Source organism: Nannobrachium achirus, assembly GCF_963921795.1.
Source record: "Nannobrachium achirus genome assembly, chromosome: 19".
NCBI lineage: Eukaryota > Metazoa > Chordata > Actinopteri > Myctophiformes > Myctophidae > Nannobrachium > Nannobrachium achirus.
In genome coordinates, this window is record NC_137826.1 from 18347755 (window position 1) to 18450340 (window position 102586).

Genomic DNA, 102586 nt, shown 5'->3' on the forward strand with positions numbered 1-102586 from the left:
CACAAGTAGCCTAAAAAACTATTCAGCATTTTAAGTACAAATAAAAATACAAAAGTACAAAGTACCAAACTCTTTCACAAATTGTCAAAACGTTTAAAAAAAAACTGTGAGATCTACAAGCTCACAATGCATATAATTAAGTATAAAATAGGTTTAAAGTTGTTAATGTAGCAAGTAAAGTAAAAGTACCTGCACATTTTACATAACAGTACTTGAGTAAATGTACTTTGATACCCTATACCTCTACTGTTTATTAGATATTTGGTAATGTAATAGTTCGGCCTGGGATCAAATCCCGACAGAGCTCCTATGTGTGCTATTATTTTGTGCATTAATGGACATATACCAGTATGTTAATATTGTATTTGTTATTAAATTGGTTCTGAAAGTGGGGTCCTTAAGGGGGTTCTAGGTGGTCCCAGGCAAAATTTGCATCACAATCATTTAACCACCATATCCATTTATACGCAAAATTCTACAAGCTCACAGCTCCTTTTTGGAGCGGTGCAAACCGCTTCCCACATTTTACTTAGTGTGTATGTCCCTTTGTATTCATGTATACAGGTATGTACTGTATGAGTGCATCTCTCCACTCCGACATGTCTCCTTTCCGACATGTCTCCATTCCGACACTAACCCTATCTCTAACCCTAACCCTAAACCTTAGGCCCATGGGAGTGTCGCCACTCCGACAATAAGAAGTCAATTTCGGAGTGGCGACATGTCGGAATGGAGAGAGCCTCCCCAAAACAAAGCGTCGCTTTGTTTTGGTTCCAAACTCCCAAAAGTGATGGGATCCCAGGCTAGCTGTTGAGCAGCCTAGACAGACAGACACATGCACGCACGCACGCACGCACGCACGCACGCACGCACGCACACACACACACACACACACTCACACTTTTTATCCTACCAATGTATTTATTTTGGCCGCAGACCCCCATCTATAAATATTTTGTGCCAATCCATACGAGATTTGTGTTAAAATGATTCAGAAATATTCCTTATAGGGCCCCCCTAGATCTTCTCAAGGACCCTGCTTGGAGAACCACTGTCATCAACAAGCCTCTTTTTGGTGTTCAAATTCTACCAGAACCTTCGGGCCTGTGTGTGTGTCCCTCTCAGCTTTCCTACCGCCTGTCTCAATAATAATAAAGACCACTTTTGCAGAAATAATACATTTTAATTGTATATGAAAAAAGACAGTCATTTAATTGCAATATTCACGCAGTTAATATGTGTGGGCATGGCTCGGTTCTGGGTTCTGCAGAGCAGCAACAACAAGGGTTGTAACAGTACGTGTATTCGTATACGAATTGTATATGAACTATGTACGTTAATAAAGTATTCAATCAATCAAACCTGGCCTTAAGGTGGACTTGCAGTTATCATTTAGTGACAATCTCAACCGCTCTCCCAAGTTCAGTAAAGAAAAATCAAGGACATTTCTCTGGAATTGCAACTTTTTTCAGAAAAATGTATGAAACGTGATATCTCTCTGAATCGAATTGAACCCAAATCGGGAGTTTTATGAACCGTTACACACCTATATCGGTGAAATAGTGACATCGATCGGACAAAGACCCCCTCTGGTCACCGCAGAACAACAGAGCAGCAACAACAGTGACGCCAGACAAAGACTCCCCGCCGGGGTGCCACAGAACAGAGCAGCAGGAACAATGCCATGAAGACAATGACATTGATAAGATCAGACGAGCATAAAAAGGAGGAGCAGGAGGGGTGGAGGTGGCTTTAGCCAGAGCATGTCACTCATGGCTAGATTGGCTACACAGGCCATCATTCACAACACAGGCCACAATGCCACTCTCACTTTGACTGAGAATATACTGTATGTCGTTGCTGTTAGAAACCTGTTATCGTCATATTTTTATGATTTATGATTTATGATCATACTACAGTGTCACATAAAAGCCTCAAAAGTAGAAGATCTGCGAGGTCGAAACTCAACGCGAAGTGACACGTTTTGAGCTTGTAGATCCGATCTGCTACTTTTGCTGTTTTTGAATTTGAATCCTGAAAAGTAACAGTTTTGGACATATCCACAGAGACGCCTATATATTTGTTATCTTTTTAATATTTTATGGTGAATGAAGAATACAAAAATTAAGAGAATAGAATTGTAAAATACAAATACATACAGAAGGTCTCCTTGAACCACTGCTCTAAATGTGATAGAATTGCATACTGTACATATCTTTCATTGAGATGTTATCTAAAGCAGTAGTTTTCTAAAAATGTGTGCACAAGGCACATCAAAGGGAAAGTCAAAATCCCAATTTCTGTGTTCATATTAAAAATACAAATATGATTGCAACAGGCCTTTGGGAAATTAGTGCACACAGATTTCTATAGTAAATAAAAAGATAATTCACACATTTTACATAATTGTAAATATTGCAATAATAATGTGTTGTAGTTACAGAATCTCAACATACAAAACCTCACAGTCTGAATTCATTTTGACAAAATTAGTTCATTAGTTCACTCCATGTATGGAGATAACTGACGCCAGTGTCCGTATGAGCACGGAACTCCATATATGGAGATCACGTCATGGACAGAACAGCCCATACAAGGAGATTTCTTTCAATTTGAGTATGTAAACACTGGGGCGGAAAGCCCTGAATATTTAGATTAGACAGAGTAATTCTTTACTATAGTAAAGAGTAAAGAAGGGGTAGGACCAGATACGTTTCTTCTTCTTCACTTTACTTTACTCATTATGTTGTAATAATGCCGGCAATCTTACGATTCTCTTTATTTCATGTAGTTTTTCTCTTATTCACTTTAAAACGTTGGAAATAAATAAATGAACTGAACCGAAGCCCACCCCAACAAAACTCAGTCTCATGAATCTTCATCGTCGTCCTCCTCCTGGTCGTCCTCTCCCTCGCTGTCCTCTAGCAGGCGGGACATGAGGCCCAGGCGCTGGGCCACGGCCGCCACCATGGCGGCACCCTTCCCACTGCCGTCCTCCGACACCATGAAGTTGACGTCGCAGCGGGGCGCCAGCACTCGCACCGCCGACTTCAGCCGGTCACTGAAACTGGAGGGGAGGGAGGGGACAAAGGCAATTATTTTTTACTATTATGTACCTGCACACAAGATGATCACAATAAAGAGCCTTCAACCTTGACTACGTTGTTGTCAGGCAGAAACCTCTTATCTACTATATTTTCCCCGTAAATTAACTCCCTACTTGATCATACTACAGCGTCACAAAAAGGCATCAAAAGTTGCAGGTCCACAAGAATGTAGTCTACAACAATCATGTTAACATGAAACACTAAAGCACTGGTTCTACTGGGGATTGAACCCAGGACCTTCTGCGTGTAAAGCAGACGTGATAACCACTACACTATAGAACCTGTGAAGTAACAGGGTTGTCATTTCTCTGTCACCATGCAGATGTGATAACTACTACACACTACACCATAGAAACTACTTGATTTTGTCTTACAGAGTACACATTCATCATGTCATCAATGTGTACTCTGCAAGCCAAACCCCACAACCAATCCTCCAGTTCCAGGCAACACAGAACACAACAACTCCAAGGTATATTACATATACCAGCATGTATATTATACATGCTGGGGTGGCAACAACAGAGTTTAACCTAAACAGACTGGTGAAGAAAGCTGGCTCTGTCGTTGGGTCCTCTCTGCAGGGGGTGGAGGAAGTAACCAGGGTGCGCACAGCGAGGAAGCTAGATTCCATCTTGGAGAACTCCTCCCACCCCCTCCATCTAGAGATCACCAGTTACTGGAGTAAGAGAGGAAACGACCGCTTTACCTACCCAGGACGGAGATGTGAGAGATTAGGAAAATCTTTTAACACATAACGGACACTTGAAAAGGTCTCCCTTCCTAACTTAGACTGACGGAACCATTGCTGTATTGACTTTGACCTCTAAGGAACTATTGCTGTATTGACTTTGACCTCTAAGGACCGTCCAGGAAGAGTGCTCATGTGCGTCTTGCGGTGACACGCTTCCTAGTTTCTTCTTTTTTCGCACTGATTTTTGACATTGCACTATTAGGTTGTGTTGGTAGTTTCTGAGTATTTTTGCTTTATTTAACAATGACAGTGAGATACTTGTTTGCACTAACTAGCATTGACTGCTATGGTCTCTTTTGCAAGACACTTTATGTATATATACTTATATATTATTCGCCCCCTCTATTGATGCACCTTCTCTTTATTGGTACTGTACTGCTCTTGTCTTTGTTTTTGTTTTTTTCCCCTCTTATCTATCTTTTCTTACGTCTCTGTAACTTTGTAAATAACTGTATACTGCTGTGCTTCTACTGGACAACTGAATTTCCCCCTTGGGATAATAAAGGTATCTATCTATCTATCTATCTATCTATCTATCTATCTATCTATCTATCTATATTAATGACAGTTCACTCTTGAAAATTAGTGGTATTCCCCTTTAAGTAAGGGGAGTACTTTTCCCACCACTGGTAGACAGAATGGACCAGCAACTGTGGGCTTGATGCCAGACAGAGCAGAGCAGTTCAGGGACAGCTGGCCAAGGGCAGTAGGCTATGCAGCAGTTACTGTACTTCCCCTCAGGCTAGCAGGCTTTTGAATGACGAGATCAAGGGCAGTGCGCTGCGGAAAAGCTAATCACTCCCCCCGGAAATCAGGTTATGAATCACTGTCACTGTAGGCCTGTTACCTGTCTGTCTGCCTACCATACGCATGCATGCATGCATGCATGCACGTGCACACAGAAACACAGAGAGATAAATGAATACCCTACGAATTAATCTTGTGCAAAAGTAGAAAAGCGTTGAGATGTAAAAGCTCTAAACGGTTCAAAAGTAGCAGATCTACAAGTTCAAAACGGGCTTGTGGATCTGCTATTTTTGAGATGCTTTTGTGTGACGCTGTAGATTGTGTAGAATGATCAAGTAGGCATTCATTTATGAAAACAATATACCAAGTTTAAATATGGATAAAGGCCTGCCTGACAGCTACGATATTAAGACATACAGGATGTGAGAGAGAGAGAGAGAGAGAGAGAGAGAGAGAGAGAGAGAGAGAGAGAGAGACAGAGACAGAGAGAGACAGAGAGAGAGAGAGAGAGAGAGAGAGAGAAGGGTTGAGTGACTGCTACTGACTTTGGGTGTTTCCTGAAGACGGTTCCGTCCACGCCCACCACCGTCCTCAGGTGGTCCACAGCGCGGTTCTTGCGGATGCGCTCGGCCACGGTGGCGAGGGCCGAGGCGCAGAGGTAGGCGGAGCGCGTGGAGACGGTGTCGCAGACCAGCCGGACCAGGCGACAGTCCACGGGACCCGCCTTCAGACCCAACGACGTGAGCACCTCCCTGGCACTCTCCAATCCCCCCTCCTCCCTGAGAGAGAGAGAGAGAGACATCAGAGACATACTTCCCACAGAAAACAATCACCCAAGGAGAGTCTGAAAACATAACTAATGACAAAAAACTCCCATATCTTTTGGGTGAAGGTATTGCATGCTACAAACATAGATAGAGACACACTTGGTTAAGCACTGGAGCGCTGAGGCACTGCTCAAATTTTTCTTTTACCATAAAACACCCATTAATCTTGTGAGGATAGTAATACATGCACGCACGCACGCACGCACGCACGCACGCACGCACGCACGCACGCACACACACACACACACACACACACACACACACACACACACACACACACACACACACACAGTCACACACACACACACACACACACACACACACACACACACACACACACACACTGAATAATGGACGTGATTCAGTGCATATCTTGTCCTTCTGTATGGATGTAAGTGAATGAGTGAATGAATGAATGAGTGAATGAGTGAATGAGTGAATGAGTGAATGACTCACTCCTCTATGTCCGAGATAAACTTGGTTTGGAATTCACCCTGCGTCCTCAGTGGCTCTGACACCTGTCCGTCAAACAGAAGCCCCTCCTCTCCGAGCTTCACCAGAACCAATCGGACGACCTCTCCCAGATACATCCCACTGATCATCTTTTCAAACCTAGAGAAAGACAGACAGACAAAAAGACAGACATTACAGACACAGACATCATTTTTTATTATTATTATTATCATTATTATTTAGATTTGTCTGCAACACCACACACACACACACACACACACACACACACACACACACACACACACACACACACACACACACACACACACACACACACACACACACACACACACACACACACACACACATACACACACACACACACACACACAAACTGGTCCAACCAGTCAAGCTGCACCTATTTGGCACCAATATTTTATTACCATAAGTTGTAAAGTTTGTGTGACCCTGTTTTTGCCTCCAGCATGTCCCTTAAGGGTGGCTATGGTGCTATAAAGACAAGCTTTCTAAAAGAACGTTTACACCTATACGTTGGGTGACCAGACATCCCGGTTTGGCCAGGACTGTCCCGATTTCAAACTGTATGTCCAGAGTCCCGACAAATACCTATAAAACAGTAATATGTCCCAGTTTTCAACATTCACAAAAAAATATCCCATTTGTTCGAACAAACATAATAGTTGTTTTCAGTGGTTGCATTATCATGCTGTTCATGTAAACATGCTCACGTAACCAATCTGAAAACATGAACAAATGCATTGCGTATCTGAGTTCAATGCTGAGGCTGATTTTGTCGTATGCAACACTTAATCTTGTGTACAACAACAACCCTAACCCTAACACTTATGTTCATGTACTCAAACACGTGCACGAATGGGTGTGCGCGTACACGACAAACGTGCGCATTGATTTAGGGGGCCCTGTTTGAGGGGCTTAATATGGTCACCCTACCTATACGGATGAACCTGTGTACTTTTGAAACAGAGGAGGATCATTTTAGAAGAAGACAACAGTATACAGTACGTACGTGTGGACACCGGGGTTCAGGGAGTCCTTGTCCACGGTGACGTCATACTCCGTCTGGATGTCCTCGAGGCAGCCGTTGTCCCCGAAGCCCCCCCACTCTGTGTTGATGCACATCCTCCCGTCGTCCCCCTCCACGCGCTTCACGTTCCTCATCTCCTCCATGTAGCAAGCATTGGTCCCTGTACCTGAGAGAGAGACACCAAGAGAGCATGAGAGAGAGAGAGAGAGAGAGAGAGAGAGAGAGAGAGGCAAAGTGCCAAATGTTACTATTAAGAAATCATTTAAATAAAATAGAATGATTGTGTTATGCATAGTATGCACAGTACTAATGCATAGTAATGAGTTCTACCTGTTTGTCATTCAATGTTATATGAGTTAAAGAAAGGATCTCAAATGAAACAAGCCATAGGCTATTTTGGGTGTATCCTTTTAGTTGGCCGTGCACCAGTGAACTGTAGTGTAATGAAACAGTATCTTTTCCTACGGAAACCTCAAATAAAGTCTTCAATCAATCAATGCAGGTTCTACTGGGGATTGAACCCAGGACCTTCTGCGTGTAAAGCAGATGTGATAACCACTACACTATAGAACCTATTAAGTGACTAAATTGCCATTTCTCGGTCACCATGGGGCTGCACTGCACAGGTAATTAATTAAGGATCTTTTGATTTTCAGACAGAGAAACAACAATCGGGAAGTTACTGCACTCAATCAATCAATCAATCAATCAATCAATCAATCAATGCCTTCTTCTCTAAAGGTGCACTATGTAACTTTCCTCTTCTATGCCAGATTTGAACCTGGTTTCCTGTGCAAGTGCGGGCATTTTTGCCATTGAGCTTATAGAGCCCTGTTTGCTGTTCGGGTCCGATCCTGTGTTTAGTTGACATGTTTATGCTGTTATTCTAGTAACAGTACATGGCATAGTTTCATAAGGGTTAGTTGTGGTACAGTATGTAATATATCTTACCAATGATCATTCCTATCTCACAGCTCTGGTCTCTGTAGCCACAGCTCATCATGGTCCCCACAGTGTCGTTCACCATGGCAATGTTACCGATGTCATAGTCCTGAGAGAGAGAGAGACGGAGACGTTCAGAGAGAGACTTGGACTTTTGCTTTCCTCATGGACCTAACTGTGGATTATACCAGTGGTTCTCAACCTGTGGGTATTTGGGGGGGTCCCCAGATGATTAATTAACTTAATGTGCAACATTGTTTTTCTCACTCAACAGAAAACAAACCAACATAAAGTTTAAGTGTATAGAGGGTCTCTGCACTTTTCTAAAGTGACAGTTTAAGGACTTTTTAATAACTCTGAAATGACAAATTAAACATTAACCAAATTGTCAAATATTAGAATTGTGAAAATAGACGATCTACATGCTCACAAAGCCTCGTGTTGCGAGGCATTGTGAGCATGTAGATGTAGCATGTAGCTATTTTCACAATAGAACCATGTTACACAAAATGTCATGTCTCAACTCTTAGTGCTTGTCAGGGTGGGGGTCCCCAGTTAAAATATGATTATTTTGGGGGTCGCGGCCTGAAAAGGTTGAGAACCACAGTATTATACCAATAACGCAACCTTTTGTAGACAATGTGGTTGACTTTCCGATATCGTGTGTACAACGCACTGATACTGTTCTTGCACTGATGTCAATAGCATGGGCAGTATACCAGCTACTCTGCTCCTTATTTCTAAACCTCATTTAAAAAATAATGTTTCTGGTGGATATGTGATCATGTAGATACCTTGTTGTCTCTTTTTGAGCCCTTAACCCCTCTCCCCACCCCTTTTTTATTTTTTTCGTCATCCTGGAAATAATAGAAACGATAGAGCGTGCACAAAACAAATCTCACTCACTGTTTTACACCTGTAAACAGGTTTACAGTCTGCCAATATTTTATATAATAGTAAACTATCTATATATTTTCTATTTTTCTACTGTAGTACCTCCGCGTACCCCTAGGTGTCCTTGTAACCCCATTTGAGAAACACTGCTCTCACACCACAATGCTATACAGTACATGTTCAGTGATATATTATCATATACTATGATATCTAATATGACTAGTATTAGCATTTGATTGATTCACTGATGCACATTGAGCTAATCATCTGCTAATCAATCTTTGTTAGTAGTTACTGCACTCTAGCTTTGTAGGGCAGTATGGACATTCTGTCCAAAACGCTCCTCGACACAAAAAGCATTCTCTTGACACGGCACCCGCATGGACCCTGTTACAACTAGTTAATGTTTATAATTGGTCCAGCTGTTATCCAGCCAGCTCTTCATGGTGGACTTGGAGTTGATCGTTGCAGGTAACCCTTTTCATTCCACATAACTCACTCCGTCAGTTGGAATAACTCGAGTTGAGCCTAATACACTCACTCCTCTCCTGAGGATGGCCTCCCGGAGCAGTCTGACCACGTCCTCTCCCTCGACGCCCGAACAGTTAAAACCTTTGGTCCAGCGAATCAGGATGCTCTGTGGAGTGGAGACAGGCAATAATTATGAGTTCATAAAAGATGTTGTAACATCGTCATTGTTACCTGCTACCTGAGAGCAACGATATATGATAGGATATCGTTGTTGTCGGGTGGAAACCTTGTATCTCCAAGTTTCAAATTTGTCCGTTCTTAAGCCCTGCTTCATCGTACAAGGCCGTCGCACAAAAGTAGTGAAAATAGCAGATCTACAAGCACACAATGCCTCGCGATGCGAGGCGTTGTGTGCTTGTAGATCGGCTGTTTTCACTAGTTTAAATCATTTTAAAAGTGATAAATGCAAAACAAGCGGTTTTGGACATACAAGGTTTTCACCCGACAACGACGATATGATTTGTGTTTCTGTATATCGTCTCTGTCGGGTGGAAAACTCATATATGTGCAAATTATTATTCAAATTCAATAATAGCCAAAGTAGCAGATCTACAAGCTCAAAATGTGTCGCTTCGTGCCGTGTTTCGAGCATGCAAATATGGACTTCAAATAAGGAGATAAGAGGTTTCTGCCCGACAGCAACGATATGTTCGTTTGAGCATGTGTGAGTGTAAGTGTGGGGGTGAGGGTGAGTGTGTGTGGAGAGAGAGAGAGAGACCTTGTCGATGTCTTTCTGTTCACAGGGGAACGAGAAGGTGAATCCAAGAGGAAGAGTTTGTGCCTTCAGTTCCAGGGATTCCAGAAACTCTGCCAGACAAGCTGCTATGTGATCAAACAACTGTATACATGCACGCACATACGCATGAACACATGCAGACACACGCGCACGCACGCGCGCACGCACACACACACACACACACACACACACACACACACACACACACACACACACACACACACACAGATAGAGATACGATTAGATTGTGTACACTGTACTAGACACATTCATGTGAATTTGATAAGTCTTAAGTCTATAAACAATTTCTCTCTCTCTCTCTCTCTCTCTCGCTCGCTCGCTCGCTCGCTCGCACGCACGCACGCACGCACGCACGCACGCACACACGCACGCACACACACACACACACACACACACACACACACACACACACACACACACACACACACACACCTGTTCTCCGGAGCCCAGCATGATTTCCTGTGGGATGGCACATATCTTGCTGTCCATCTTCAACACTCTCTGAAGGTCCTCCACCACGCGCACGTGAAGAACCCTGAAGTTAGTTCCACCCAGGTCCAACGCCAGGAAGTCTCCTTTCTCTGGAAGCACAATCAATCAATCAATCAATCAATCAATCAATCAATCAATCAATCAATCAATGTTGATAAATAACAGGTTATGGCCCCAATGGAGGTGTTCGACACACATTCAGGTTGAGGAGGCCATGGGGCAGATTGAAGACCAGATGGAATTCATTCTCCCCAAAACATGTACCTTGTTACGTAATGCAGTGAAAAACTCATCATGTACATGTAGCCTGACACTCAGCCTGAATTGACATTTCGTTGAATCGCCAAAACAAAAAATTTAAAGGGGTGTGGCTAGCGATTCAGGGTCTGGAACTAGGCTACATGTACATGTGGAATACGAGGAAAAAAATGAGAGTCCACATGTGAGTCAAACGTTTTAAGTTTAATATTTCGTTAAAAAGGGGTATGAAATGTGAACAAGTCAGTAATCAGTCATGTCTGCAGTGTGTGGATGTGTTAGTGTTGTATAAAACAGTGCGACACAAAACAGAAGAAAACGGTTAGGCCCCCAATCATGCCAGACCTGCCTCAGGAGAGGAAAGAGGTTGCAATGAGAGGTCCTTCCTTAAAAAGACTCCCTCTTTCTGTGGTGTTTCACCCAGGTGGGTGTTGTTGTTATAGGCCTAAACCCAAACCTAACCCTAACCCTTAAAGGAGTAGTTCACCCCCAAAATGACTTTTTTTCTATTGATTAGTCACGCCATGGAGAGTAGAGTTCAATAATATTTTTTGGTTTTTGTCACATTCCTAAGACAAAAATGTGATAACAATAAATGTACCCCCATTGATTCCGGATGGTGACCGGTTTCGAAACGGGTCACCATCCGGAATCAATGGGGGTAGATTTACTCAAATCAAATTTTTGTCTTAGGAATGCGACAAAAACCAAAAAATATTATTGAACTCTACTCTCCATGGCGTGACTAATCAATAGAAAAAAAGTCATTTTGGGGGTGAACTACTCCTTTAACCTCACAGAAACGATGCCTAAACCTAACCTTATCCCTAACCTCACAAATCTAACCTTGACCCTAAGCCTGACCTCACAAACACTATGCCCAGGCTAAACCTAACCTTAAAACCATACACACCTCCCAAAACCATGAAATCAGTTGTTCCGAGTTGGCCTGACGGCACGGCCTGCAGATAAATCTCTCTATTTCTACGTGTCATCATTTCGATTAAGGGTTAGGGTTTGGGTTAGGCATAGTGCGTAACATTTAGCAGGTGAGCATTCACCAGCGTCGGTAGGTTAGCATTTCACCAGGTTAACATTCACTTGCGTCAAACAAATGGAACATCGAACAAATGTTATGTCGAAATATCGACACGCTACCACGGCCTGTGCCACTCTGCCAATCACTGAAGGCTGGCGGCTAGCCCACAGTGAGGTGGTTTTGTTTAACAAACTTATGACATCAGACAAGGCAGAAATACTCAAATAAACAATACATGGTTCCACTGGGGGTCGAACCCAGGACCTTCTGCGTGTAAAGCAGATGTGATAACCACTACACCATAGAACCTGTTAATTGGGTGAGGGAACCGGTTCACACAGATTCTATGGTGTAGTTCAGTGTTTCTCAAACATTTTCATGTCAAGGACCTCCAAATTCCTGAATATTTGGCCACAGACCGTGGGTTGAAAAAGACTTATGTGCCAGGGAACCCCATAAGTGAACAGCATTTGGTTTTTACATTCGATTTATTAGTGCAGAATTCTAACTTATTATCTGAATGGTCATTCTTAATACATTCTCTCATTTTGTTATAACTTCTAGCTGGTGCATTAATTGAGAAATTAAACCGTTTCGCATTACTGGGGATCCCCTGGAAGCCCCTCAAGGACCCATAGGGTTCCCCGGACTCACTTTCAGAAACAATGGTGTATTGTACCATGAAGAATGACAAACAACAGGTTCTATAGCGTAGTGGTTATCATGTCCGCGTTACACGCAGATAACCAGTGCTTTAGGGTTTCATGGGAACATGATGGGTTTCAGATTTGTAGTCCCTATTTCTCTGTCTGAAAGTTAAAAGATCCTTAATTAATGTTGTTGGTGATTGTCTTGTACATCCATGCATCTGTCCTTTATTAACTACATACTGTACAAGTAGCTATTGTTTTCACCGATACAGTACATAATGTGTGTGTCGTTGCGGGACCCATAAAATAATTCTGGGACCCATTTGAATGACCACCTGTGCGTCCGAGGACCGATTACATTGAAAACCTAGCAACATCACCGGGTTCTATGGTGTAGTGGTTATCACGTCTGCTTTACACGCAGAAGGTCCTGGGTTCAACCCCCAGTGGAACCTAATAATAACACAATGTTTTAGCCCGGCACATCTTGAGTGGTGAGCTTCCCTTCCCTCAGGGGAATACTCAGGGCTGCCAGAGACTGGAGAGAGAGAGAGAGAGAGCTCTCCAAACGTGGAGTATTCACGCCGCCGTGGTGGAGACACAAACACACTCGTTCCGCGAGTAAACGCCAGGCGATATTTCACAAAGATGACCACAATCCAGCTCTTGCTTCCCGCGAGCGCATGTACGAAAGAGCCCGTGCACGATCATTTCATGGGTTTCTACATTTGGGTCTCCAAAATCAGTGTGATGGGACCTTTTTCTTGTATTTCCATTAACCACTTGTCTTGAACCCTAATATCCCCATATTCTGAGGAGGGCTTTAGAAGAGATAGACTAGACTAGGGAAGAATCCAAGTAGCCCAGTGGTTCTCAACCTGTGGGTCGGGATCCCCAGGGGGGGTTCCCAAATTATTTTGTGGGGGTCGCCAGATGATTAACTTAATGTGCAACATTATTTTCTCACTCAACAGTAAAAAACAAACTAAGTTTAAGTGTATATAGAGGGTATCTGCACATTTCTTTTTTTTTTATATATATATATATTTGTTTATTGGGTTTTTCTTTTTTTTGCACAACAACAACAATACATCATGGCATATTTCATAAAACGTGCCATGTGGAGGGAAGGGGAAACAAAACAAACAGAAAAGGAAACAAGGTAACAAAAACAATGCAAAAACAAAAACAAAAAACACTTACATGCACACACCCATACACACAGTGCCATTTTGGTCACACCATAGCTCCACCATTTGACGTCAAGTGTAGAATCTCAATAATTCTGTAGCCAGAAAGGGGGGGGGGGGGGGGGTCGTCTTATTCAGGAATGACTGGGAAAGTTATTCTATTTATATATTCCAGGAAAGCGTCCCAAGTGTCATGGAATGTCCTGACAGAGCCTCTAATTGTGTAACGGATTTTTTCTAACTGTAAGTTATTGACTATGTCTCTTATCCACTGTGTGTGGGAGGGCGGAGTTGACGATTTCCATCTCATAAGTATTAGACGTCTTGCCAGTAATGTTACGAAGGCTATGAGATCCGGAGGAATTCTAAATAGGGGGAGTTTGGAAATGCCGAACAAAGCGGTAATTGCGTTCGGCTCAATAAGTGTCCCGGTTAATTCTGAGAGAGTGACAAAAATCTCGGTCCAGAATGTGCGTAGAGATGTGCATGACCATAACATGTGTGCATGTGTAACAGGCGTTTGATGTTGATCACAGTTTGGATCAACATCATATATTCAGTTAAAATATGATTATTTTGGGGGTCACAGCCTGAAAAAGGTTGAGAACCACTGAAGTAGCCTACTGAGAGTTATAAATGTTTGATAAATACAATGATCACAGTGCTGTCAACCAAGTCTATGGAGCTATCTATGACATCTATTAAGATTTCATTTGCAACACAATTTTGAAAACGTCTTATTGCCTGCAGTGCCTGCCTGCGGTGCCTGGCAAACAGCCAGTAGCCACAAATCACAATATAAAAATAGAAATGATTGTCCAGGATATGACTGACCGCTCATAGTCGAAAGAATGACTCATCGAAAGAGCGAGATTTTCCCACACTCTACATATATTTCACAATGCCATGTTGATATCTCAACTGTTTCTCTCTTTCTTTCGTTCCATCTTTCTTGAAACTGCAGTGATTGAGCTTGAATGACTAATAATGAGATAAATAGCCCTCAAAAACATTCCATTACTGAGCGGGAAACAAAATACGTCTGATACCAATTCAGGCATTTAGCAGAATTTTCTTATCGACAGTGACTCATGCTAAGTGACAGAGAAATGATAGTGATGTTAAGACTCTCATTTAGCCAGAGTCAGACTCCAGACTCTAGCCTCATACTCTCGATTGATTAACATTTCCCAGTCAACCACGTTTCAGTATCTCATACTGTACATTTCTGATCATCAGTGTATTTTTAACAGTGTTTTGTAGCTATACTAAGCAGGGTTCGATAAAATATTAAGACTCAGCGGTGGACTGGGCATCTGGCATACCGGGCATATGCCTCGTGGGTTAACTATATAAGTCAAGTGGGCCTGTGAAAAAACCTTTTCCACTAAAGTACCATGCATAGTAGTACATAAGAACCGCAGGAATACATAAGCAACGGAAGGGTGAGACAAATTCCGTCCGGTTGATCCGGTCTGTCTCCCAAGCCTCCGTACTCCGGATGATTTAGATCCGTATACGGACGCTTACGGACAGCACCCAACTGGACGGACTGAACGTACAAGATGTATATCCGTAGCAAGAAGTACCCACGGCCACCGTTATAAAACATAGGCGCAGTAGTGATGAAAATTACTTTAACTCTGTTCTAACAGCGGTTCTCAAACTGTGTGTCCCAATAATAAATATATTTTATCAAGAAACGGAAAAAAGGTCGTTACACAACCACTTGAAGAGGACGCCTCGATTCCTCACTCATCACGCATCAACAGTCATCAGCTGAGCACAGACAGCGAGGCACACAAGTCACAAGAAGAGATGATGATGCAGCTCATTTATTACTTGGGAATTATGTTCAATATATGACCGGGTGTGTGCGTGTGTTTTGTTATAATCAGCCTACTCCGGGTCCGCATCCATGTGGTTAAATTTGTACCCTCGCAGAGTTGCATTTACCGCGATAATGTTGCCGACAGACAGCAGATCCAGTCCAGACTGTTACTACGTATTTATACTGTACCAAACATCACGGCGGGTCAAAAATCTGTGGTTCTACATATTTTGGCTAAATGCTTCGGTTTTTACACGTGTGAGAACCACCTTCATGTGGCGCGCGGACGCAAACGGGAGCAGAATTGGAGCGGAGAGCGGGTCGGCACATAAATAACGTGCATGTCTACTATGCATGGCCACGGAGTTACGGTACGTAGTTCCTCACCCAAAACGTACACAAAATCAACCATACGTAACTATAAATGGCCCTTAAGTGGAGAGGGCCAATCGTTCCGTAGCACCAGCCAACAGAGCAGAGATTGGCATGACAATGGCTTATCTATCATCTGAATACTGGCCTAGTAGCCCAATCACAGGCTACTGTGGCCCAGGATTCCCACCCAAACATTTAACAGCTGATACAAGTCCACAGCGCATCGCTGCCTCGACACGTTGTGGTCGTGGTGGGCCCGTCTGGGCCAAGATGCCAGGACCAGATTTATGTCCCAGCCCGGCCCTGTTAAGACCTATATAGTTCTTTGTATGATAAATAGTAAGTAAAAAAACTTGCATTACAGAACAAGAAATTAAATACATCTGACACCAAATCAGGCATTTAGCAGTTTCTCTCATCACGAGTGACTCTGGGTGGGCGGTGGAGAAATTAGAGTGTGAAGCCAGTCAACAATGAGGCTCTATGGCATGGATGTCTAAATCCTTTGGGGTTTGGGGCCACAACGATTTTCAAAACTATATTTTTATAGTTATACTTATAGAGCTCTATGGGAAAGGCCCTTTATACAGCATTGATTTTCAGTCTGTTGTCTCAGTCACTTGAAAACGAATATTCATTTGTTCATTTAACCCAAAAGGAATAGAACAATATCCTTTGCACTTCATTTTATTTCCTTCAAATACAGTACCTTTCTTACAGACAAAATGCAAGTGAGCTTTTTACTTTTAGATACTAACTGAAGAAACTGTTTCATTTATACAACATCGTTCAACCATACCAGTAAGACTCCCTAATCGGGAGATAAGCGACCGTCAGGTCGCAGCGTGATTTTAGGGCAAAATGTGTAGGAGCAGTGTCCAAAAATGTGGTTGAAAAAAATCGGCCTGATGGTGGCGCTGAGTGTAGACATAGTGTGTACCGATTTGTGTGATTTTAGGGCAAAATCTGTAGGAGCAGTGTCCAAAAATGTGTTTGAAAAAATCTGCCTGAAGGTGGCGCTATATGGGACAGATCCATGTTGATGACATGAGTGTAGCCATACGGTGTAGCGATTTGCGTGATTTTAGGGCAAAAATTGTAGGAGCAGTGTCCAAAAATGTGTTTTAAAAAATCGGCCTGAAGGTGGCGCTATATGGGACAGATCCATGTTGATGACATGAGTGTAGACATACTGTGTACCGATTTGAGTGATTTTAGGGCAAAAATTGTAGGAGCAGTGTCCAAAAATGTGTTTTGCAAGAATCCGCCACATGGTGGCGCTAGAAGAGGGCCATGTGAGAAATGAGGGGTGGGGTCTCCGCGCCGCCGTGGCGGACGAATAGGTACCGGCCCCGGCTCTCCCGGTCGCTCCTAGCCCGAGTTACGGCATTTTATGTACGCTGCAGTGGCAGGGGGTCCTCCACTGGGGGCGCCACCACTTTTGCATCCAGGAGTCGGTGGTCCCCGGGAATTCCCCTTGAGCAGCCCCGTTGGGGTGGTCATTTGGTCATTGTTGCACATTTGGTCATTTTTTACATCTGGGGGTCCCCCAGGGACCTGGGGGTCCCTGGAGCTCCTTGGAGGTTGTAGTTTGGCAGGCAAGGAGTGTGTGTGCAAAATCTGGCATGGATCGGGGCAACGGTTGCGGAGATATGAGCAGGGCAAAAGTGTGACATGTGACGTGTGACAGACAGACTGACGGACAGCAAGCACCGTGGACGACCCCGTCAGCGTCATGTGACGCGACCTCAGACCCGTCTGATAACGCGTCCGTGCTTAAATAGCGGTCAAGACGCAGCTTTGCGTCTCTTGACGCAGCTTTGCGTCTTTTAGACGCGAAACCGCGGCCCTGGTAGACTTACCGCGTTTACAGACGCCATCATCACGGCTCTGTGAGACACACCGCGGCTTCAGACGCGATTATCGGTTAGACGATCTACAAGCTGGTTATCGCGTCTGCTTTACACACAGAAGTTCATGGGTTCAATCCCCAGAATAACCAGTGCTTTATGCTGCCCTACAAAGGCAGAGTGCAGTAACTACGTTTTGGGACACACCGTCACACTCTTCTCTTTGGTCATGTCCATCTCCAGTGTCTCCCTTGTTGAACTACAGACAAAAGTGCAGGTGCAAGCTTTATTGAATAATTCATTTCCTCATGAATCAACAGTACATCCTGGTATGTTGGAGGCCTTCCGTAACCACTTAAACCCTATAAGTGGTTACGTGGTTAAGTGGTTATACCGGTAAGTGGGGTCTGTACGTGGTCCCCTGACTTATTTGTGTCGCCCAGCGGTCAAATTAGCCTTCATGATATTGGGGGATGAACAATTACCTCAAGAACAGATGTACAATCAGTGTAATATCACTTTTATATCTTTATCTCATTTGGCTGATAAGCTGTAACACTTTTAAACCCATTTTTTGGTGAAATTCGAAAACGTAGTTACTGCACTCTGCCTTTGTAGGGCAGTATGGTGGCATGGTAACATAACACGTTGTTGTGACTGTGAGGTTGCAGATCCGCTGATTTCACTGAATATTCACCCCAGAATCAAGGTAAATGGGAGGTAGGGACATCACGTGACAACGGGGATACGCCATGTCCAGCCATGAAGCTCACCATGGGTGCCAGTATCGCGAGACTATCCACCGTTTCCTGTCTGTGAACCAAATCTCGCGATACTTCGGAGACAGAAATTATTATTATTTACTGTTATTATTATTTTCTAATTATGCACTGTGCACATCAAAAAGCAAGTGATTATACAGATTATATGACAAAGGTCTCAGTCGTTCATAAATAGTGTTTCTTCCAGGTTTGTTCATGAGTTCTAGCCGGCTCCATAATTCTGGCACCCATAGGAGCGTCATGGCCGGTCCCGGCGGTCACGTGGTTTCCCTTCCTTAGAATAGGGAAGTGTGTTCAAGTTCATGTGGTGAAAGTGTCAGCATATTTTGTGCTCCCCTCATATTTTTTGAGGTAGATGTAATTTCCTGTGTTCTGTTGAATTTGAATGTTTGATACTTGTATCAGGCCTGCTTTATAGCATGGAAAATGATGGGTACAATTTAAGCCATTAAAACACAAAAAGTAGGCGTACAGAAATTGATTTGATGACTGAAGCAATGTAACTAAGATCTTTAATAATAACCAGTCAATACTTAAATGAATATCTCTGTATGACACTGCACCCACCCCGTAAGCTACTTAGGAAAACAAAAGCTAGCACTAGGCACTCCACACCTCATCAAATGCGCAACACCTGGTCTCTCCATTTAGTAGAATGCATTGGTGCCAGGGCAAAGGAGTTCTTTTCTCCTCTTTGTTGACTGTGTGTTCATGGGAGTAATTACAACTGAACACAGAGACAGGTAACTACAACGACAAAATACAAATTTCGTTTTTCCACCATCACCTCTATTGATAGCCTATGCATTATATTATCCTACCTTTCTTTCTAAATTTCCATAAATCAAAGCATCCTTGGAAAATGTACGACGACTTAACTATTTATGCACCCATAAACCTAAAATGAATCAAACTAAAAATAAATATTTTATAATGCTGGTCAGAGCTTGTCTCCACACGCGTGCATGTGTGCACGTGCATGTGATGCCAGTAAAATAGCGTCCCCCCAGTAAAAGAAAAACATCACGTGACAACGTCTCAATTCAGCATTCTTCAACAACATTACTCAACCTGATCATGGAGCATCTTTCCACTTTTTGCATCCATTCATCTTTTCATGCATTTTGGATTTTTACCCTCTCCGACTGCCTTCAAGGAAACTCTATCTCTGATTTAACACCTGAATTAATTGGGATGCCCTTATGTGTAGGTTAAATTCTAATTTGTAATTTGCTAATACATTCTTTAATTCTCACTAATAAGATCTGCATTCTTCCACACAAACAGGATTCAAATGACGTATTCTACACTCCCAATGTGAAGGTAAGAGTACATTTTATTATCTGCTGTACATTGTCAGTGGCAAACAGCAACAAAGTGCATCTACTTAGTACTCTACCTTTTTTTTAGTATCTGTTTACTTTTTTTTAAGCCTGTTACTTTCATTCCACATTCCACTCGACCATAAAGGGAAAGGGACACAAACTTAAAGTAAATTGAATTATCCAGTAAAGCTCTATTTAAAAAAGAAAGTTAAAAGTAGATAGCCTATACAAGCCCACAACATGTCACAATGCAAATCTATTTTTCTTTCTTTAGGAAAATGTCGCAAACTCTTTGTAGTTTTTTGTAAATATGCTAAATAATGCATTGATATTAAACAGAAAATATACTTTATTTGTAGTTGTGTATACTCAAACATTTATTTAAACGAAGTACTCCAGTTCTATATTACTATCAGCAAGTTATCAGTGCGAGCACACTGATTCCACTATTTATTTATTCTTCTCAAAATGTTGGACCCTATCTTGTCCTTCATACTGTACTTTACCCTAGAAACTTCATTCAAACTTTTAAAATAAAAATACATACACTTCATACCTATTCTTTGCTGTCATATATATTTTTATAGTCTTCCTTCCTTTTCATCTGACCTTTGAGAGGGCATGTGCACAGTTATAAAGAAAGAGCACATTTGATTTAACCACTGAAACCTTTGTTAACTGGTGTCCCCCAGGGCTCTATACTAAGCCTTGGCTCCCTCACAATGTGTTGTGACCTTGATGATCTGCTACTTTTGCTGGACGTTCACCTATTTTTGCTGAATATTCACCCAGAATAGGCACACTAGGGTTCAATTCATGACGCTATTTTGGGCACATTTATTTTGGGCACATCTTTTTCTAGAAAATTTGCATTGGAATTCATCAATGTGTGCAACTGCCGGACATTGGCAACGCTTACCATCGGAACACTGAGGATGACTGGGAATAATTAACATGTGCACTGAGTGTGTCATTGTATTCCCATGTACAGTAGGGGGACTGAAATTATCATTGCTGTATCCACATACACGTACAGTATTTGAAAAAGTAGGGATATTACACACCTAGGAAGTGATATTCACCATAAAGTGGTGCTGTAAAATAATATTTTTTGATGAGAATATGTCAAGAGGACGGGTATTTTAGCCCCAGGTATAGGAAACAGGAAACAGGAAATAACAGTGAGAAGAAGGTGGCAGAAAGCATCCTGAGGGCCGGGCCTGGCCCACTACAAATGACTGGCCGATAAAGATTGAATGGCCAATACAGATTCTCACCATTCCACCCTTCTTCAAAAGCACTGCTGAACATAACTCTGAAACCTGACCATGGAGCACCCTTCCACTCTTTGCATCTTTTCATCTTTTCACACATTTTGGATTTGTACCCTCTCAGGCTGCCTTCAAGCAGGCTACCTTCCACCTATCTCTGAGTTCACACCTGAATTAATTGGGATGCCCTTATGTGTAGGTAAAAAAAAACATGTTTTGTCCATTTGTAAACACTTTTTTCAATTCTCACTAATATAAGCTGCTTTCTTCTGTATAAATAGGATGCAAAGGAACTATTCTACACTCCCAATCTGATGGTAAGAGTACCTGCTTGATGTACACGATCATGACATTTTACTTGACGATTAATTGTCATGCAAGTAATTAATAAAAAACTATTAGCGTTGAATATTGGAACATATGAATATAAATTACATTTCTGTTGCAAATATACAAATATGCAAATATTGCACAGGGCAGATATTATGACAAATAACTTAACAATAACAATATTTGTACTCTCTGTTTTGCACTTGTTTTTTCTCTCTGCCAAGTTCCACTTCTCATACTTTTGAAGTATTATTCCACTCAAACACTAATTATTTCCAAAGGTTTTATACAATTATGCTTTGTATATTTGAATGTACATTACTCTCAAATGCTATTTCTACTGAGCATAATTTCTTCATACTTAGTTTCCATCACTATCTTTTTCCTGTGTTCGCAGGACTCCTGCATTAATGATATATGCAGGTGTTTTGAGCTTGAATTGAACACCGTAATTCTTACATGCAGTCTCACTGGGGATCAACGTTTCCGCATAGACCAGACGAGGCATTACTTGAATAAAACACAAGATGTAAGTATTAATATATAAATATTTTACTGACAAGAATACTGAATAGCTCCTGAACTGTCCGGAATATACTGTGAGCACAAATGCATTACGCTAACAGCCAGAGCTGAGACGATCTTTAAGGTAACTTAGCAAAGAATTCCCTGACAGCACTGCATTATGCCATGCTGATTAATGCGATTGTGTACTCCGTTTCCACTGTATTCACCCTTCCACTACCAGGAATGAAGGTCTACAAACGAAAGTACAAAATTATTACAAAATTATGCAATTCATCCGCAACGTTTTCCATTATGTCAGTCATATGTGACGCATCACGCATGTAGCACCTATTTATTTAAAATTTTACAGTAAATGGTCCTATTTAGAGCCCCAGATTTTATAGTTCATTGCAGATCAAGATTTTGGAGAGTTCTAGACAGTTTTTAACAATATTTTGTCAACATTCATTATAGTCAATTTGAAAAAGTATTACTGAAAAAACTCTACTATATCTACCTATAGTATATCTGCAGATTGCAGATTGTAGATATTTTTCTACATTTATGAAGACTTATGAAGTCTACACAATGAAGATTTCCGCCAATAATCGCTTGCTCAAAAGAGGGACGCTAGGTTGAAAGTTGAAAAAAGTCACATAATTGCTCATAGGATCACAATGGACTTTGTATGACAGTATACAATTTAAGCTCTGCGCACAACGTACAGACGTGGTGTTGGGTTGATTAAACCTGAGAGGGTAGGGCTGTCACGATTATGACATTTTACATGACGGTTAATTGTCACTCAAATAATTGCGATTAGCGATTTAATTGTGTTTTCGTCGTTGACAATTACATTTCTGTTTGGCTTTTAGGCTTTGAAGACAATTATGTAATAATTGTGACAGCCCTACGAGAGGGGCACCGAATTTCATCCAATCAGGAGAGATAATCTATTTATCATGTTTAGAGTGTTCACATAAAAACGATGTCTGCTTTTGGTTTCATCACTTACAATCTTAATTTATTTATCCTGTATGATGTTTGAGTTCTCTCTCCTCCTGAATGTAAGAAATTGGTATCCCGAGCTGAAAATGTATCTTCTGTTTACTACCGTAAATAGCCGGGGAGACAGGGAGACCCCCTGTTACTGAACAAACTATGGGTGCGTTCGGAAACCCGCACCGGGTGTGTGCTCAGTGTAGTGAGTGCAGTGGGTGTGACGTTGTAGAGTGCGTTCAGTGTGGCTTATTTACGAACGACCATTTAAGAGGCAGCTGTGCACTTTTTCACTCTGAACTCTGAAGGTAAACTTTCTGAAAAGCAGCAGTTGCTAACGTAACGTTGATATTGAAAGGAGATGTAATTCATAACATTGGCATACCTCATGCTGTTAGTTTACACGTTGATGCGTGTGAAACTATCAAACCCAAACGACAAATGAAGCTGCAAATGCTGCATTTTGCGGTCATTTCCTCCATTGTTCACAGCTGAGAAGCGCTCGAGACATGGCCATGAAAACCAGCCAATCAAAACACCGCACTGACGCACCACACCATCAAACCCCATCTTCTGAGTAGGGTCGGTGAGTGCGTGCACTCAGCACACCGGTGCGCCACGCACTGGATTTCCGAACGACAACGCACCAAGTGCACGGAATAAACGAACGACAACATGGCACACCAGTGCGTTGAGTGCGCATTTCCGAACGCACCCTATAGCAATGATTACTATCAGATTATAGAGCTGTTTGACACTCATCGTAACAAATAAACATCACTTACACAGTACACACTAGGGCATTAACGACTTGTGATTTTTAGTATTCTAATTATTCGACCTCAAAGTATTCGAATAGTCGAATATTCGACAGGACTGTCCAAACTGTCCAAACTGTCAAATATTAATTAAGCAAGAGGCGAAACATTGTGAAAATAGCCGATCTACATGCTCACAACGCCTCACATTGTGAGCATGTAGGGGCATTGACAACTCATTCTTATGACTTCCAATCTCGCCAAGCTTTATAAACTATATATTTTTTAAAGAGAAAACGAAAAAAAAAAAAAAAAAGAATATTCGACTTCGGTGAGCAACGTCGAATAGTGACTTTGTATTTCGAATATTCGAATATCCGAATATCAAGTGAATGCCCTAGTACACACCCTTTAAATAGTGATCAAAAGTTCATTATTTGCTGGAAATAATGCAATAACTCTTCTCTACAGCCGGGACCAACACAGTCTGGACACTGTGCCTGTGAGATCTGGCCACAACGTCCTGTACAACAGTTTCTTCAGAATCTTCGCTCACTGAGAGAGGTTTTTGAAAAGAAGAATTCAAAGCGTGAACAGTAGACTGATCAACCCCCACCAGGTGTTCCCACTATGAGCTGGGGTTGGAGGCACTGTTGCCAGATTTTGCAAGAGAAATAAGCAACGAGGTCTATGAAAACAAGCCCAAAAGAAGCGACTTTAAACATATACATTGGCTATTTATTGCGATGTGTCAAGAGCTTGTAAATTGTAAAGTGTTGCATTAATTTAAACATTTTAACAACACAAATCTGATACAGGGGTCAACAACTTTTGCTCTTATGTACCTGTACACATGACAACAAAGATAACAATAAAGACCGGCATGAAACCTATTATGAATTTCTCATTTCTTCAAATGTAATCAAATGGACCCATGGAGGGTCCATCTGGACAATCCCTTGAGTTAAATCAACACAGAGGATTTTACTGTGTACTACAGTATCATGTAGGATACCTGACTAGTTCAATGTACAGTGCAGCCTGACTGAGCCTCTGTACATGATATGACTGAATGTAAAAGACATGCTAGCATGAACATCTGGTAAAGGGTGAGGAGTTTGAAAAGTTGCAGGCATTTGAATTGTAGTTCTCTTTCAGTGAGCCAACCACACTAACATAATACACCAGGAAAACAGCACTGGCCACATACCAACTGATGTCTTGACGACATGCATTATAAGCTAAGGAGATGCACAAGCAAATAAACCCTGCAACAGGTTCTACTGGGAATTGATCCCAGGACCCTCTGGGTGTAAAGCAGGAGTGATAACCACTAAGCGATAATTAATTCATTAATTGTTTACATATTTATATGCTTATTGACTTGGCTTAGCTGTCGGAACCCCTGATCAATGCAGGTATCAAGCAGGTTCTATGGTGTAGTGGTTATCACGTCTGCTTTACACGCAGAAGGTCCTGGGTTCAATCCCCAGTAGAACCAATTACAGAGTTTGTCTGTGTTAATATATTATAAATGCTTAAAGGGATGGTCGCTAAAATGCATCTGTCTTAGTGGAGGTACAGCACACCCACATAAACAGAGTGAGAAAATGTCAACTCCGCAATCAATAGACAAAATTGTGTGCACATCTCAAGCCTATGTTCAGGCCAGTTGCTGGACATAAAGGTATCAGACAATGGAAGGGGAGGAACGCCCGCACATTGTTTATATGCTCCAAAAACTCATTTTTATTTTAGGCAACTGCAACGTTTCGTCTTCATCATGCCAATTGAAGATGCGAAGTTGAAACGTTGCAGTTGCCTAAAATAAAAGTGAGTTTTTGGAGCATATAAACACAGTGTGTGGGCGTTCCTCTTTTCTTTTTTAATACCATGTAGAATCTTCAGCCAGACACAGCATAGGTAGTCTCGTGAGCCAGACTGTTGTCTGCCACAATTTTCTAATGTTTTCATACAGTCTGAAAATGATCAGAGGATAAGGCAAATGTGACGCCTCCTGCCTGCTTCCGTTTTGTCCGTACAGTGGCACAAATTCGTCCTAATATAAATACAAACTAATATAGCTTGCTGCTTATCAGAAATGTAAATTCTAAAATAAAGTGTAAAGACGTTTTAAAATATGTTTTCGTGAACCTAAATGACCAACAGATGACAGCTTCCATTCTCGGCTTTCAGGATGTGTAGTTCCAGACTCTAGCATTCATGTCTTGTCTAGGTGAAGTGGGGATGGGCCCTGTTGCTGATTGAGGCTATAGCACACTGGTTAGCACTGATGTCTCAAATGACATGAAAACTGAACTATTCTCTGGAAAAGGAAGTTTCAGGGAGACAATAACTCCATAGCAGAGAACCAGCACTGTCCACAAAGCAACAAGGGGAATTGGCAACTTGACATGTGTTGGCCAGAGATATTGCTGTGGCCAACTCAGAGAAATACAAAGAATCAAACTGGTTCTACTGGGGATTGAACCCAGGACCTTCTGCGTGTAAAGCAGACGTGATAACCACTACACCATAGAACCTGTTCCACAATTGGGTCCTGTGCTGAAAAACCGTGGGGATTCCCTGACCAACAGAGACTGCCAGTGTGAACCCAGTCAGCAAAACAAGTTCTAAGGTGCAGTAGCTATCATGTCTGGGTTGAGGTCACAAAGAGGTTCTGTAGTGTAGTGCTTATCACGTCTGCAGTAGACACAGAAGGTCTTGGGTTCAATTCCCAGTGAAAGCAATTGATTGAGTTCGTTGTGCAAAGCATAAATGTTCTCTGTAATCTGCATAATATGACTACATGAAACAGTGGTTCTCAAACCTTTTCATGTTAGGGTCATATTGATAATGATATTTATTTGGTAATCCTATTCCAAAAGTAAAGAAGAAAAGAATAATAATTAAATAGCAGATCGTACATACTGTAGGGTTAAAGTAGCTAAACTGCTCTTGATGCCATATTAACCCATTAAGACCAGGAAAGCCTATATGTGTTGTTATACCTTTGAAACCGGGAAAGCATCTGTGTAATTTTAGATGTTGCAATGTATAGCAACAGGAAGAAATAATAATAATAAAAAATACATATACGATTTCCTGAAAGAAAATAAATAATCAGACTAAATGGGTTGTCTCGTTTTGCTAGGGAAAGCCCCTGGGGATCCCTGCAAGACCTCCGTTGAGAAGCACTACTCTATCCACAATTTTCCTACGCCCCATAGTGCATTGCGCAGACGTTTGCACCGATCTTCCGCCGCCGATTTACAAGCTCACAACGGGTTGCATCTGCGAGGCGACGTGAGCTTGTATGTCTGCTGTTAAACCCGGAAGTTTGGTCCTGATAGTCTCCAGTAAACCCCCGGGGAAAATTGTGGATAGAAGGATGTGAAAGGGAGGGGTGCTGCTGTGTGTGTACGGTACCTGTCCCTACTCTATAGAACAGGGGTCTTCAACGTTTTCAGGCCAAGGACCCCTTAGTTGGGAGAGAGATGAAGCAGGGACCCCACAACCTTTTCATAGACTCCATATAGTTTCATTGTTTGACAACACAGTCGTCTGTGTATTTTGGATTCATGTCAATTTGTGTTTTCAGATATTTAACCACTTGAAACGTCATTACTTAATAAACTTGACCTTTCACTCTGTACTTAGTCTGCTCTTTTTCTCCTCTACAACAAAACTCTTTGCCGAAAATAGCCGGTCTACAAGATCTGCCATTTTTGCCTAAAGTTCTCAGAATATGGACACTAGGGTTCAAGTGGTTAATATAAAATAGGAGAAAAGAAAAAACTTTCTATCACTCAAAGATTTGGAGGACCCCCTGTAGTAACTCTGAGGAACCCCTAGGGGTCCCGGACCCCATGTTGAATACCCATGCTATAGAAGGATGCAGAGAGTGAAAGGGAGGGGTGCTGCTGTGTGTGTACGGTACCTGTACTGTCCCTATCTATAGAAGGATGCAGAGTGTGAAAGGGTAAATAAATGACCATCCAACCTGAAAAGAAAATACGAAAGCACCAGTGGCTGTGTCTGTGTACGGTACCTGTCCCGTCGGGCGTGGCTCTCACGAAGGTGGGCAGCATCTTGACAGCAGCGCGGTTGTGCGTGTGTTTGCCCAGACCCCTCAGCATCTCTCTCCTCAACCGCACACACACCTCCTTCAGCTTGGCCTCTGACAGACAGAACGGCTGCAGGTACTCCTCCACCTGAAGAGAGAGAGAAGAGACATGAAGAGAGGGATGTACACACACGACATCTCAACATGCATTGGCAATTACCATAGATTTCTTGTGGTAAAGTTAACAAACTCAGTACTTGGTTCTACTGGGGATTGAACCCAGGACCTTCTGCGCGTAAAGCAGATGTGATAACCACTACACCATAGAACCTATTAGATGAGAAAGTTCAGATGTGATAATGACTAGACAGTCAGCACAACAAATTGCAAACAAGTTCTATGGTGGTGTAGTGGGGCCCGGTTTTGCTGCCTGGCTTCAGACATGATAGTCTGCATACTGAATAGCAAAAACCGTTGTATGGTGCAGCAGTTCTCAACAGTGAACCACTGCAACAACTTGAGTTCTTCATGGGTGTCCTCAAAGTTACTTAAGGATCTTAGTAAAGCTGACTCCCAGAGTCAGCGAATCAACCATCACATTACAAGACTGGTTCTACTGGGGATTGAACCCAGGATCTTCTGCGTGTAAAGCAGACGTGATAACCACTACACCATAGAACCTAACAAAAACAGGTTGTATGATTTAGTGCAGTGGTTCTCAAAGTGGGGTCTTGTGACTCACAATTTGGGTACTTCATGGGGGTCCTCAAAGTTACTTAAAATGACTGACTCTCAGACAGAGAACGAATAATCTACAACCATCATGTTACCATGAAACACTAAAGCAAAGGTTCTTCTGGGGATGGAACCCATGACCCTTTGCATATAAAAACAGATGCGATAACCTCTACACCATATAACCTATTTATTAGGAACTGGCATCATACTCCAGTGACTCAACCATGTCCTCTTTTGTTTGAACTGGCATCATACTCCAGTGACTCAACCATGTCCTCTTTTTTTTTTTGATGAGGGTCATGACAACAACCACACACACGCACGCACGCACGCACGCACGCACACACGCACACACACACACACACACACACACACACACACACACACACACACACACACACACACACACACACACACACACACACACACACACACACAGTCAGTGACAGGTCGACTCAGTCGATTTAATTACAACTTTAAGTCAACTCCCACCAGGGAAAGTCGAAAGTTTAAAATAGGATTATTATTATCCAATGATGCTGGTTGCAGTGGAATCTATTATAGTAAGATCAAAACAAAAGCCTTATTAAGGGAGAATGATCGCTTTAGGCTATTCTATGAAGTCCAGGGGTTTAGTCATTTTCGGGTTTTGTCCCCCACACTTGACCCCAGTCAGCCACTAGATGGCACTATTGTCAAATTGATCTGAAAGATGTATGATGACAGGGGTGTGTGCCAGTGTATTGAAATCTTCTGTAGGAAGTGGTATTGTTTGGCTGTTGGCTGAGACATTTCAACACATATTGCACTCTGGGGACTGTAGATACAATGTTCCACCATAGATGGACTGTTTTCCTGTTTCCTTACTGGCGGGTAGAAAAATAAGCCCACAAAGAAAAGTGTTCAAGTCCAAACAAAACAATCTCACACATATACATTTTAAAGCAGTGGTTTCCAAACATGTTTAATATGTCTCCCCGGGACTAAAACTAGTGAAAATAGCCGATCTACAAGTTCACAACTGTTGTGACACAATGGTGTTCTATGTGTCCTATGACACAATGGTGGTAGTTTTGATCATAATATGCAAACTAACAACATTGCAGCATTTGATACCGGCTGCTATTTGAAATAATACAGAAATATAATACTTAATTACTTTTTTATTACTATTTAATACCCCACATATTATAACTTTTATTACATACTTGTATTATCCTGTTTTTTTATTATATTAACAGTCTGGCAGAGCATCCCACGCCAACATCTCACTGACTGCACATACTTGCATGAGCATGTGACAAATAAAACCTTGAGACAAGTTCCAGCATAACATAGATTTGAAATAAACCTGTTTGTTCACATTTATTCTGACGATGTAAAAACAGACATCATGTAAAAGGGTGGGTGCTTTTGTTTTAGGACACTTTAGAATTGTGAAATGTAAAATGATATTTTATTCCTAAAGAAGAGTTACATAGTGCCACTTTAACAAAAATAGCCACCCTATAAGCTCACAATGCCTCGCAACAGGGTGAGGTTGCCTTGTACATACTGTAGGCTATTTAACCTTTTTATTATTTGTGAAAATGTGTCAAGACGTTTTCCTAATAACATCCCCCAAATAGGGACAGTTTTTAATTTAACTATTTTATAGTTTGTTGGTTGCTAATAATCTGACACATTAAACTTTTACCTCCTGGATTTGTTTATGTTCAAGACACCGTATGCAGCTCTGATTTATGAATGCATCTACGGTAATGAACCTATTCTCACTATTCTCCATGTCTTTCTCTCAGTTATGGTACTTTTCCAACAGACATGTCTGTTCAGGTCTCGTCCTGTCTTGTTGGTTCTGTCCAACCGTACATCTTTGATTGTTCCTCCACTATGTCTTAATTTCTGCTCTCTCTTACACATTTCCTCTTCTCTTCTGTCACTGTGAGTCAATCTCCACGAGCCTCTTTGTGTTTTTTAACTATTGTGCATAAAGATTTTCTCCCTCAATTCTGCAGCAGGAATTCCATCTCTCTCACTCTACTCCTGTCCAGGCCCCTCAATCCTCATCCACCTCTCCCCCCCTGCTCTCTATTGTAGCTGGTACAGTCTCTCTCTCTCTCTCTCTCTCTCTCTCTCTCTCTCTCTATCTCTCTCTCTCAGGTACAGTATATCGTCACTGTCGGGCAGAAACCTCGTATCTCCAAGTTTCAAATTTGTAAGTTTTTTTGGTAAAGTAAAGCCCTGCTTCATCATACAAGACTGTCACGCAGAACTAGTGAAAATAGCAGATCTACAAGCACATCGCGAGGCGTTGTGTGCTTGTAGATCGGCCATTTTCACTATTTTAAATCGTTTTTAAAATAATAAAAAAGGAAGGTTTTGGACATACAAGGTTTCCACCCGACAACGACGATATATTATTTTGTCTTGTCTCTGCATGCTGGTCCCAGCATAGGGGGGCGTGGCGTGGCCCACCAGCATGCCTCAGTCATGACTGCAGCAGGCTATATCTCTTAAAGGGACATGTCATATTTACCTGAGAGACAGAAGTAAAGACACGCTCACACCTATTATTTTTGGTTTTACCCCCACCAATGTCTCAAGGTTAATTTGTCTCCTCAAAATGTCAACCCGATACCAAAACATTTAAATCATATATTGAAATGTATAGAAAATTGCCCAAAAATATTTATTTGAGAAAACAAACAACATTTCTAGAATACGGTTTCCCACTATTGATTCCACAAAATGTGGGAATTTGCTAAAACAATCTCAACCCCCAGAGCTGACACCAGCCTGTCCCCTGCAGGCCACCTTAAGAATGGCAGGCAATAATGTCAATTCACTAGCATGTCAAACTCAGAACCTTACAGTAACGGAGCTCGGAGTACATGCAGTGGTATTTAAAATACCGGAAGTCAAAGATACAGTGTCCTCAACACCCTCATACCTGTCTAACTACTTCTCCAAAGTGAGTGACACCCACAGCCACAACACTAGAGGGAGCAACCATGATCTGGTACCACCCACATTTAGAACAAACATGGGAAGATTCTACTACTGCTCTGCCACCAACATGTAGAATGCCCTGACACCATCCAATGCAGGATGTGAGACGAATCACGATGTCCACATTGTTTATTTAACAAAAAAACAACCGGAATGAGCGCCTTCAATGGATGGTGTCAGGGCATTCTACATGTTGGTGGTATGCTGTGTTGATGAATTGAATACATAGGACCACAATGGAAACACGGCCCCAGGACCTTTTTGTGTTATCCTTTTAGCATTAATGTCTTACAGTGCCTGGATGTGCTGTTTACATTTCAGACTAATACAGTAATAATAATAATAGAAAAGGATTTTCAATAGTATTTCAGAAATGGTCATGAATATTATGAGTACCTCCCTTGAAAGTGTTTTCCAGATGCCTTCAAAACTGTTATTGTAAATGGTGTATATGCATAGACTACAGTATGTATTATATTTACTAAGGAAACATATGGTAATTAACCACTTGAACACAACTCCTGTTGGGGTGAGCATTTGGCCAAAATACCTGATCTACAAGCTCACTGTCACAACAACGCATCACAACAAACGTGACATGTTGATAGCCTATTTTTGTAGAAGATATTTGTAGTAGAGGTTGGAGGAAAAGAAAGGGGCCTAGCAAAGACCCATGGGGGACTCTAGTCAACTAAATACAAAGGATTCAACTGGTTAAGATTGATCTAATCTTTTCACTGTTTATTTATTTCTGACAAAATATTTTCCCCCTTTGCCTCATAGGTTCATGGGTTCATAGGTTCAGGATTTGTAGTGTTCCCCCATCCAGTTATTACACTGGCCCGGGGCGCAGTCCAAAGAAAGACACAAACAACCCACAAAAAATACAAAACAACAAGTGAACCTAGGGTTGCTCTACTGTAAAAAGGTAGGTCTTAAGGATGTTTTTAAAAGTCCCTAGGGGTGGGGACAGTTTTGACCCTCAAAGGGAGTTTGTTCAACAACTCTGGTGCCAACACAGAAAAGACAGTCACCTCACCCGTCCTTACTGTGCTAGACCGCGGGGTCTTTGTGTACAACTGACTCACTGTCAGATCAGAGATCACCTGGTGCCTCTAACTACCATCCCTCTCAACAGCGGTCTGTTGTATCCAGTACAACTGAATAGGTCCAGTACAACTGGAATAGATCCAGTACAACTGGAATAGGTCCAGCTCATGTGGTGATTGAACTGGGAGATCTGGGAGTACCCACCACACCTTGGGGATGAAACCAGCTGATCTATTGTCTTTATGGTCAGTTGGTTGTACTGGTATCACATCCATCAGCTATGGGAGTCGTTTTTTATACAAAAGTAGTATCATCCTGTAGTTTCACTTACTGTACAAGTCAACCACAAATGAATCTATATACTTAGTTGACTTGACTTGCCCCCCCCCCCCCCCCGTACACCAAATATATTTGCCAAATAGTGAGATTGTAGATCTGCCATTTTTTTTGCTGAATATTCTCTCCAGAACAGGGACTTTAGGGTGTTAATTTACACTAAAGAAAACACAAAAAGTGAATATATGAGGTTTCTGCCCGACAGCAACGATATATAAAACAATCACCGTAACGGAAGCTTTGACTGGTTTTCAGCAAGACTTGATGGTATGTGTGGGAGCAGTGAGGATGGGCTGATGATCGGAGGCAGGACAAGGGGACTTATGAACAAATAAGGTCTGCACAATGGTAATGCTGCAAAAGCTCCACTGTATGTTTATTGTTCTCAAGTACGTTTCGATCCCTCAGTGATCTAAATCAGGACCTATACAAGTCACTGAGTGATCAAAGCTTTGACAGCAATTAGGGCTGTCACGATATGACATTTTACATCACTCAAATAATTGCGATTAACGATTTAATTGTGTTTTTGTCATTGATAATTACATTTCTGTTTGGCTTTTAGGCTTTGAAGTTACACATGGCAGATACGACAAATAACCTAAATATACAAAGAAATTATGGACATATTTGACAACTTTCTACTTAAAAAATAACATTGATAGTGGAAATAGCCGATCTACAAGCTCACAACGCGTCGCGATGCGAAAAATGTCTATTTCCACAATTTTTTACTTAAAAAAAATATATAAATGAAACATTTTAAACATTCACAATTATGACGATTATGAAAGATAATCGCGATTATGTCAAATAATTGCGATTAGACGATTATGTAATAATTGTGACAGCCCTAACAGCAATACAAATACACCTGAGTTTTTGCATTATTACCAGTGTGAAGACTTCATTTCTTCTTGTGATACTGCTGTTTGTCCTGCACCTAGGCCACGGAAGTGCGTGCCCTATCTTTTTCATGGAGACAAGGGGACTCACCTTGCTGAGGGTGTCAGGTGGGATGCCGTCCAGCAGGCCAGGGATGTCACATCCGGCGCCCAGCTTGGGCGTCTTGCAGCAGGCATGGTTGGTCTGAACGTTGGCCTCCATGGAGTTCATCTAGTAGATTGTTCCACAGATAAATGAGTCATCATCATTCCATTTCACTAATCTGGACATCTACTTATAACCAGTTGAACCAGAACGTACTGTAGCCTATTTTGTGTTTGTCTAAATAACACACGTTGACCAGCTGCTTGTCATGTAAGGACACAGAGTACTTTAGGGCAGTGGTTATCCACCAGTGGTCTGGGGACCACCAGTGATCCTAGAGGGGGTTCCAGGTGGTCCCCAGCTAAATGATGGAGAGTTATCGATCTGTATCGCTTGAGAGCGTAAAATGAAATCAAATGAACCCTTCACTCAAGAGTTACATATAATTGTTAAACATCTGCATTACTTAATTTACAAGAAGTCTACACAATTAGAGAATGTAGAAGAATTGTGCTTGTTCAACGTTTGCCTGTTATCTCTCGTACCACATCAATACAGCATGGAATTGTGGACAAATTCTTATCCAATGACAATGAAACGTATAAACCTTTTGGGTCTGAGAGGCTACATCTCATCAAATGGTGTTCTGTGGCTCAAATGCTGAATAAATAATGGACCTTGACATGAAAAAGGTTGAAAACCACTGCTTCAGGATAGTGGTTCTCAAAGTGGGAGAAGTCCGAGAGTCCTCAGCGAAATCGGTTAACATAGCATCAAAAGTTTAAGAACTTTGACCCCTATATAAATTGCCAGTTTGAGAATCTTAGATCTGTTATTTTCAAAACATTTTGAAATGGAAAAGGTGAATGCTTTTAAATATTTTTTCTTTTCTTTTCTTTTTTTTAACATCAGTGTAGTATGTACCCCATATTTCCAGATGGGGGTCTGTGGCCAAATGCATATTAATTTGGGGATCACTCACATGCAAAGGTTTGAGAACCACTGGTCTAAGACAGGTTGAGACCAGCTGCTTGTCATAGACAGGAGGACACATTGCAGGGTGTGAGGTATCATTTGGACGCAAAATATACTTCGTGTCATAATTCAACTTCTTCTTTTTAACTAACAGTACTTCTTCTTCATAGTAATTTACCTACATATACAAAGTATTTAAATTAAAACATGCTTTTTGAAAGTGTCAAAGAGACATATTGCCTCTATGCTAAGTAGGCTATAGAAGATACATTCTAAGTTCTAACATAGGCTATACATAGTTCAGATAAAAAAGGTAACTAAAGGTGAAATCTTGGGAAATTGCAAGTGGTTGCCTATTTATAGTATGCATCGACAAAATGTCATGTGAAGCTTGACCAATTCACAAGCTTGCACCACTCCTCCATTGAACTCTTTTGGGGTATAGCCTACTCTGTAAAGTGCTATAAAGTTGGAAGATAACAACAATAGTGGCAACCACACAAATAAATAATAACTTTAGAAAAGTAAGAAGGAAAAAAATCTATTGGTTAATAGGATGTTTGGGATATCATATAATTTGACTGATAGGCCGATAGCCTCTATGTGGCATCTGTAAACCTGTGTTTACAGGTTTAGGTTACAGATGACAACCTATGGTTCTTGTGGTCTAGATATGAATTTGTCATGCGTTAACAGCGTTTCATCTACTGTATAATTACTGTATAATAAAAGCTATAGACACAAAACCGGTTGGTATGTAGGTAGGCTGCTACACACCTCACATACAGAACAGCTTGTCAAAATACCAGTTGTCATCCGTGTCACACACACACGACACTGACTGTAAGCTACTGTAAATGTACCAAGACAGCGCTTCAGTTAACCTAAATAAGGGATAAAATAGCATTCTGGAACTTCAAAATCCAACTAATTCAACCGAAAATGCCATTTAAGGTGACGACCAACACATGGACTTAACAGGTAAAACTTACCTTATAATGTTTCACCTTGGCTTGACGTCTTGAGGGGGAGATGGTGACTGACTGACTGACTGCTCTGCTATGGAATCAACTTCCTTAAAATACAGTAGAGTAACAATGGGCTGGCAGAGGAGTTTTGGGACGGACGGCCGGTGCCAACTGCCAACACCCACATTACTGAACACAGGAGGATGTGCTGCTGTTGTTCATTGCCAAATCATTCTGATGTTATCCGATACTGTACCGCCGCAGCCAGTCTGTGGTCACAGCTGCTTTCTCCCTCTTACGAAACCAACACCTCTGTACACAATGTGTGCGCAATTACGCAGCGGCAGCGCGTTGCGGAGAATTTAGAAATAGATAAAAGGGAAAAGTAATGTTCACATACAGACAAAGCTGGTTTGCATAGAGAATACATTGAATTACCAAGCAAACCATTAGCTTGGCTTCTCTCAGTGTGAATGCAGCATTAGGTTATATTGTTTATTTATAGCAAAGCAAACAAATAATTTGATAAAGTGAAAAAGGGAAGGGAAAAAAAATAAGATAAACAAGTTATTGTGCTAATAGTAGTTGTGGCCAACTAAGCAGCAGCAGGTGTTGCATGGAGAGGGTCCGACAGACGCAGACCCAACTTATTCAACTTAATGTAGCCTAGGCTATATATTTTTTTTAATTAACAATGTAAGAAAACCCTCTGTTACCAAACCAGTAGGTGTTGGACCGCGGTGGAGTTGGATTCAGGTTGGATATTCACCCAGATGGATATTCAACATTTTTAGGGACCCACAAATTACAGATTGCATTTTTAAAAAAATGCAATATCTCCTAGAAAAAAATACCTGGACACACCAAAATACATCACAAGGTCCATTGGACATTCCTACACGATGCACAAATTTTATTTTGAAATTTTCCCTCAAAGTGTATTTTTGAAGATTTTTTGAAATCTAAGAAATTGAATAACCTTTTGGTCACATGACTTTTTCAACAAAATCATGGTTCAGATAATTTGTTAGGAAGTCCTACATGATGCACACCTTTTACTTTGAACAAATATGTCAAAACCTATTTTTAATGAATTTCTGAAATCTTAGAATTGTAATAACATTGGGGTTAAGTGACTTTGACACCCAAATCTTTGTTCACATTGTCTGGCAGGCATTTCTACATGATGCACACCTTTTACTTTGAACAAATATGTCAAAACCTATTTTTAATGAATTTCTTAAATCTTAGAATTGTAATAACATTGGGGTTAAGTGACTTTGACACCCAAATCTTTGTTCACATTGTCTGGCAGGCATTTCTACATGATGCACACCTTTTACTTTGAACAAATATGTCAAAACCTATTTTTAATGAATTTCTGAAATCTTAGAATTGTAATAACATTGGGGTCACATGACTTTGATAGCCAAATCTTTGTTCAGATTGTCTGGCAGGCATTTCTACATGATGCACACCTTTTACTTTGAACAAATATGTCAAAACCTATTTTTAATGAATTTCTGAAATCTTAGAATTGTAATAACATTGGGGTTAAGTGACTTTGACACCCAAATCTTTGTTCACATTGTCTGGCAGGCATTTCTACATGATGCACACCTTTTACTTTGAAAAGATATGTCAAAACTTATTTTTAATGAATTTTAGAAATCTTAGAATTGTAATAACATTGGGGTTACATGACTTTGATAGCCAAATCTTTGTTCAGATTGTCTGGCAGGCATTTCTACATGATGCACACCTTTTACTTTGAACAAATATGTCAAAACCTATTTTTAATGAATTTCTGAAATCTTAGAATTGTAATAACATTGGGGTTAAGTGACTTTGACACCCAAATCTTTGTTCACATTGTCTGGCAGGCATTTCTACATGATGCACACCTTTTACTTTGAACAAATATGTCAAAACCTATTTTTAATGAATTTCTGAAATCTTAGAATTGTAATAACATTGGGGTTAAGTGACTTTGACACCCAAATCTTTGTTCACATTGTCTGGCAGGCATTTCTACATGATGCACACCTTTTACTTTGAACAAATATGTCAAAACCTATTTTTAATGAATTTCTGAAATCTTAGAATTGTAATAACATTGGGGTTAATTACAATTCTAAGTTTTCAGAAATTCATTAAAAATAGGTTTTGACATATTTGTTCAAAGTAAAAGGTGTGCATCATGTAGAAATGCCTGCCAGACAATGTGAACAAAGATTTGGGTGTCAAAGTCACTTAACCCCAATGTTATTACAATTCTAAGATTTCAGAAATTCATTAAAAATAGGTTTTGACATATTTGTTCAAAGTAAAAGGTGTGCATCATGTAGGACTTCCTAACAAATTATCTGAACCATGATTTTGTTGAAAAAGTCATGTGACCAAAAGGTTATTCAATTTCTTAGATTTCAAAAAATCTTCAAAAATACACTTTGAGGGAAAATTTCAAAATAAAATTTGTGCATCGTGTAGGAATGTCCAATGGACCTTGTGATGTATTTTGGTGTGTCCAGGTATTTTTTTCTAGGAGATATTGCATTTTTTTAAAAATGCAATCTGTAATTTGTGGACGGTCCCTAAAAATGTTGAATATCCATCTGGGTGAATATCCAACCTGAATCCAACTCCACCGCAGTAAAAGACCGTATTTCAAAATAAAATTTGTGCATCGTGTAGGAATGTCCAATGGACCTTGTGATGTATTTTGGTGTGTCCAGGTATTTTTTTCTAGGAGATATTGCATTTTTTTAAAAATGCAATCTGTAATTTGTGGACGGTCCCTAAAAATGTTGAATATCCATCTGGGTGAATATCCAACCTGAATCCAACTCCACCGCAGTAAAAGACCGTATTTCAAAATAAAATTTGTGCATCGTGTAGGAATGTCCAATGGACCTTGTGATGTATTTTGGTGTGTCCAGGTATTTTTTTCTAGGAGATATTGCATTTTTTTAAAAATGCAATCTGTAATTTGTGGACGGTCCCTAAAAATGTTGAATATCCATCTGGGTGAATATCCAACCTGAATCCAACTCCACCGCGGTAAAAGACCGTCATTTTTCTGTTGCAGCAGCCAAGGTTAGGCTTAGTTTACGACTATAGCCCCATATAGAACCTCACCCGTCGCTGCATAGGCTACTGTTGTGCTCTGTATGGGGGGAGTTATAGACTGCACGAAGAGGGAGTATTTTTTTTTTTTAATTTTTATCCCACGATTTTTGTAACCCATTTTTTCACCCGGTGCCAATTGCCTAAGCTGTGATCCTGGGCTCTACTCTCCCTCTGCCAACCTGGGGAGGGCCCCGAACTGAGCTCATGCTTCCTTCAATGCATGAGGAGTGAGCAGGCCGCTTCTTATCACCTGACAGGGGGAGCTTCCCCGGTTGGACGTAGCGCGTGGAAGGAACACGTTATTCCAACCAGTTCCATTCCCCTCCATCAGGCGCCCCTGCTGGCCAGGGGGAGGCTTTATAGAGACCAGGATTACTGCATGTTTTTGTGAGGGTATCTACCCTAGGAGACACGGGGAGAACATGCAAACTCCAACACACACACTTTTTTTCTATTGATCAATTGATTAAACCATCCATGAAATTCTCATATTGGCACACTTATTTGTATTTATTCATTTAAATGTTTTTCATTGGAGGGGCCCAAAGGTCATGCTTGGGGGCCCTAGAACATTGGATCAACTGAGTTAGAGGCTGAACCAAAACGACCCCACAAAGGGTACAACTACAAGCTCAAACACGGTATAAAGTTTGGGTCCCAGGCAAACATCTAATTTCTCTTTTGGGTCTTAACCAAAACGTTTGGGAACCAATGATGGTCTAGAACAGTTTTTGGTCTGCTTAGCCATTGGTCAGATCTCTACATTCACCAATCACTACAGTGAAAATCAAATCACTACCGGTGTTTTGATTACTTATAAGCTGCTGATGCAACCACAAGACTCATTTATGTTATGAAAAAGGATAGTTTTAATGTCTAGAGTCAAATTTGGTAAATGTGGACTGAATGAGGAAGGCAGTTGCTTTGTGGTTTAACATACTCTTAAACCTAAAGGTTGCGGGTTTGAATCCTGGCAGCAGAGGCCACTGTTTTCTGTGTTTACCACAGACTGGCAAGTGCAATGTCATATTGTGTCACAAAACTTGCAAAACAACGCAACACACTCCAACGTCTCTGAAGGCCATCAGAAATGGCAGATCAACAACCTCACGTGTTGCCTCACAATGCGCTGAGCTTGTAGGTCAGCTATTTTCAAATAGCCAATGTATATAGGATTTAAGTAGATAACAGATTTTGAAGCTGGAGACTCCCTCACTTTTAGAATTATAGCCACATAACTGTAAGACCATAATGTATGGGCTAGAATGGAGAACATGCAATATAAAATACATCACCAGTATTTTCACTAACTGCCTTTCTAGTCATTTTAACAACGCACTACTGCTGGTCTGACTGCACCATCTGCAGGTCAAGTACATATTTTTATTAAGGTGCATTCCAGGAGAAAAAAAGAGGCTTGGGATCCAGAAAGTAGCGATTTCTTTTAACGCTGAATTTATTTATTTTATAAATGCAAATGTATCAACTTGAACACCGTTATCAAAAGGTACTGTATAAAACTGTAAACACAAAAATGCCAGTCAGCTGTGGAACTTTTGCTCATATGACAAATTCATGAAATACAGAATATGTTTAATAAATTACGGAAAAACTAATATTTCCAACTCAAGTGAGGAAATTATATTTGACAAAAAGATACAGGCCAAGACAATATACTTGCATTCCAGCACTCAGTGGGACATTAACTCAAGACAGACAGCAAGTAGAAAGGCTCAGAGGGACAGTATAGAAGAGACAGACAATAGGGCAGCTGAGAGGGGGACAATGTAGCAGAGACAGACAATATGACAGCTGAGAGAGTAGGAGAGGCAACAATAGGACAAATGAGAGGGAGACCGTGTAGGAGAGAGACCGGAGAGATTAAAATGGTAGGAGCATTCTGACAGGATTCGATCCCAACTGTCCCGTCTCGATAAAACAAGATAAAAGGGCGTGACGTGGAGTGGACTGTCCACTTTTTATGAAAATTAACAAAATGCAAAAGTAGCTGTCCCTGGTGAGGGAGGTAGTCAGAACAAGAACACAAAAACATATACAGTATACATCATCAAATGGAAGAACTTTTTTTGAATGACGTGGCAACATTTACAGTCCTAACAGTCAACGAGCTTGGTGACCTGCTCTACCAAATGCGATTTGAATGTCATCCAAAAAATACAATGTGTGCGTTTGTTCTGCCACATAAAAGTCCAACCCTTGTCCTAACAGCACCACAAGGCAAGCATACCCAAACCTGGTCCTACTGCCAGGAACCGAGTACTGGTTTGCTCAAACACTGAATGTAACTCCCGTCCACTGGCGTCCTACTGTAGACACCTGTAAATATTTTGCTTCTGCTGGTTATTTATTCATCCTCCCAGGACACCTAGTACTGCTGGTTTTATATACAACAAAAAAATAAATAAAAAGAGAAACATTCTCAGCTCAAACGCTCAGAAACAGACTTCAGAACCACAGGTTCTGAAGAACCTGTTGTTATGAACCTGTTCCTTGAGTCAACAGAAATGAAATTAATATCATTAACCTTGGAGCTGTAGGATAGAAAACCAACAGTACTAAATGTCCTGGTAGGATAGAAAACCAGCAGTATTAGAGGTCCAGGTAGGATGGAACGCCACTACAGCAGGAACTCCACTACAGTAGTACTACATGTCCTGGTAAAATATAAAACCAGCTGCAGTACTGGAGCTCCTGGTAAGATTGTAATTCAGCAGTACAGGGATCCCAGAGGACCAGCTTTTAAGACCACTGTCCCAGTAAAGGCCTTAGTGCCTTGTAACTGTTACACTAGGTCACAAGCTCAATCTTAGTTAACAGCCATGTGCCATCTCCAGGTTTCAAGGTGAGTTTTAAAAAAAGTCATACTGTAGGGTCACTTAATGGTCAGTGCAAAAGAGTGAGGCACAGTGAGCAAAAGCATTTGAGAGACCATCAAGCTGAGATGAAATAAACATTAAAGCCATGTTGAAATATGGTAGAACCTTTTTGTCCAAATATTGTCGATCGTCTTAGTCGGTCGCCTTTGTGCTCTGTGAATGAGTAACTGGAAATGTCGATTTAATACACTCTTTTTCGCTAAAGGTAATATTAATACTGCAATGTCAAACAAGAGAAACCAACCAGGCGCTCACAGGAGATAAAAGCAGTAAAATATACCAAGTACTGGTGGTGCATCGAGGATCACCGGTAACAAACTGAAGAAACTGAGGTCCTAGCACAAAACATAAAAAAACAAAAGATAGAAAGGAAAGGAGGAAAGGAGAGAAAGTAAAAATATAAATCATTTGTTGGAGCACCAGTTAAAAATGTTTTAAATCTTTTGTACTTTCTCTTCCTATTTTCTTTCTCCATCTACACTCTGTTTCTATAGCAATGGCATCTTCCCCAAAGGACGGACTAGGGTGTTTTTATTTAGTTCGTCAACAGTTTCTTTAGCTTTTACTTTACCCCTGCAGCACTCATACAAGCAGGACTATTTGATACATAACATGCTACCTGATTTATACTTGGTTGTACACTGTGTCGCACACTAGATGTGTGACATGTCAAGATGTGAGAGCCAGTCTCAACATTATTCTCAAACACTCTGCAAGGCTTGTATTCAACACTACTGGGACATCAAGGGCATTTACCAGTGTCCTTGCTATGTGTAAGGCAACATTTCCCACAAGACCTGAAAAGCAAGTCAATACTTTCTTGTCAGAGCTAGCTTGACTCTTAAGTGGGCTCTTGTGATCCTTGTGAATCAAATTCCAGATCATTTTAGCCAAACTACAAGCTCATGTGTTGTGATGCAACGCATTGTGGAGTCGTAGATCTACTATTTGCGGTGCGCAACCACAACACACAAAAGATCTTTACACGCTGGGAGCGTGATGAATAATAAACGACCTGAAAGTGCATGGGGGAGTATTTCACATATTCACAGATTGTGAAGAAAATAATGTAACTTTTCTTATATAAATTTGACTTGAGGGAATCAAATTCTTACTCCTGGTTCCTTATCAAAGAACGAACAAATTAAGATGATCAACAATATTTGGACTTATAATGCATGCATCGCGGCCAAAGATAATCACTTTAACAGTGTCACTGTCGGGAAGAAACCTCCCTGAAAAATAGAAGATATCTTCTGTGTTCCAATGGATCCAATGTAATTATTTAGTTAAACTCTGTGTTAATACTTTTCATTGGTTAAATATTTATAAAACACACAGGCAGACTTTACCACTTAAAACCTTCAAAATGTTTAGAAAATAGCTGAATATTTGAGCTTAGAATAGATATTTGAGCGTGTCACTCTTGTATGACAAAGTAGGGCATCAATTTACGTAGAAACATAAATATAACTATGTACTGTATGGGTGTAGTATGGGATACAACTGTTCTGGCCGACAGCAACCATAGGAGGCTTCTCTCAGCGGCCTACTACCTTAAAGTAGTAGTTCAGACCCAAAATTACTTATTTTCTATTGATTACTCATGCCATGGAGTTCAATAATATATATATTTTTTTTTTGTCTTAGCAATGCGACCAAAACAAAAAAATATTATTCAACTCGAGTCTCCATGGCATGAGTAATCAATTTAAAAAAAAAGTCATTTTGGGGGTGAACTACTCCTTTAAACAACACTGTCACCGTTTGTACTTCCTCTTCACTCCTCTTCCTCGACTTGCACCGCCGCCTCCTCTACCTCCTCCTCTTCTTCCCCCTCCCCGCCTTCCAGCCGCCCTGCGGGTGGGAGATCTGGGGTGGAGCTGCTTCTTGAAGTCCACCAGGCAGTCGGAGGCCTCTGAGACGGAGGTGAAGGCTCGGATGGGGGAGTCGCTCACACACAACACCTCACTCTCCTCCTCCTCCTCCTCACCTTCTCCTTCCTCCTCGTGGCCACTGAGATCGATCACCTCTCTAACAAACAAACACCACGTTGTTACAGTTTGGCAGCGTAGCCTGTGGCCACTTACAGACATGGCCCTGTAGCAGCCGTTTAGAATTGTTAGGCTATTTAAAGGAGGACTTCACCACTTTTCAACCTATCTTCATATAATAGGTCCTCACTAATGTTCATAATAAAATAGCGCAATTTTTTTCTACTCGGTTCAAGTCTCCTAGGAGAGCTGTGGGAAGTTCAGAATCCATCGTCTTGTGACATCATCATTTTCCCCCAAAAAATAATAATCAATATTTTTGAAAAAAATATTAAGATTTTTATTATCGCAAGAACAATGGCTTCCACTTTAACATTGCAACTTTTCAGGAATAGAAAGCCTGCAGTTTCTATTAGCTTGGATTCCCAATCGATGATGTCACAAGACGATGGGTTTCTGACCTGCACACAGCCGCCCTCTGAGAAAAAAAAAAAATGTATATGAAGATAGGTTGAAAAGTGGTGAAGTCCTCTTTTAAGCTTTGTACGGCTACGGCAGATGACAACGTTAACCGGATATGATCAGCGCTCGATAGATCAACCTGCCGCCGTCGCAGCCGTCTCTACTACGGCAGGCGCTTGCTTTCCACGTAGCGTCTACAACGTCTGCTCAGCTCTGCTGTGTAGACGCGTCGCCATGGGAACCAAAGCGTTCAGTAAAAGGGGTGGGACCTGGTCGCCGATGGCTGTTTGCTTAACGATTTGGACCGCAACGACGATTGCGTCATAGCAGCCGTAGTCCTGCCTCACTTTGCGGTAGTAGAAACGGGCTCCTTAAATTCCCCAAATTGTCCCTTCACACGGTTGAAGGAGTTAATGAAAATTGTCATCGATATGTTTAACTTTTAGATAATTAAAACATAATAGGATTTATTGAGATTTTGATATACAGTACTAGATTTTCAGATCCTTTAAATCCAGCTCTATATTGCGATGATCAGAGGAATGGTCACAGAGTTATAGCCCTGCATTTTAAAATAGGATAATCACTTACACCTGTATCTGATAGGATAAACACTGTTCTCTTACTTGTAGGTCACACCAGATGGACCAGCCTCTGTCATGGGAAGAAAGGGGGGGAAAAAAAAGCAAACACAATCACATTATCGAAACATGATTCAACTACACTGTACAGACAATACAACAGGTATGTAGAGAAGCCACTCCCCGTCAAATCTGCCCATAGTAAGTTACTATGCATTTCAGTTTATGAATAAAGCCGCACAAATACACCGAAGCCTCACTAACATGGCAGGCTGCTTATGGGCACGTCGACAACGATATTTCCCTTTACAGTACAAAAGTGCTTCACAAGAACGTGGTTGCAAAAAAAAAAAAAAAAGGAGATTACAACTAGAACTATGATCTAACTTTCACTTTGTACAATACCAGGTTGTTAGGTTTGTTCATGGCCAGAGGTGGTTCTGTTAACGATACATGTTCAGTAGCACCTACGTAGGCGGTAGGCCAGGTCCATAATCGCCTGATGGCATTTTCTTCTATTTTCTTTTACATTTTCAGCTATATTTGCTTATTAAATGTCAGTAATGTCGTTGCAAGTTATTTATCATATCCGACCTGTGCACCTTTTAGTTACGAAGCCTAAAATAAATAAATAAATATAGAAATATAATTTCTATTCATAATGTTCAAATTTTCCAAAGACAGAAAAACTATGAAATTGTTAATCGCAATCATTTGAGTGACAATGAATCGTCCAGCACCATGAACTCTGAATGGTCAAATGTTGAGGGGATGTACAATACTCCACCAACAGACATACTCTGTTCTATGGTTTAGGTCTAGAACTAAATACATTTCTCATCTGCTGCCATGTCATGAACCATACAGGTCATCAGGACAGCTCTGCTTTATGAACCATTATACAACCGTTACAAATCTAACTCAAATAAAAGCTAAACAACTTTCTCTTTGCTGCTGCCTTTTATTTAAGTCATTTTAGTTTTATCATTTCTTTTGCACTATATATATATATATATATATATATTAAAATATCACTTTGAACTGCCTTGTTGTAATTTGCACAACAAAACAGCCTTCTAGACAGCTTGGCTTTGGGCCACAACACAAAAGCAGGTTGTCACAAGGAATGTTGATGTAAAAATAAACAAATACAGGACCAGTGTATCCAACACGTAGACAAAGACCTTAAGGCTCTGAGTGGGCAAATAAAGCATGTTTTCACCTGTTGCGTCTCTGCTCTCAGTCTGTTCCAGAGCGCTCAGCAGGTCTCCTCTCTGAAAGAAGGATGGCTTTAGTACAGTAAGTCATAAACATGACAGCCATCATGTTGTGAGCACAGCTTTCATTTGGAATAAAGATACAATGATACTATAAAGTGTATATTAAGCACTTAAGCCCTGATACTTATCACTTATATCGTACATACAACAGCCTAAATAGCCAATCTCCAACAAGATCACAAGGCGTCACGATGCTGCTGCTATTGAGCTTGTATATCTGCTATTTTTGAAGATTTTGCCTATAATGACAACCACAGGCCAGGCTGAAACTGAAAGTGGTTAAAGCGGCACTATTTAACTTTCCTCTCCTACCACAGATTTGAACCTCATTTCCTGCTCCAGAGCTGGATCTTTTCTAACCATTGTTGAGCCAATAGAGCCTGCCTGCTTGCTCAGGGGATAAATGTTATCTTGACCATCAGGTCAAACTACGTGTCAGATGCTGTGTCTAGGTGAGACATGACCTTTGACACCATCTAAATGTCTCAATAGAAGGGAGACAAAATACAACTATGGAAATTGCACAAGAGATATTGTATTAACTCAACCATATAGATTGGACAACATTTAAATGTATTCATTATTGAAAGTAATGCCGCTTTAATAGTAAGCCTATAATATAATAAAACATGATAAATCAGGTGTGCTGTACCTGTTCACTTCTTGAAGTTTGTTGTCGGATGCATTTCTCTGTGTGTCTGCCGAATTCACTCAATGGGACAGTTTTATGACAGATGTAACACTTCTCCTTTTTATCAAACAGCCTGTCACAGGTAAACACAACACAACACATTATTATTATAGCAGGATAAATCAAGTAGTTATTAACTAATTTCCTGCCATTTTGAATGCCATTTTCTCAGGATATCCTGCCAGAGGTCTCCATAGACTTCCATGTAATTTATAGTGCACAGATCATACACGCCCATGCACAGATCATGCACCATGTTTGTGCAGTTTGTTCACAGCTTTCAAACAAAAAAATCCGATTGGAAATCCGTTCAGGCATTCTTGAGATAATAGCCATTATGTTTTACATGTTATGTAAGCAAAGATGGCTGCCCTGTATGAAAGATGGGGTTGTATGGGGGTGGAACATGCAAAATCGCGATTGAAATCATGTTTACTAGATTTAATGGGGTCCAAAAATATTTTTTCAAACTCGTCATACTTGTCATAAGCAGAGTGGACCCATAAATATAACTCGTCAAACTAGTCATAAGCAGTAGATGAGTTAATGGATTTACACAAAACGTGGTGGAAAATGAACAATCACTAAGTAAATAATCGATAGCTGCTGCTTAATTTTGTAGTTATCTTAGAGAATCCTTCTGATTCCAACCATGGAACTTGACCAATCAGCCTGGGCAAAATAACTTTGGGTCTGGCCCAAAGTTATTGGATCTGTGAATTCATTTCCTCTCCCCAAAGATTTGGGGGACCAATCAGGGCCCAGCATTGGTCTGGTTAACCAATCGTGTCCAGAGCCATTTTTTTTTTTTACCCACCCCTTGGAAATGAAATTCTGCTCGCGAGTCCAGACTAATATCCGATACGCAGTGAGGAATTAGTATGAGCAACGACAGGCTATGTCTCTAGTCTATACCCTCTGGCCTACTGAATCCATCCATCAGTTACTTGCCGTCCAAAAGAAGAAGAATGTGCAGCAGTCTCCTCCGCACTAATCAACCCTCTGTTCCTGACAGAAGAAGAAGAATGCGCAGCAGTCTCCTCCGCAGTCAACCCTCGATTCCTGGCTCGCTTCGGACGAGGAGACGACGCTAAAAATACATAAAAAAAAAATCACAATCAAGGAAACAAAAAAAAAAAAAAAAAAAAAAGAAAAAAAAAAAGACATGCGATAGGTCTAGTGTTGTCACGATCATTACATTTTAGTTGTTGATCGTCGTAAAAATGTGTTTGGTTTGGTCATTGAACATAATGAGGAACGTAAGTAAAACTTACTTTAGGATTTGTAAACAATCATTTCACAGGACAGATATGACAAACTTAAGGTTTGTCAGGTTACTTTTCAGGATTCAAATTCAAAAACGGCAAATCAGCAAGCTCAATTCATGTCGCTTTGAGCTTGTAGATCTGCTACTTTTGATATTTTGTGTGATGAAAGTTGTGCGACTTTAATGACCGGTACCAATAATAAAAATATAAATAATGGCCAAAGAGATCATGCAACTAACTAGTAAGACTCCCTAAATCGGGAGATAAGAGAACCTCAGGTCGCATACACAAACTTTAGAAGGGAATGGTAGCCAATCAGGTGGGAATATGGTAAATGGGACAGATCCATGTTGATGACATGACTTTAGAGATACTGTGTACCGCTTTGCGTGATTTTAGGGCAAAATCTGTAGGAGCAGTTTCCAAAAATGTGTTTTTCAAAAATCGGCCAGATGGTAGCGCTAGATGGGACAGATGCATTTTGATGACATGACTGTAGAGATACTGTTTACCGTTTCAGTGATTTTAGGGCAAAATCTGTAGGAGCAGTGTCCAAAAATGTGTCTTGCAAGAAACGGCCTCATGGTGGCACTAGAAGAGGGCCATGTGAGAAATGAGGGGTGGTTTGGCAGCCAAGGAGTGTGTGTGTTTGGCATGGATCGGGGGAACGGCGGAGTAGAGAGTAGGGGAAAAGTGTGACGTGACGGACAGACTGACTGACAGCCGGTGGAGGCTTTGATAGTAACTGCGACCTGACGGTCGGAATAATTTTACACTTAAAAATAGCAGAAATAGACGATCTAGAAGCCTTGTGATCGGCTATTTCTGCTATTTGTCAACAGATGAATGGAAAACAATTTCTTTATGCAGAATAAATTATTGCAATAATATGAAATAATTGTGATCAGGCGATGACAATAATTCAGGCTTTTGCAAATCCCGCCCCATTCTGCCCTGTTACTATGCTGGGACATTAACCCTGGGCAGATTGTTTTTATAGTGGCAGTGAATGGGATTTTTTTTTTTTCATAGCCCCATTATTGCAATTTAAAGTATCAAAGGAAAAACATCTAGGTGATATTAATAAAAAGGGAAGACAAAGGTACAGTAGTTACATTGCAAAACAGGGGTTTTCCCCGAAAATATATGTTTTAATTTGTTTAATCCCAGTGGGACAGAATCACTATTGCAGATTCTTTTATAGTGGAAGTGGATGGGATTTTTTTTTTCGTCATAGCCTCATTACAGCTGTATAAAGTACCAAAAAAAACACATCTACGTGATATTAATAAAAAGGGAAGAAAAAGGTACAGTAATTACATAGCAAAACAGTAATTTTCCCCCGAAAATATATGTTTTAATTAGTTTAATCCTCTGGATCAGAGAGAGAATAGAAATAGAAAAAGAAAGCGCATTGCATCTTGGGTAGGAAGAGGAGAACTATAATCTGTTCTCCTCACATAATAGGCTGGCTTTTCGTAATTCTGCCCATTTAAAATATATGTACCCAATCGTAACTAGTTAGACCATTGATAAGGTCCATGTGAACTAGTTTGTTGAAGCTTATTCATTATGATGAGCGAGATCGCCCCCTACTGCCGCGGCCGTACTGGACGAAGGTCGTGCTCCGCACTGCGGACAGTTGCTGAAAGCCTGAAACAACATTCTCCACTGAACAAACTCCACCCCCGATAGCAAAAAGTGAATGGTTTTTTCTGGTTGGCCAGTCAGGGAGTCTCAGGGACCAATCAGAAGGCTGACAAACGGTGAATTGTGACAGGCCTATAGGTAGAGAGAAACTAATTCTCATTCTACTACTCTGCACACCAAAATGTGGAATGCCGCGACACCATCAATTAGATGTATATCACTGGTTTCTTTCAAAATTTGTCTAAGGAAAAAAAACATCTATCATGAGACCAAAATGTACATTTCCAATCTCTTTAACACATTCCCCGCCATTTAACAATACCTTCGTACTCTATGGTGCCTCTGGTCTCCATAGACTTCCATGTAATTCATAGTGCACGGATCATGCACACCCATGCCTAGATAATGCACCACGTGTGTCCACATTGCTCACAGCTTTCAAACAAAAAAATCCAAATGGAAATCCGTTCAGGCATTCATGAGATACAAGCCATTATGTTTTCCTAAAATGTAAACAAAGATGGCTGCCATGTTTGATAGATGGGGTTGCTATGGGGGTTAAACATGCAATTTCGCGATTTCTATCATGCCTACTACATTTTTTGGGTTTTTTTTTTTCTTTTTTTCAAAATGGCGGAAATTCTCGGGACTATCGGGCCTGGCAGGGAAAGACATTGAAATAATCTCGGGACTATCGGGCCTGGCATGCAATGAGTTAATAGTGTTTGTTGATTACTTATTTTGTTGATTTTTATCCTATGTTAATGAATTTAATACAGAGGACCACAATGGAAACAAGTCCCCAGGAAATGTTTGTGTAATTATGTTATCCTTTTAGCTTTTAATGTCTTGCTCACAGTGTGTCACTTCTTGTACATTTGCTATTTTTTGTTTTTACATTTTTGAAAAACAGTTTGAGGGTCCTTGGCATGAACACATTTCGAGAACTACTGATTTAGAAGTAATTTGTGGAATCAGCCTCAGGTCTTGATGGGCTTATAAACTATTCAATCAATTAATCTCTCCACCTTGGAGGTGGTCGGCAGCCGTCAAGGCAAAGTGTCCTCCTCCACCTCCTCCCTCCTCCTCCTCCACCCCGTAGCAGGTGGCTGCGTGCATCTCGATCTGGTCCAGGGGGAAGGAGGCCTGACAGAGAGGACAGGCCATGGTGGAGGAGGCCTGGCTCTGTGGAGAACATCGTGGCCCCGGTGGGTCTGAGGGAACACGCGACGAGGAGCCCCGGAGAGCTGTCGCCATTGTCTCTTCCTCTTCGTCCTCTCTCGCCCTCTTCTCCTTAGTAGGGCTGCCGCCTGTCCAGGATTCACCCCGACGCTTCAGGAATGAAGTCTGGTCAGAAAAAAAAGATACAAGAATTTTTTACATTAGTGTTGCTTAAAGAGGCACTAATGCAAGTTGTTTTAATCTGTATGGTAGAGTATGTTAATATACATTTGGGGTGGTTGTATTTTGGAGAGCGGTCTCCTTGCTCTATTGAGACATTTAGGTCTCACCTAGACACAGGTTCTGACACAAAGTTTGACCTGATGACCAAGATTCAATTTATCCCCTGAGCAAGGAGGAAGGCTCTATTAGCTAAATGGTAAAATGTCAGCAATTGCGCAGGAAAAAGTATTCAAATCCGGGGGAGAAGAGGAAATGAACATAGTGCAGCTTTCATTGATTCTCAATCATTTTCAGGACCCCTAGTTTGCTATGCACTAGGCCAGTGGTTCTCAAACTGTGGTACGTGTACCACATGGTGGTACTCAGGAGTTTCCCAAAAATAAGAAAAAATACATAAGTGGAGTGAAATATTTATATTATACTGCAGGTAGTTCTTCTAACCAAGCAATTGATTGAAATAGGCTCTCCAGCTGTGCTGAAATGAGCATGAGGACACACCTAGCTGTTAGTAGAGGGTTTGAGAACGGATTGGTCACATTAGAAATATCAGTTTGCATGGGAAGTTCACAAATAGATAAATCTGTTTGATGACCAGGTCATCAAATTATTGGCTTAGAAATGCAACAAAAACTAAAAAATCTCCATGAATTCAACGAATAAATTGGCCTCCTGTGTTGCATATATGGGGTGCGTCTACACACCTGTATTTTAACACATATGGTGGTACTTGGAGAGACATATTTTCTGAGGTGGTACTTGGCGTAAAAAGTTTGAGAATCACTGCACTAGGCCATGGACCCCATTTGAGAATATGTATTTTTTAAATCTCTGGGACCCCCCCTACACTGTAACATCCTAAATTCTAATTCAAAAGGATTACGGGACAGTCCCTTTTGTACACTCCCAAGTTACAAACCTGTAAAAAGGTACATTTTGTTATTTTAGCAAGGAACCCACTGGGACCAGTGGCTCAGCTCAGCCACTTGAACTCTAGAGTCCCTATTGGAGGCCTAATAATTTGCAAAAACGTAATATTGCAAATAATACGTTGTGAGTGAATAAGTTATTTTCTAGATGTCAGCCATCACTGTATTTTAAGTGGTAATATCTCATCATTCTTTTGTCAAGGTTATGCTATTATGGAACAAGTTCACCATCAAATAGTCTTTTTGTATGACTGCCACTATTATATTCTTATTCTGTCATGCACAGGGCTTATTTCAACAAGCTTGCCAGGTCACATACCTGGAATGCCTTCTTAAAATATGGAACAGGCACTGAAAGTAAAAATAGCTATACTGAGTCTTAGTCTGACTTACCCAGTTTCTTAGCTTTGTACTGTACGTGACCAGGTACTGGAACACAAAGTACTGAGGTGGCAACCCTATTCCTTACACATAAGTAAAGCATTTGTTTTGGTAAAAGAGGAGTCAGAAAAACCTGGGCCAAAATGTGTAGGGTGCAGTCACACCTGGCCTGAGTCAAACTAATTACACTGGGTGTGACTACACACCAGTTGCGCCTCACCCATTGAGGAGAATGGAAGTGTGCACCATTGGCGAAGCTTGGAATGCAGCATCTTCTCTATTTTAACCATTTAGGTCACATTTAGTCGACAATGGTCTCTATAGTAAACTCTGCATTTTCATTTTTTATTCTGCATCTACACAGAGACTCATGAGTGAATGAAATGCTATTATTAAAAAGTGCTATTATTTGATGCACGGATGTAAATGAGAACTTTGGTCCAGTTATGGTCTTTTCCCTACTATGCCATGAAATCATAAAATATAAAAACAAATATATATAAATACATTAAACACTTCTGCCTCTTCTTCCATCGTTTCATCCTGTCCTCCATCAGGGCTGGCCACAATCATGTCCTCCTGTTCTTTCTCTTCATCTGCTGGGGCTGAAAATGGAGACAAAATGGCCTTGTTTTTGTTTTCTTTACATAATCCAGCATTCTATCCAATATTAATCATTATAATATCAATGTATGTGTCGTCATGGCATCAGGCACACAAACAAATCAGTCCGCTCTATATATGGCCACAGAAGGGGGCAAGCCCATATCTGGGCATACCGATGACATCAGGGGTCTCCATATATATGGGCATATGAGTCAGATCTGAGGTGCGACGTCTGTTGTGAGAGGGATGATTTGCTTGGCCCCTGGAAGTGCATGCTTGGAAAGGTTGGACGGCAATGATGTATGTGTGTTTACATATTATGGAATCTTCGCATGCGATTTATAGTCAATGAGCTTAAAACTTGAGCAAAAACGCTGGTATGCAGTAAAAACATCAATGTTTATTTAACTTTGTACACTCCCATAAATGTGATTATACTGTGTATTGACCTTTGAAATCAGCCGAGTCAACATTTCTCCTTCTATAAAGCCCTGCAGTCTCTTGTGATTATGTATGTGACAAGGTATTTGTTTTTTACATAAGTCAGTTGTCATGTGAATATACCAGGGGTGGGCAACTTTGATGATGGCGAGGGCCGCTATATTTCCACCTTCACTCTAGAGGGCCACATTGCATATTTCTACGTCCTACTTTGTCATTCTAGCATACAAAAGAAGCAAAAATAGCTTCTTTTGAATTGGAATCCTGAATAATTTTATTTAATTTTTTTATTGGAATCCTGAAATCAAACATTTTGATTTAATTTCAAACTACCGGTAATTTAGTTATATACTCATGTTAACTTTATGAACCTAAATACAAATACATTGGACATAAAAAGAAATACATTTTAATACTACTATACTAGTCATTAAGTTACTAATATAAACTGACAGAATTAAAGCAGGTCATGTTTGGAATTGTAACAGCTGAAATCAATAATATATCAGTATTCTGGTATTAACCTGAGGGCCGCATTAAGTGAAGGTGGGGGCCGCATGTGGCCCCCGGGCCGCCAGTTGCCCATGTATGGAATATACTGTATTTGCCACCCAAGGCTGAGACGTACCATCAACGTCCATCTCCTCTGGTGTCTGGCGATGCTGGTCAGTGGACTGGGGCTGGACTGGGAGGACCGTCTGGCTCTCTGACGGGGACTGGGACGGACTCTGAGACTGGGGCTAAGGTTCACATCAACAATGAAGAGGGTTTTAATTTGTCACTGAGCTCACTCACACAGGTACATGTGAAATGTTGCTGGGACCTGTCCACAAGACTGTGCTAGCAACCAAAGTACAACATATTACATTTTAATTACATAAAAAGAACAAGACAAATGAGACTGAGATAAGAAGCTAGAAATTACCCATACTATACGTAAAGGGAACTTTAGCAGCAAAACATAACAAACAACAAGAAAACATCACAGCAATGGGTGACGTACAATAGGGAATGTACAGAAAATACCAAATACCAGTAAGCATCCTACATTAAAACAACACATACTGTAGTTTTACATAGTGAATTACAGAAAAGAAATACAATACAAGTGCATGGAAAATGGGAACACACACACACACACACACACACACACACACACACCCACCCACCCACCCACCTCTGCTTTTGGGCTTGTGGGAATTATCAGCACCTGTGTCTCGTCGTCATCAGGGTCCAGTTGTGTCTCTGAAACAGATTGTAGAACAGCTATGTTCACTATTCTTAGTATAAAATAGTTTATTTTTCTCCTTTGTATACACTGTACTGTAGCGTTTGTTTTTGTTGCTGTTATGCTATGTTGATGAATTGAATACATAGGACCACATTTGGTTTGTGTTATCCTTTTAGCCTTAAAGGTGATACACTTTTCCTATTTTAAAACCTTTTTTTGGGGTCCCACAGACTCCCACTAGCACCTTCTATCCTCACAAAGTCCCATTTCTGACCGTTGTGTCTTTCTCTGGTTTTGGGAAGGCGGAGGTTAAAAGCATCCCACGGGTTCTCAAAACAGGCTGTCTAGATTTGCTGCCGTCGATGACGTCAGCGACGGCCGTTTTTGAAGAAAAACATTTTTTTTTTCAAAACCTTTTTGTTTTCAAAAACATTTTTTTTTTCAAAAAGATTTTGGTGGGGGGGTGGCGCAGTTCAGGCCAAAGGTGGTACTGCAGCTGAAAATGCTCAGAGCCATTCAAAAATGAGAGAGGCTCTCTATTCAGGAGTGGTAATTTAGCCTCAAACCTTTTGAAAAACGTTTTTGGGACTTAAACAATATGACATAAATACTTTTTAAATGCATGGTGTATCACCTTTAATGTCTTACTGTACCACATGCTGTTTACATCTCTGACTAATGCAGCAATGCATAATCGCAATCAATCAATCAAGATATAACTGAGTGTTTACCTGGACACACTTCACAGTCCACACTGTCACCTTCATCTGCTGCGGTGGCTCTCTGCTCCTGGTCCTCCTCCTTCTGGTCCTGCTTCTTGTTCACTGTGTCCTCCTCTTCATCTCTGTTGTCTTCCCCTTCCTCTTTGACGCTGTCCTCCACTTCATCACCGACGTCCTCCTGTTCGTCTTTGATGTCGTCCTCCTGTTCTCGCTTTATTACGATTAATTGCCATTCAAATAATTTGCGATTAACGATGTCATTGTGTTTCTGTCATTGAACATTGTGGATCATTATGAATAACAATTACATTTATTTTAGGCTTTTAGGCTTTGTAAACAAAAGTTGTAAAGGGAAGATATGACAAATTAGCTTGCATATCGAATTACTTTATGCTTTAAAACAGGGGTCTTCAACAGGGGGTCCGGGAACCCTTGGGGGTCCTCAGAGTTACTACAGGGGGTCCTCCAAATCTTTGTGTGATAGAAACTTTTTTTCTCCTTTTTTAAATAAACCACTTGAACGCTAACGTCCATATTCTGAGAACTTTAGACAAAAATAGCAGATCTAGCTGCGAGGCGTTGTGAGCTTGTAGATCGGCTATTTTCGGCAAAGAGGTTTGGTGTAGAGGGGAAAAAAGAGCACACTAAGTACAGAGTGAAAGGTCAAGTTTATTAAGTATTGATGGTTCAAGTGGTTAAATGTCTGAAAATACAAATTGACATGAATCCAAAATATACTGATGATCATGATTGTGCTGTCAAACGATGAAACTATATGGAATCTGGGGGTCCCGGCTTCATCTCTCTCTCAGCTAAGGGGTGCTTGGCCTGAAAACATTGAAGACCCCTGCTTTAAAAACCTCTGCTTTAAAAAAAAGAAAAAAGAAGAAGATGCATATGCACAAAATAATTGCGATTAGGTAATCATTTGTGAGTGACAGGTCTACCTGTTCGACGTCGTTCTTCTCCTCCTCCTCGTTCTCTTCTCTCTCTGGTGAAGATGCCGACGTGCTTTTTGCTCTTCTTTTAGGTCGTAATCGGAGGCCACGTCTGCAATCCAATGTCATCAGATTCAATCAACATGCAAGTTATGTTGGTTTATTTCAATGTTTCAACGGTTTGAGTCAAGAGGCACCGTGGACGATTTAAAACCCTGGTCTCCCTGTCCTAGCCAGTGGTGGGCAGGCACTTAGCAGAACACCTGCCCAACATGTTCTGCTAAAATTCATTGTAAATTTATATCAAGTACAATATCTTTAACAATGTCTTCATTTTCAGGGACGACATTGTTGTCAGACTGAGACTGTTTCCAGTGTGTTTCACCTTCGGGTGGGGCGTCTTATTGGAGATTCAGCAGAAGACTCTGGACTGGGATCTTTCTACAGATAAAACAGTTCATTGCAGTTTTATTAGTCCATAAAATATTTAATTCATAATCATTTAATTAATATAAGATTGAACAGGCAACTTTACCTCAGTGTAATACTAAACAGTATTACATTAAATAATAACACAAAGTGAAACCAAACACACTTTGAGCTTCTGTATTTGGAGACACTTTGTGCTTTTTAGATTAAAATGAAGAATGAATAATTACCTCTGGCTGTGGCACAATGGGTTCACCCCATACGGCCTTTCTCAGCAAACCTCTCTGAGCCCGTTTCAGACTCTTCTCATAGAACTCCAGCTGGTCCACAATCACCTGATAACAACACACCACATCACCATCTCTTTATGCAGCACCTCCGCCAGATCCACTTAACATTATTGCCTTTAACCCATTAAAACCGGGAAAGCATATGTGTCATTTTAGATTTTATTTGTATATATTGTAGCACATTGGTTGTATATATTGTAGCACATAGCAAGCTCACTGTATCTTTTCTTTTTGTGTGTATGTCTGTTTGTTAAAGAAAATAAGGAAGCACTGTTTAAGTAGTTAATTTGAAAAAGAATTATGGCTTGTCCTGTGCTTGACGCTATAAGCTTGTAGATCAGCAATTTTATATCACTTTTTTACAAAAATGTTTAACTCAAATCTTTGCTTCTGGGGGTTCCTGGCACAAAATATTTTGAGATTGGGTCAGCGGGCAAATACATACGGTATACGGTCATTTCAAACCCCAATATCCATCCATACCTCTGTGTAGTTGTCCGGGTCGCAGCCCGGCGGGCAGAAAGGAACCCCCCAGCAGTAGCACACCATCACTCCTCCTCCAGCCTCCAGTGTGTGGGCAGGCAGCCGCCTGGCAAGCCCCTGGCTTGGACTGGGCTTGGGCTCGTTCTGTGGTTGAGGAGCGACAGCTCCCTGGCTATCACTTCTCCCTGGCAGCCAGTGGAGACGGTTGGAGGCACGAGGAGATGAAGGGCCAGGGGAACTACTCTCCACGTCTCTCCTGAGACTGAGAGACAGAGACGGAAGAAGTACATACATTTTTTAAGTAAAAGTAAAAGCAAAACCACAATGTAAAAATACTCGGTTACAAGTAAAAGTCCAGAATAAAAATGTTACTTGAGTTAAAGGTTTGGCATCAAAATATACTTCAAGTACTAAAGTAAAAGTAGGCATTAATGCAGAATGTCCCATTCCTCAGGTTACAAATGCATAAAACTCTTTTGAAAATAGCTGTTTGTGAGCTTGTAGATTGACTATTTTCTCTCTATATATGTGGGGCTTTTCTGCCTTTATTGATAGTGTATAGTGGAGAAGGACAGGAAAAAGGGAGAGAGAGAGAAATGGGGAGAGACAATAGTGGCGTTTCCATAAAGCCTCTTAATGCGCATTTAAGGCTTATTCGCGAAATCTTTTTATGGAAACACTTCAAAATGCGAATAAACTTTCATTATCCGCAAAATAATGTATCCGCTTGGAGGAGGTGGATTTTGAGGCTTTATCGTATAAACTAAATGCGCATTTGTTAATGGAAACGGGTCAGACAATAAATGTAAATAAATTATGACGTTCTGGTCCATATCGTCCTCCTATAACACTTTCCCCTGCCGCTTAATTAAAGTCCATTGTATAGCGTTAGTCTACAAAACAAACTGGTTGTTACACACAGAGTGACCCTTCGTCATCACACCGTGTTGCGCGTGCCAAAAGTGGCCGATCTACAAGGTCACAGCAGCTCGCATCTGCGACGCTGCAGGATGCAGTCTGCCCGGAGTACTCAACCCGGCGGTGGGCCAGCCGCCTCGGCTCGGGGACGCCCCTCGGAGCGCCCCCGCCGGGGTCGCTTGCTCTGTGCCCCCGCTGGGCGCACTTTCTCCGCGGCGGTGTGTCGCGACCGGCTCTGGGTCGGGATGAGTGTGTAGCGAGTCACAGCAGTGCTCACGTCTCTCGGTCTGAAAAAAATCAGCCCCATCCCAGCTCTGTGCACTGTGTGCCCGCAGGAAGTATTTACAGCACGTCGGTCAGACGGACCCAGGCAGGATCTCCCAAGAATCGCATTTCATCAGTTTAATGGAAACAGGCTAAATTCGCTTTGTCTTAATACGCATTTCTGATAATTCGCTTCCCTAATTCGAATAAGTTTATGGAAACATGGCTAATGACATGCATCAAACATCATCAGAAATTTTCATGTCAGGTTTTGCTGTCAGGACATGGGAAAATGTAAAAAAGAATATCACAATGAGTTGTTTTAGCTATTCCTTTTACAATTTTGGACACATTTAAAAGAAAAATTCTATTATTGTCACAATACAATGTTATCATCACAAAAAAGTTGTGATATTGGTAAAAAAGTTGTGATATTTGATTTTGTTCATACAGTATCACCCGTGGTATGTTTGTGCCCCTACCGGTGTCTGGGGCCGAGACTCTTGTAGTTGGGGGAGAAACTGTGGATGTTTGGCCGGAGAAGGGATCTCTCCGCTGGGAAGACAGGGCTGAGAGAGATCCTTGACTGGGGGACAACAGGATGCATGTTGCAATGGAATAACAGGAACATTTACAGTACAAATATATAACAATGTAGAGCCATTTCATTTTAATGGTAGTGTTTGTTCAGTAACAGGAGTTGCCATGTTTCTCCAGCTCTTTACAAAACAGTAAATGCATATTCAGGTCAGCATACCAATTTTATCCAATCAGGATAGTGACATTGAAATGGGAAGTGAGGACACACAAAGTGAGCAAACACAAAACTGGAACAGTTTAAAAATTAAGCTAATAAAACTGTACACTCTCCTGACCTAAAAATGAATTTTCTGTTAATCAAGAGAGCTGGAGAGAGATAGAGACTTATGTTACTGAATAAACCACTCTATAGCACTACCAGAATTACTATCAGAATATAGTGCGTTAACCTTTTAACAAAACCCTTTTTTGTATTAACCAAAAGAATATCACTTGAAGGTTGCATTTGGGTGCCATTTAAGCTTTACCTTCCAACTGGTCCATTCCGAGTCTCTCTCCGAGTCTGAGAATAAAGGACTGTTTGGTATAGTTGGACTTTTGGGGAAAGTTGGGCTCTTGGACGAAATGAGACTTTCAGAGTCCGTTTGGCTTCTGGGGACGGTCGGGCTCCTGGAGAGCGAGATGTTTGGCTTACAGGCCAACGAAGGCCTGAGACCTTGGCTCGCCCGGCCAAATACTGGGCTTGTCGTATTAATACTCTGAACCTTCACTTCTTCTTCCTCCGAGTTGGTCTCTGAGAGGATAGGAGTCCTGGGACTTCTGGAGAACGTCGGGGTATTAGGTATGTTGGGGTACTTCTTGGAGACGGCCGGGTCTCTCGGGAAGGTTGGACTCCCGGAGAGGTTTGGTTTACAGGCCAACGACGGTCTCTGATTTAGGCTCGGTCTGCCGAACACCGGGCTTGTTGCTGCGTGATCCTGCTCTACCAGAACATCGTCTTCTGGGTCAGACTCCGATAATAACAGAGTTTTTGGAAGTGGTCGGCTGCTCTCAGTCAAATTCTCAGTGCTTTTGGGGAATGTTGGACTCGTGTTGGACAGAGATTGGTTGGGTTTGCAGACTAATGAGGGTTTCTTGTTTTTTTGGCTGACCTTGCCAAACACCGGACTGGTGTTGGAATAGTCCTGGCTCAGTGGCTGAGTGTCTACGTCGTCGTCCAGGTCAGCCGCTGAGAATATATCGCTTTTATCAAACAAAAGGCTCTCTGACAAACAAGGGTTCTTGGAGATTCCTTGACTGCCGAGGAACGACGGACTTGGACTGGTCTTGGCGGGGACGACATTCTTGGAGAGAGCTGGACTTTCAGGTAACATCGGGGTCGGTGGGGGCCTCAGGTTTTGGCTAGTCCTACCAAAGATCGGACTTGTGGTGGAAGACCTTGAGTCCTGCTCCCTCTGTCTGCCAGAGAAGACAGGGCTTCTGGGGAAAGTGGGGCTCTGGGACAAAGTGGGGTCTGCGGTTAGGGAAAGACCTTTGGTAAATGTGGGAGTCTTTGGCCGAGACATCAAATTCTCCTGAGAGCACGAGACAGACCCCGACTGGCAGGTCGCCAGTAACTCCTGGCTCATCTTGGTGCAGACTAAAGAAGGTCTGAGGGCCTCCGGAGGGGGCAGCTGGGAGGAAGACGGATGCTGGGTGCAGTCAAAGTCCTGGGATTGGTGGGCCGAAGTGAAGATTTTACATGCAAACATACGACAAACAAGGATACATTGAGATTAGGACATATCTTATGCAAAGAACAGATGAGAAATTAACTTGTTGTTCACTACACTTTCCATAAGTTTGTTGATTAGGGCTGTGCAATATATCAGTATTATACTGATATCGGCATACTGTAGCGTGTCCTACTTAAAGGCCCGCTGACACGCCCCGAAAATATAATAGTATGATATTATAGTGTGTCACGTGGTCTCTCTGACAACAACAGCTGACCAGTACAGTAAGTAGTCTAAGTACAGTCAATTAATTTGAATGGCTTATAATTGCGCATTCTCACAATGAAATCATAAACATATTAACTAATATTTTAAGATTACTTTTTAAAGTGACAGTATCCCTTTAGATGACAGTCCTACTTTAAGCACACGGTAATGCGCTTTGTATAAATGTGCTATTGAAATGCACTATTTGCGGTTTAATTACTATTATCAGATCTAATGTCCTCTTGAATGTCACTTTAAACAAGAATGACAGTACGTGTTCCGCAGACCTGTGTGGTGGGCGGCTCAGAGAGCTGAGAGGAGGAGGGGAAAGGAGACGTCTGAGTGAAGATCTTCTGGGTCTGAGACAGGTCCGGCATCTCTGGCAGGGGGCTGGAATCTTCATCGTTCCTTTTCCTCTTTGTCCTGTTGTTGTTGTTTGTGTCCCCCGGTCCCTTATGGTCTACAAGGACAAACCAAGAAGAGGCAGAGTCAAGGGAGACAAACGACGAGAGAACAGAAGTTCAGTCAGACACTCTATTCAAGATAGGGATGGGACGATATGAAAATGTCATATCACGATTATTGGGAATATGCAGCACAGCAAATAAAAAGGTGAATTGACATTAGTGCATGATGGAGGATGATATCACAACGATAAATTAAATCTCCACGATACGATTATCGTGAGTGTTTTTTTATCACGATATACAGTACGATAATATCGCATGTCGTCCCATCCCTAATTCAAGATGAAAACCTTTTATTGCAACGAAAACGCATTGTATTTGGTGGTGGCTCGGCTCCCGAGAGGGCTGCGAGGCTCCAGAAAAATCAGGACAAGCATGACACAGAGATCTCAACCTCGAAGTAGAGACAAAATCTACGCTCCATCATAGGGTAGAACTAATTCATGTTTTATTTAACTTGAACTCACTATAAGTATAAACCACTGGTTACCTAGTTCCGGGTGGCTTCTCTTCGAGGTGACCTCTAGCCTGGCAGAGGGTCCGGGGTCGTCTGAGCAGAACTCTAGCCTCCGCCTGCCGGGGACGATGTCCAACAGTGGTGACGGGCTCCGGGAGGGAGGGAGAGGCTGTGTCTGGCTCATCTGAGTGGGAACAGAGGACAGGGCTGTCATAATCATGACATGATTGTGTGTGTGTGTGTGTGTGTGTGTGTGTGTGTGTGTGTGGTGTGTGTGGTGGTGCGGGGGGGTGAGCCCAGTATTTAAAATACTGGATGGACTCAGTGATAGAACCAATTTCCCTCTATGGTTGTTAGATCTTGAAAAATGGGACAAACTGAAAATTGAGACCCTGCACACAGAATTTTGCAAATGTTTTCTCATGCCAATAAAGCCCTTTGAATTGAATTGTGTGTGGTGTGGTGGGAGGTGAGCAGTGGGTGCCTGGTGAGAGGGTGTGTGTGTGTGTGTGTGGGAGAGAGAGAGTGTGCCAGGCCTGCTCAACATTGGCCCTTGGTCACCCGGGTCTGGCACTGGTCACCAGCGGTATTGCAGTTCATGAAACAGACATAGTCGCATAGCCAGCCACGTACAGATAAAGTGACTCATTTAACGGGCGGCAGTAGCTGAGTGGTTAGGGAGTCTGCCTGGGGAGCCAGAGCTCCTGGTTGTCACAGGTACGATTCCCAGTAGTGCTGGGCGATTAATCGAAAATGGATCTCGATTCACCTCGAAACATGGATATGCGATCTCATGTCTAATGAGATCACGTTACGGCGGTTCTATGACGTCATGACAATGTGGAAGGGAGATGCGCACACACTGCGTTTTTGAGCAACACTTGACATCTCTCTATCAATACTCTGTTACAAGTAAAAGTCCGGAATTCAAGAGTGGAGTAAAGGTAGGCTACAATATTTGCCTGAGATGTAGTGGAGTAGAAGTATTGAAAATTGGAAATACTCCAGTAAAGTAAAAGTAGGCCTACCTGAAAATAAAGGTTGCTTAAGTACAGCATTTGAGTAATTCTACTTAGTTACTTTGCACTGGACACTGGTACACACTCAGCAACCATGGTAACCACTCCAGTTCATTTAGCCCTTTCATTTTAATCTGTTAACACTGTTATTATAATTTTTTAATTATTTTTAATACAACCAAATGGACCCTTATTTGGTTTCATTTTACGCTCTCAAAAGAATCGTGTGAGAATCGTGATCTAGATTCTCATTTTAGCCAGAATCACCCAGCACTAATTCCCGGTCAGGCAGCTATGTGTCGATAGGATCCTGAGCAAGACCCTTAACCCCTAATTGCTCCCCGAGCGCCACATATGGCTGCTCACTGCTCCTAGTCGTTATAGGATGGGTAATATGCAGAGAATAAGTTTCATGTACCTGTATGTGCAAATGTACTGTGACAAACAACTCCCCAGGGCGTGGGGCCTATATTATTATTTTATTTATTTATTATTATATTATTATTATCTGGTGTAAACCAGATCTTTAAAGAGATCATTTTCTGGCGAGACATTCAGGCGACCTATTTGCCGATTGGCTGTCCAATGTCACATGGTAACCAAGCTAGTTTCATGATTGGGAGCGGCCCTCCAAACGATGGGATGGGGGGTACTGCATTAGGGCCAATAGCAGGGGACTTTACCGCTCCTCCAGGCTATGGAATCCTAGACTGGTGTAATGAAATATTTTGTCCAGCAGGGAGCACCATTCCTTCACACTTCACAGGTCAGGCCCTATAACTCTATGGTCAGGCCCTGTGGTCACACATTTCTGGACACCAATATCTGTGTAACATCCATGCATTTATACAACTGCGAGTCTGCCGCTGCGTGCTTGATTTGGCTGTACACGCTGACTTGTTCATCAGGAAACATGCTCCCTCGTCGATTGGATTTTACAAAACAGACCCGCGTCGTCACATTGAATCCTGTTTAAGAAGAGCTTAAAACACAACTTTCTAATGTTACATTGATGACGTGAGGAACGCTAAAGTCGTCTTGGTTACATAGTAGGCTATGCGAAAATAACAAAGCTCAGAGTCGCAAATTCAATGATCGCTGCATCAGCACACACAAAACACGGGCGTGAGAGAAGTAAATGAATGAAATGGACATCACGTTTAGCCGATTCAACGATTCCAAAAGTCATACGATTGGAAGTTATTGCTACATGCGGCTACATGCGTCTCATGCTGGTTTTGTTAGGCAATAGCCAGGGTCCAGGGAGTGCACAGAATTTTAGAGAGGCATGGGCTGACATTTCTAAAAGGGCCTTTTCATACGGATAAAAGTTAAGGGCTCAAGCCCCTTTTGCTGTATGTGCGCACGTGCCTGGCGACCAGCGCGTCACATTACAGACTTATCATTTCAATCCGTTTCTTTGCAAAAACACATTTCTTTTAGAAAACATTTGTATTCTTGTTTCTCCCAGTGTTATGGTTTTTAATGTGTAAATATAGCACTTCTATTATGGGGAAAAACGTGTGTAGGCCTATTTTCCTTTTTTAAATCGCTAAAATAGCGCATTTTTGAACACATTTCCTTAACGGTTAACGGTTAATTAACTGATAAGGCCTGACGGTTATCGGTTAAGAAAAAATCTCCATTTGGCCATCCCTAGACATATAGCCTACAGTAAGTTAGAATATTATGAAATATACATGAGAAAGAACACCAACACTAACTTCAACACACCAATCCACCAGATTTTAAATTGACTGTGTGTCGATTCTTGTTATCATAGGAGTGGTGTGACCACTGCTCAAAAACAGCTAAAATGCCAAAGCAGGTGAGGAATCTCAAGCTGTTGTTGTAAAGTACTCTTCTGCCATCTAGTGGCTCTTCTTTTAACTGCACTGAGCTCTGAGGACACAGCAGGCTGGACTTCTGATGTATTAGAACTATAAACCTCCCCTCAAATTGACATATTAATATTGAATTGTGCTGTCCAAAATAACAATCACGTCATGCCCCATATGAATGCACCAAGACATGTATAGCCCAGCCAAGAGAATATGCAACATTTTAACGGTTCCGGTTCCTTTGATTCCCTCCTAACAGTTCCCATCGTATTGGGTTCCAAATGGACTCTTGCAGGTCTGTAACTATGTAACCAAATGGACCCCAGAGTTATGATGGTCCTTGAAATTAAAGTTTGAGAACCACCAGCATTGTACTAATTGTATAGCAGTCCACACATAACAGCTCTGACAGTGTGATGAACCGCTCTCCTGATGCCAGCCCTAGGAGAAGACACACACTCACACTCTCCTCGTCCCAGCCCTAGGAGACACACACTCACACTCTCCTCGTCCCAGCCCTAGGAGACACACACTCACACTCTCCTCGATGGCTCTCTGCAGGGCCTCGTCTTCCTCCCGCTGGCGACGCAGAGCAGCGTCACTGGCTTCCTGTTCGCTCAGACGCACCGCCAGGTCAAACATCTCCTCCTCCGTTAGCTCTGAAAACACAACAGATCCTCACAACTCCTCCACTTGTCTACACTTGAATTGTGTGTGTGTCTGCAGTCAAGTCCCAGAGACCCAAAAGCTGGAAGTGAAGCTGTGTTCTGTCCACTGAATTAGATAGGATCACAGACTCAAATCACAGACTGGGGCAGATCTTTCCTGGACCCTGCTACACTGTCTCCCTCTCAGCTTTGCTAGCCTGGCATGGCCACACAAATATCAATGTGAAGATATTTGTCTGGAATCTCTGTGAGGCACCGGCATTTCCAAGGTTCTAATTTTTTTAAGAAATGCCTCTGGTGATAAACCCGCCCCTGGTCCCTCACTATTTCGGACTGTTCGGAGTGAGTGAAATCAAATCACAACTGAGCGGTGCCAGACCAAATCTGCAATGGCAGATTCGGCTGGTTTCCAGGATACAGCTTTGCTGCTGTCTGTCCCTCCTACATTGTCTCCCTCTCAGTTTTGCTACCGTCTGTCTCTCCTACACCTTCTCCTCCTCAGCTTTCCAGCTGTCAGTCTCCCGCTCAGCTTTCCTATGGTCTGTCTCTCCTAAAATGTCTCCCTCTCAACTTTTCTACTCACTGTCTGTCTCTCCTACACAGTCTCTCTCGTTTTTCCTAGTGTCTCCCTGACACATTTCCTACTGTCTGTCTCTCTCAGAGTTAATACTAAAAGGAGAGTTCAGTGTCCATTTAATTAATTAACTAATTAATGAATGAATTATGTTGACATCATTTTGAATGCCCTTGTGAGTCCTGTATGTACCTTTTGGTGCCACTTTACTTTTCGCCTCCCTCTTTCGTTTTGGCCGTGATGTTGTTGCATGACTCAAACTCAAAAACTCAACCTGTGGGAACACAGAACAGAGAGGATTTAATTTTTATTTTTTTATATGCACAGGGGTTGACACTAAGCTCTCAGAGGCACTTGCCCGTCGGGCAAGTACAGGTCATGTTCTACTTGCCCAAAGGTCATGCTCACTTGCCCGAAAAGTAAATCGTCCATTGTAAAATGATTGGCAAGATTGTATTTACAGCTCAATTTAAAACCCATTTCTTTACTTTCTGGGGCTGTGCGGTAAAAAATGTCATACACAATGCCTCCAAATACAAATACCAAATACCTACATAGCTATGATTGAATAGTTCTATGTTTCCACAGACCAGAAGACGGAGCGCTCTGGCAATGTTCAGGTGTTTAGACAGCTATCTGGTGTTGTGTTTATAGACGGTTGCGTCCCCTCTCAAATAAGCACTTGCCCTTTCGGGCAACCTGAAAGCAAACTTCACCTGCCGAAAGTTTTATTTACCTGCCGGGGGCAGGTGGGCAAGCCTTAGTGTCAATGCCTGTATGCAGATATATCTAGTTGTTTGTTGACTAGATCTGGATAAGAACAGCTGCTGAATGCCTAAAATTGTATTGTATTTTGAGAGGATGGTGAATTCTTAGTGAAAGACTACACAGTAGTACACACATACACAGTCACAGACACACCTCAAGTGCACAGCACTTGAACTCAGTATTCATCTAACCTTAAACCCGAAACTAGACGATCTATAAGCTCACAAAGTGTTATATTAAATGGACCCATTTTTACACTCTCAAAATAAGATAAAACACTGAGGATGTTACTGCATGGTGTTTAAATGGTGTTAACTCATTGCATGCCAGGCCCGATAGTCCCGAGATTATTTCAATGTCTTTCCCTGCCAGGCCCGATAGTCCCGAGAATTTCCGCCAATTTTTCAAAAAAAAAAATTTTTCAATTTTTTTTTTGGACCCCAAAAAATGTAGTAGGCATGATAGAAATCGCGAAATTGCATGTTTAACCCCCATAGCAACCCCATCTATCAAACATGGCAGCCATCTTTGTTTACATTTTAGGAAAACATAATGGCTTGTATCTCATGAATGCCTGAACGGATTTCCATTCGGATTTTTTTGTTTGAAAGCTGTGAGCAATGTGGACACACGTGGTGCATTATATAGGCATGGGTGTGCATGATCCGTGCACTATGAATTACATGGACGTCTATGGAGACCAGAGGCACCATAGAGTACGAAGGTATTGTTAAATGGCGGGGAATGTGTTAAAAGCAAAATGAAATGTGATTTGTTAAACTGAGTGTTTCCTACACAGTTAGGACAAAATGAAGAATTATGTTTTGTGCATTTTCTTTTCTAAACCTATGTATTCCAGTTGAAGAAATCGCAGTTTGAGGCTTTAACCTTTGTTTTAATCATTAACCTTGGTTTTTATGAAATGGAAGATGCTTCTGAGCATGCCTTCTATTGCTAGTTTGACCAATTCAACAAATCTATTATATTGCTAGTTTAAACAGTTCAATCAATTACTCTTTCATCTTAAATTAACTAATTTCTACAAGCTCACAATGGGTCGCAGACGCGTTGTGAGCTTGTAAATAGGCTACTTTCCATGGAAGAAGTCCATGGAATCTAAATGACTCAAGTCAGTCGTGGCGACTGAGCACTTTAATCTGTGTGTTTACTGTTTACCTCACTGTCATCACTGACTTCATCCTCTCTCTCCCCCGTGGTTGGCTGTGTACCAGCGCCGTCCTTGTTCACGCGTTTCCTCATAGGCATTTTGACCGTTGTGACTCCGAGTTATCATACCTAATGGAAGGAAAGAAAACATTCCTGATCATCTGCTCATGAATGTTGAACTAAAAGTTCAACTGGACAATATTTTAAATAGCTTCCATAACTCCTGATTGCGTGTTCACAATATGAGCAAAGAAACACATTCAATGTCAAACATTAACAGCATGATTGTCATAGAAACAACGCTTGTTTTCAAGCGTTGTTCAATGGGTAAATTGAGAAAATGTTTTGTATATTTATTAGGGGTGTAACAATATAGTAACTGTATCGAAATATCGTTTCAACTTAAAAAACCGAAGTATATCGAAATGAAAACAGCTAAAATCGAATCGTATCGTTTTATTTTGTATCGTATCGAATCGGCAGTGCAAAGAATCGATTGTATCGATACTACCTTCTTATGCATTGTATTTAGCATTTTTAAGAAGAAAAAATAAAAAGGAGGGGTTTCATTACTTTTCCGTTCCATATAGCTACACTGGTCTATCGATACATGTGTGTAATCACTGGGTTCATGTCAAGGTGCAGGTTTGTCAATATACAATGACCATGTATTTGGCAGATAATCACTGTGTTTACTTATTTATATCCATAATAATACATGTTTCCCTTAAAAACCTGCACTATCCACACCTTTCACACAGATTTAATGTCTTTGATAAATAGTTACTATATCAATTTTAAATCATTGAATCGAATCGTATCGTGTCGCCATGAATGAACCAATATCGTCCATGTATCATATCGTCAACCATGTATCGTGATATGTATCGAAATGCTATTAAAATGTATCGTTACACCCCTAATATTTATGTATAACGACAGAAAGGACAAATGTTGTCCTAATTTGGTTCATAGCACTAATACTCACAATAAAGCTGTCCTTTATTTATACACTTGAACACTTAAACAAACAAATAAAACATCCTATTTTTATTTTTTTTCTTCTTATTTACCGGTACTTTAACTGCCATTTTAGTAGACTGTAGATTTGCTGCTGCAAAGAAAATCTTCTCTCATTGTTAATAATTTATTATGTAAAACAGTCATCTGTGTCATCATGGTATCTGAGTGATCTATGACTGTGTATTATGAAATATTCACGAACGTGCAATATCACAGACATTCTAGGGCTAACAATAGATGTGCTATTTTTAAGAAATGTAATAAACAATAATTAGAACTTTTCTTTTCAAAAATGATTAAAATGTTTGAAGAATCTTGAAAACGTTCACCCATAATGACATGCCAAAATAGGGAGAAAATATAAAAATGTAGTTACTAGCGTTTCTTCACAATGAAATCCCTAATAATAATCAATAATGTCTAAAACAAGTTTCACACTGTTTACAGGGAGTTAGCTGGTTGCTATAGAAATCTGTGAAGTTACATATTAATGACATTGTGTAAAAGATTTGTTGATAAAATGTTTCAAAACAATATTCGGAATATTCCACGTTTTTTTTCTAGATTTCTCTTTTTAAATACTTCCAAGCTTCTGCTGCTGTGTTTGCTGGGGACCCTCTGGAACCCCCTCCCCACCCAAGGAACCCCTGGGGGTCCCCGGACCCCACATTGAGAACCGCGGCGCGAATATAGAGTAATTGTATGTATGCTTGCTGTGTTTGTTTACAGTTGCACAAAAGTGCCATTCAGTTTGAAAACAGACTAGCATCTTTACCAACATTCAACTTGCTTTGATTCATTATTCAAAAACTACAAAACTACCTCCTGTAATGTGGTATAAATGTGGTGTTTTATCGGGACAGATACTTAGGTGTCTGATACAGAAATGTGAGTGAACTTTATCCTCCTGAATGTGTGTTAAGTTGTTTTCAGTACTCACTACACAGTAGCACACTTTCTTCACTTTCGGGCAGCCATGTTTGTTTTCCTGTCCTGTCACGTGACCAAGCAGAACCGCGCCAGTTTCGAAAGGCGGACTACAAATCCCATATGTCCCCCAGGACTACAAATCCCATACGGTCCTTAGGACTACAAATCCCATACGCCGGACGTAGGGTCGCGTCCTGATTGGTTGTTTGGTTGTCAGGAAGTTACGGCTGCGACAATATTTTCATTATTATTAATTATGATTTTGTATTGCTCATAATTTCTATATAGCTTGTGTTCAGTGATATAGGAGTGACGTGAAAATTCATTATGTTTTACTTTGATTTATTTGTAGAAAGCATGCACGTGGATCCGGTTGATTAGGTTTCAAAATAAAATAAAATGCAACTTCTTTACAGTTTTCTTCTATTCTTCGATTCTATTTGGCTTATAAAGTACACAAAGCAGTGAACGCTAATTACACGGATTCTTGTAGATCTGCTATTTTCAAAAAACACATAATGAGTACATTTTTATAAGAATACTTTTGTACTTTTACCATAGACTGTAGAAAAATAGACTTTTACAGTATCTTTTTCATTTTGTCTCCCTTTTATTTTGAAAACAATGGCCGGAAGTCATATTGGTCATCACGGTGTTTGTCTTCACTCTGCTCTTGATCATCATCACAACAACACACACTAGTGACGTGACGTGGCTAATCCATCCAAGGTTTGAAGACAAAAGATTATAATAAACAACACTTACATCAATTAAAGGTTTGTAATGGCGATCGATTACATTTTTATACATAAATCACATGGGAATGTAAAAGAAAAGAGAAGAGAACAAGATCTTGCATAATAATAAACATTTAGCTTTTCAAATGCTAGCAACTATTTGACAAGTGGAACAGACAACTAAAAGTGACATAACGTTATGAAGTGTGTGACAGGGTGACAATGACAGCGTTATTACAACATGGTAGAGGTATTTTCTATTATACTACAAGTGATAGCTAATGCTGTTGTACTTTGAAACTACCAAAAGTACCAAGGTTTACTTAAAAGCACTCTTATCCCCTTATCTTTGCCTACACTTCAGAGTGGGCTGTTGGCGTAGTCTATAATATAGTTGCATGCTGTACCTTTTGCATTCTTGCACCACTGCTATTGCATTGGTATCTAGTATCTATTGTGTCTGTAGGCTAACTGCCATGTATTTTCTTTTGGCTGTATTGATTGAGTGCATACTTTATTAACCTATCTATCTATTTGACAGTACTCCTTTACAAATCAAGTTGCCATTCCATCTTAAATTGTTTAAACCAGAGAGAAGAAGACCCTGTTCTTTTCAAACCTCAACAAGGGTTGAAACAGGAGCTATGCAGTCTCACACCGTTAAAATGATAAATAAATAATTTGACTTTTATTAATCCCCACAGGCCAGGAGATTCGGCTTTCACGCTGTCTTTGTACACGCACGCACATACACACACACACACACACACACACACACACACACACACACACACACACACACACACACACACACACACACACAGCCTGGCATGGTCAGACTAATATCACTACCAAGGATTTTTATTATTATAATAAAAAGCACATTATTAGTACAGCTTTATGGGTTTGGTGTTGTGCTTAAGGGCACCTTGGCAGGCAGTGCCCAAAGTTGAACTGGCAAATATCTTGCTAGTTCCTACCATAACATTCTCATGTAATTTTGCAGTGGACCCCAATATTTTGGCTATTTTCAAATAACCAAAAAATTAAATAGGGCATAAGTGTATAAACTCTTCCACATTTAGCCGGAGATCCTGTGAAGCCCCTATTCTAGGACCCTTGAGGGGTCCCCGGACTCCAGTTTGGGAACCAGTGATTTAATGAGTCATCTGTTGCCAGGTATGTGCTGCTGAGACAGATGTCAGACACCAAAGCGTCCGGTTTGCCGGGTGGTGGTCCAGAGGTGGGAGAGTCGCCCGACAGCCTCTCTCTTCCGACCCCACCCAACGACAGCCCCTCTCCGCCAACCCCGCCCGATGAAAGCCCCGCTCCGCCGACCCCGCCCGACAAGAGCCCCTCTCCACCGCCCCTGCTCGATGACAGCCCCTCTCCTCCACCCAGCCCACCTGACGGCGTCTCCACAGACGTTGCCCCCACCAGGAAAGCCAGGAGGAGGGCAGAGAACAAACCCAGTCCAGCAGCCGTCCAGGAGACGCCGCCAGAGGCTCCAAAACAAGAGGAGAAAGCAGCCACGGTAAGAATTATGAGAATGTTCTCTCTGACACTGTACTGCCGTACGGTGTAGTGTGTTGTTAGCTTCATTTTGTCTGGGCAATTGTTGCTGTTGGGCTGAAACGTTGTATGTCCAAAACCATTACTGGGGAAAAAAAGAACCTGCGTTTCAATGGATCCAATGTTGTTATTATTTAGTCACAAGATCATTATTACTTTTCATTGGTTAAATATTTATATAAACCCCACAGACTAAACCACTATCACTTTCAAATATATAAAAGAAATATGAAAGTAGCTGATCTACAAGCTCACGGGTGGCAATGTTGCTAAGACACTGTTGTACGACGAAGTAGGGCATTACTACGAAATAGCATAAAAGCGTGAAATGTGGAGAAGGTTTCTGCCCGAACAGCAATATTATGCTAAAGAACCTAAGACATTTTGGACTGTTGGGTATCCAGCTCTCAGTATAAAGTCATCTATAAATAAGTTGTTTCTCTAATAAATGCCAGCTCAGTGCAACTCGACTCCACTCTGCTTGCTTTTGGTACCAGGTACTTTGTTTTCCACTGCAGATACACCCTGCGCTCTGCCAAGGAGAGCACTGATGAACAATGGCGAGTTGTCTAAATGGAAACAATCTCTGTTTCAGATTGTACGGTCCAACAAAAACAGATTGTGATAACATTTAGTTGAGAAACCAGGCCATGCAGTTGCTCAATATTGATTCATTTCACATTTTACTAAGGTTTGTTGAGCGTATTCGGGAGATTCCCTGCAAAGTAGGGAAAGCTGTCATGACGCAATCTCTCAAGTACATATTCTGATAAAAGCATAATTTGTCAGCACCACTGCCCTAAACATGTAGTGTTGTTCCTGTATCTACAAAAAAGAAGGTGGTGCCCCCAGGAGCAAAAACAAAGGGGGAAGAAATCCACCTTTATTTACCGAATGGGTTACCAGATTGTGACGCAAGTAACACTGAAAAGTCTCCTTTTCAGTGTTTATGCGATCATTGAAACCTTGGGGAAGATCTTGGTATTTGAAAACTGACTTTTCAGTGGAGAAACGTCAGACTCAAAGCCAGTCTCTGTGGAAGCTACTAAAATCTGTCTTGTTTTGTCTCTCCTCCCCATCAGGAGTCCAGTCAGTCTACCGTGGCTCAGGGAGGCTGGGGTTACTGGGGAAGCTGGGGGAAGTCCATCCTATCCACAGCCACAGCTACAGTGAATACTGTGGGTAAGTCGCGCGCACACACACACACACACACACACGCACACGCACACGCACACACACACACACACACACACACACACACACACACACACACACTCTCTCTCTCTCTCTCTCTCTCTCTCTAAAACAAACTTTTTCCCATTTCAAAGTTCTGTATAATACTGAAAAGGTTTTTTGTTTTAGACATGGACAATATAGTGTAAAAAAACAACAACAACAACAACAAGAAAAACATTGGGAACAATACAACAGGATGAATAATGCAGGATGTTACAGGATGTTCACTTCTAGATAGGAATGCTTGAGATCAAATTAAACTTAAAGGAGTAGTTCACCCCCCAAAATACTTTTTTCCCCCTATTGGTTACTCACGCCATGGAGACTTGAGTTCAATAATATTTTGGGTTTTTTGTTGCATTCCAAGACCAAAAAATTAAATTTACCCCCATTGATTCCAGATTGAAAACCAAAATATCTTAACAGCCCAATCTGAAATGATTCGAATGAAAAGTATCTTGTGTGTGTGTGTGTGTGTGTGTGTGTGTGTGTGTGTGTGTGTGTGTGTGTGTGTGTGTGTGTGTGTGTGTGTGTGTGTGTGTGTTTGTGTGTGTGTGTGTGTGTGTGTGTGTGTGTGTGTGTGTGCGCGCGTGCGTGCGCGTGCGTGTGCGTGCGTGTTTCCAGGCCAGGGTCTCAGTCAGGTGATAGAGAAGGCAGAGACATCACTGGGGATCCCCAGTCCTACAGAGGTGTCAGCCCAGGTCCAGGAGGAGACACAGTCAGGTATTAATAACTCTGCTCTGCTTCTCCTGCTTCTGCTTAGCCTTAGACCATTGATTCTCAAACTCTTTCATGTCAAGGACCCCCAAATTGTTACATAATAGCCCGCAGACCCTCATTTGAAAATATAGGCCAGGGACCCCCCAAAAGAGATGATCTTTATGGCAATAGCAGTGATTCTTAACCATTTTTCAAGGAACCCAGTTTGATATGCATTAGGCCATGAACATTGCATTTTCTTTTAAATCGCTGGGACCCCAATCTACACTGTAAAATAAATTTAACTTTTGATCAAACTCTGAGAGTGCAGAATGGAACACTCCTGGAGTTACAAACCCATAACGTTTTGGTTCCTAACTATCAATTTCAGTCTCATTGCTCTTTGGGCTATGAAACCTGAATTCACCTCCAAAGATCAATAAAGGTTTATCTTATCTTAGCATATCCTGTAAACAGGCCAAACTCCAATTAATTACAATGGAATATGAGCCTGCCTCACTTTATCTCTATGGTCGATAGCAACAACTGTCGTTGTCAAGGTAACATGATGCGATAAAGTGCTGTCCTATTCCTCATATTTTATTACACTTCCTGTCCTCACGCATTTAGGTGATCATAATGATATTAAAATCTGTGGCGATTCAGTAATCATAGGATATCACAGGGTAACAAGAAATCTTCTGAAATAAAAATGTCACCAACCAATCATCAAGGGAGGATGATACAGGGTGAACATTGAGCTTGGGCTACAGTATCAGGTTATTAATGTTGTCAGACAGACACACAGATATTTAGAAGTCATTGAAAGATCAAATAGAATGTTGAATGTGTTTTTCACATATCAGATTGGTTGTCGCAAGTACCTTTTTATCTGGTGGAAACCAGATCTTTAAAGAGATGAGTTTGTGGCGAGACTTTCAGGCGACCTATTTGCCGATTGGCTGTCCATGTCACATGGTAACCGAGCTAGTTTCATGATTGGGAGCGGCCCTCCAGACGATGGGTGGACAGTACTGCATTAGGGCCAATAGCAGGGGACTTTACCTCTCCTCCAGACTATGGAATCCTGGACTGGTGTAATGAAATATTTTGTCCAGCAGGGAGCACCATTCCTTCACACTTCACAGGCCAGGCCCTGTGGTCACACATTTCTGGACACCAATGCCTGTGTAACATCCATGCATTCATACAACTGCGAGTCTGCCGCTGCGTGCTTGATTTGGCTGTACACGCTGACTTGTTCATCAGGAAACATGCTCCCTCGTCGATTGGATTTTACAAAACAGACCCGCGTCGTCACATTGAATCCTGTTTAAGAAGAGCTTAAAACACAACTTTCTAATGTTACATTGATGACGTGAGGAACGCTAAAGTCGTCTTGGTTACATAGTAGGCTATGCGAAAATAACAAAGCTCAGAGTCGCACATTCAATGATCGCTGCATCAGCACACACAAAACACGGGCGTGAGAGAAGTAAATGAATGAAATGGACATCACGTTTAGCCGATTCAACGATTCCAAAAGTCATACGATTGGAAGTTATTGCTACATGCGGCTACATGCGTCTCGCTGTTGCTGCTGTTTTGTCAGGCAACAGCCAGGGTCCAGGGAGTGCACAGCATTTTAGAGAGGCATGGGCTGACATTTCTAAAAGGGCCTTTTCATACGGATAAAAGTTAAGGGCTCAAGCCCCTTTTGCTGTATGTGCGCACGTGCCTGGCGACCAGCGCATTACAGCGCATTACAGACTTATCATTTCAATCCGTTTCTTTGCAAAAACACATTTCTTTTAGAAAACATTTGTATTCTTGTTTCTCCCAGTGTTATGGTTTTTAATGTGTAAATATAGCACTTTATTATGGGGAAAAACGTGTGTAGGCCTATTTTCCTTTTTTAAATCGCTAAAATAGCGCATTTTTGAACACATTTCCTTAACGGTTAACGGTTAATTAACTGATAAGGCCTGACGGTTATCGGTTAAGAAAAAATCTCCATTTGGCCATCCCTAGACATATAGCCTACAGTAAGTTAGAATATTATGAAATGTACATGAGAAAGAACACCAACACTAACTTCAACACACCAATCCACCAGATTTTAAATTGACTGTGTGTCGATTCTTGTTTATGTGTGTGTGATTGTGCTTGCGTGCATGTTTTCAGGTGAGGACAACATTGAGACAGACGGTTCATCGGCCATGGGCAGCGCCATGGGAATGCTGTCGTCTTTCGGCAATGTTGTTCAGAGCACGGTGAGCTAATGGCAATTGAAGTTAAATATAGTTTAAAACATCATGTGACTGGTCCAGTTGTGTCCTGGACAAACAAACAAACAGACAAACAGCTTTTCTAGACAGCTAGTGCCGTCTACAGGGCCATGCTGCAAAAATTAGGGCATACGGTGTCCAGTAGTAGTTAAAACATACTGTATGTGTGAAAGGACATGTCTGTTAAAAGCCCATTTCATACTGCAGAGAAAATAGCTGATCGGCCAATAACTGATTCAATCCCCAACTGGCCGAACCATTTGCTGTAGCATTTCTGTATGTCTGCCCTGCTCTTTCTCTTGTGTTTCCTGTCTCCCTCCCGACTGTACCGTCCCAAAAAAATAATAGAACTGCACTCTATCGAGGTGCCAACTTGTGCACAAGTAGGCCATGTATGGCCTACCAATGAAAACAAGCAATTTGCTCTGTGATTTACATTTAAATCAATTGAAAAACACAAACATGGTTGATGTGGACACTGGACAGGATTAATATCATTGGGTGTAACGGCTGGGAATACTCTAAATGACTCGGTGCTGGGTCTGTTGTCACAGAGTAAGACGATGATCACGGGAGGCCTAGATGCCCTGGAGTTCATCGGGAAGAAGACCATGGACGTGATCGCAGAGGGAGACCCGGGATTTAAAAAGACCAAAGGAATGATGATCAGGAATTCCACTCTGTCCCAGGTGAATTCACAACAAAATACCTTATTCTGGGGGGGCGAACCTTAGGTGCGTTGTGAGCTTGTAGATTTTCTGTTTTCGGTGAGGAGATTTGGTGTAGAATAGAGGGAAATACTAGTGGACATATAGATTCCTGGGAAACCCTGGACAGGTAAGTACATTATTATATAGCAGGGGTCTTTTACAGGGGGTCCTTCAAATCTTTGTCCTTTTTTATAATAACCACTTGAACCCTAGCATCCATATTCTGAGAACTTTAGCCAAAAATTGCAGATCTACAAGCTTGTAGATCGGCTATTTTCGTCAAAGAGGTTTGTTGTAGAGGGGGAAAAGACCAGACTAAGTACAGAGTGAAAGGTCAAGTTTATTAGGTAATGACGGTTCAAGCGGTTAAATATCTGAAAACACACATTGACATGAATCCAAAATACACTGATGATTGTGCTGTCAAACAATGAAACTATATGAAAAGGTTGTGGGGGTCCCTGCTTCATCTCTCTCTCAACTAAGGGGTCCTTGGCCTGAAAACGTTGAAGACCCCTCATATAGAGTTTAAGTAGATACATAGAAATACATGTGAAACATCGTGTGTGTGTGTGTGTGTGTGTGTGTGTGTGTCTGTGTGCGTGCGTGCGTGCGTGGGTGCGTGCGTGCGTGCGTGCGTGTGTGTGTGTGTGTGCGCGTGCGTGCTTGTGTGTCAGGTGCTGCGGGAGGCCAAGGAGCGAGAGGAGCAGCAGACGGTGGAGGCAGCAGTGAGTTCGGACCCGGAGAAGAGAGCGGCTCATTATGGGATGTTGTTTGACGAGTTCCAGGGTCTGTCTCACCTGGAAGCTCTGGAGATCCTGTCCAGAGAGAGCGAGGCCAAGGTACAGTCATGTACTAGTCACTGTTAGCTGCTAGCATACTGTACACATCAGTGTCATTCTTTTAGTCAATAGTCTCGCGTAGCCAGACAACTATTCCACAATCTCTGAATGCTATATAGAGTCTGGAACTACGATTCCCGAACGAGGAGTATCGGAAGTAGCCACTGCTGCACAGAACTTTAGTTCCATTGGGAACATAACAGAAACACACTAGCACAGACGGAGTCAGTCGAGTGGAATATTCTTGTTATGCGTGTATAGTTTAAGAAAACATTTGAAAACATCATGGAAGTAACACCAATAACACCAAAGAAAGACAAAATAACGCCCCCAAAAAGCGGAAAAGACGTTGCTCGCCCTCCCTCCCTCCCTCTGTCCCTCTCTCTCCCTCTCCTGTTAGCTGATATAGTATCTACTTGTTTCCACGGGAATTTACAGCAGAATTATGTGTGGGACACATCCGGAGAACAGCAGACATACAAGCTCACGTCCAGGAAGTGCCGCACACCTTATGCGCAACGCACAATGGGACGTTGGAAACTTGTGGATAGAGCTCTGGTCTTACGATACAACTTTACTCCTGCTATCACTTCCTCCCCCTCTCACAATGCCTCCCAATCCTAGTGTTTTGCCAAATATTTTGGGGTCCACTTCACTAGCAATATCGTCACAGCCTACAGAATGAGGATCGCTGCAATATAGCTACTCTACGTCCATATGTGTGTGTTTCTTACGTGTGTAGGTGAAGTCAGTGTTAAATAGCCTATCAGGAGAGGAGCTGTTTCTGCTCAGGGAGGAGCTGAGCGACATCAAGGAGTCCTTCTCTATGGTGGAGTTTGACGACGAGGAAGTCGACGACAAGAAAGGTCAGAGTTCATCATACGTATGAACGTTAAACTTCCAGAAATACTTCGGATGAGTTGATTTATTGGCAGGCTTTCACGGCAGAAAATTACATTCACTCGTTCATTACTGTTTGCAGGGGCGTCACAAGGGGGGGAAAAGTGCGAGTTATTATAGGGCCCAAGGTGGAGGGGCCTTAATTATTTTATACTTTAGATATTGAAAAATAGCAGATATACAAGCTCACAGCGCGCTGCGAGCTTGTAGATCTGCTATTTTTGAAAAGTCGTGAAAATGTGTGCAAATCTTTGAATATATTTTTAAGCGAACAATTTTGCTTCTGGGGGGTCCCTGGAACTAAATATTTTGAGATGGGGGTCCGTGGCCAAATACATATCATTTTGGGACTCCTTCATATGAAAAGGTTTGAGCACCACTGACATAGAATCATAGGTTTTTCAAAAAACCTTATAAGGATTTGAAATATTCTGCTATTTTTTTAATAGCTAAAGCACACAATTATGCGTAATAATGCGTTCCCACTTCCCAGTCTAAATAGGTTAAACCCCCTCCCCCTATGAAGAACATTCATGGGGGGCCCGCAGTGAATACTTGTACCCAGGGCCCAGAATTTGGTGTGACGCCCCTGACTGTTTGGCTTGTTTTCATTGTCAGATGAAGACGGGACAGAGTTTGTGAGGGAGCTCACAGAGGCTCTGGAAGGCCTCCATGTATCTGTCACAGCAGACAAACTGGGAAAGGTACGACCACACACACACACACACACGCACACACACGCCAAGCTCTGTATGATGATTATTATAATATACAGTGATCTTCATTCTGTTTAACCCATTTAGGCCTAGAATTATTGAATGCTTTAACCAGTGAAAAATAGCAGATATACAAGCTCACAGCGCGGCACCGAGTGCCGCGCTGCGAGCTTGTAGATCTGCTATTTTTTAAAAAGTAGTGAAAATGTGGGCAAATCTTTGTTGAATATATGTATTTTCAAAGCGAACATTTGTAACTAAAATGTTGCTTCTGGGGGGTTCCTGGAACTAAATATTTTGAGATGGGGGTCCGTGGCCAAATAAATATCATTCAAATGAAAAAGTTTGAGAACCACTGACATAGTAGTCTCTCAAGAACAAAAACAAACTAACTGAACTCCAGTTAAGTGAAAGGGACCTTTTCTTTGACGATGGCTGGCCAGATTGCTGACATAGAAACATAGGTTTTTCAAAAAACCTTGGAAGGATTCAAAAGACACTTATAGAATCGGGTCAAAATTCAAATTTTCACGATTTTTCAAAAATAGCAGATCTACAAGCTCGCAGCGCGGCACTCTGTGCCGCGCTGTGAGCTTGTATAGCTGCTATTTCTCAATAGTTAAAGCATAAAATAATGATACACTATAATGTGTACCCGTTCTAAATCTACCAGGCGAGTCAGAGCGCATGTGAGCAGATCATGGAGATGACCAAACCCGCACAGGAAGAGCAAGAGGAAGTGAATGGAGAGGAAGTGACAAAAACATTCTCAGTAGAGGTAAACAAACAGGCATAGTATTCCTATGCAACAGTAGATATTGTTTACGTGAAATATTATTCTGGGGCATGCTGATATATCGGGTGTGATTTTTCCATAACTTTTCATTTCTTTTCTATATATTATTTTAATGTTTATTGTATTTGAAAGCGAAAAATCCCTTTAATGATCTTCACCACAGATGTTTTGCCTTTCAACTCAGCTGATTGGGAACTGGGGGAAAGATTGACAATAATGTGGGCAGTTTAAATTGAATTGTTTTTAACTGCTAAAACTTGATACATAGCGGTGCCATGCAGCGCAACAGTAAAGCAAAAGGCTTCATACACATTGAGGACAATTACAACAAAAGGCACCCCCAGCTGCAAGGTTGCATTCTAATTCAAAAGGAATTCCACACATTAAACCACTTAATCCATACAGTACATCGTCTCTGTCAGGTGGAAGCCTCATACGTATATCCAAAACTGTCACTTTTCAGGATTCAAATTCAAAAATAGCAAAAGTAGCAGATCTACAAGCTCTAAGCTCAAGGCTCTGAGCCTTGAGCTTGTATATGTGCTATTTTTTATGCTTTTGTGTGGTGCGGTAGGGCGTTAGTATGATCAAGCAGGGCATTCATTAACGAAGCAAGCTTTCTGCCCAACAGCAACGATATAATACAGCGAAAATAGAAAAAGTGTTGCATCTCGATATTTTGGATAATGTGTCAACTTGGAAGTGTGTGTGTGTGTGTGTGTGTGTGTGTGTGTGTGTGTGTGTGTGTGTGTGTGTGTGTGTGTGTGTGTGTGTGTGTGTGTGTGTGTGTGTGTGTGTGTGTGTGTGTGTGTGTGTGTGTGTGTGTGTGTGTGTGTGTGTGTGTGTGTGTGTGTCAGGACGTCCACGCTGCAGCCATCCGCAGCCTGGCTGAGCTGACGGCTCGCTCCATAGAACAGTTCCACAAGGTGGCCGAGAGGATTCTGTCCAACAGCACGTTCAGCTGCAGCGCTCTGCAGCAAGCCAAGGCCCTCGCACAGTAAGCTGGAATGACTGACTGTCGTGTGTGTGTGTGTGTGTGTGTGTGTGTGTGTGTGTGTGTGTGTGTGTGTGTGTGTGTGTGTGTGTGTGTGTGTGTTTTTGTAACTGCAGCGTCAATTCACTTGGATGTGGATTTTCAACTAAATTAAAGCTGCAGTCCATAAGTTTCAAATGTTTATTGACATTGTCAACAAGTATGTGTCCTACCTAACATCAGGGTCTAAATGTCTCAAAGGGAGACCACCTTCAGCCACTGCAGATTTACTATGTAAATTGTATTGAAATAATCCACCATACACATTTGAACAAATAACATTTTATTCGTTAAAATAAGTTTAGTCTCAGTATATTATTAGAGAACTATCAATGATAACTTTATTATGCTAATTAAAGTTGAATATGTTTTTTCCAAATAAATCTCTTTCTCCTTCCAGAATCACCATTGTTCTGTGTAAAGAGATTTCTCTGCTGTCCAAGAAGTTCACCTCCTGTTTAACAACTATTGGGGTAAAACCGTTCCTGTGTCATCAACGATACTCTTTGTGTACAGTACATACATACTCTTATGTGAGACTGAACACTAATCAAGATGAATTCATTGTGTTTAACAGTCCAACGAAAAGGGAGATGTTCTCAACCCACTGATAACAGGAGTCTTCCTCGAGGTGAGTTGTGTCTCATTAACCACACCTAGCGTCCCTGATATGGGGTGAACAGTGGCTGCAATAGAAACACTATAAACACGGCTATGATGGTATATTGTATTCTCAAAGTGGGTCCGGGGACCCCCAGGGTGTCACCCAGCAAACTTTGTTCATACTGTATACATGTATATTCATGGGCTTTTTGAAGAGGCGATCTAGAAGCTCACAACGTATCACATTGCGACATGTGTGTATATATAATAATATCTTTTTAACAAGACAAATCTTCTATGGGTCTGTGACCAAATACAAGGTACATTCATTTGGAGGGATTGACATGAAAAGGTTTGAGAACCACAGGTATACTGTATACAGTATGGAGGGCAGCTTGCCTTCCCTGGAATGGCGCCCGAGATACGGACGCCCTAGAGTCAGAGGAGGCGTCTACCTTTTTAACTAATTGATTGCCCTTTTCAAGATGGCCGCCAAGTACCAGGATGCCACGTTCCTAAATTTCTAGTGCACAGATCAATTTTTAGTGCACGGATCGTGCACGCCCATGCCTGGATCATGCACCATATGTGTAGTACTTTTTAACAGCTTTCAAACAAAAAAGTCCGCTTGGAAATCCGTTCAGGCATTCATGAGATAAAAGCCTTCAAAGTCAGACAAAACAAACACTGCCACCTTCCTAAATTTCTAGTGCACGGATCAATTGTTAGTGCACGGATCGTGCACGCCCATGCCTAGATGATGCACCATATGTGTAGTACTTTTTAACAGCTTTCAAACAAAAAAATCCGCTTGGAAATCCGTTCAGGCATTCATGAGATAGGAGCCTTCAAAGTCAGACAAAACAAACATTTTGCCATTTTGAAAGATGTGTTTGTTATGGGGCTAAACATGCAATTTCGCGATTGCGATCATGCCTAATACATTTTAGGCATTTTTGAAAAAACAAAACAATTTTTTTTTTTTTTTTTTTTTTTTTCAAAATGGCTGCCAACTCGGGAAACTCGGGCTGTGGCAGCCTGGGACTACTGTAATAACTCGGGGAAACTCGGGCCTTGGCAATCAATGAGTTAATGTCCATGTTTGAAAGCATCTTGCGTACGTCAGAGGAACAACCCATCTTCCACTTCCTCTTCTCGTCCGCAGGCGTCCAACAGCGCGTCGTACATCCAGGACGCCTTCCAGCTCGTCCTCCCCGTCCTGGAGGTGTCTCACATCCAGAGGAGCACCGGGTCAAACCAGGGGTGACCTACGACCCCCTGATGCCCATCATCATCATCATCATCTTCATCATCATCATCTCTCACCTAATCTCTCGAGACAGCCTCAGAGTCGCTACGCTTCTGGAAGAGAGACAGACCGAGTGGGCATTTCCCTTTCTTTGCGATGGCTCGCCAGATTGTCTCTCACCTAGAACCAGTGGTGGACACAGCACTCAGCTCCCAGTTATTGAGTCAGAGTATAGATACTCCTGGTCAAATATTACTCGACTAAGTAATGTCGAGAAAAAAAGCTGCTTAGTCAAATTGGTACTTCTGGAATACTTACTTCAAAAGTACAAATTACAACGTATGTTTTGTTTTTAATATCAATGTAGCCTATTGCTGTATTGAAATTTAGAAATGTTTCCCCAAAATTCAAAACATAGAAAAAAAGAAGAAGAAGAAAAAAAAAAAACATTTTGGAAATGTTTACAAATGGTTAATTCATAATATATTTTTGTAATTTTGGGTCCCTTCCTAGAAATGTTATGGTGTCAAAAGTACAATAATTGTTATTTGAAATGTAGTGGAATGTTAATCGTGCCCCCCCAAAAAAATAATATTCAAGTAAAGTACAAATACTCAATACATTTACTCAATACATTTACCACTGCCTAGAACAGTGCCAACCAAAGAAAACTGTCAGAGAGGAAGACAGACTACATTATTTAAGTCCCATGGTGTGGTTTTAAATCCTCAGAAAAATTATCTCTGTTGAATAAATGAAGTATATGAAGTATGTCAAGTATTGTTCTCCCCAAAACCATCCCAGGAGCTTTACTAGTACCTTTATCTTTGCTCTCATTTACTATTACATACATTTGATGCACCATCATTTGGGTAATCAACACGGAATATCCACCAAACGCACCATGAGAAAAACATCAAGCTTATTGACAGTCACAGGACCTCTGCATTCTTGGTCTTTGACTAATGCCTGATTTACATTTGGTTGCATGGGGTGTCGCACACCAAAAATAGCGCATCTACACACATTGGAGAGCTTGTAGATGTGATATTTCACAACTAAATATGAGTCACCCTTAATGCTGCATTTAGTGAGGTTCTGATTGGCAGTGTGTGATGCCGCACCTTGTCTGACCTGTTTTCAGTCAGTTCTAGTCTGGAATTTAGATTTTACTTGTAAAACACAATATTAAAGCTTTGGAGATATGCAGAGCACAAGTACTGTAGCTACCAGAATTTTCATGGCTAAGCTTCAAAAAGACTTGGGAGCAGTGGGTCTTTATGTTATTAAGACGTTTTGTTTTACTCAAAACGAGTTTGAGTTCAAGGCTGACCTCAGCTTTACACATGGAAGGAGATGTGTAATATTGATTAAACAGTGTTGCGGGTTGTTGCAGTGCAGTTTTATTTGTGTAGCGCTGTGAATAGATTCATTATGTTCCAGTACAGAGGGAGTGTGTTGTTTAAGACTGTTCCAGTCTGACGCCTAATTTATACTCTGTACTGTCGTATGTTGGTGTCACTTGCCGACCAGAACTGATTCTGTCAGCAACCGCCATGGAGTATAAATAATTTATAAAGGGCATAAAAACACTTTCTTGAACTGATCCAAGGTGTATCTGTTTGTATTTGTTTCTAAGAGTGCAGCAAAACATTTCCGGAAGAAAGGTGATGACACAGCTTCAGATCAAATGGAAACTGGAGATGCTGCAGGTTTGCTGGTCTGCTGAGCAATCAGCCGGTGAAGCCTGTATCGTGTGTCTTTGAACAGTTAATTTGAAAGCAATCTCAAAGCTGGTAAAGGGACATGTTCCACAGTGTTTGTTTGCAAAAGTCCCATGAAGTAGGATGTTGACTCTGACCGACGTTAATCAAGGAGATCGTTGGCATTTGGCAAACTTCCTTCCTGGGTTTTTTTGTTTTTTGTATTCTTGTGCACATTTGTATGTATTATTTAGAAATCATAAATCTAAAAATTAGACTGTTGTGTTCTCCTCATATGGTCTCAGCACACATTAGACTTGAATAGCAATAACAGACAAGTTTCCAATTTGCAGAGGAAACAAACATTATGTACAGTAGGTGACCACGGTTAAGTGAGCAAATTGGATCATTCCAATATGATAGATGCCTCTGCCACGTGGAGGGATATACTGTATCATATCGTCACCTTATTAATCTAATGGCCTTTTTTTTTTAGGAAAATGATATTATTGCCTCTTATGTTACATAACATAAGAGGTAATTAAGTCATAATTATGTATTAATGTTTTGGGTGACATGATTAAGAAATTTGGATTCGTTTTTTTATTTTTCCTGAAAAAATTAATTAGGCCATTAGTTTAATTAGGTGATGATATTAGAGGATACAATATAGTGCTAGATAACTGCAGTTTGTGTTTTGAAGGACGAGAGTTAGTATTATTATTAACATCTCTGAACTGCTTTAAAGCTACAAGCAGACCAGGAGATAAAGATAAAGAATACATTGCCGAAATCTTCACATAAACCCACACTATGGTTCAGTCATCCGTTGCTATTATTTAATCCATTGTGTTAATAATAATAATCAAGATACACTTATGTATTTCAGGTTTTTATATATTTGTGCCTGCCTGACAAAACAACACTGTTGATCAACAGTGTTGAACTTTAGATTAGACCTTTGGAACCAACTCTTTAAGGTTTTGTTAACGGGCTGTCAGGATGTAAAATTATTCTAACATCTAGTTCTCTGGTCTTTTAAGTGTCAGTGCAGACGGTCAGCTCCAGGTATTTTAAATGGCTTTCAAATAAACATGCTGTTTTTAATAAACAAACAGGTTTTGATTGCACTCAAGTCATTTTGTGTCATTCAGTTGTTTTCAAATTACTAAATTATATAGGCTATATGTTGGAAGTCATTTTGTAATAATTATCCTTGTCTTTGAGATAGATGTAATGGAATAGACAAGTAAAATTATTTAAAACTATCCAGTAAAAAAAAAGTTTTAAAAGTAAAAAGTTGTAAAAAATACCTCACAGTTGTACTTCCTCATCTCTCAGACAGTACTTTACCCTAGGTATCCTACAGTAGTGCTTCTCAAAGTGGGGTCCGGGGACCCCTAGGGGTGCTTGGAGACGGGGTTCCAGTGGGTCCCCAACCCAGCTAAATGATACATAGTTAGGAACCAAATTGACCCTTATGTATAGGCCTATCTGTAACTCTTGAGAGTGTAGTGTACATATGGAATTGGTTCCGTTTGTGTTAAATGAACACTGAATTTACAGTAGATTGGGCTCCCACAGATAGAAATGCCATCAAATGGGGGTCCGTGGCCTCATGCACATCAAACTTTGGGAATTAAAATGGTTGAGAATCACTGCTGTAAAAATCTTCACCACTGGGGGTCCCTGGCATATCTTTTCAAATGGGCTATTAATAAATGTCAATGTAGGGCTCCTTGACAACTATCAGTTTAATTTAGCTGGGGACCCCCTGTAAACCCAGACCTCACATTAATAGTTATTCCTGAACAATACAGTTTTCCCCATTCCTATTATCTCAAAATAAAACTTAAGGAATTACGTAGTTCCTTAAATCTCGCAATCATTTTCAAGTTAATTGCCCGCCCAACACAGTCTGACCAATATAGGCCTACAAATGATTCAAGCAATTCAGTTACACAGATGTTTTAAAACAACAACCTGATTCGGTGCATAATTATAACCAAATATATAAGGAGAAACTTTAATACATTTATTTAACAGAAAACATTGTGTATCAATAATATAATATCATCTATATATATAATATCATCTATATATATATATATATATATATATATATATATATATATATATATATATATATATATATATATATAATATAATATAATATAATATCATACATGCCATTAATGTCAAGTGATTTTGTTGTGAATGTTGTGAATAGTGGGTTACCACCACCGGCCAGCAGGTGGCGACATCACAGCGTGGTGGTCCTGCAGTGTGTACGTGCGTGCGCGCGCGCGTGTGTTTGTGCGCAGTGCGCGCGTGTGTTTGTGCGCAGTGTTGTGATTGTTTTTAACGTCCGGGTCAGAGTTGAACCAGGTGCTAACCCAACAACAGCCCAGAAGGCAGCATCCTCCATCCTTCACAGCATCAGGTGCGACACATTTATTCACACTTTATCACATTTACACAACACGGCCGCTTACCGTTTGGCATTCGGACGTTAATTCGGCTTAAAAACATGAAGTAATTTAGTAAAAGACGGCGGCGGTTATATAAAAATCTAGGTTAGCGTTAGCTTAGCCGCTGATGCTAAAGCCACTCGGCGTCTAGCTTGCCTTGTAATGCAGTCGTGTAGTCTTCACTACAAACACACATTACTGTGACAGTGAAGCATTAAACACCATAAAAACTAAAACCCTTAAACAAACATGTTTGTTGTGTAATGTGACGTGGTTTTGGTTCCATTGATTGATTCCAGTGGTGGGAGATTAAAAGTATATCAATATTGTCTGCAATTTAGAAATCTGCAAGTAAGTCCAGAATTAAAAATGTACTTGAGTCAAAGTACAAAAGTATTGGTATCAAAATACTTACTAAGTACCAAAAGCAGAAAGCACTTCTCTTTAAAAAGAAACTAAAAGCTTTCAAATAATTATAGTGGAGTAAAAGTATAATATTTATATTGCCTCTGAGATGTTAGTGGAGTAGAAGGAAATGTACTGGAAATTGGAAATACTCTGGTAAAGTATACATTTCTTACAGTACTTGAGTAAATGTATTTACCGGTAGTTTCTTTACACCACTGTTTGCTGCTGCAGTGCTCATTGCTTCTCAAACAACCAAATCAGAGTTTTTTATTCATCTCATTTTTTATTAGACAGAAACGTAACAGCACGAGTACAGTCAAAACAGGATTTCACAAAAAAAGTCCTTGCGGTCTTGTTTCCATTGGGGTCCTTGGTATTCAATTCATCAAACATAAAATGGCATCAAAAACATTCAATAACGTCACAAGTATAAAAACACTAAGTACAGGGTAGAGGTTCTCTCTTCTCTGGTCTCGTCTAGGGTTGGGATTGAACCTTTTTAACAATTCCTAAGGATTCCATCTTGAAGGTCAGATTCCTGGCTACTACACACTGCAAGATATTGTTCCCTTTAACAATTCCTACAGGGGGGTTCCAACTCCAACTGGACCCTCAAGCCCTTATCAGAGTCTGCGGTGAAGAGCCTATCACCGCAAATTTTAGGTGATAAGCTATCCACCTAAAGTGAGAAAACAAGTGGAGGCCATCATAGTCAGTCACGGTGAAGTCTTATCACTGGTCTAGATCGACCAATCAGTGAACGGGGTGATGGGCCGATCTGTCTGATAGTAAAAACAGAGAGATGTGTCTGGGTTAGCGGTGGATTGCTCTTCACCGCGAGTAATGACGCAATGTTGTAGTTGTATGACTTAAAAAGACTACACCGCGGTGCCTACTATGATAGGGGCTTTACAAGTCTTTAGCTGAAAGTGTACAAATGGGTCCATTTGGTTCCATTTGTACACTTTGAGAGTAATGGTGGTCCTTGTATAGCAGACGTGAAGTCCACATACCAGCTCTGACAATGTGGTAAAACCTGGTTCCGGAAACGGTTCCAAATGTAATGGAACCGATTCCGGGTTCCTCATTATTTTGGATCCGGTTCGTCAGATTCCTCCGGTTCAGGATCCCAAGTAACCCTACTACCCTAGACACTTGATTGGTCTCCTATATCCTAACACGGTGGTTCTCCACCTGTAGGTGATTTTGGGTTGGGGGTCCCGACTCCCCAGATGACAGTCAAGTGATAATTCAAGGACTTTTAAGACCTTTTTAATACTAAAAGAGAGAAAGAAAGTAATCATCAAACTATACTATCAAAACCGGTCAGTCATTGGCCAAATTATTAAATAAAATAGGAAATAGGTGTTGTGAGCTTGTAGATTGACTATTTTCCACAATATTTATCTGTGGAACTGAGTCAAACTAAATATACTGCCTCAACTCCTACATTCCAAGTGATTGTCAGGTCGGGGGGTCCCCAGTTCAAATATGATTATTTTGGGGGATCACGGCCTGAAAAGGTTGAGAACCATTGTCCTCACAGGAGCCACAAATCCACATGTGGTGCAGATGTATTTTATAGTCAATACACTCTGGAACAACCTTCCTGATGCAATATGGTTTAAAGGTGTCAGTCACCACGAGTGACGAGTCACGACTGATTTCATTAATTTCGTTAGGAGAGTGTATTAGAATGGGTCGAACTAGCAATGCATGTTTTATTACTTAAATAGTTGTTAAGAAACATCTTCTATAAACCCCTTGTTGTGATCTTGGGTATACAAGCAAAGCAAAGGTTGAAGTCCCAATCTGTAATTTCTGCTTGACTCCCGAGGGAATTGTGTACTCAAAACGTATCATTTTTTTCTCCACTGTACAATTTCTTTCTTGTATTGTACAGTACACTGGTCTCCCATTGGTAATGCAGTTTTGGCTCTCTGGGAACCAGAGCCTGGTTCTACAAATAATTTCTAAATCAGTAGTTAAAACTTTTCCGTGTTAAAGACCCCCAAAATGACATGTATTTGGCAGAGGAACACCCCCATCGTTATTTTACAAAAACAATACAAAAATTTGTATTTTTCAGACCACTGTTCACATGTTGCATTCTTATACGTACAGAGCTAAAATCTAAAATGACACTTGCTTTCCTGATTTTAATGGATTGACTAACCTAACCACCTATCACCTGTTGTTCTCATTCCTTCCAGAGGTGACTTCATTTCTCTCAGCAGTCTGCCCTTCACTCCTCCCTTCCTACCTTCCTCCCTCCCTCCCTCCCTCCATCTCCGAACAACAACAGCAGCAGCAGCAGCGCTGTAGGAGTTCATCTTGGGTCTTCAGTCATTTTCTCAGTCTGCCAGAATGCCAGCCGCACTCGCAGATTCCAGCCAGATAATCTGTGAAGTCTGGGCCAGCAATGTGGAGGAGGAGATGAGGAAGATCAGACACATCATACAGAGCTACAACTGGATCGCCATGGTAAGGGCTGTGATTTTTGGGGTGATTTTGTTTTAGCTAACCACTTGAACCCCAGCATGAAGCATCCATATTCTAGGGGGTAGGGAGGGGGGTATTTGCCAAAAATAGCAGATATACAAGCTCACAACATGTCCCAACGTGTTGTGAGCTTGTAGATCGTCTATTTTTGGTGAAGAGATTTGGTGTAGACGGGAAGTATAGTTGTAACTCAAGTCCTGTTTCTCAAGCAGGGTTCGTCAACGTTTTTCAGGGCAAGGACCCCTTAGCTGAGAGAGAGATGAAGCAGGGACCCCACCCCACAATAAAATGTTATTGCAGAAGAATTTATATGGCTGCTTATATCTAACCATAATATTTTACTATCGCTTATAATACTTCTACAATACATTATATTTGGCAGCTTGTAAGAGCCTAGATGTCTCCACTAGGCCTGATACAGCCTATCTTGTTATGGTTCAATCTGTCCTTGAAGCAGCTACAGTATAACTATTATCTCTGCCCTGTTCTCTTGGCAGAACTACCGTACCACTGACATGAGTGTTATTGATATCATTCTCCCCATGATATCATGTACTGTACCATGAAAAGCATAACCATCACCAACTAGAATATTGTCTCGACTCCTGTTGCCTAGTCAATTACTGATTGATCCAGAATTCCATGACAGGTCCATTAATTTAAGCAACACATTTAACGGCTTGATCCCAGTTGCTGTTCTGGGAGCATTTTGTAAAAGGAAATAGCAGATCTACAAGCTTACAATGTGTTGTGAGCTTGATCGTCTATTTAAGGTGTAGTGTAGAGCGGAAACAGGAGAGGGTTTGGGTTAGTTAACTGATTGATGTGTCGATCATATTGTTGAGGTTCGGTACCCAGCATTACCCAGGTTGTTGCCTGGGTGAAATAGTCTCTCTCTCTCTCTCTCTCTCTTTTCCCCTCTCCTGCCACTCAGCAATGCTGGAGTGATGTTGATGAGTAGTGCTTCTACTCTCTCCAGTCCAAATGCTAACCACTTGAGAACGCTAAAACCAGAGGGGTGTGTGTGTGGCATTAGGAAGAGGATCACCCCTACTGTGTCTTTACACTGAAATGGATAGCAGAAAGGCACTGGCAGATGAAGAGAGAAGCTTTCTGTTGACACGGCTCCTTTTAAACTAGTGATTCTCAAACGTGTTCATATCAAGGACCCTTGTGCTGTGTTCACAATGGCAGATACAAAAGATACAAAGCTACACAGCACACAGTATTTTTAGCTTTGTATCTGAAGTTGAAACCAGCTCAACTTATTTGCAGCTGTGGTAGATTTTGTAGCAGCTACAAATGTTGGATGTATCTTTTTATCTTCATGTTGCTGGCTTCCATTGAAAAGGAATGGTAGCCTGTATCTTAGCTGCAAGTCTGAACGCAGCATGGACTTCCCTTTGAGAACCACTGCCATAAATAATATATACTGTGCAGTTTAACTCCTAACATTGTTTCGTTCCTTCCTTCCCCTGGCTGCAGGACACAGAGTTCCCCGGGGTTGTGGTGCGTCCCATCGGGGAGTTCCGCAGCACAGTAGACTACCAGTACCAGCTGCTGAGGTGCAACGTCGACCTGCTCAAGATCATCCAGCTTGGTCTGACCTTCATGAACCAGGAAGGAGATTATCCACCCGGCACCACCACCTGGCAGTTCAACTTCAAGTTCAACCTCACGTATGTCTGTTGTCTTAAGTCTCTCTCTCTCTCTCTCTCTGGTCTACGCTCTCTCTCAATCCTTGTGTCTAGTCCTGTTTTTCCTCAACATTTTGTTTTAGCTCTGGACCACTAGAATATTTAGAACCATCCTCAAGGACCACCCCACCTCCCCATAACAACATGTCTATGTGTAGTTAGTATATAAGAATGTATAATGCAGTAATTATTTTTTCAACAAATAATTATCTTTTAACATTAAGGTTTAAATGTAGTTGCACAACGGTGTCGCACAATGGTTGTAGACAGGCTATTTTTGCATTTCCGACAAAGTATCAGACTAGAAGGCAAAGCTATAACGTTTCATGTCCTACTGGGGATTGCATCAAACAAAGTACTGAGGGCGCACACCAGTATTGGTGAGGTGGTGCTGACCTTGGTGAGTGGGTATAAAGGTAGAAAAATGCTGCACACTCGTAGCCACGATGCAAGATTTATTTAAAGAGACTGGAAACCCAACATTTAGACCTTCCTCAGGGGATTGGAACCCGGGTTCCCTGTGCAAGTGTTGACACCAACACCATTGAGCTAAGCTACAGCACACTTGGGCAAGTTGAGGAACTTTTTCAAGTAGTCACAGAATATTTTTCGATTGATCACTGACACTGTCTCTGTGCTTCCGTGAAAAAATAAAGAAAGTGTTCCCTAGTTTTGGCCGATTGAAAATACATTCCCTCTTTTGGCCGGTCACGCAGCGAAAATGTAACGGGAAGCTAATGCAGATCCGGATTCAGTCCACTGAGTCCAGTCAATGGCAGTAAATGAGTTACAACCCCTTCTAAGTTTATCAGTAGAAGAGCAGAGAAACCAAAATTTAACATTACCGGATTGGTAAAAGATGGTATTCAATCCAAACAAAGTTACATGGCATATCTTTATCTTAAAATAGTATGATTGATGGTTTGTGTTGTTGTGTTGGTGCAGAGAGGACATGTACTCGCAGGACTCCATAGACCTGCTGCAGAACTCTGGTCTGCAGTTCAAGAAGCATGAGGAGGAAGGCATCGACACGCTCTACTTCGCTGAGCTCCTCATGACCTCTGGACTGGTCCTGTGTGACAACGTCAAGTGGCTCTCCTTCCACAGGTACAGCTGTGTGTGTGTGGAAGAGCTAGTGAGAACCAATTATTGTGACGATGAAGTTTTTATTCGTACAGAATAAAGTGATAACCTTTGCATATTGTTTCTAGTGGTTATGACTTTGGCTACCTGGTGAAGTTGCTAACAGACACTCGGCTCCCAGAAGAGGAACATGACTTCTTCCAGATTCTCAACCTGTTCTTCCCAGCGATCTATGATGTTAAATACCTCATGAAGAGCTGCAAGAACCTCAAGGTACAGTGACAGTTACATGTACTGTCGCTAACATGCACTATTGTGTTGGTCCAAACTCCCTAGGCTCAGCCTCACATTAACCAGCCTAAATCTCACAAGCTCACTTGTTTTATTAGCAGACCAATTAACATACTAAGGTGAAGGTATTATCAGGGGTCTTAAACAGGGGGTCCTTTTTTTTTTTTACATTAACCACTTGAACTATAGAATTCCTTTTTGGAGGACATTAACCGAAAATGGCAGATCTACAAAATGACAGATCTCCTCTTCCGTCAAGAGTTTTGGGGGTTTAAGTCTGAAAATACACATGAAGATGAATCCAACACTGTTGATAGTGCTGTCAAGGTCAAGTCAATAAAGCTATCAATGAAAAGGTTTGCAACACAATTTTATACAATATGTAGTGGGGGGTCCCTGCTTCATCTCGCTTTCAGCTGAGGGTTCTTGGCCTGAAAGTTTTAGATTATGAAGGTTTAACTTTATTTGTCAGCAGTGCCAATTACAAACTATATAAACTAGAACTGCACTCTGTTGAGGTGCCAACCTGCCCCTTGTACACAAGTAACCTTAATATTGGCACTGGCATCACCAGGAATGCTGGTCCCTCATTGGCTGTTAATGATGACATTGCCAGAAATGCTGGTCCCTGATTGGGCTACAGGTTTAAACACAGACACCAACATACCTACATACTCTATGCAGCCGAACGCAGTACTTGCACGCTCTGCTTGTGCAAGTAAAGACTTGATTTGATTTGGGTAAAAGTATAATCACAATATAACGTAAACAGGATAAAACATTAAAGCATAACGGATCACTAAGTTGTTGTTTCCATTGTGGTCCTGGCAGCATAACAAATTGATTGTGTGCTAAAACCAACACAGCAGCTATTAAAACTAAAAAGTGTTAAATGTGATCGGTGATCAAAACTAAACTGCATAAATAATCGATATTAGAAATCTAAACTACCTGATGGTGTAGCATGGCTCAAGTGCTAACTAACGGCATTGTCATAGGTCAGTTTACACAGATAAGTGGCCATATAGTCCTGGAACTGGCAGTGTATTTGTTCAGTGTTTGTTCATAAGCCTGAAGGCAGCCAAGAAGAAAGTATTCCATAGCTTTTTATGGAAACAACAAGCAGCTCAGAAGTTGTGTGTGAGTCCACAACACACTTGAAGAGGTTAATCGATGCTGCTATATAATTAGATTAATAATTGATCGAAGGGTTGTCTCAAGGGAGACTTTCACTTTTCACCCGACTGGGTTTGAGAGTTTGTTTAAACTGCTGAGTTGCTTACGTTGATGATGCTCATAACCAGAGTAAATGCTTATGGACCCTTGCCAGACCCTAATGGGTGAAGAGAATTATTTTTGGTCAGTATGTATGATGTTCAACTCAACACTGCAATAATGACTATAACCTTCAGTCGTCCTGCTATATACTGTATGTGTATGTAAAAACAGTCGCGCAGCTCTGGAGGTCTACTAACTAGGATGTTAATTTATGAAAGTTCTGATGAACTGCTATCTCAGTTTGGGTATCAATATTGGCTACTAGTTTTAGTATCGACTGTATGTTATTTTCTCTGCATTTGGATATAACTCATTTTGTGTGTGTGTGTGTGTGTACAGGGAGGACTTCAGGAGGTGGCTGACCAGCTGGAGTTGAAGAGAATCGGCAGGCAGCATCAGGCCGGATCAGACTCCCTGTTGACTGGAATGGCTTTCTTCAGAATGAAAGAGGTACTTCAGTTAACCCATTAAAACCGGGAAAGCATCCGTGTCATTTTAGATTTTAGCTATACAAGCTCACAGCACCTCACTTGGTGCTGCGCTGCGAGCTTATACATCTGCTGTTTAAGGTGATTCAAATGCGAAACAAGAGTTTGGTCCAGCCAACACCAACTCCAGAGTCCAGACTCCTGAATCGTTGCCCTCCACACACTCCTATCTAGCATCTGGGTCTTGATATCTTCTTTCTGGGTCTTCAATCTTTCTAGCGATTGAAATAATTTGGTTATTTTATTATTATTTACAAATCTTCCCTTCTGGGGGTCCCTGCCTGGCACTAAACCCTTTCAGATAAGGGTCCGCAGCCAAAACCTCAGCCAATTTGGGGGTCCTTGACACAAAAGTTTGAGAACTACTGATTTTAGAAGGCATTCTTAGAATCGTCCTCGGGTCTTAAACTACATATAGTCGGGGATCCACATGCCCTAAAGCTCAAGGAATAGGGTTGAACCTGTGATGTTCTGCCGCACTTTTTATTTCTGTTTTATCTATTAGTTTGGTCATTAAGGTCCACAGAATGAGAGGCCTGCTCTGCCGGAAACATCGCGAAAAAAAGTTATGGCCGTTTGTATATTCACTGTCCCATTGACTCCACTACACAGGAAAGGAAATATATTATAAAAAATAAAAATTCTGCTTCAAGTAGCATGTGAGGGGTCAAAATGGAGAGTTTTCATGATTGTGAATCCATTGCAAGCATTTGTTTTGCACAAAACACATTCCTTGGGCAAGAAAACTAACCAACAAAAGTGTCAAAAGTGATGACTCATCACTTTTCACAGTCATCACAGTGATGAGTCATCACTTTTGACACTTTTGTTGGTTTGTTTTCTAGCCCAAGGAATGTTTTTTGTGCAAAACAAATGCTTGCAATGGATTCAGAATCATGAAAACCCTCCATTTTGACCCCTCACGTGCTACTTAAAGCAGATTTCTTTCTTGTTTATAATATATTTCCTTTCCTGTGTAGTGGAGTCAATGGGACAGTGAATATACAAATGGCCATAACTTTTTTTCGCGATGTTTCCGGCAGAGCAGGCCTCTCATTCTGTGGACCTTAGTGACCAAACTAATAGATAAAACAGAAATAAAAAGTGCGGCAGAACATCACAGGTCCCCTCCCATTTTGAGGGACTGGATCCCCGACTAATAGGGGTTAACACATTATTTTACGTAACATTAACATGTTGTAAAATTAGAATTAGACATATAACTATTAGATAATTATGTTGTCGTTTAGATTAGATTAACACTATCTGTTTCTTTTTCTCCCGCACAGCTTTTCTTCGAGGACAACATTGACGACGCAAAGTATTGTGGGAGGTTGTACGGCCTGGGCTCTGGTTCCAGCCAATCACAGAACGGCCTGGCCAGCACCACCAACCAGGACGAGGCGAACAACAAACACTGACCACACACCCACCCACCCATACACACACACAAACACACTTTCAAGTGGTAAAAACGCTTGTTTTAACTTTTAACTCGACCAGCAGATGAGAAATTCCCCACCCCTCTGTTCATCCCTTCTTCTGTTCATCTCGCCATCCCTCCACCCAATTCCAAAACAAGAGAAAGGAAATAAGCATGGAGATGGATGATCTTCCTGGTTTCTGAGCTTTGAACGTCATTCCCTGGATGCTGATAGGTTGAGTCGTACGACGACGCCACGGGCCGGAAGTAGGCCATCTACAAGCTCACAACTCGCTGCATCTGCGATGCGCTTTGAGCTTAGAAATCGGAATCTTAGGGCTGTGGCACCGCCGTACGAAAGAGCATACATTAGGCATAAGTAAGTGTTTTTTCTTCTTTTCCTCTTTTCTCTCTTTTTTTATAAATATGAGCAACATTTCACTTCTAAGAACAAATCCACATTCACAGTGGTGGGACCATTTCCATAACGCAAAGTTTCGCATCCATCCCTGTGTTGCTTTTCAGACAGAAATCCCTTCTTTTTAAAAGAAATTTCACTGATCATGTTCTGTCTTTCAGACTTGGGCTCACTCCTTCTGTGTTGTTAAAAAAAAGGGTTGTATTTTAAACATGTAAATTAAAAAACGTGTACAATTTCAGTAACAACAAAAGATGTTTTTAGCTTTTTTTCCCCCTCGTCCCCCCATAAATCACCCCTGAAGATGAGTTTTAAAAATGGGTTTCAGGGTCGTCTCTCTCTGTCAGTCTTGTCTGTCTGTCTGTCTGTCTGTCTGTCCGTCCGTCCAATGTGTCCATCCGTCTTGTTTGAGTGTGTCCAGAGGTGGAACCCAACACATGGCTGCTGTTTCTTCTGTCTCCATGTTGCTTTGCGCCACGCTTGTGGGCTGCGTTGAAGCAGATGTTTTGTGGTTGATGTTGTTTTTACATCAGACATTGTTAAGCAGTTGTATATTAAATTGTTTTCTATTTTTAATGTAAAAACAAGTGTGTGATGGGTCTTCTTTCAGTCTGGTGGCACAGTGGTTAAGTTTAGTTTAGTTTATTAAGGATTCCCAGATTAGTCTACAGCGTAGTGGAGACTATTCTTCCTGGGGTCCAGGCAAAAACTTCACAATAAAAATCATAAAATGCAGTACAGTATTATTTCATAGACTTTCTGGTAGGCCTTGGGCCTATTGCACCTCCCAAGGTGCCCATGATGGACTCTGCATCACAGGGGTGTCCTCTTCCAGTCTTCCCTGAGCCAGGCTTAAGCCTCAATGCATACCAAAAGAAAAATGCAGGACAACTTAATCAATGTTACTAACCAAACACAAATTTAGAGAATAAAATTTACATTAACAGAAAAATTAAATTTGAAAAATAAAACAGATTTGTCAATCTGAAAATGCCAAAATAAGAATCTAATATAATTTACTTTTTGATTTGCTTCCTTTTGAAACCAAATGTATTTCTTGCTTGTCAAATGTGGGAGGAGCACCTCCCAGTATGCAATGGCTCTGTATGTTACTGGTTTCTTTAGTGCATTGGTTTTGGTGCAGATAAATTAAAGTGACCACTTAGTGCCTGTCTAGTATTGTAACTATGCCTTTTATTTGCAGGTAATGGCTGTAAAAAACTGGTTTCTGTGAGGAATACATATTATTTAAAAACTGGCTGCATGCCAGCCTCATCCATGACAGCCTGGCATGCACCCTATTGCATCCACACTCTTGGCAGAGCAGCGCAGGAATATTTTTGCCGCTCTTGTCTGAGCAAGCTGAAGTTTACTAGCTTTGGTGCACTAGAGTGACTGTCCCATTGTCTGGTCTAGTGACAAGTAGAGATGGGACGTGAACGAATCAAGTATTTTGAACGGCTCTTTGAAAGGAACAGATCCCAGAGATCTGTCTCACTTCTTTAACCTGCTCTTTAGTAGCACGCACCCTGCTAAGAGAGGCTTAATTTTGTATCTGTCCTTAGAGCATATCTAGAGCCCACCATCATGCATTTGGTCATTCAGCTTATTTTCTGTGATCCATTCAGAAACCAGATCTAATTCTTGTTGAAGCACCTCATTAACATACTCAATGCTCTCTGATGATGCATACATAGTCGTCATATCCTCATAAATCCCCATACCTGCATTATTCAATACATATGGCATGTCATTTACAAAAATAGAAGAAGGAGGCCAACAACCGACTTCATGTCAATCTGTTAGAACCATTCATCAGTTAGGCATGCCAGTGCTTGTAGAGTAACCTGCTTTATATGCATTCTGTAGGTCTGAGTTGTTGTTTTCTGCAAATATTGCAGTATCTGTTTTAACATAATTCCCTCCAGGCTCCCTACTGTTTGTTGACAGAGGAGTCACCTTTGCCATTTTCCACAAATCAGGATAAGCACATTCCGTAAAACAGATTGAAAATATGGCCTGCAGGCTTAGCAATTGATTTAGCTGATAACTGAATCAATCTGCCATCAACATTATCAGACCCACAAGGTTTATCACACTTAATTGTGGGGAGCAGATTTACCACAACATCAACACTGATAGGCTTGCATTTAAACATACAATCCTTACCACACATATGATTTTTATTATGGCTTTGGACAGCCTACCACTCACAGACTTCATTTCGTTTGTGTGTTCACTTTACTGAGGAAGTAATTATTGAAGTAGTTTGCAATGTCAGATGGTTTAGTAATGGAACCTCCATTCATTTCAATAAATGAGGGTGTTTGGGCCATTTTATCCTCTCGCTTCCTCGTCCAGCCAAGGTGCTTAAAGTGATCAAACTTAATTGAGCTTGAGAATGTTTAGGATAGCACTTTGACTTTTTTACTTCCGAGCTCAAATCTCTCAATGAGATATGTACAGTAGGCTACATACGTATTACATACATAGAGACAAAGCCAGTGTAGGACCATAATTGAAGTTTGTTTATCTGTGCATTTGGCTGGTGTGTTTTATCCTTGCCTCCTCCTTTTAGGAACATGTTTAAATTTAGCAATTTCAAAATGTTAACGCTGCACTATGTAACCTTTCTTTCCTAACCTGGATTTGAACCCAGTTTCATGTGCAAGTGCTGGCATTTTACCATAGAGCCTGCTTGTTTGCTCAGGGGATAAATTGAATTTTGACCATCAGGTCAAAGTTTGTGTCAGATGCTGTGTCTAGGTGAGACATGACATTTGACTCAATCTAAATGTCTCAATAGAAGAGCTGGGAGACAACATACAACCACCCCTATATAGGCCCCTATATACATTATTAAGTCTAGCATACAGATTGGGCAAAAGTACATTTAAAAAAAAGTTATATTTGGGGCAATTTATTTTTAAAATCGCAAAACGTTTATCTAAGAAAAAAAGGCGATCTACAAGCTCAAAATGCCTCTCGATGCAATTTACAATTTAGGCATTTAGCACCTAGACGCTCTTGATCCAGAGCGACTTACAATAAGAAAGGTAATACGTCAACACAATAAGCAAGGTAAGACATCAATAAGATACATCAATACAACATCAGTACAGCAAATGCATAGAAATATCAATCTAGACAAAAAATAACATAGGTAGCATGTGCACCTAGTCAGTAAAAAAGCTTTATATTAAAAACCTAAGAAAAAAATGCTATGTAGCTTTCATGTATGGTCATTGGGGGGTAGGTGAGCTACAGTAAGTGCTATGGGCCTAGGTGGAGTCTGAAGAGGTGAGTCTTCAGTTCAGGCCACGACGGAAGCTATGGAATGAGTCTGTTGTTCTTAGTGAATAGACTCCCTCTATTCCACAGTTTGGGGGCCAGGAGGGCAAATTGTCTAGGACTGGAATGCAGCATGTTGGAGGAAGTGGGATTCAAATGAAGTAGCATTTCGTTCAACTTGCTTCTCTAAAGTCATATGACCAAGTGGGTCACTCCATGGACAAACCATGGACCAAGATTCGTCTTGCACTCCTCACTGACATTTCTTAAAACTTTGTCTTGAACCTTAAACTTCTTTTCCAATGATGTCATCAATTTTGCCTCGTTCTCTCTTGATTGAAGTCGTGGCGGCGTGAACCTCCTTGATGCGCTGCAGGTGTTTCCAGAGCTGCGCATACCTCTCAGTGAAATCTTCATTTAACCTCCTACTTTGTCTCAGCTCTTCCTTGGTTCGGTCCAGTTCATCCTGGAGCATTCTCTGGTTATGATAGCTTTCATCGGGAACCCCCAGGTGCTCAGAGTCAATTTCCTTTTCCTTTGTGTTCCACTCCTTCCTTTGACTTTCCCAGATTCTGTCAGCCATAGCCATTTGGAGGTTGCTAATCTCTGCCTCCTTCTCAGAAAGAGCCTCTTGAAGGGTGGTGACCTCGTCCTCCTTATCGGAAAAAGCCACTATGAGTTTGTTGTTCTCTTTCTCCTTCTTATACAGACTCTTTTTGAGGAGGGTGATCTCTTCACTGAGGACACTGTTGGCTTCCTTCTTCTCAGCCAGACCCAAAGCTCTGAGGGTGATGAGCTCTTCCTCCTTCTCAGACAAAGTCTCTTTGAGGTCAGCGTTCTCTTTGTTGAAGATGTTATTTACCTCTTCCTGCTCAGACAGACTCTTCTTGAGGCCCGCTGCCTCTTCTTCCTTCTCAGACAACTTAATGCGGACCTTTTTGATGGCTGCTTTGTCTTTCTCCAAGAGTTTAATCTTGTCCTCTGCCATGAATAATTCTTCAACCACTTTTTGTTTGGTTTTAGCCATATGTGATTTGAAATTCGGCCTCTGCTGCATGTCAGACTCCTTTTCTTTTAAGTGCGATACCTTTTGTTTCAGTTGTCTTTTCATATCATCGAATGCAGATGGCATTTCAGACTTCTGATCTTTCAGTTGTCTTTCCTTCAACAGTTGTGTTTTCTCCTCACTGCGGCTCTCATCTTCATCCTTCTTTTCCGTTTCTGTTTTCTCTGGCTTTTTAGGCATCTTTTAACACTATGAAATTGGGTACTGTAGTATTTTTAGTAGCACAGTCGTATCTTTAGCCTCGATGATTCAACCTGTTGGTATTGGTGTCATTGTATAGGCCCATGCGTTGAGTGTGACGTAACAAATGCAGTGCAAACCCTTGCCTAAATATGGGCTTCCATGCAGATGTGCCTGCCTTGATATTAACTATATGAGCAAGAAGTGTCTGCCAAATTATTACTAAACTAATCACTAAACTTTTGATTGCTGGCAGAGGATTTGAGGACATGACACCTTCATGTGTTTCCAGGTTCTGCTGCCGAGCCATTCAAAAAGATCCTTTGGAAGTTGGAACCCCATCAAGACCCCTGTGGCGCAAGGGCACTGATGGCCTATAGCTCTTAAGGTGCATACCACATGCTCTAATGCAGCCTGACAGTGAGTCGTGGGTTCAGTTCCCCAGCCTGATGACCTTTGCTGCGTGTCACTGCCTCTCTCTTTCTCACCGTTTCCTTTCAATATTTACTGTACTATCCAAATAAAGGCATAAAAAAAGAAGAAAAAAAGGTCTTAGAGACCTCTTATAAGATATGGGGAGATGTGAAACAAGTCCAGAGGCGATGCATGCTGTGCTGC

At 41.3% G+C, this 102586-nt stretch overlaps 4 protein-coding genes across 6 annotated transcripts; 2 read left to right on the top strand and 2 right to left on the bottom strand.

Annotated features, from left to right (window-relative positions):
* Positions 1–2868: 2868 nt before the first annotated feature.
* Positions 2869–34050, bottom strand: LOC308304659 (hexokinase-4-like; the record flags this gene model as incomplete). Its single annotated transcript, XM_080749283.1, has 10 exons — positions 2869–3067; positions 5154–5387; positions 5892–6047; positions 6937–7120; positions 7906–8005; positions 9332–9427; positions 10040–10159; positions 10511–10659; positions 27787–27949; positions 33931–34050. The coding sequence occupies 10 exons, from the start codon at positions 34048–34050 to the stop codon at positions 2869–2871; spliced, it is 1521 nt and encodes a 506-aa protein (XP_080605409.1).
* A 6447-nt stretch (positions 34051–40497) lies between these two features.
* On the bottom strand, positions 40498–70347 carry uimc1 (ubiquitin interaction motif containing 1). 2 transcript variants are annotated; one of them, XM_080749075.1, is made up of 22 exons: positions 70299–70347; positions 68345–68464; positions 66593–66674; positions 65696–65817; positions 62332–62482; positions 61662–61834; positions 59920–61101; positions 59335–59438; positions 57671–57932; positions 57128–57232; positions 56854–56909; positions 56478–56580; positions 55540–55732; positions 54755–54822; positions 54206–54317; positions 53038–53135; positions 50848–51166; positions 47853–47991; positions 46863–46974; positions 46153–46204; positions 44976–45003; positions 40498–43927 (listed from the first exon to the last, which is right to left on the bottom strand). In XM_080749075.1, the coding sequence occupies exons 2-22, from the start codon at positions 68432–68434 to the stop codon at positions 43654–43656; spliced, it is 3825 nt and encodes a 1274-aa protein (XP_080605201.1). In that variant the 5' UTR covers positions 68435–68464; positions 70299–70347; the 3' UTR covers positions 40498–43653. The 2 variants fall into 2 exon arrangements, with proteins under 2 accessions (XP_080605201.1, XP_080605200.1); XM_080749074.1 differs by having other exon boundaries at positions 55540–55741.
* Positions 70348–70969: 622 nt separating this feature from the next.
* Positions 70970–86430, top strand: fam114a2 (family with sequence similarity 114 member A2). Its single transcript, XM_080748555.1, has 14 exons — positions 70970–71064; positions 72205–72559; positions 73680–73779; positions 74458–74556; positions 76717–76805; positions 77375–77509; positions 78208–78372; positions 79115–79238; positions 79891–79976; positions 80662–80766; positions 81642–81781; positions 82218–82290; positions 82395–82448; positions 83586–86430. Exons 2-14 carry the CDS (start codon positions 72224–72226, stop codon positions 83685–83687), a joined length of 1608 nt encoding a protein of 535 aa, XP_080604681.1. The 5' UTR covers positions 70970–71064; positions 72205–72223; the 3' UTR covers positions 83688–86430.
* A 1303-nt stretch (positions 86431–87733) lies between these two features.
* On the top strand, positions 87734–97959 carry cnot8 (CCR4-NOT transcription complex, subunit 8). 2 transcript variants are annotated; one of them, XM_080749828.1, is made up of 7 exons: positions 87734–87815; positions 90465–90735; positions 92239–92432; positions 93396–93557; positions 93662–93806; positions 95442–95552; positions 96880–97958. In XM_080749828.1, exons 2-7 carry the CDS (start codon positions 90619–90621, stop codon positions 97009–97011), a joined length of 861 nt encoding a protein of 286 aa, XP_080605954.1. In that variant the 5' UTR covers positions 87734–87815; positions 90465–90618; the 3' UTR covers positions 97012–97958. The 2 variants fall into 2 exon arrangements, with proteins under 2 accessions (XP_080605954.1, XP_080605955.1); XM_080749829.1 differs by lacking the exon at positions 87734–87815 and having other exon boundaries at positions 90601–90735; positions 96880–97959.
* The last annotated feature ends 4627 nt before the right edge of the window (positions 97960–102586 follow it).

What these genes read in the sequence shown, in the direction of transcription:
- uimc1 (XM_080749074.1), bottom strand. Translation starts at nt 68,434, where the DNA reads ATGCCTATGAGGAAACGCGTGAACAAGGACGGCGCTGGTACACAGCCA. An exon ending in GAGAAGCCACCCGGAACTAG is followed by an intron (nt 61,835 to 62,331) that starts GTAACCAGTGGT and finishes TTGTCCTTGTAG; the next exon opens with ACCATAAGGGACCGGGGGAC. An exon ending in AAGAGGCAGAAGTGTTTAAT is followed by an intron (nt 51,167 to 53,037) that starts GTATTTATATAT and finishes TTTTCTGACCAG; the next exon opens with ACTTCATTCCTGAAGCGTCG.
- fam114a2 (XM_080748555.1), top strand. Translation starts at nt 72,224, where the DNA reads ATGTCAGACACCAAAGCGTCCGGTTTGCCGGGTGGTGGTCCAGAGGTG. An exon ending in CAAGCCAAGGCCCTCGCACA is followed by an intron (nt 81,782 to 82,217) that starts GTAAGCTGGAAT and finishes TTCTCCTTCCAG; the next exon opens with AATCACCATTGTTCTGTGTA. An exon ending in CCTGTTTAACAACTATTGGG is followed by an intron (nt 82,291 to 82,394) that starts GTAAAACCGTTC and finishes TGTGTTTAACAG; the next exon opens with TCCAACGAAAAGGGAGATGT.
- cnot8 (XM_080749828.1), top strand. Translation starts at nt 90,619, where the DNA reads ATGCCAGCCGCACTCGCAGATTCCAGCCAGATAATCTGTGAAGTCTGG. An exon ending in AACTTCAAGTTCAACCTCAC is followed by an intron (nt 92,433 to 93,395) that starts GTATGTCTGTTG and finishes GTGTTGGTGCAG; the next exon opens with AGAGGACATGTACTCGCAGG. An exon ending in CTTTCTTCAGAATGAAAGAG is followed by an intron (nt 95,553 to 96,879) that starts GTACTTCAGTTA and finishes TCTCCCGCACAG; the next exon opens with CTTTTCTTCGAGGACAACAT.